The sequence below is a fragment of the Perognathus longimembris genome, chromosome 13, assembly GCF_023159225.1.
Source record: "Perognathus longimembris pacificus isolate PPM17 chromosome 13, ASM2315922v1, whole genome shotgun sequence".
NCBI classification, from domain to species: domain Eukaryota; kingdom Metazoa; phylum Chordata; class Mammalia; order Rodentia; family Heteromyidae; genus Perognathus; species Perognathus longimembris.
The window spans coordinates 10,662,848-10,807,026 of NC_063173.1; the positions used below are offsets into that span (position 1 = coordinate 10,662,848).

General features: G+C 41.7%; 2 protein-coding genes across 2 annotated transcripts; both read left to right on the forward strand.

Annotated features, from left to right (window-relative positions):
- Nucleotides 1-34,437: 34,437 nt before the first annotated feature.
- Folh1b (folate hydrolase 1B) lies at nucleotides 34,438-98,830 on the forward strand. The gene is made up of 19 exons (XM_048360396.1): nucleotides 34,438-34,598; nucleotides 36,906-37,014; nucleotides 39,022-39,208; nucleotides 45,094-45,195; nucleotides 52,536-52,661; nucleotides 53,567-53,753; nucleotides 55,991-56,084; nucleotides 63,041-63,139; nucleotides 63,947-64,032; nucleotides 65,748-65,867; nucleotides 68,172-68,254; nucleotides 72,120-72,183; nucleotides 84,123-84,190; nucleotides 86,044-86,135; nucleotides 87,384-87,474; nucleotides 89,044-89,308; nucleotides 90,458-90,539; nucleotides 96,385-96,477; nucleotides 98,554-98,830. The coding sequence occupies exons 1-19, from the start codon at nucleotides 34,481-34,483 to the stop codon at nucleotides 98,741-98,743; spliced, it is 2,256 nt and encodes a 751-aa protein (XP_048216353.1). The 5' UTR covers nucleotides 34,438-34,480; the 3' UTR covers nucleotides 98,744-98,830.
- Nucleotides 98,831-102,030: 3,200 nt separating this feature from the next.
- On the forward strand, nucleotides 102,031-108,138 carry LOC125362020 (upstream-binding factor 1-like protein 1). The gene is made up of 2 exons (XM_048360677.1): nucleotides 102,031-102,084; nucleotides 106,751-108,138. The coding sequence occupies exon 2, from the start codon at nucleotides 106,888-106,890 to the stop codon at nucleotides 108,025-108,027; it is 1,140 nt and encodes a 379-aa protein (XP_048216634.1). The 5' UTR covers nucleotides 102,031-102,084; nucleotides 106,751-106,887; the 3' UTR covers nucleotides 108,028-108,138.
- The last annotated feature ends 36,041 nt before the right edge of the window (nucleotides 108,139-144,179 follow it).

Consider the following 144,179-nt stretch of genomic DNA (forward strand, 5'->3'; position numbering starts at 1 on the left):
TCTTGACCAATTGTTTAGTCATTCCTGAACACATTTTAAAGAATCTCATGAATTAAACAATTCCTCTTAATCTGAGGCCTATCAGATGTCTGAAATTTCCATGGTAACCATTCAAACGCAACAGCTTAATATCAGAATATCTGCTAATTCCTGGCTCACTCTAACTCATCTTTAATTATTTTCCATTTCCTCTGCCACTAGCATAGTTGGAGCTTTCATTTTTTAATCTAGTGAAATACTCGCTTGCAATAAGTTAAAATCCGGAGAGAAAAGGTCACTCTTCTCTCTCCCTGCAACCTTCTTCTCTCCAGATCTCTCAATACTTTTTTTCTACCAAAGCTACCAAGCCCTCATTGTCTTGATTGTTCCATTTTCTCTGAAACACTGAGTCTAATCAAGCTCTACCTTCTTTCCTATTCAATCCAACCCCTAATTTCATAGTAGGCAAAGCTCACTGAGTATTTACTGTCAGCCATTGCGCTATTTCAGATGAATTATGTAATGCCAATCCTCAAAAAAACCCTTTGAGGATGATACCATTGTCTTCAGAGGAGAAGAGTGTGATAGTGAGAATGAAGCAGTGAAAGAGTGAGATTTCGGTGCAGGCTGGTCAAATCCCATGGAACACTGTATAAGAGAATGCAGTTCGTTCCATTAAGATAAACAGAGTTGGTGCTTGTTTTTGACTCTGAGAAATACAATTAAGAAAAAAAAATAGAACTTTTCCTCAAGAAACTGGAGTTTGGTTGTATTGATATAATCCAATAAAGAAATGCAACATAACAAAACTAATATATGGAGACAATGGGATGGCAAAAAAAAAAGACTTTCTTGAGATATTTTTGCAAGTAAGGCAACATTTTATTTAGATCTTAAATTTACCAGTTAGGAATAAAATACAGAAGAGGAAACACAATGGCCATGAATGTGGAGACAGCAGCGTTCAACGTTGCTCCCCCAGTGCAGGACACAGAAGCCAAAGGAAGCTAGGCCATGGTGTGGCTGCCTGGAATCCTTGTTTCTCAGAAGACTGGGATAGAAGGATTGAGGTTCAAAGCCAGCACGCACAGGAATGTCTGCAAAACCACCAAAAGCTGGACGCGGAGGGTGTGGCTCAAGTAGTAGAGCACCAGCCTTGAGAAAAAACACAAAGTGAGATTTCCCAAGCCCTGAATTCAAGCCTCAGTACTGGTGCATACACAAGCACACACACACACACACACACACACACACACTTGCACACACACACAGACTGGGTTAGGAGATAAACTAATTTAGAGAGAGTGAAAGATTGAGATAAAGGTAAAAAAAATTTAAGTTAGAAAATGGTCAGACAGGAGGAAAATACCCAGACCGCAGAGATGCCTCCTCACTAAAGGAAGAGAGCTGAGTAACAGAATTCTATAAGAGTGGCCAACAGTCTAAACCAACATAATACAATAAAGACTATTGTGACTTAGGAATAACATGACTGGAATTTTAAAGGCAGAATTCAATTAACGATTTAACTGAATAGCTTTATGTTTTAACTTTGCTTATTAAAAGTTATGGTTTCTATTAAATATATGTGTGTGTGTATATATTTATATCACTACTGCTCTATTTTGCTTTATTTTTGGTATTGGTACTTGGGCTTGAACTTAGGATGTGAATGTTCTCCCTTCACTTTTTCAGTCAAGGCTGGTACGCTACTGCTTGACCCACACCTCCACTGATGGTTTCTTGTTAGTTAATTGGAGGTAAGAGTCTCATGGATTTTCCTGCTCTGGGTAGCTGTCAACCCTAATCCTCAGAACCTAGCCCTTTGAGAAGCATGGTTTAAAAACACAAGCTACTGACACTAGCGCTACTCATCATTCTCATCTTTTGTGTTGAGGGGTACGTTGGTGCTTGCACCGTTTTTAGATTTTGAAGACAATGAAGAACAGATGGTCCCATTTTCAATATGCTTTATGATGGTGTTTGATATGAAGTATGACCATCAGTAGATTTATTTTGCTGATTGCAATACTTGCTCTCACAATTATGAAAATTAAGCTGGGTGCTGACGGCTCTCGACTGTAAACCTAGCTACTCAGGAGGCTGAGATCTGAGGATCGTGGTTCAAAACCAGCCCAGGAAGGAAAGTCCATAAGACTCTTATCTCCAATTAACCACCACAAAACAAAAAGTGGTGCTGTTGCTCCAAGTGATAGAGTGCTAGGTTTGAGAGAAAAAACCTCAGGGACAGTACCCAGTCCCTGAGTTCAAGCCCCATAACCAACAACAACAACAACAACAACAACAACAAATTATGAAAATTAAACCAAGCAAAAATGTTTTCTTATTATTCCTTATAATATTCTCTTCAATGTTTTTTAAGTAGTTGTTCAAAGGAGGTGCTTTTGAACAAAATAGTTTATGAATACAAGGCATGTTAGTCAGTGACGCCCCTTCAATATCCCTACTTCCCCCTTTGACCAGCTCCTTCCTTCATTTTTGTTCATTTTTCTTAATGAATCCATGACTTCATTTTCCCTCTGCTTTCCCTCTTCATTTGCCTAACCCTCCTCTCTCACTCCCGCCTCCTCTCACTCCTCTTGCAAGCACCCACATCTGGGGCTTGTTTTGTTTTGTTTTGAATAATCTTTCTGAAAAATACTATTGGAGCTCTCCATAGAGTCCATTATATTTCAGTTAATTCATTTGTAATCACTCACATACCACCCATAGATCTATAGGAACATTCTATCTACTACAAATGAGTCAATCTATTGCAACCTTTGTTTCTCTGGGTCTGTCTTACTTCACTTAATATAATTTTTTCCAAGTCTCTCCGTTTCCTTACAAATGGTAGCTATATGTTTCCTGTAATGTTCTCTTATGCTTCCTATTCCTAATAGGAGCCACATCAGCATAATTAGTTATTTTCTCAGTAGTGCTCACTTGTTTTTTCTTTACTCTGCTCAAAATATACCCTACCATGCTTAACAAAAATTATCTCATTTAAAAAAAATTGTCTCATTTTTAATTCTGTAAGTTTTAACCTGTTTTTGCTTTCCTGATAAATTTTTTTCAAATAATTCTACCTTTACAGCAAAGAAGAAAATACCAATTATAAAAAGGTATATTATATAATGTCAATTATATACTCAATAGTAGAGAAAAATACTTTAGGGTAGAGTTTTCAAACTTGGATTTTAAAAGATGTTATCAGTGAAGAGAAATGTCTTGAAATACAATCCAGAAATCATACTCTTTAGATTTAAATTGTTTCCTGCTCTGAAAAGACGAAAACATTGATACTTCTGTCCATTTGCAGACTTGACAGGTCGTCAGGTTCCTTTGCAGTCATGCAATAATGAATTACTAATTAATGACAAGAACCTGCTTCCTCAGCAGGGCCGAGTCCCAGAGACAGGGCACTTCAGAAGAAAACTTTTCACCCAATGTCCACCGCAGACTTCCTCAATGCTGATGGCACCTAAAATGCTATTTCTTGAAATTAATAGATGGGCACCTTGTAAAATAAAAGTGATTCTTTATTGACAGATTATACTCAGTATTTTTGCTTAGAAAATTACCTCGCAACTTAGAGACCATCAGCATTTCGTATACACATCCTTAGGAATAAATTAAACGAAGGAATGAAACCTTACGAATTAATTTGAATTTATGGGCATATCAACAACACTGAATACTGTGCTATCAAAGCAGGAGCAGAGCATCTTCCTGAGGCAAAGATTTTAGCTTCAGTGGGAAAGCGTTGGTACATGAAGTTAACACATGGATCCTGCTATGGTTTAAAAATGTCACTTCAAAGCTCTCCAAAGTTTGGGCAGTGTTTGAACATAGGCTCATTGGGAACTCATTAGGATAAGATGAAGCCATGTGTATACATCTCTCTGATGTCCTTAGCGGCTTTCTAAGAGTGACCTGAAGTAGCATGCTTGTCCAACTCACCATATGATGGATACTCCTCCTCACGTCATGGTGCAGAAAGAAGGTCCTCATCAGATACCGAATCTGCTGAATCGATGCTCATACGAGCCACCCTAACCAAGAGTCAACTAAGCTTCTACTGTTCACTGTTTCCTAATCAAAGGCTTTTGTTGACTTGATTATTTTGGTAGGTTGTGGAGCTTGAATTGAGGGTCTGAGCACTGTTCTTGAGCTCTTTTGGTCAAGGCTAGCACTCTACCACTTAGAACCACAGCTCTACTTCCAGTTTTTGAATAGTTAATTGGAGAGAAGAGTCTCTTGGGGCTTTTCTGCCCAGGCTGGCTTTGAACTGTGATCCTCATATCTCAGCCTCCTAAGTGTCTAGGATTACCGGTGTGAGCCAGCCACACCCAGCAAGGCATGTTTTAATGGTAATAGAAAATCAAATGGGCCAATAAACACATCTCTGTAATATTATGAATATTAGCACCAGTTTTGTTCCTTCCTACCATCTGTGGGTACTCACTGAATGAATACACAGTGATGAAGTAAATGACTCCATGCTGAAAGCTCACATCTGTAAGCCTAGCTGCACATGATCTGAGGACCACAGTGTAAAGCCAGTAAGGCCAGAAAATATCTGTAAGATTTTATCTCCCACTAACCAGCAAAAGTTGGAAGTGGATATGTGCATCGAGTGGTAGAGTACCAGCCTTGAGCAAACAAATCTAAGCAAGACCAAAAGGCCCTGAGTTCAAACTCAATGCCAGCCTAAAAACAATAATAACAATAAAGTAAATGTACCTGGGCAACAAAACATTAAACTGATTCTGTACCCAAGTTAGAACTTATTTTATAAATGATCATCCAAATTTCTTTTACTCACTAAGAAATTTTCCTATTCTTATTTCTACTCTGTGTGTCTGTTTAGGAACACAAGCTCGTACTCTTAGCATTTTGAGGATGTTGTGCACAGGTTTCCCTCCATCCTCTCCATTTCAGGCCTCCATCCCCTGCCTTCACTTTTATCATAGGCAGAGTCATTAGATATTGAGTAAAAATTGCCCCAATTCTCCTTGGTACTCATTCCTTGAGAAATGGACTTTCCTTCTCTGCCCCTTTAGTTTGCCTAGTGGATTGCTTTCACCAGTAGACTACAGCAGTAGAAACTCTACGTAGCTATTAAAGGTGAATTTTAAGAGATCTATACTTTATGCTTTTAAGCACTTGAATATTCTCTCTTGGAATCCACATGCTATGCTGAAGGAAGCACACCATGTAATGTGGCCAGTTGGAATAGAACCAAAGCATCCCATCTAGCACAGATGGTTAAACCGACTGCATGTCTTTGAGTGAGCAATCCTGAGTGTTCTAAACCAATGGATGCATGGCCAGAAAACAGCTGCTCTCCTGGGTCAGAAAAACCACCTAGCCCAGCCCAGTAAACAGAGAATCAGGACAGATACTTAAAAGTTGTCATTTAAGTCAGGTGCCAGTGGTTCACACTTATACCACCAGCTACTCATTAGGCTAAAACATGAGGATCACAGTTCAAAGCCAGCCCAGGAAAGAAAGTTTGTGAGACTCATCTCAGTTAACTACCAAAAAGAGAAGTGGAGCTATAGCTCAAGTGGTAGAGAGCTAGCCTTGAAAACAACTCAAGGACAGTACCATAACCAACACACACACACACACACACACACACACACACACACATACACACACACACACAAAGAAAAAGTGTTCTCTGAGCCACCAAATATCAATATAAATTCGCAACCAAAAAGATAAGTAATGGCTCAAATATTTTGCTGGTTACATTTCCTATAAAAATTTGCTTACAGAAAAGTTTTAAGCTTTTGTTTTATAAAATTCATTTCATGAGAAAGTATGAACTTGGCAAAGAGTGAGGCCTGGTTAAAATAGTTTGTTCTATAATAACTATAGGATTTAGGCCAGGTATCAAACTATCCTAAACTGAAACATTCATCCCCTAAAAATAGCAACTGCATCTGACAGTTATCATAAAGATTAAGATAAATTAGTTGCAAAAACAAACACTTTACCACAATCTCCAACCACCACAAATCCTTTAAAAGATCACTTTTCTTCATGTTTACCACAGCCACATTGTGAACAGTTTATCAGTTTACTCTGTCTCTTCCTCTTAATTTAATCCACATACTCCTCATCTTTTTGCCTCTGAAAATATTAAAATGGTCCAGTATAAACCAACAAAATGATCATGAAGCAAATAAGCAATTCTCCTTGATGTCTGCATGTTGTCAGGGTATCCTTCCAAATTCTACTTCAAAATGTGGTTCTTGTTACTCTCATTGCAGGTAACAACAATCCCAGTAGAACAAATGTTAGTTGTAAAGCTTTTCTTTATAACACCAAGTGGGTAATGGAGGGAAAGAATTAAGTGAATCCCAATTACATGTCTTGGTTTCCTTAACACTGACTGACAAGCTATTCTTTTGTTGTTTCTCTTTCACCACTGTCTCTCATTTATGGCCTCACTAACAACTGAAAAATTATCTTGGTAAATTGGAAAGGCAAAACATTGCTTGTAATAGTTTTTCCTTCCAAGATGTATTGAACCTTTGCTCTCTGTAATCCATTATCTACAACAAAAGAAAGAAGAAAGAAGCCAGGCACTGACGGATCATGACTGTAATCCTAGATACTCAGGAGGTAAGATCTGAGGATCTAGGTTCAAAGCCAGACAGATCAGGAAAGACTGTGAGACTCTTTTCTCTAATTAACCAGCAAAAAGCTGGAAGTAGAGGTGTGGCTCAAGTGGTAGAGTGCTAACCTTGAGTGAGAGAGCCAAGAGAGAGCACGAGGCCCTAAATTAATGCCCCAGCTCCAGTATATGAGAGAGAGAGTTCTGCCATTGTACATATTTCAAAATCCAATGTGATTGTCTATCTCTATTAGAAAAGTTCCTAAATATAACTCATATCAACATAATCTTTTTTCTTTGAATTCTTAACATACAGGTTCTATAAATTGAGTGGATCAATTATTCAGTTATTATGGTACTGTCTCACAATGTGTATTTGGTTTTTAACTTCTTATGTAACTGTTCCATGAATTCTGCTACTTGCTTAGCCAGATTGAAAGTTCCCTGAGAGCAAAGTCTACTCTTTACAAAATGTGTCATAATGAGCAAGTTTCTTAACCTCTCACAACCTGGAAAATGGGGGCTATAGAAATATTCTTTCATTATTTTAATACAATGATATAATTGTTTAAAATGCATAGTTAAACACATTATGTTCAACGTAAGTCAGTTAATTGTTACATTCAGAATTGCTTTATTATTTCCTTTTAATATTTGTACAAAAGGGTTTCAATTCAACATGTCCACTTATAAGTACAGTTCATCTTGATCAGTGTCACTTCTTCCATCATTCTCTGCTATTTCTTCCAAATGTGCATAGTATTTTAACCCAGTGTACAACAAATGCATGCCAGTACATGAATTACAAGACATCATTTTTTAGCTAAATGTCTTATGCTTTTATGTAAATTATAAAATGCTATTTTACAGGAAGTAAACACCTGCTATATGGATGATACATAAAACATCAACATGCATTCCTTGGGTTAGTGATTGTTTCTTTCAGGAGATCAAAAATTTTGGGGGGATTGTAGCCTTCACTTATTAAAATTTTCATTCTGGTTGTTTTAGTTCCAACACAGGAAGTAAAATGGCACATGTGGAAATGATGTGTATATTTTGGATAAAGGTTTAAAATAACTAGCCAAGGCAAATGAGGACAATAGGAATATCTTAAAACCAAGAGGAGCAGAACAGAACCAGAGTGATATAATAGGAAAAATGAATCAATGATTATTAATGTAAAAACTTATCTACTTTGTAGTTTTTATGACATCAAGTTGTTTTAGTCTTTTTAAGAGGGTCTAACAGTATCATGGAAGTTATCCAAAGGGAAATTATTTTATGTGCTGGCAAAAGTACATTGCTAGCTACTTGGCTCTTATTCAGAGTCTCCTATATAAGCCACTCAACAATGTAAGCTAGCCTGGGCCGAGCGCCGGCAGTCAGCAGTAGGGCATGAACAGGCCAAGCTCAGGCCATGGCCCTAAAAACCCCTGAACTCAAATGCATAAATTCACGATGAAAGATGACAAGATTTATGAACAATAAAGACAACAAACCAAATCCAAAAGCCAACAGCAATCCCGGGAAGGACCCCAGTGAGAATGAGGAAGTGATGGAAGACAACAGAACCATTAAAGAAATGATGGTAGAAATGGCCAATGAAATAAAAGGTGAGATGCAGAGATAATTACAACAGTACAAAGAAATGACAAAGAAAAGCTATGACTTCCAAAAAGATAGGGAGATAAATATAGAAATTTCATACACCTCATTAAAAGATGAAATTAGTACTATGAGAACCAATCTCAGAAGAACAAAGGTTTCCATTTCCATAGTGCAAACCACAATGGAATCCACAGGTAACAGAATAAGATGGAAAATAGAACATCTGGAGTCTAGGACAAAATAGGGGAGCCAGAACAAAAAGTCAAAGGTAAAAAAAACAAAAAACAAAAAACACTCAACCTACCAAAGCATATCCAAGAATTGGCAGGTGCTGCTAAGAAATAAAATTTACATATAATTGAGATCAATGAAGGGGAAGAACTCAGTACTAACAGCTTCAAAAACCTATTCAGTAAAATACTAACAGAAAACTTCCCAAATCTTGAGAGAAAATCGAATCCACCTACCAGAAGAATATAGAACCATTAGTGGACAGGATCCAAGAAGAAGCACTTCTAGATTTATCATAGTAAAACTGCTAGATTTGAAAAGCAAGGGATTAATTTTAAATGTCGCAAAAATCAAAGAATGAACTGGAAATGGAAATTTCCTTTGGAAAAAAAATCAGAGTCACAGCAGATCTCTACACCCAAACCCTCAACCCAAGCAGCTCCTGGAATGTTATAATACAACTCCTGAAGGTCAACAACTGCCAGCCCATACTGGTGTATCCAGTGAAGCTGTCATTTACATTTGATAGTGAAACTAAAACCTCCCATTACAAATAAAAATTAAAGGATTTCATGAACATTCAAAGAATGCTAAAGGGAGGTATACAATGCAATACCCATCAAAATCCCAACATTTTTAAAGAGAGGAAGGAAGCAATACAAAAATCCATACGAAACAATAAAAACCCCAAATAGCAAAAACAGGAAAAACAGTGCTGGAGGAATAGCAATACCAAACTTCAAACTTCGTTACAAAGCTATAGTAATACAAACCACTTGGTATTGTCACAAGAACAGGCCTGAGGACCAATGGAATAGAACTAAGCTTTTTCTTTTATGATCCACCAGTTTAATTTTTTTTCCATTTAATATAACTACAGATTCCAGGAAGTAGGACATGAACATCTTGGGGAGCAATTATTCTGTCTATCATAACAATTCATAATGTTCTCTCAAGAGCTGGCACAGAATAGGTGTTCAATAAACAAATCTCAAGACAGGAGTTTGGAAAATGACACTGATTAATAACCACTGGTGTCATCAGTAAAAGCGTCATGGAGCAGAGGACTGAATCTCTAAGGAAGGGAAAGATTTAGATAAAGGAAAGGATGAAATGAATGATCATGCTATAAGAAGTGAAAGTGAAAGAACAAACACACCAACACAATTTCTAGTAGTAAGATCCAGGTTTTGAAACAAATACAGCTCAATTCAGTGCTCATCCTGATTCTTGTGAAGTTTGCTTTTGTAAGCAAAATGACAAATCTTCTGGGCCTCAAGTTTTCTCTTTTTATTTATTTCTTCTTATCTTCTGTATGTCACCAGATGCTAGTAACTCACATCTGTAATCCTAACTAACCTGAAGCCTGAGATCTGAGGATTGTAGTTAGAAGCCATCCCAGGCAGAAAGTCCCTGAGACTAATTTCTAATTACCCACCACAAAAATCATAAATGGAGCTATGGTACAAGTGATAGATCCCCAGCTCTACCCTGAGAAGAAAAGTTCAAGGACAACAACACCAAGGCATTGAAAAAAGAAACCCTATTGCACTGTTGGTGGGAATATATATATACCACTTAGACCTCAGGCTGGAGATTCCTCAAAAAATAACATAATCCTGATGCTGATAGGGTCACGCCTGTAATCCTAGTAGTTAGGAGGCTGAGATCTGAGGATCACAGTGTGAAGCCAGCCCAGATATGAACTCCATGTTATGGAAACGATTGTTATATCACTGTTGTAACTACTTTCAACATGTTATGTGTAACCGTAGCTTCTATTATTGATGATCTTCTTGTATCCCCTTCCTGTGGTTGTACCTGCACTATCTCTGTATCTTATCTGAGTACATTGGAAATCATGTATACTGGTATTAGAACTAGGAAACTGAAAGGGAATACCAAAATCGAGAGACACAGGGTAAAAAAGACAAATGGCTACAAAAGCAATACTTGCAAAACTGGTGTAAATGAACTGAACAATTCATGGGGGGGATAGGGAAAAGGGGAGGGGGGAAGGGGGAATGAGGGAAGAGGTAACAAACAGTACAAGAAATGTATCCAATGCCTAACGTATGAAACTGTAACTTCTCTGTACATCAGTTTGAAAATAAAAATTTTTTAAAAAGAAAGTCTGTGATACTCTTATCTCCAATTAACCACCAGAAAACCAGAAGTAGAGCTCTGGATCAGTGGTAGAGTGCTAATCTTGAGCAAAAAGCTCAGAGACAGTGCCCAGGCCCTGAGTTCAAGTCCCGTGGCCAGCAACAAAAAACAACACACATACACACACCTTAACAAAGATCTTCCCTATGATCCAGCCATACCACTCTGAACATCTACCCAAAACATCACCAGCCAGAATACTACAAAGATACTTGAACATCCATGTTCATTGCTGCACTATTTACAATAGCCAAGTTGTAGAAGTAGCTCAGATGCCCTAGAATAGAAGGGTGAAGCCAAAAAATTATGGTTGCCAGGTGCCCTGGTGGCTCCTGCCTGTAACCCTAGCTATTCAGGAGGCTGAAATCTGAGGATCGTGGTTCAAAGCCAGCATGGGCAGGAAAGTCTGTGAGACTCTTATCTCCAATTAACCACCAGAAAACTGGAAGTGGCACTGTGGTTCAATTGGTAGAGCACTAGTTGTGAGCTGAAGAGCTAAGGGACAGCACCCAGGCCAATGACTGACAAAAACAAAAATTGTGGTATCATATACAATAGAATTTTACACAGCCATTAGAAAGAATAATTTTATGTCCTCTGGGAAATGGATGCACCTAGAACAAATCATGTTACATGAGGTAAGCCAAGCTCAGAGGGACAAATGACACATGTTTTCTCTCAAATTCAGAAGCTAGATTTAAAGTACAGTGGGACATGGTGAATTATACAGGCATCTGGGCATTCACACTGTAAGACCAACAGAGGACATTCAGGCGAGGAACACAGAAATACAATACCTATGTGTATCTGATCATATAAAATTATATTTATCAAAATGAACTCCAGGAAATGGGAACAACAGGTTTTTTTCTTTGTTGTTTTTATTTTCTTTTTGTCTCATTTGTTCATTTGTCTATCTTTGGGACGGTAAGGAGGACACAGAAACGGTGAGACAAAGGGTGAACTAATTCAGTGGTGATACTTACTAGTCACCACGTGGGAAATGAACTATCCAACTGGGTGGGGAGGGGGATCAGGAAGTAAAAAACTGGGAGAAAATGAAAGAAGGGGTGACATGGCTCAAAACGAAAAATACTCAACGACTGACATATAATTTAACCTCTCTGTATATCACCTTTACAATACATTTTTAACAAATTCCAGGAAATGGAAACAAGAGGCTTTTGTTGTTGTTTTCTTTTTTTTGGTCTTGTTTGTTCATTTATTTGTCTTTGGGAGGGTCGGGGGGAGCAAGAAATGGAGGGACAAAGGGTGAACAAATGCAGCAGTGTTACTCACTAGACACTATGTGGAAAATGAACTGTATAACTTGTGGGTGGGGGCAGGAGAGAAAAACTGGAAGAGAGATGGAAGGGGTGACATTGTCCAAAAAATGACTTACCTGACTTACATAACTGTAACTCATCTATACATGATCTTCATAATAACAATAAAAATAAACATTTAAAAGAAGATTGTGTTTAAGCATGATTGTATCTACAGTCCTAAAGATGAACAATACTCTCTAACACACAATAGAATTTGAATCCAGGGAAAGCCATTTTCTAGTCACCCAAAGCAGTCAGTGCCCCTTCCTTAAATAGAATAGAACAGAACAGAGTAGAAATTATCACCTCTCCTACAAGCCAAATATACACTTAGAAATTGACTGCCATTTCTTCAACTTTACTTTTTCCTGAGTAAATAACATTCTCATGAGTTAGAGTGTGAAGTCAGGAAATTTGTGTTTAAATGTGGTCATCCCCTTTTGTTAGCTGTATGAAGCTGAGCAAGGCTAGAAACCCTTTGGATCTCAATATATTATTGGATATGTGGACTTAAGAGGTGTGATGATAACTACCCTGTACTGTGCAGAGGAATGTGGAAAGATAACACGTCGTCTATTGTGAAAAATCACACTTAACTAAGGTTCTAATGATTTGATACATTGTCAGGGTTAAAAACCATAGCACAAACAAATCATAGTTACTTCTTTAACTTCATATTATATGTGAATTAAACCAGAGCAAAATAAAAAAGGACTTGATCTTTCTTCCTTTTTTTCTTCCTTCCTCTCTTCTTTCCTTCCTTCCTCTTTTCTTTTCCTCTCTTCTTCTCTTCCACCCTTCCTCCCTTTCTTCCATCCTTCCTTCCTTTCTTTCTTTCATTTTGTGCTTATATTGGGGCCTGAGCTGAAGGCCTTGAGGTCTTGTTTTTTTACTTTTTCCTCTAAAACTGGCACTCTATCACTTGAATAATACTTTCCATTCTGGCTTTTTGCTGGTTAATTAGAAATAAGAGTCTTATGGGCTTTTCTTCTTGGATTGGCTTCAAAGTAGGATCCTCAGATTTCAGCCTTCTGAACAGCTAGGACTACATGAGCCACTGAGCCCAGCCTGTCTTTTCCTTTAAGAATAATATGGCTGACCTATGAAAACAGGAGATAAGAAGAGAGAACAGTCTCTCACTAACTAGGGCTACGGTAAAATAATCTCCAAAACTTTCTGGAATTAGGTTTCACTAGCTAGAAAACACAAGTATTGGTTTATTGGTCCTCACATTTTCAAGATTTGAAGAGACAATTCAGAACAAAGCTAATGTTTGAAAGTAAAATCGACCTTATTTACTTAGTTGCAAATACAAGAATCAAAGAGAACCTTAAATGAAATTAGTTTCTAAGAATAATGAGTAGGATGATTATATAAGTGTCTTCAGATAAATAGCACTTGATAGCGAATGGGAAGTTTATGAGAGCCAGGAAAACCTATCGTGAGTTTCTAGTCAACAATGGTTTTCTTGTAGATGGGAAATGGCCTAGGATAGCAAGCAGGGTCACTAGGACTAGATGCTCAGCTCAGCTGCTCCTCACACAGCACCCTGTGGCAAGGACATTGCACTCTGAAGAAGGCCACACGATGCCTCCTTCAAACACCAGAGCATGGAAAGACCACAAGCAGTAACGAGCATAGGCTACCAGACAAAAGAAGGCACAAGTGATCATCCATTCTGAGGTACTGAATCTCTACATTTTCCAAACATGATTTCTAAGATTGTATAGTAGAGTGCTTTGTATATATGATGTCATTGGATCCTGGCAAGTAGATAGAGTCTTTACCTCTGTGGATAAAACACAGAAGTGCGTGACTCCAGTCATAGTGCAGGTGACAGCTGGAGCTGAAACTGCACCTTGTATTTTCTAACCTGCAGCCCAGTCATTTGTTTGTGTTTTCACCTATCCAGATGTGGCGACCATAATTATGGCAATGATTTACAGAGCACTTTCTATGTGTCAAGTACTGCTAAGCTCTTTAGATACAGGGTTTTATTAGTCTTTTTTCTTTCTTTCTTTCCATGATTTGTCCTTTTTTTTTTTTTTTTTTTTTTTTTTTTGGCCAGTCCTGGGGCTTGGACTCAGGGCCTGAGCACTGTCCCTGGCTTCTTTTTGCTCAAGGCTAGCACTCTGCCACTTGAGTCACAGAGCCACTTCTGGCCATTTTCTGTATATGTGGTGCTGGGGAATCGAACCCAGGGCCTCATGTATATGAAGCAGGCACTCTTGCCACTAGGCCGTATCCCCAGCCCCTGTCCTTTGTCATGAAGAAGGAATTGTTTCTCTCTGCATTTAGCAGCCAAGGGTTCAGAAGCTTGGAAAGAAACAAAGTATGTTGCCCAAGGTCAGGCAGCCACCGGGTGGTGAAGCAAGAACCCAGAGCCAGGTCCTCTCCACCCAACCCCTCTCCTAACCCCCTCCCAAGCAGCTCATGTGCCATTTCAGGAGCTGTTTTTGATCCAAAAAGGAGATTGGCAGGCACAGCAAGGCAATGAAGTAAAAGACTGCACTATTGCCTTTTTAAGCACCTCTAGACTAGAATGTGATACTATTTTATATAACCTCTTCATGCTGAGCATAAATTCCGTGCCAAATGTTATTCTGTATCAGGCAGTTTCCCCAATTTCTACCTTGCAAAGCACACTTAATAATTGTTTATGTGATATTCTCTCTGTGTGTATATATAAATTCATCAGTGTATATGTTTACATGTATGTATAAACATGCATACACCCTGGGCTTCTTTCTTTTGTTTTTAATTCCCAAGAGAGTTTATTTTCTGGGACAATGACAAATGTTATTACAAAATTTAGCATAATCCACACATACAGCACTTCTCATTTTATATAACATATATGTATGTATATATCATTATACATTCACATATATCCAAAGTCCAAGTTTGGGGGTTTTTTGGTGCCGAAACCCGGGATCAAACCAGGGACCTTTCAAAGTCCAAGTATTCTTATAAACCATTAATTTTTCTGGGCATGATAGATGATGGTACATGCTTGTGATCTCAGACTTGGTGCTAAGACAGGAGTTTCTTGATTTCAAGGCCTGTCTGGATTACATAGTAAGACTTTGTTCAGGAAAGAAGGAAGGAAGGAAGGAAGGAAGGAAGGAAGGAAGGAAGGAAGGAAGGAAGGAAGGAAGGAAGGAAGGAAGGAAGGAAGGAAGGAAGGAATGGAGGATGGAGGGAAGGAAGGAGGGATGGAGGGAGGGAGGGAGGGACGGAGGGAGGGATGGAGAGAGGGAGGGAGGGAGGGAGGGAGGAAGGGAGGGAGGGAAGAAAACCTAAAATTTCATTACCCAATAAGCACCCATTCTGCCTTTGACCTTCCTTCTATATTCTTTCTCTTCCTTCCCTGTATTTTCTTATTTCCATTATCTCATATAATGGAAATTCAATGTGACTGCTAAGCACAAACATGATCTTGAGGTGGAGATCACTTCCCAGGTGAAGAGAGAGAGAGAGTGTGTGTGTGTGTGTGTGTGTGTGTAAACTAACAAATAAACACCAGCAATGTGCCATGGATTATATAGAATATATATTTATGTAAACTCACGTAGACTACAAAGTTCCTTAGCAAACACCTCAACTATCTCTTACATAGAACCAAAATACACCAAAGAAGGAGGAGAATATTTCAGAGAAATTGATATATAAACATCAATTTAGTCACAAGTCTTAACAAACCATCCCTTCTAATACTTACTAAGAAGCACAGAAAGCATGCAGTCCTCTGGTGTAGTATAGCCTTGTGCTTCTTTTTCTTTGCCTCTGCTGACCCCTGCCTATTGCAGTCTCTCAACATCCCAACCAAAAATCACCTTGCCTTTCTTTGAAAGTCAGCTCAAGGGCAAGTGCGTTGCACCCTGATTGAGGTCCAGCTTGCCTTCCGCCAGCCTCCCAGTACGCTTCCTACACAGCTCCCCGGTAATATGCTCACATTGCTGAGTAAACCGGAGCTCAAACTGTCTCTGGGTCGCTCCGATTGCTATTTTTGTCTAACTCCTAGCTTATCTACAGTGTAAAACAATCAGTAAATATTCAGTATATGTTCTAGGAATTAATGAATCATATATCGTTTAAAAGTGTTGGTGAAGTCAAGCCTGCCATATAATTTCAGTAGTAGGATTGTGGTTTTAAGTGTGAGGGGTTGCATCCAACTCAGATTATTCTCAAAATATTTACTGTGTGGTTTAATCTTGAGCAAAATAATCACAAAGGGAATATCTGAGAATGTGAGAACCACACCAAAGAGGAGCTACATACAATGTGAAGAGCTAACTGAACTATAAACATGCACAGAAGGAGAGACATGAGGTAGTCCTACAATAGTGTTTTAGTCTATTACAAGTGGGCTAGGGTTGAAAGCCATGTGGAACAGTATGAATAAAAGACTACACTGGGTGTATTTTAGGTTAGTGGATGAGTAGGAAGTGTAAATATTGTGGGAGTTTTTAAAAAGAATATTCCAATAAGATATTCAGAAATATATAACATAAATAATTCATTTGTCAGTGAGAACTTAAATCCCAGAATAATAGTTGCTAAACGTATATTTCTATGGCATATAAAGAAATTTTATCAGTTCTAACACCCCTCCAAGATCCTCAAAAGCAAAAGAGAAAAAGAAAGAAAGGAAGGTTTTGTGCAATTTTTTAAAAGCTTAAATGGAGTATTCGCTAAATTTTTTTTTAAAAAGTGATTTCGCACAAGGTAGCAACCAATACATAGGAATGAGGAAAAGTATAAAGGGCAGCTTTTAGGGAGAGCAAAAGCTGGTAGAGTACGTGCCTAGGAGGAAACAGAGGGTATGATCTGTCCTCAGAATTCACCTCTCAGCTGACTTTCCTGTTCATCCCAGCTGGTGACCACACCCGGTTACCCACTGAGCTCCTGGAGGGGACACACACATGTCAGATGTAAGAGCTGTCAGTCTTATTTTCAGATGATCCTTCAAGAAACCAGAAAGGAGAACAAACACAACAAAGAGTCCATAAACTAGAAAATAGCAGAATTGGAACGAAAGCTCAGAATTCTCAATCTAATGCTCATTTCCTAACACTTGGCTATGTCAAAACATCTTCTAAAATAAAATATGGAAGTTTCTATGCTTAATATTGGAAGTTTGTGTTAGGAAATAGCTGGCCTTTGTTTGCTTGTTCACGAGTACAGTTGCTACTCAGACATGGTCTCCTAGTGACATCTGGTGTCCAAATAGGTAATAGCAAATATTGAAAAAATAATTCCTACACTCTGTATTTCTTTTTGTGATTTTTACTTTTATTGTTTTACTTTTCACATATAAGCATCTACAAGTGAAATAGAACATTCAAAAATTAAGATTTTTTACAGGGTAAATAGCTTATTGAAATCATGTGGTTTTTTCTTTTTTATTATCTTTAGTTTTACAAAGGGGTTTCAATTCAACGTATTAGTTTATGAGTATAATGCACCTTAGTCAGTAACATCCCTTTAATAATTCTCCTCTCTCTCCCCCAATTTTTAAGTTGCATTATTACACATATATGTTGAATGCTATAACTGCATCCACCCACCTTTCCTCTCTCTATTCATCAACACCCCTTGACCTCAGCCCTCTTCTGATACTACATGTTCAATCTTGCTGGTAACCATAAGTTAGTCATTCGAAGGAGTTATACCATTGGAATCCTCCCCTACAGATACCATATTCTAGTTAGTATGTTTGTGTGTATACGCATAGGACCATGTATATGTTTACATATATTTTATACTTTTAACTTCTCTCTGAGTCTGACTTACTTCTTTTAAAATAATTTGTCAGCTCTACCCATTTTACTTTAACTGATAAAATATTATTCTTCTTGATAGATGAGCAAAATTTCATTGTATATATACATACATGCATGTATATAGGTATGTATGTGCCAATGGTCCAGAAAATGTGAGATATATATACATATATGTATATATATTTCTGTCCAAAACTGAAATTCAAAATAAGGAGGACACATAAATTTTAAAATAAGATTTTATGTTTCTCTTTTTCTTGTCATGCTAACACACAAAGCAGATTTTATAGCAATGTTCTCTTTATTTTAACAGTGAATTATTGAAATCTAAGCCTAAATTACATCCCCACTTAACCAAGGGTTTATGGTAGCTTGCCATATGATACAAAAAGTCAGAGCCATAGGAGACAGAACACACTACAGAAAGCAGTGTGACCAATGAATGAGGTCTGGGAGAGCAAAACATATTGGGTCTGAAAAGAAGTAAGAGTTAGATTTTGCTGATCATTGTAAGGAGGCTGATTGATGGGTGTCCCCTTTGGCAGTCGGAGATCACATGATCTAACCTGACCTAGCTTCTATGTTTACAATGGACTCGTAGAAGACAAGTGCTAAGTCAGAGACACTAAAAGTTAGCTATTGAATTTGTCTATAGACTGACCACCGAGAGAAAAGTTAGCAGTGGAAGAAAAGGAACCTGATTCATTTAAAGGAGGCAAGGCTCAAGCCAAGTGTTGCTTTCCACTGTCGTGTCATGATGACACAGCCTTCAAAGTGTTTTCATGGCTGCAGAGGAAAAATACTCAACAGATGTAAGACATGCTGGGAATTTAGTCATGCACCCTAAAAAGCAGATCATTCAAATACAACCAACTAGAGATTTCACTGTGCTTTAGTGTGTTTATTTATTAATCACTTGTCATCATCCTTATAACCAGAATGACCTCTCTCCCAAATCTGCAGAATGCACAAAGATGTGAATGTGAATTTTGTTGGGTTTTTTTTCTCTGTTTTTAATTCACATGATTCTAATGATTCATCTTTGACAGGTGTCAGAAACATTTCAGAGAATTCTGTCCGTTCCTTTCAAGTCATCCCCATGCTTATGAGCAGCAAACAGCCTGGATTCCGAGGGGAGAAGGACTCAAAAAGGGAATGAGATCTGCTTCCTGAATGCCAAGGGCTTATGGAGAAACAAGCTTGCTTCCCACGGCTTCCCTTCATTCTCTGACTCGGAGAGAAGAGTGTGTTGTCTATAGCCTTGCCCTGCCAGCAATTCTCCTGGGTAGTGTCGGGAATTATTAGTTAACAGGCTTTTGAGTTGCTTCTTGCCGAAACTGAGCAGCCCTAACAATCAATGGGTATATTTTTTACTTTGTATTTTTATTATCTTTGGTAGTTGTACAAAGGGATTACCATTCAACAAATCACTTTGTGTGTGTGTGTGTTTGTGTGTGTGTGTGCTCACGCATGTACGTGCACTGAACCCGAGGTTTGATCTCAGAGCCTTGATGCTGTCCCTGAGTTTTTAACTTAGGATTTAGGGCTCTACCACTTGAGACATAGCTCCATTTGTAGATTCTACATATAGAATTATATAGAACACATGTTTTCTTTCCTTCAGAATTGTCTTTGTGAGATCAATTAGCAAGGTGCTGGTAATTTAGCTCTCCAAAGGAGGGAAAGGGGCCAGGTGTGATGGCAAAAGTCTGTAATCATTGCTACTCAGGGGGCAGAGATGGAAAGGATTGAGGTTTGAAGCCAGTCCAGACAAAAACAATTGTAAGACAGCCCTTCAACCAACAAGTCAAGCATGGTTGTACATGCCTTAAATCCCAGTTATATTTAAGAACAGATGAGCTGGCTCACTTCTGTAATTCCACGATCCTCAGATCTCAGCTTCCTGAGTAGCTAGGATTCCAGATCTAAGCCACTTGCCACCAAATCTGCAAACAAATATTTTTAAATATTACCTTAAGCTTTTGCCCAGTTAGCCTTGGTTCTTGTTCCTCCTACCATCACTTCCCAAGGAGCTGGGATTACAGGTTGCATGCTCATGTTATAACTAGACCATGCTAGATGATCTCCAACACTTGATGGTTAGAAATTGTGTTTATTTGAACTTTCTTGTACATATGCTCTGGAGGTCAAATTCACTTATTTCTGTGGGTAAATACTGCAAGTCATAGCTATATATGTATTCAGCCTTAGAAAACTTCAGTTTTCCGAAGTGTCCTTTGTCTCACTCTTACAAGCTGTGCATATAAAATTCCAATTCTACGTCTTCTTGCCAACCTGTCTTTCCTTGACAACTGAAAGAATGGAGCAGCTTTTTCAATAATTATTTTACTTGAAATGCTTTTTTTCCTACTGATTGTTAAATCATTTTGTCTGGTTTTCTATTGAGTAGTCTGCATTGTTCTTTTCTTAATTTGTAATTTTTATGCTTATTTATGCCTACAATTTGGTATCCTGTTTTACTCAACAATGCATCTTTTCCCCATAGTACATAAAAGATCTACCTTACAAGCAAACACTTTAAAATATTTAAAATTTAAGGTAAGAAGAATACCTCATTTTTACACTACTATCACATACTTTTATGTATGTCTGATGCACAAATGCATTTATATACTGAGTCAATAAGTAAGTCCATCTTGAAAAGTAGTACCAGAATGTGTCCCCTGTGAGAATTTAAAAGATTTGAAAAATTAGAAGGTGTTCCCCAGACAGATGAGATTAAAGTGTCTTTCTTCTTCTATAAATAGCATAAGACTGCTGATGATTATGGACTGATGAAACCGGAAGGAAGTATGCTTTTCATGGAGCAGTATAAAAACATTGACATTGTTTTGAATGTGAAAATAAGAAGTCAGCAAAAAGGGGATTGGGGGTCAATATTGGCATAAGAAGCTACATATATTTTTTCAAATTTAACAACTTTATTGAATACATCTTTAAAATAAGATGTAGCATGACTCAGAAGAAAGATAATAAATAAAATTGCTCCCAGAAAGCTTTAAAATTATGATGTGCAGTCTAAGAACAAGATAATGGTGTAAGGTTAGCCAGGAGTTATACTTGATAGTGCATAATGCTTCTGCACTTAAAGTTTCCTAACTTACAGTCTTTAAACAGGATCATCCATTACTTTATTCAGTTACAGACACTGGGATATAATATGATTTCTTAATTTAAAAAATTCAGAAATTTAAATTTTCTTTTATTATCTGTCAAAGGTAGGGAACCTTTTTTTCTGCAAAGGGCCATTTGGTTATTTACAATATCATTACTAAAAATACAAGCAGATAACCTCAGGCTGCCAATGAAAAGCATATATGTCTTTCCAGTCCTACCAAATGATGTTGTGACCTAGCCTACCTAGCCCTAAAGACTATCATTCCCCACCCATGATCCTGCCAACCCTAAATATATGATACAATTTAGACCAGTAAGTATGTGCTATGACAGTCATTATTATTATTATTATTATTATTATTATTATTATTATTATTATTATCTAGAGCTAAAGGTATGGTCCAGACTGGTACAGCCTATGAAGTGTCCACTAACAGTCTATGAGATGTGGCACCAGCATTGGATTGTATACCTGCGTGCTATTTTCATTGTAATAAAAGTTAGTTGCCAAAGTAAATCCTGCCATTGGCCTCAAAATGCCTCTAGATTTAATTGTTTTATTTTATTTAAACAAATAAACTTTTGTGTGTGTGTTATTGTGCTGGGGATTAAACTGGGGCTTCTTGCATGCTAAGCACGTAAGACTATACCCTAACCTTTCAGAATGATTTTTTTTTTTTGTATTCTTTTTGCCAGTATTGAGGCTTGAACTTAGGGCCCAGACACTGTCTCTGAGCTTCTTTGTGCTCAAGGCTAGCACTCTACCACTTGAGTCACAGCACCACTTCCAGCTTTTTCTGAGTAGTTTATTGGAGATAACAGTCTCATGGGCTTTCCTGGCTGGCTGGCTTCTAACCATGATTTCTCAGATCTAAGCCTCCTCAGTAGCTAGAATTACAGGCATGAGCCACTGGCGCCAGGATTAGAGTGTCATTTTTTAGCTCATTTACTTTTTTTGTGTGGATCAAGAATAATTTGTGGGCTTATCCAAACTGCATTGACTAAATTGCATTAATCAATATTACGCACAATGTTGCAAACATAAGTAAAAGAACAAAAGTACAGACATGTTCTAGAGGATATTAAGTATCAACAAATAATAAAAGCCAGAACTGTTGATTTACCTCTATAATCCCAACTACTTCCAAGAATGAGATGGCAGAGTGGTGGTTGCAGGCCTGCCCAGGTGAAAATGTTCTTGACACCCTCTCCTAAGCTGAGAACTGAACCACATGGTACACTCTTGTCACCCTAACTACTACGGGAAACCTAGCAGGCAAGATGGTCCTATTTTTTTTAATTACCATCAGAAAAATAGGGCTAGAGGTGTGGTTCCATGGAAAGAGTACCTTCATAACAAGAACAGGGCTCAGAGTTCAAATTCAGTAATAACCCCCCAAAAAACATTCAGAGTTTAACTCTGTCCAGGGTATGTGTCTTATACCATTAAGGAAAGTGAAGAGTTTACTTATATTTTATTTATGGAAATTTTGTTAGTTGTAAAAAGTTTTAAAGGAGTAATTAAGATAGGAAACAGCAATCTACTTGTGTGACCTGTAAAACTTAGGTAATTTATAAAACTTAATGATCTATAAAAGTTAAAATTGAAAACTCACTTGGTATGTGACTGGTACAAAATCATTTGGTACATGACTGGAAAGACATATATGCTTTTCCTTGGCAGCCTGAGGTTATCTGCCTGAACTTCTGTCACTAAAAATCTTTTTTAAAAATTCAGTAATTTGCAAAACCATTTGGTGTAAACCAACTGAACAGCTCATGGGGACAAAAGGAAAGAGGGGAGAATGAGGGAGGAGGTACAAATAGTATGAGGCAGGAGGTAACAAACAGCACAAGAAATGTACCCAAGGCCTAACATATGAAACTGTAACCTCTCTGTACATCACTTTGACAATAAATAAGAAAAAAAATTTAAAACAAAAAAAATAAATTATTTCAAAAAAAATTCAGTGGGTCACTGAAGAGATCAGAGAAGAAATTCAAACATTTATAGTAGTTAACAAAAACAAACACACAAAACACCAGCTCCTCTGAGACACAACAAAGGCAGTACCCAGAGGAAGTTTTATAGCTCTGAGTGCCTACATCAACAAATTGAATAAACCTCAAACCAACAATTGAATGAAGCACTTTAAGCTCCTTGGAAAAAGGGAATAAGCCCAGCCTCAAACCAGTAGACATAAACAAATAATTAAAATTAAATTGGAAACATGACTTAGAGACCCCAAAAAAACATAGAAAGTATAAATTAAACAGAGCATTGGTTCTTTGGAAACAGTAACAAAACTGACAGATCCTTAGCGAATTTGACCAAAAAAAAAAAAGAGAGAACACCCAAAGAAATAACATTAGAGATGAGAATGGGAATATCGTGACAGAAATAAGCAAGATTCAAAACATTATAAGGGAATACTTATGATAACAAATGGAGAATCTGGAAGACATGGATGAATTACAAGTAAATATGGATATGCCCAAATGAAACCAAGAAAATTTAAACAAACGAAATTGACCCATCACAAATAATGAAATAGAAATGGCAATAAAAGACCTCCCATCCCAGAAAATCCCAGGACCAGATGGATTCACAGCTGAATTCTATAAGGTCTTCAAAGGAGAACTCACACCAACACTCCTCAATCTCTTCAATGAAATTGAAAGTGAAAGATCACTGGCAAACTCACTCCATGAAGCCAGCATAACCCTCATCCCAAAACCAGACAGGGACTCATCAGAGAAAGAGAACTATAGACCCAACATTAATACAAAATTTCTCAATAAAATTCTGGCCAACCAAATTCAACAACTAATCAAAAAATCATACACGATGATCAAATGGGATTCATTCCCGGGATGCAAAGCTGGTTCAATATATGCAAGTCAATCAATGTAATTCATCACATCAGCGGGAGCAAGGACAAGAACCACATGATCATCTCAATAGATGCAGTAAGTCATTTAACAAGATCAATGCCCCTTTATGATTAGAGCTCTGGAGAAACTATGAATCCATGGAATATCCCTCAATATAATAACTGCAGCCAGCGTTATACTTAATGGTAAAAAGGTAAAGCCACTTCCTCTAAAATCAAGAATGAGACAAGGATGTCCACTCACTCCACTCTTCTTCAATATGGTATTGGGATTCCTAGCCATAGTAATAAGGCAAGAGACAAACAAAAAGGGGGTCAAATAGAGAAAGACGAAGTAAAACTCTTCCTCTTTGCAGATGACATGATCCTGTATTTAAAGAACCCCATAGACTCTTCTCCCAAGTTACTTGAGCTGATCTGAAATTCTGGCAAAGTAGCAAGGTATAAAATTAACCCACAAAAATCAATAGCTTTTCTGTATGCCAGCAATGAGAAAAGCAAGGCTGAAATCAGGAAAGCAACTCATTTGGTAATAGCATCAAAAAAAACAAAACGTGAATTAACTTAAGCAAAGATATGAAGGACCTCTATGAAGAAAACTTTAAAAACCTGAAAAATGAAATTAAAAGAGATTTAAGGAAGTGGGAATCCCTCCCATGCTCCTGAATTGGGAGGATTAACACTGTGAAAATGGCATTACTGCCCAATGCTATCGACGTATTCAATGCACTACCCACCAAAATCCCAACAACATTCTTTAATGAAATAAAAGAAGCAATCCAAAAGTTCATATGGAATAATAGAAGTCCCTGAATATCAAAAACAATCCTTAGCAGGAAGAACAGTGCTGGAGAAATATCAATCCTAAACTTCCAACTCTATTACAAAGCCATAGTTATAAAAAAAATAAAACAGCATGATTACTTGGACACAAACAGGCCTGAGGACCAATGGAATAGAATCCATGACCCAGAAATGAACCCACAAACCTATAGCCATCTAATCTTTGATAAGGGAGCCAAAAACACAGCATGGAAGAAAGACAGCCTCTTCAACAAAGGGTGGTGGCAGAACTGGCTAGACAGTACACATGTGGAAAACTGAAGCTAGATCCTTATACAGCACCCTGAAGCAGAGTCAATTTCAAATGGTTCAGAGATCTCAATGTAAGACAAGATAATACCCTGAAAATGTTACAGGAAGGGATAGGAGAAACACAAGGACTCCTTGGCACAGGCTGAAACTTCCTAAGTAAAGATCCAGAAACATGGGGCTGGGGATATAGCCTAGTGGCAAGAGTGCCTGCCTTGGATACACGAGGCCCTAGGTTCGATTCCCCAGCACCACATATACAGAAAACGGCCAGAAGCGGCGCTGTGGCTCAAGTGGCAGAGTGCTAGCCTTGAGCGGGAAGAAGCCAGGGACAGTGCTCAGGCCCTGAGTCCAAGGCCCACGACTGGCCCAAAAAAAAAAAAAAAAGATCCAGAAACACAACAAATCAAAGAAAGCCTATATAAATAGGTTGCATCAAACTGCAGAGCTTCTGCATGGCAAAGGACATAGCTTGCAAGATAATAGAAAGCCCACAGAATGGGAGATCTTTACCAGCCATACAACAGACAAGGGCCTCAAATCTGAAATATACTTAGAGCTCAAAAGCTTAAACCTTCCCATTTGGAAGGTTCAGGTTCAGTAATAAAGTTAAAATGAAGAGAGAACCAGGGATTTCTGTGCAAAATATCCCTTTATGCTTGTGCATAAGAAAGCACTAAGCCATTTCAGCTGTCCCAAGCACAGAATACAGGCAGGAAGGATCGGAACCTCCACGTGCGAGCTTTGTAGGACCAATGAGATTGACCATGCGTGTGCTTAGCAGAGCTGACATGTCCCTCATTTCGTGGTCCTAAGGAATATAGCATTGCATATATCGCAAGATGAATTAAGAAGCAGGAAAATATAAAGCAGAATTTTCTTAGGGCCATGACTGTAAGATTCTTAAAGCATAGAGTAGCTAGCATTTGTAGTTCATATCTATAATTCTACCTACACATGAGGTTAGATCTGAGCATCTTTGTTTGAAACCAGCCTGAGGAGAAAAGTCCATGAGACTCTTATCTCCAATTATTCTGGAAATGGAGTTGTGGCTCAAGTGGTAGAGCACCAGGCTTGAGCTGTTATGTATTTAGTGTGATTTTTAATCCAATACACTGGTGTTCTTGTAATAAAAGGAAATATAGAGAGCTACCATGATTGAATGATATAAAGAGACATAAAGAGGAGATGGCAATACACAGGCTCTGTACAGAAATTGGGAACTGAGACTTCTTACAGCCCTCGGGCAGAAGCAACCGTACTAACCACTTGATTTGGGACTTCTAACCTCGTGAACTGTGAAACAATGAATTTCTCTTGTTTTAAGTTATCCAGTTCGTAGTGCTTTGTTATGGCAATAATAGGAAATTAGTAAAGTACTGTGAAAGAAGTTTATCTTATTTCCTTCAGGTTTATTTTCTTTGGTATGTCTGTTTCAGATTGCACTATGTCCTCATCAGGAAAATAACATTGCCTGGCACATACTTTATGTTCAATTTGTACAGGATATAAGACATAAGATGTGCTACCTATATTAAGATCAATGTTTTCCATCAAATATTTGTTTACTGAGTGCTCAATTCCCAGGCCCTGAATTCAAACCCCAGAACCAGTGTGTGCGCACACACACACACACACACACACACACACACACGTTTTTCTAAAATAAAAATAAATGCATAGCATGATCTCATTTTTTATTAATATAAGGTTGGATCCACAGCAAAATATCTGGAATAAATGTATTTCAAGTGCCTTTAACTCTAGAAGGAGAGGGCCAGGCATGGGAAGACAATAAACAACAAAATGGTATGTGCATACCTCATTGCATCTGTATACATTTAATATATATAATACAATACAAGCTAGAAGAAAGTAAACACTTTACTTAAAGATTCCAGCTATTTCCCCATAAACTGTGTCCTTTAACATCTCCTTCCATCAGGAAATTTTAATGTTTTCTAATTCTCAAATTCCAAAGGAAAGAAAATTGTCTACTAATATTTCTTCTACAGAGATTCCACTTCCTCGTATCCAAATAACCCTAAGGAAAAGAGAACTCATTATTTTGAAAGAATAAAATGTGAAGGTTAGATAAAATATGAATAGCCATTTTTAGTTATTCATGTCTGGGTCTGAAAATAATCAGGTTTTTAGACATGTTTTTATACACAATAAAATACGCTGGCTTTCAATGTACATATCACAAATTTCAAAAAGTATGCTCATGAGATGATCTTCTACCTTAAAAGATTGCAGTTCTAAAAAGTCAGTTGATGGTTGGGACCAATGGCTCCTCCCTGTAATTATAGCTGCTCAGGAGACCTGAGGATCACCGTTCCAAGCCACATGAGATCAGGAGGAAAGTCCCTGAGCCTCTCATCTCAAGTGGTAGAGTACTATCCTTGAGTACAAAAGCTTAGGAACAGTGTCCAGGGTGTGAGATCAAGCTCCAGGACCAGAAAAAAAAAAAGTCAGTTCATGAAATTTGAATTCTTACCTTCCAAAACGATGTTACTTAGTGAATATTTTTGAATTTGACAATATTGAATACAAATCAAGAAGCAGCCAGGGCTGGGGATATGGCCTAGTGGCAAGAGAGCTTGCCTCGTATACATGAGGCCCTGGGTTCGATTCCCCAGCACCACATATATACAGAAAATGGCCAGAAGTGGCGCTGTGGCTCAAGTGGCAGAGTGCTAGCCTTGAGCAAAAGGAAGCCAGGGACAGTGCTCAGGCCCTGAGTCCAAGGCCCAGGACTGGCCAAAAAAAAAAAAAAAAAAAGAAGCAGCCAAAGAGTGCCCAGTATATATTCTTCCTTGTTGGCTATGTTAAACCATATTTTTTTTAACCAAGATATGTTAGATGCTAGAGAAAAGGGTAAAATTATTTTCTTTTCCAGGAATAGGCTCTACAGGTGAGTGAAATACTTAAATTTAGTTGGTGTTCATATAAATTCAGATTAATCTTGTCCTCATTTTCATTTTGACTGATGTCATCTCTTTCAATTTGGGAAAGAATTCTTTCTATTGTGCCCAGTACATCTCCTTTTGTTCTTCAGAGTGTGTCTTCATTGTTTTCACAACAAAGGATTTACTTCAGCTTTCTGTTGCCATATGGGAGTGGATTAGTTTTAAACACAGGAGGCTGCAGAGCATATATATAGGAGGTTCAACAGGAAATGACCTGCAAGGTGAATCCAGTAGGGGAGACACAGAGAAGCAACCTTTTGAGAGATTGAATTCTGAGTCTTTATTAAAAGGCCAGCATCTGCAAGCAGACTGTTGTCACAAAGACTGCGCAGCCCTATGAATACAGTTAACACTGTTAGAAAACTGATTCATGAGAGTAAGAGAGGAAACAAAGAGTAGCAAAACAATACCAACAACCCAGATCAACCCTACTGGAGAGCTGAAGTGGGATGCTATGGTGACCAGAGAAGAGCCGGGAGACAGAACACAGCACACCAAGCTTGGTGTAATGGTTTCTGAGCTCATATCACCCTAAAATAGGGTCAGGTCAGGGAACAGGGTCACAGGGAACTGGAAAGTCTCCCCAGTAAAAGGCACAGGATTCCTAGCCTTGTCTTTAGGAATTCAGACAAGCCCATCACCTGGGGTGGGGGAGACTTCCCTGGGGCTAAACCACAGGATACATTTCCATATCCTCTCTGGATCTAAACAACATGGTGTACTGGCAACTCAGAGGATGGCTTGTCTCTCACCTCTAGGCCTTTGAAGCCTAGTGAAGAGCCCTGGTTAGCACCAGGATGGCTGTGAGACTAAGTTGACTTACTTAGAACTAGTCTTTTCCTTACTTCAACCTGATCAAATATATAATTAGTTTCTTTTTTCTCTTATTTTTGGTCGGTCATGGGGCTTGAACTCAGGGCTCTGTGCTGACTCTAACCTTTTTCACTCAAGGCTAGTGCTCCTCCACTTTGAGCCACAGCACCACCTCTGGTTTTCTGGTAGTTAATTGGAGATAAGAGTCTCACAGACTTTCCTGCCAGGGCTGGCTTCAAACTGCAAATCTCAGCCTCTTGCAGAGCTAGGATTATAGGTGTGAGTCACTTGCACCATAAGGATTTTTATGCACTTATTTTGAGAGTAAACTAATGCAATTTTTATTCACTTACATTTTCAAACCTAACAGCATCATTTTATACTTGGAGCTTATGAATCAGAAAAGATACATGAAGAAGCTGGAGGGGCAGAGGTTACACAGAGTAATTGTGCAAAAGTAATTTTCTTGAGATTCTCAGCCAGAAAGGTACAGGTATATTAGGATCCTTTGCTCTTAGGTGATAAAATACATAGATAAATTTCCACATGCGCAGATTTCCTTCTACCTTCTTTCCTTCCTTTCTTTTTTAACATCAAATTTGTTCCCCATTGCATTCATTTGTTGAAAATATTTATCAAATAATTACTGTGTGCTGGAAATTGTGGGTATAAAAATGCATAAAGTCCTTGACCTCAAAAACATGAGTCTATTGGAGAGATAAACAAATGAACTTGGTTACAACGTAGTATGAGAAGTATTATAGAGAAGGTTGGTGCAAACATAGGAGATAGCATCCAACAGTTTGCGTATGTTCTGATAACCAGAAAGGGTCATCTTCAACCTTTTCCTGATAGTTAAAGAAGTGTACACAGGCCTGATAGTCAACACAGGTGTTCAAACAAATGAACATCTATTAGCTGTTTTCCTGAGAACTACCAGTTTCTTTAAAGCTTAAGGTTATTTTTTTATCTGTACAAGATAGGAACTAAAAAATAAGAAAACAGAAAAATACAGCATTAAAGATTAAAGTTTCATTTTCTTTTGGATTCAGTCCTAAGCATTAAATAAAATAATACATATCATCCAGACACTGATGGCTTGCTCTTGTAATCTTGGCTACTCAGGAGTCTGAGATGTGAGGATCTCTGATTAAAGCCAGTAGAAGAGAAAATCTGAAGGACTCATCTCTAATTAATCAGGAAAGAGCGGGATACTTTGAGTGGTAGAGCATTGCCTTGTGCAAAAACATTACAGGAGATCATTTGACTCTGAATTCAAGCCTCTGTAATAGCACACAAAATAAAATAAATCAATCAAATTATATGTGTGTATGTGTGTATATATAATATAAAGCACATAAAATAGTCCCTGCCATGTATAAAGTGTTTATAATTTATCTCTAAGACTACTTGCATATACCAAAACCTAGCAATGCTCTAGTCCATGTACAGACACATGATGTAGTACTTGCATATGATGTAGACATACCGTTTTGTATCCTTTTAATCATGTCTACATTATTAGTAATACGTAATAAAGTGTGAATTCTATATAATTACATATTACACTGCATTGTTTGGGGAGTAATGTCAAGAAAAATGTATGAACATATGCAGTAGAACTCATTTTTTCTAATTTTTTAAAAAAGTAAAGTCGATTGAATCCACATCCTTGGATTCCTTTAGACAAGGAAGGCTGATTCTGTTAGTTTTAATGGTGTTCAAAATTTGTTTCTTGTGTTTGAGTGAAATTTGCCTCAGTAATGGTCAACATCTGGCCTTCAAGGCATCTGTGTTTACTCTGTGGATAATGCCACAAGGTTTTCCAAATTGGTGGTTGTTGTTGTTGCTGCTGTGGGGATTGAACTCAGGACCTGGGCACTCTCTGAGCTCTTTTGCTCAATGCTGGCACTCTACCATTTTGGGAGCTTGTTTGCAGGTTCTAGCAGGGAAGCTCAACTACCCATGACTGAAGACCGGTCCTCCTTTGCTCTTTGACCAAGTACACAACTTTTGGAAGGATGAACATGAAACAAGTGAGGGAAGAAGGGAACTCCTGCCTAGCCCGCCAGATCAGCTGAATCAACCCTAAGTATCACTGAGATGACAGATATCACAGCCAGATCGCTCTCCCAGCCATGCTCTATACTTGGAGCCACAGCTCCACTTTTGGTTTTCTAGGGGTTAATCAGAGATAAGAGGCTCATGGACTTTGCTGTCTGGACTGGCTTTGAATCGTGATACTTGGATCTCAGCCTCCTGAGTAGCTAGGATTACAGGCGTGAGCCACCAGTGCCTGGCTCTAAATTGATTGTTTTTACACCAAAGCATATATAGCTTAAAGTCTAAGCCCATGTTTTCTAACTCCAAGTACAAGTCTTCAGAGTGCATACCTTGAGCTTAATAGAGTTTGTGTGGTGCAGGGGATTGAGACAGACATTGCACTCATTAGGTCTTAGCTTTGTTACTAAAATATGGATATTGGATCTAAGTAATGCCATCTTGGCATCTTGGTAGAAGAGAATAGAAGACTTTCTGAGAAGTCTAGAAGTGACAGAAGACATTCTTTGGATTGCAAATGTGTCAGGAGTCACTAAGCTCCAGGAAAGTCATGCTTCCTTTAGATAATTGGGTCCTGATGTTGTTCCCTTGAATAGTTTGCTCTGCCTTTTGTTCCGAATAAGCATTCTCATCTAGCTTGCTTTGTTTTATGTTGAGGCTTCATGTCCACCCCAACTTGTGGTTTGGGTCTTTAAAAGCTTTGTGCTAGCTCTGTTCCTCTGTGCAGGTCGCAGCTCCTGGCTTTCCAATAAAGACTCCCAATTCAACCTCTCAAAATGTGGCTTCTATGTTTTCTTGCAACTGAGTTTCCATATTACATTACTTGGGAAGATTTGCTTTATCTCAGTGCATTTCAGGCTTTCTGATTAAAACAGAAATAATGGAAGTACATTACATGAGATAATGTAGATAGAGTGAATCAGACATAGCAAGTTCACAGTAAATATAGCTATTACTCTTTTGCCATTTGCTAGTTAGATTTGACATTAGGAAATAGAAGATTCCCTTTTCCTTTCAACTTGTTGTCTTGATTCATTGTTGACAAATTAATTTCTCTGTATTTCCCCATTGGTTCAAATACTACCTGTACTTTAGGAGTTCGTTACGTGCAACATTTCCATAGGGCTCTCTTGATCATTTCTGACTCCCTCCATAGATTGTATCAAGAACACAGTTGATGGGCTGGGGATATAGCCTAGTGGCAAGAGTGCCTGCCTCGGATACACGAGGCCCTAGGTTCGATTCCCCAGCACCACATATACAGAAAACGGCCAGAAGCGGCACTGTGGCTTAAGTGGCAGAGTGCTAGCCTTGAGCGGGAAGAAGCCAGGGACAGTGCTCAGGCCCTGAGTCCAAGGCCCAGGACTGGCCAAAAAAAAAAAAAAAAGAACACAGTTGATTTTATAAAGTGTGTAATTATTCAACTTTCTTTACATATTATCATTATTAAATGTTTGCAATAGGGACAGAATTGTGTGTGGTTGGTTATACCTGTGAATTCAATAAAGATTGATTTCTTATTGTTATATGGGAATTCAATCACCAGAAACAGAGAAGGTCATATTGGGAGTCTTTCCTGGAGAGCCTACAGCTGCAAGTGGACTCCTGTCCAAAGACATGCAGCCCAGAATCGACCTTGCACACAGCTTTTAAAGACAAAAACTACATGTTTGGGGTGGAGACCCCAAACCAACAAAAGCAGATCCTATAGGGAACTACTCAAGGGCTAGAAAAAGAAACCAAATAGGCAAATATTCCTGGGCAAGCATTTTCTGTAGCAAAGCTTTCCTGGAGATAAAAACCCTGACCTCCACAATTCAAAGATTGCCCTGTGTCCCCTCTAGGCTATTCTGAGCTGGCTGAAAAGCCCCCTTCTACCCAACAAGACACTGGCATGGCTGTGAGAGCAAGGAGATATTACCTAGACCCAGTATTCTTATTTCATTATCAATTATGGAAGAATGTGGCCAAACACAGGTGAGATAAAAGTGAAGACTCTACTTCCAAGAAATTTCAGTGTTATTCCTTAAAAACATTTCATCAAAAACAACAAATGCTAGCCAGGATGTTGTGAGTGTGTGTGTGTGTGTGTGTGTGTGTGTGTGTGTGTGTGTGTTAGGAGAACCATTATACATTGCTGGTGGGAATGTAAATTAGTGGAGTCACTATGGAAGTCAGTACCAAGATCCTTCAAGAAACTAAAATTAGAACTACCATATGGTCCTGCTATACCATTTGCAGGTATAGATCCAAAGGAATGTATAAGTCAACATACAATAGAGACACCTTTACACTCATATTTAGAGCAATATTATTCACAGTAGCAAAGCATTGGAATCAGACTGTGTGACTCATCTAAAAAGAGAGATGAAATCATGTCATTTTCAAGAAAATATCATGTTAAGAAAAATTATCTAGATTCACACCACATTTTTTTGCCCTCATGCACAGAACTGTAGATCTAAAAACAAAAAATAGGGCACACACATGAAAAGAGTACTGGGGTTGGGGACAAGAATAAGAAGGCAGTGAAAGGGCCGAAGGAATTGACAGAGAAAGTGTCACTAGGTGGAGCTGAGGTCTAGTGAAGCTTCCCTTTAAATGTACGAAGTCTCCACTTAGGATCCTTGACTTCAATTGCAAACTAGGAATTTCTGGACAAGTCACAATGGTAAGAAAACTTGGCAGAATTTTATTGAGTAAGTAAACAAACAGGCAAGTAGACAAACAGACAAAAAAGCAGACAGGGCTGGGAATGTGGCTTAGCGGTAGAGTGCTTGCCTAGCATGCATGAAACCCTGGGTTCAATTCCTCAGCACCACATAAACAGAAAAAGCCAGAAGTGGCGCTGTGGCTCAAGTGGCAGAGTGCTAGCCTTGAGCAAAAAGAAGCCAGGGGCAGTGCTCAGGCCCTGAGTCCAAGCCCCAGGACTGGCAGAAAACAAAACAGAGCAAAAAAGCAAACAGAAAGGCAGCGTGTGGGTGCTCTCAGAGGGAGATAGGGAGAGACACAGAGACCAAACATCCAGAGAGACACAGGCACACACAAAGACACAGAGAGACACACAGACATTCATAGCGATGCACAGCTCCTCGGGCTGGTGGGGTGTTTATGAGGTAAAGGCTCTGGCTTTAAAGTTAAGCAAGGCTGGCTTCTTTGTCATTGCTTTAACCACACCTGGCATTATTCTCCGAGTTTCCAGGTATGCATCCTGCCATAAAACAGATCCTTCTCCTTGCTATCTGCTTTCTGGTGCGGGTGACTCGAGTTTGGAAGGGCAGCATACCTAAACCCCTTCCTCAGGCAGGAATGCATCCGCTGTCTCTCCCTGAAGCAAGGATAGCATTTTAAAGTCTCTACGAGCCATAGTTCCGAGTTGCCTTCACCTGTCCTCGGTTTCCTTCAGCGATCCTGTTTCATTTTCCCCCAAACGACTTCGTTCCCTTCGTCTTACGGGGAGCGTAGCACACAGGAGGGGTCTGAACCGAGGAGACGGGGCCCTGGCTCCGGCTGCGGTTCGCTGTCGAGACGAAAGGGCTGAAAGCTTCCCAGGGAAACTGTCCTTCCCAAGCCCCAAGGCAAAGAGCCAGGGGCGCGACTTCCCCCCCTCGCGCCGATTGGTGCCCGGGAGGCAGAAATGCTTTGGGGGGGGTGGGGGGGGTGGGGGTGGGGGTGGGGGAGAAGCAGGGGGCGGGGTTCTGCGAGTGCGGGAGGGAGGCAGACTCTGCCCGCAGGGCTGCGCGTCTGCCGTCTCGGAGGTGCGCGCGCGCGCGTGGCCATGTGGAACCCGCTTGGAGACCCCGACGGCGCGGGGGGCGCGGGGCGCCGGCAGCGCTGGCTGCGCGCCGGGGCGCTGGTGGCGGCCGCCGGCCTCTTCCTCCTGGGCTTCCTCTTCGGTAAGGGGCAGCTAGCTGGCCTGACGAACTTGGGAACTTCTCGGGGGTTCTGGGACTTGGGCCGTGCTCGTGGAGGTGGTGAGGGGTGATGGGGGGGGGGGGGGGCGATGTGCTGTGGCTGGAGGGAGCGAGTCCGGGGTCGCCGGGCGCTGCGCACCCTAGGGGAAAGGCGAGGGGAGAGCCTTGGAAACTCCATGGAGGTCCCTGGGCCCGCAGCCCCGAGAGGCACCGCACCCCCTGGAGCCCCAGAGCTGCTGATCCCTGGGGCGTGGGGGGGGGGGGGCATTTTCTTTTAATCTTGTTGCCTCTGGTGCCTGAGGGAATTCTGCCCTCACCGCCATTAGGACTGACAGACACCTCGCAAAGCTCTCTCTGGAAAGATCTTCAGTTAGCAGCAGGTCTCAGGGAAACTCAAGATTCCCCCCCCCCCCCCCCCCCGTGCTAGTTTGGATCCTGACACCGCTTCTGGGAGGCCCTTGCACAAGTTCCCAGAGACTTGCCTGAAGCCCTTTCCCCTTCCTCTACCACGATGAGAAACGGCTGACAGGTGCAAAAGGAGGCAACCAAGTAGCCAGCTTCTGTGTCTGCTGGGGGCTTGGGAACTGGATAAGGAGATGCTTCTGACTGATCTTGAGTTCAAAAGACCTGCCTAAGGTATCATCAGCTAGCCCACCTTTTCTTTGAACTCTGATTTGGAAGACTGGGGTGTGGTGAGGAAACCACTTGGATTTCTTCAGATTCCTTAGTTGGCTCTGTATCCTTGGAGTCCTCAAAGCCTTTCAGCTTAGGGGGCGGAACAGTGAGGGTTTTGTGGCTCACTCCTGTAATTCTAGCGACTGTGCAGGCCGAGATCTGAGGGTCACAGCTCCAAATCAGCTCTGAGAGCCAAGTCTGTGAGGCGCAGGCAAGAAGCCAGTGGGAGCTGTAGGTCAAGTGGTGGAGTACTATGTAAGCAGGAAAAAAACTAATGGACAGTCAGTACCCAGGCTCTCAGTTCAAGACAAAGTGGGGGAGGGAGACTTTTGAGCGGTGAACCATGCTCAGAGTCAATATGTGGATGTTAGGAACCACTTTGAGGTTGTGCAGCTTGCGTTGTAAAAGTTCTCAATAAGGATGCACTTTAAGTTGAATTTCTATTATGTCAGTTGTGAAAGTTAGGAATTAAGACTAGGCAAGGTTCCGGGTGCTGGGGATCTCCTGTGTGTCCTAAAGAGAACATGTTTCCTGGTATCAGTGTTAGTGGGATGTATGGGTTCACGCTGCTCAATGGTGGACATTGAGCAGGTTCCTTAGTATATTTCTTTCTTTGTGTCCCAGTATTCTCTGCTCCCCACCCCCTCTAGGTCTTTTTCCTCCTTCCTCAAGTTAATGTTTTGATCTCAAGTCAAATACTTCATCACCTATGTGTTATTCCCTGGGCCTGTATTCTAAGTCCTTTAGTTTTATGGACAAGTACAATGACATGCCTGTGTCCACTTGTGTATTTTTCATGTGCCTATCTGTCTGCACATGTCTTTGTATATATGTGATCAGCAACTGGAAGGCTTCAGGGAATCTGTCTCGGTGCTGAATTTGTAACATTTTTTTCTAGATCCTATCATTTGTCTAAAACTAAACTTTTACCAATGCCCTAAATCCCTCAGATTAAAGGCATCTGAAGAGTCTAAAGGTTCTACATGACTTGGCAGGCAGTTGCCTTCTCCCTGGATATCTTGTAGTTTTACTGAAACTTTCTGAACTCAGGTCTATTTAAATTGAAACAGATAATCTCAGCAAATTTGCATCGGCTTCAGAATCTGAGCAAATTAAATCCTGTTTTCTTTAATACTTTAAAATAATTTATGTGCTTAAAATATAGTCGTATCATATTCACTGGAAATATTTTAAGTGCTTATTTTAGGTTACAGACAAGCAGGGATGACAGAGAAAAACTGTGTGCAAAGAAAGTAGACAGTCTCTGCCCTTAAACTTAATTTCCAAAACATCTTGTTCAACTCCATTCATTGAAATATTAATGCCATGTTTCATTTGGGAACACATTTCCTCATGGAACATTTCTTAAGATAACAGTCACACATATTATTGATACCTTATTAAAATATACTATAATTGCTTTGTAGTTTAAGAATCTGTTTGCATGATTCTTTTTCAGTGAAAGCAGGCAAGGGAAATAAAATTTCAGAAGTCTTGACTTTTCCCTAAGAAACTGATAATCTGTGTTTCATGTATGGTCTATATAATAATAAACAAAAATGAGAGTTCTTTATGATCTCCCCTCTCATTCATATGTTTGGTTGTATGTTACAGGGTGGTTTATAAAACCTTCCAGTGAAGCTACTGGCAGTATTCCTCAACATGGCAGGCGGAAGGCATTTTTGGATGAATTGAAAGCTGAGAACATCAAGAAGTTCTTATAGTAAGCATATATTTGGACATTTGTTTGCATAATTTACTGGGGAAATGTATTATCCTATAAACATTTTTGGTTTAGTATTTTACATGCAGGAATTGGCATTTTTGAAAGGGAGTCTTAGTTGTTGTGACTTTGGTAACCTATCTCATGTGGGGGTATTTTGCTCTCAGGTGAACTTTATTGTATTGCAAGGTGTTGTTGATGGATGGATGGATTGTGGTGCTGTGGAGTGGATCCAGAACCTTAAACATGCTTCGTAGGTGCTCATCCACTGAGTTCTGTCTCCAGGCATCCGTTACAAAGATTGCACACCAAGACTAAGCCAACTTCTCTAGTACTAGTGAGGGGCCAGCTTCTCAACTCTGCTGACCCAGCACAAAAGAAACCACAGAAAATATATCACCAGATAAGTGTGTTGATTCTGCTAACATATTCTGAACACTGGTCTTTGGAACTTCATCTGTTGATGTATCACAAAAAGTTATATTCTCCTGTTTCTTCACTGATTTAAATATAAGAACCATTCTTAGCCTGTGGTTTATATAACATCAGGCAGTAGGCCTGATTTGGCTGGAAAAACACTGCTTGCCAATGCCTGCCTTAGATGAAAATAGTATAATTTCGTTCTGAAAATAAGCAGACTATAAACTTGGACAGAAATAAGTTTGGATTTAATTTCTGCCAATCAATACTAACAAAACATTGGGTGAATATATACCTTTCTTTCCTTCCTTTATTCCTCCATCTATAAAATAAGGAAAAATACTGTTGCGGTAATGAAATTGGAGAGCATATGTTTAGCAGATTTTAAAGACTAGCGACCTTCTTCCTTACACGTTCTACATAGTAGAGCAAAAGAGATAAATGAACACGTTCTTAAGTACTGAGATGAAAAATGTAGCTCTATGGTAGAGCACTGCATAGTATTTGCAAGGCCCTGGGTATTTACAAAGTAATTGGAATAAAATACAATTCATTAGAATATTTAGGTTTTAATACATGAACTTTCCTTCTCTTTTTCTTTTTAATAAGATAGTTTGGTGCATACGTTGGAAGTATTTGAAAGTACTGCAGGGCACTGATGGCTCACACCTGTAATTCTAATTACATAGAAGCCTGAAATTTGACAATCATGGTTCTAAAAAAAGTCCAAAAAACTCTTATCTCCATATAACTAGCAAAAATTCAGTAATACAAGTGTGGCTCAAGTGTTAGAGGGCCAACCAAGTGAAAATGAGAGCCTGAGTTCAAGCCCTACTTCTAAAATTACAAAACAACAAATATTAAATGCTACTTTTAACTTGATGTAAAAGGATTGTATAATATACATTATACATACATATATCATAAATGTGTAATAAATATGCATAATAATGTACATAGGTATAATGTCTAATACATATACATGTGTATGCACACACACACACACACACACAAAGAGGTGAACATAGTCAAAACAAGCTGTATTAATTACAACTGAATGAAACTATGGGAAATATTTGCTAAGGCATACACCAGAGTTTTGGAAGGGCCCTTCCAAGTGAGTAACTTCAAAGGGTGTATTTCTTTTTTTCTTTCCTTTTCCTTTTTTTCTTTTTTTTTTCTTTTTTTATTTTTTCCTTTGCCAGACATGGGGCTTGAACTCGGGGCCTTAGTACTGTCCCTAAGTTTTGTTTGTTTTTTGCTTGAGGCTAGTGCCTTACCATTTAAGCCACAGCTCCACTTCAGTCTTTTATGGTGATTAATTGGAGATAAGAGTCTCATAGGCTTTCCTGCCTAGGCTGGCTTTGAACCATGATCCTCAGATCTCTGCCTACTGAGGAGCTAGGATTACAGGTGTGCGCCACCAGCCTCCCAGCTTGAAACCTGCATTTCTTCACTTTTTAAAAAAACTCTTCTCTGCCTTTAGCTCTTGTCCTACTATAATCACCCATGATAGGCGAAATGAAAGGGGAAGTTTTGTTGCTGATTGCACATTAATTATTAATAACTTTCAATTTTTGTCTACAGTAATTTTACACGGATACCACATTTAGCAGGAACAGAACAAAACTTTGAGCTTGCAAAGCAAATTCAGTCCCAGTGGAAAGACTTTGGCTTGGATTCTGTGGAGTTAGTCCATTATGATGTCCTGTTGTCCTATCCAAACAAGACTCATCCCAACTACATCTCAGTCATTGACGAAGAGAAAAATGAGGTAACAACAACAAAATATAAAAGAAAAACATCCCTTCCCAATCTATGCTTTCAGATATGTCAACAAACCTCTCAGAATATCTTAATTTAATTTAGTGTGATTTTGGAAAGATTCTTAGAAGTTAATGTTTAATTGTTGGGCTGGGAATGTGGCCTAGTGGCAAGAGTGCTTGCCTCATATACATGAAGCCCTGGGTTAGATTCCCCAGTACCACATATATAGTAAATGGCCAGAAGTGTCACTGTGGCTCAAGTGGTAGAGTGCTAGCCTTGAGCAAAAAGAAGCCAGGGACAGTGCTCAGGCCCTGAGTCCAAGGCCCAGGACTGGCAAAAAAAAAAAATAATAATAATAATGCTTAATTGTTGTTGCTAAATTTTATTTTCAGCTCCATATATCAGTATCATATGATATATTTGTGAGCTGCTATCTCACTAAGAGATACAGTTGGATTTAAACTGTAAAAACACTGAATAATTCCCCCCACCCCACCCAGTGTGCAGTTTGAGTGTTTTCATTGTTTTTAATGATATGTTTCCACTTGATCTTTGCCAAATGGCTGAGAAGTAATGAATTACTATGTCTCAAAAGACCTTATGCTTGGATCTTTGCCAAGAATATGTGTGTGAACATTTGGAACAAAAGATAGTTTGGAGAAAAAGTCTATAAAATGCCACCAACTCCAAAGTGTTTGTAATATGGCCAGTGTTGGTGGCTTGTGCCTGTAATCCTAGCTACTCTGGAGACAGATCGGAGGAATGGGGCTTGAAGCCAGTGCAGGCAGAAAAGTCCATGAGATCCTCATCACCACCAAAAAGCTGGATGTGAAATTGTGGCTCCAGGGGCAGAGCAGTAACTAGCTTGAGCGCAAAAGCTCAGGGAGGGCTGGGTATATGGCCTAGTGGTAGAGCACTTGCCTCGTATACATGAAGCCCTGGGTTCGATTCCTCAGTACCACATATATAGAAAAAGCCAGAAGGGGGGCTGTGGCTCAAGTAGTAGAGTGCTAGCCTTGAGCATAAAGAAGCCAGGGACAGTGCTCAGGCCCTGAGTCCAGTCCCCAGGACTGGCAAAAAAAAAAAAAAAGTTCAGAGAGTTTCTAGGACTGGAGTTCAAGCCCCAGGACCAGCACCACACACACACACACACACACACACAAACACACACACACACACACTCCTAGTTAGCATACACACAAAAATACAACTTAACTATTCATTCCTAATTAGCATAGTACCTCAATTTTAAAGCTACATATCTAATGTAGTCCTGTTCATAGTCTTTTTGTTACTGAGCCTTTTAAATTGTAGATAGCTTTAAGCATAATAAATATAATGTACCATGATAACATACCATAGAGATTGAATGATATATTGTTACTGAAGGCCAAAGAATTTGTTTGGATTCTTATGTCCAGCTACACAAGAATTCAGAAAAATTACAATATTTAGTAAAAGTGACTGTGAAATTCATCAAGAGAAATAAGGTAATTTTTTTTTATAAAGGAAAGTAGATTGTCTTAAAAAGAGATTGATGATGCATTGGGGGGGGGTCTATACACACACACACACACACACACACACACACACACACACAAATATTCTTTTCTTTTTTTTTTTGTTAGTCATAGGGCTTGAACTCTGGGCCTAGGTGCCATCCCTGAGCACTTTATCTCAAGGCTAGCACTTGGAGCCACCGTGCCACTTCCAGTTTTCTGAGGGTTATTTGGAGATAAGAGTCTCACAGACTTTCCTGCCTGTGCTGGCTTTGAACCACAAGCCTCAGATCTCAGCCTCCTGAGCAGCTAGAATTCTAGGCGTGAGCCACCAGCCTCCAGCTTCAATTTTTTTTTTTTTTTTTTTTTTTTGGCCAGTCCTGGGCCTTGGACTCAGGGCCTGAGCACTGTCCCTGGGTTCCTTTTTGCTCAAGGCTAGCACTCTGCCACTTGAGCCACAGCGCCACTTCTGGCCGTTTTCTGTATATGTGGTGCTGGGGAATCGAACCCAGGGCCTCATGTATACGAGGCAAGCTCTCTTGCCACTAGGCCATATCCCCAGCCCCTCAATATATTTTTTAACAGAGTATTATTTGGGTACCAGGAGCTTGCACTTCTAATCTTAGCAACTAAAGATTACCTACGGTTTTTAGTTCAAAACCAACCCAGGCAGGAAATTCTATAAGACTATAATCTCCAACTATCTAGCAAAAAACTAGACTAGTGGAGTTGTGGATCAAGTGGCAGAAGGCCAGTCTTGGGCAAAAAAAAAAAGCTAGGGGAAAGTGCTCTGGCCTTGAGTTCAAGCACCAGTACTGACACAGGGGGAAAAAAGAAGGAAATTATTTAATTTTCTTCATTGTATATCATCAGAAACTTTATGACCATCCTTCTACAGCATGCATTTAGCCTCTTGTTTGCCCTTACATGCCTGTTTCTATTCTGGAACAATATTTTTACAATAAAAATTATTTACATTAAAACTCCTTTGTTATCTAAATTGCTCTTTTCTAGTTTAAGCTTCTTTGCATTTCTTTGCCTCTTACTTCCTGGTTCTCCTTTATCTGATGCAGATTTTATGCAAACTTTTGCTGACACTTGCACTTTTCAAGTTGCATTTATACTCCCCATCCTTTGGTCTTCCACAAATCTAAGAATTACAAAATGTTACAGAATGACTGACATTGGAAAGCTTCCAAAGGACCTTGAACAGCAAACTGTCTCCATAAAAGCAAGAGTAAGGCAGGAAGGAGAGAAAATACAGAGAGCTCCAAATCTTTTCATGGTAACTGTGTAATTATAGGCTAGGTACAAACAGCATATTGATTTATAGCTGGAGATACAGGAGAGAAGAGGAGTAAGCCTTCATTCTTGGGTAAGTTTTGTAAAATAAAGCAGAATGAAATGGAAAAACTTCAGATGTTTCAGGATATTTTAGGCCTGAGGTCCAAACTCCAGGGCTTTTGTTGGTCAGGCCGGGCCATGGCCCAACAGGCCACATACATGACCAATAACGGTGAAAGGCAGAGAAAGGACGTTTATTCCTTGACATGGGCAGTTACAAGAAAACACTTCATGTATGTGAGATAGACGTTTTTCTTAGGTTTCCACTGCAGGAAGAGTTGGGGGAAAGAGGTAGGAGGTAAACCGCCCAGGTGCCATGTGCTCAACTGCAGTCACCGCTTCATGCTTCATGGGTCAAGCACGGCCAGGTGAGACCTTGTTTCAATGAGTCGTCGATGCAATTCCATGGTGGGTGCAAGCTGTCTGCTAGAGAGGCCAATGGCATAAACACAGAGGAGACTGGCGGAGATGCCTAGCATTTATCCCACGCCCATAGCCAAAGCAACTCCTTAACAACTGGGACAGAAAGACCACCCCTTGAATAGGGGCCCTGCTCCTGAATAGGGGTTTTCTTGAGTCTTGTGGATTGGCTTGTGAAAATAGGTTGCTTGATTTGAGTCATTAAGTCCAAAGGGCTAGAAAGTTCTGAGTCTCATGAGAGAATCAATTTAAGGACAGACATAGAGGACACTTAAGCCGAAGCAGGCTTATTAATGCAAAGCAAAATGAAAGCAAAGTCACATTTTCCAGTTGGGAGAGTAGGCAGGTGAAGGGAAATACTACGTCAGGAGTTCTAAGACTTCAAGCTGCCACTGCAGTCTGACTACAGAGATTGGGACTATGAATGTATAGGGTTATGAGTTGTCTGAGGCCCTTTCTCCTTCTCTACTGTAGGCCATCACTTTCTGTGGAATAGGTTAGATTCTCATTTACCCTTGGCCCTAAGGAATGTTGCTCTTTGCAGACCAGCTTTATGCAGGGGTCTCTGGTTAGAGTCCATGAGTTGGACTGGCTTTAGATGATTCTGACTCCTCTATGCCTTTCCTGTAGCCTAAGGCTGAGATAGAGCAACTGTTCTAGCCAGCTTTCCACTACTATGACCCAATGCCTGAGATTATTAACTTTGATGGGAATAAGTTTCTGTTAGCTCACGAATTCTGGTTCCAGTCAATGATAAGGCGGTCCTGAATGGGGAGTGGACTGAACTGTACCTCACAATGAGGAAGCAAACAAAGAAGGAAGCCTGAGGCGCACAGTCTCCTGCATCTCATACCATTCTTCTCGGTGACTTAGGGACCACCTTAGACTCCAGCTCATGGCTTCCACCAATATCCAATAGCTCTACCCTGGGACCCAAGGCTTTAGCACAGACATTGGGGGCGGGGAGGGCATTCCACACCAAATTATAGCACCCTTTATTGCTGCCTGTCTGGACTCCAATGTTCTGAGTATTCCTTACTTCTCCTTTGTATTTATTTATTTTATTCTGCTTATTTTTATAAAGGTGATGTAGAGAGGGGTTACAGTTTCATAAGTCATTTCCTTTTGGACGGTGTTACCTCTTACTTGGCTCTCTCCCAGATTTTCCCTCCCGTCTCCACTCAAAAGCTAAATAGTTCACTTTCAGCATAGTGTTTAGTGAGTACCAGTGCTGCATTGTTCCCCCCTTTACCGCACCATTTCTGTGCTCTTTCTTACCATCCCCCAAACAGACAAATGAACAAACAAAACGAAAAGAAAAGAAAACAAAAACCAAGAAAAACACTCTTGCTTCCATTTCCTGGAGTTCATTTTGATAACATAGACATTGTGCCATTGCGTTTCTTCCCTCAGAGCACCCTTCTTTAGTGTCACTGTGTGTGCACACCTGAGTCCTGTGTAATTCGTTGTGTCCTGGTGTGGTTTTGATCGAGCTTCTGCATATGAAAGAAAATACATGCTTTTTATTTTTTCTAATTCAATGGCATGCTTAAAAAGATACTCTTTCTGGGCTTCACATTCTTTACAATGAGAATATTAATCAGTTTATTCAGACACTAGTGAACATGGAAGCCCCAATTATGTAATTTGTTTTGGTAAAGTGGATATAACATTTAATTTGTTTCTAAGAAATCATGCTAGCACAGTAGTAAGTGACTACAAACACTATACATTCTCCATATTTTGGGAATCACACTTTTGCCTAGTTTATTTACTGACGGTAAATAGTCTACCACTTGAGCCACAGCTCCACTTCTGGCCTTTGAGTGGCCAATTGGAGATAAGAGTCTCAGGGACAATTCTGCTGGGCTGTCTCCAAACTGAGTTCCTTACATTTCCCCCTCCTGATGGGAAACACAATGTTTACTTTTTTTGTTTTTGTTTTCTTCATACAAGGTCTTTCTCTGTAGCCCAAGCTGGCCTTGAACTTGCTCACCTCCTGCCTTGTGCTTGCAAATGCTGGGATTGCTAAGTACCATGTCACCAAGCAAAGCCAAGACTTTTACATTTTCTATTAGGAAAGTTTATTTCTCTCCAGGTTGAAAGCTGGTGCTTATACAATTATCTCAGAAAATGTATGGTGTAACTTACTTCTAACTTTTAGTGAAGAAACATGTAGTTAGGCTTTGATTTATACCAAATATAGATGTCTTCCACTTTGGAAAACCATTGTTAAATGAAAGGTAAAAAAAATATATTTTTAAGACAAAAAATATATGTAATTTTCCTTTGTTATATGATGTTTTTCTTATCTTTGGAAAACCATCCTATTACCTTTACTGAAGTCACTCTTTTTTTAGCTACTCAGAAAGTTTCTGTAGTGCTTATTTACCTATTTTAGTTCCTTATTGGTTGTTTAGCAATGTTGCCATAAATGAGGTCGAGGTCTGAATTCATTCAGCTTATGTGTTTTTCACAACCCCTAGCACTGTGCTGAGTAGTAGCTGGTATGATCAAAATAATGCAACACAGATTAAACCTTCACTGACAGTAGAGACGGTATGCGTCTTTCCTGGATTGTAGTATTTAGGTTTAACTGATTCGTTTTTTCTTGCATTCATCTCACTAGGTTTTCAACACATCCTTATTGGAACCGCCTCCTCCAGGGTATGAAAATGTCGCGGATGTTGTTCCTCCTTTCAATGCCTTCTCTCCGCAAGGAACACCCCAGGTATGGGACTGTAGAGGCCCTCCTGCCCCAGCATAAAGCGTCCTAAGAGAACTTTTGACAGCATTCACATTTACCCTTTGCCCGTGTTTAAGAAACAAAGACTTAGCCGGGCACCAGTGGCTCACGCCTGTCATCCTAGCTACTCTGAAGGATGAGATCTGAGGATTGTGGTTCAAAGCCAGCCACGGCAGGAAAGTCCATGAGGCTCTTATCTCCAAAATTCTGCTGTGGAGCTAGCTGCAACTCAAGTGCTAGAGCCCTAGCCTCGAGCAAAAGAAGCTCAGGGTCAGCACTCAGGTCCAGAGTTCAAGCCCCTGGACCAGTAAAAACATGAAAACTCCCACAGACTTAGAACACTGATTGCTTTTGGTTATATGAAACGTATCACCATTATATTTACAAATGGCATGTGTTTAGGGTGCTTGCAATCATTGCAGTTATTTCATAATTGAAAATAGGGAAAGAAAAATGAGGGTGTAAGATATCACAAGAAATGTATTCACTGCCTTATTATGTAACTGTACCCCCTTTGCACAACACCTTGTCAATAAAATTAAAAAAAAAAGAAATTGTAACAACCAGTATAAAAAAATAAGAAAATAGGGGATGTGAGAGTTGTAAGTAGAGAGATAATATGTTTCAGATTGAAAGCGTGCCACCGCGACTTAGCCTCATTCTGTAGCGTTAGGCACACTAGTTAGTGTCAAGGTGAGGTTCTTGATGTTATCTGCTTGCTTTTCACAACATATCTCGCTTTTCTTTTCCATCTCCTTCCTCTACTCATTCCTCACACCCATACATCCACTATGATGTATGTCCACAGGGTGTGTGTGTGTGTGTGTGTGTGTGTGTGTGTGTTCTTCAAAATACATGGCTTTGTTTCTCTTTTTGATGTACTTTAAATTTACATAAATGGCATTGGTTTATTACTACTTCTAGTCAATGTTCTTTTCACAATGTGTTGGCTTATGTCATAGTAGATTTTTAGTTCCCACTGTGGCATATTATTTCATCCTATGTGCACCGCAAATAAGTCACTGCTTCTCGTAGTGACACACAGCTAATTTGTCTGTAAATACCCTGTACAGTGCTGTAAACACCCTTTAAAGTGCTCTTATGCATCCAGATACAGTCCTGAGAGTTCCTGTGTGCATACACCATACATGGTGCATCAGGGTTGCAGGAAGCATCTCAAGCCTGTAGTGATTGTATCCCAGTTTCAGTGTGTGAGTCTTCTTCTTCCGTGTGTGTGTGTGTGTGTGTGTGTGTGTGTGTGTGTGTGTGTGTGTGGTCCTGTCGCTTGAATTCAGAGTCTTGGCACTGTCCTTGATCTTTTGTGCTTAAGGCCAGCACTCTACCACTTGAGTTAGAGCTCCACTTGCAGCTTTTTTTGTAGTTAATTGGAGATAAACAGTCTTGGATACTTTGCTGTCCGTACTGGCTTTGAACCAGGATCTCAGATCTCCACCTCCTAAATAGCTAGGATGACAGGCATTAGCACCAGTGCCAGCTGTCTTTCTGAATACTGATATAAACACTTCAAATTATATTGCAAGATTTTTTTTTGCTCATACAGTTGACATATTAGTTTTGAAATTAATTTTTGTCAGTCATGGGGCTTGAACTCAGAGCCTGGGTGCTGTCTCAAAGCTCATTCATTCAAGGCTAGTGTTCTACCATTTTGATCCAAAGTGCCACTTCTAGTTACAGGGGTGAGTCACCAGTTCCAGCTGATATATTATCTAATTTGTTTTGAATCACTTTTCTCTGATTGCAAATAAGGTTACTCATCCATAAACATACATGTTGATTTAACTACACTAGGCTTCATTTTGTGAAATGGTTATTTATAACGTTTCTTTTTCCTATGGAATTTCTGATTGTTTTGTTAAATTGCATGGGATCATACAGGACATGGTGAATTAAACCCCTTTGTACAACTCCTTAAAGTTTAGTACAAAATACGATTAAATAAATCTTCACTTAAAATCATTGATATTACCATAGTGGAATTAAATAAGTATATGTGGACAAATAATATAAATAATATATGATAGCAGGGCATATAAAACAAGAGTTTAAAATTATCATGAAACAAAGTACACTTTAAAAATCATGTTAACTGTCCTGCATGTAGTGACTCGCTTCTATAATCATCGATACTCAGGAGACAGAGTATAGAAAGACCACATTTCCATCCTAGTTCAAACAAAACTTTATCAAGACCAGATATGAATCTGGGCATCAGATGTCTTGTACCTGTAATCCTAGCTACTCAGGAGTTAGAGATTTGAGATTATGTTTCTGATCTAGTCTGGGCAGACAAATTTTAGATACTCTTATTTCCAGTTAACCACTGAAAAGTCAGATCTCCATGTGTGACTCAGGTAGTAGAGTGTAAGTCCTGAGCAAAAAAAAAAAAGCTAAATGAGAGCAGGAGTCCCTGCACTCAACTCCAGGAATGGTGCATAAAAATAAATAAATAAATAAAAGGACCATATTTCAAAGAATAATCTAGGCGTTATGGTGTACACTTGTTATCTTAGCCTAAGTGTGAGGATCATGGTCCTCCACCTCCTGTACAAGAAACAACAATGAAAACAAAAGCTAAAGGAAACACACTGGGGTATAGCTCAAATTGGATAATAAGCTCAGAATAGAAACCCCAGTACCAACAAAGTAGAAGTATAAAGTATAAACCAACTGCAGAACACTGAAATACAGTGAGCAGTGAAAATATGAATGAAGAAACCAATTCTGTCTGGACATACTGGTTAGTGCCTGCAATCACAACTACTTGGGAGGTAGAGGCAGGAGGATCACAAGTTCTACAATAGCCTGGGCAAAGTTAGTGAGATCCTCTTTCAAGGGGAAGCCCAAGGCCTTGATTTCAATTCTCTCTCTCTCTCTCTCCCTCTCTCTTTCTCTCCCTCTCTCTCTCTCTGTCACTCTCTCTCTCCTTCTCTCTCTCTGTCATTCTCTCTCTCTCTCTCTCTCTCTCTCACACACACACACACACACACACACACACACACACACACCAGAGATAGGATGTGAGGGTTTTTTTTTGTTTTTTGTTTTTTGTTTTTGGCCAGTCCTGGGCCTTGGACTCAGGGCCTGAGCACTTTCCCTGGCTTCTTTTTGCTCAAGGCTAGCACTCTACCACTTGAGCCACAGTGCCACTTCTGGCCATTTTCTGTATATGTGGTGCTGGGGAATTGAACCCAGGGCCTCATGTATAGGAGGCAAGCACTCTTGCCACTAGGCCATATCCCCAGCCCGGATGTGAGGATTTTTAAGGAAATAAATAAATTTTACTCTTATTGGTTTAAAGGCTTTTGCATAACTGAGTTAAATCCACCAAAATATTCTTGAACTTTGATGTAACTATTCTAAGGAGCAGCATAAAAATTGTATCGTTTACTTTTCTTTCAAGATGCTTGTCTTCCAGATTAACGACCAACTAGAAGGCATAAATTATTCTGTATGGGATTGCTGTTCCTGTTCAAATGTCAGATGACTTTGGTAACTGGTGTGCCATAATGGGTTATCTCTTACACAATCATACAGTGTTAATTCCGCTGGAAGTAAATTTGCAATTTGATAATATCTACAAAATCATAACTTGTCAACTGATTTTCAAACTTTGGTGTGTGATAATTTGGAGATTTTATAGAATATAGATTGTAGTTCCTATCCTCTGGGTTTTAGTAGGCTTGGGATGAACTTGAGATTTATGGGTGTGGGTTCTTTGTTTATTTTTAGTATAGAGATTTAAACCAAGATCTTGTACTTGCTGGGTGGTCACTCTTACTTGAACCATGCCATGGCCCTTATTGCTTTAGTCATTTTAAAAATTGAGTGTTGAACGTATGCCCGGGTCAGCCTGAACCATGTCGCTCCCATTTATGCTTCCTACATACCAGGGGTAACAATATATTCTATCCTGTTAGCTTTTTATTAGTTGCAATGAGATCTCACTAACTTTTTGTCTAGTCTGACCTTGAACTGCAATCCTTCTGATGTCTGCTTCCCAAGTAGCTCAGAATGAGCCCATAACACCCAGCCTTAAGGTACTTTTAAAAGTAAGGTCCTATGGGGCTGTGCTTCTGTGAATTCAAAGGCTGTTCTTAAAGAACTATTCCCATTCCCAACCAGATGAATCTACACTAACCAGGACAGGAAAATGGAAGCCTGAAAGAACTGGGGGAAAATGTAACCCAATAGTCAACTTTGTATTTATTCACAGTCATAGAACAATGGCACAGTGTATGTTACACAAGAAGGCCTTTGTTTAAAAAACAAAGCTTGTATTTAAGAAACGCTGAGAAAGCATAAACTGTTGCTCTTGTTTTCATTTGTAAAATTTATGGTCAGTTTTGAACTAGTATCTTCTTCTCCCATACTTTCTCCATCATAGCTTTTGTATGCGTGTGTGTGTGTGTGTGTGTGTGTGTGTGTGAATTGTCAATAATAGTTTCCATTTAGTAACAAAGAAATATTCTCCCCAAATTCGATAATATTAAGGAAAAATTACAAGATAGTTTCACTATTTTTTTCTGAAATCAAATTAGTTAACTGTAGCCAAAGTTTGCATAAGAATGTACTCTAAGCCAGGCACTGGTGACTTAAGTCTATAATCCTATCTACTGAGGAGGTTGAGATCTGAGGATTGAAGCCAGTCCAGGAAAACAAATCCTGAAGATTCTTATCTCCAATTAGCCAGCTAAAGCCAGAAGTAGAGAGATGACTCAAGTGTAGAGCGCCAGCCTTGAGCAGAGAAAAAAAAAAAAAATTGCAGGCCTTCAAGGCCCTGTGTTAAAGCTCCATTACTGCCACCAAAACCAACCAACTGAAGAAACAAAACAATGTGCTCCAGAGAGGACTAACAATTACACATCAGACATAGTGCCATTATTACTAATTCATTAGCATATGTTGATCTTAGGGCATAAATGCAGTAACTAAAAATATGTGTTTTACCAGAGCAAAGATCCAAATGTCACTTTCTAGTTTAGACTTTTACCGTGTTAAAGTTCCTTACTCGATCACTAGAGTCTGTTTTCATATGCTTTGTTTTCAGATTTCTATGTCATTACTTTACAATAACCTTAAAATATTCTCCTTTGTGTGTGTGTGTGCTGGCTTTGGGGTTTAAACTCAGGGCGTGGACACTGTTCCTGAGCTTTCCCATTCAAGCCTAATACTCTACCATTTGAGCCAGAGCTTCACCTCCAGCGTTTGGGTGGTTGGAGATCAGAGTCTTATTTCCTTTCCTTCCCAGGTTACCTTCAAATGTCTTACAGGCATGAGCTACCAGGGCCATCCTACTCTCATATTCAATGTAATGTTTATTATCATTTTATTCTCTTCCTCCCAACCAACGTTTCTTCTATGGCTGGGACTTCCATAACACTTAGAACCCTGGCCATTATAGTAGTCTTCAATGAATCTGCGATACAAATCTTAAAATGAACTAAGGAACAGGTTTGCTTTAGAATTTGAATTTGTTGTGTGAATTCTTTTTTGAGTACTCAAAAAGGAACACTAGGGCTGGGAATGTGGCTTAGTGGTAGAGTGCTTGCCTCAGGCTCAGGCCCTGAGTCCAAGCCCCAGGACTGGAAGAAAAAAAAAAGGAAAACAATAAGCAAAATCATGGGGCTAGATATCACTCTCAGTGCAGGCATGAGTTGTTCTTGAACATCAATCACCTGTGTATTCTTTATAAAGTATTTTATTGTTATTATAAAGGGGTACAAAGGGGTTATAGTTACATAAGTCAGGCAATGAGCACATTTCTCTAGGGACAAGGTTGCCCCTCCCTTCACTCTCTCCCAGTACCTGTATATTCCTTTATGGAATAGCTAGCACGTGGTGATATCCTCATTAGTGGGGACCACCTTACTAATTACAATTCCTTTCTCTTCTTAAACAAATGAAAGACATATGTCACCCATCTTACAATACATAGGAGGTATTTCTTTGAGGTTTGAAAATTATTTCCAGCTGATATTTAGAACCATTTCTCAGTCCTGTGCTCACACTTCACACCTGTCATCATTGCTACCTATGAGGTAAAAATCCGGAAGATCAAGGTTCAAAGCCAATCCAAGCAGAAAAGTTCTTGAAATTCTATCCTGAAAATAGCAAGCAAAAAGTAGGGTTGACCGTGTGGCTCACATGATAGAGTACCAGTGGAGCAAGTTAAGAGCTTTACGAACACCGGGCCTGAAGAAGCAACTTGGATGACAGATGAGTGTGTGACTTAGGAGTTCTAACCTGGATTCTATTTATATTATGTGGTGACAATTCCATTACAAAACATGTTGCGTTCCCATACAAAATGCCTGAGAACTTATTGGTAAAAGCAGCAAATGTGAATAAAACTATCACTCCCTGTCTGGCAATTACTAATTTCCCTGTAGTTTTTGTGTTTGTGTGTTCTTATTGGGGTTGAACTCAAGGTCTCCTGCTCTCAGTAGCTTTTTGACTCCAAAGACTGGTGCTCTACCACTTGAGCCACAGCTCCACTTCCTGCTTTTTCCTGGGTAGTTGGAGCTAAAAAGTCTCATGAATTTGTCAGCCTGGGCAGGCTTTGAACTGGGATCTTAAGATCTTAGCTTCTTGAGTAGCTAGAATTATAGGCATGTGCTATCAGTGACTGGATCAGAAGTACGTGTATAATGTATTTTTTCCCCTAGGGGAGTGCTTCTATATCTTTATTGCTACCTAATAAAAATAGATAAGACAAACATTATTAGCATTCATTATTATTAATAGTACTGGAGTTTGAACTTGGGGCCTCTAATTTGCTGGGCAGATTCTCTACCACTTTAACCCATGCCCCAGCCTCCAAACAAACTTGTTCATATTTATATATAAATCATCTAAATACCTTCTCAATTTGAATTTTTCTTTGAATTTTCCCTCACTTGAGCCTCACACTGTTCCTTATAAATTTGTTTGGGTGCCAGTTCTGGGGCTTGAACTCAGGGTCTGGGGACTGTCCCTGAGCCTTTTGGTTCAAGGCTACCATTGGCTAGCCCTCTACCATTTGAGCCACACCTCTGCCTCTAGCTGTTGGGCTGTTAGTTGGATAAGGGTCTCACAGACTTTTCCTGTTCAGACTGACTTCAAACTATGATCCTCAGATCTCAGACTTCTGAGTAGGTAGGATTATAGTCATGAAATGCTGGTGCCCAGAAAGCCTTAGACATTTTTGGCTTTCATATCTTGGGTTTTTCTTTTCCCCCCTCTTTCAAAGATGTCAAACATCTCTCATCCAGAGAAACTTCTTGTGTTGTATGTGACACTAAAAAAATTGTTCCTGATCTCAACAGGGTGATTTAGTTTATGTTAACTATGCACGAACAGAAGACTTCTTTAAACTGGAGAGGGAAATGAACATCAGTTGCTCTGGGAAGATTGTGATTGCCAGATACGGAAAAGTGTTCCGAGGAAATAAGGTACCCATTCTCTGTTTTTCCCCCAGTACAAGAAGTACTGCAGTGCACTGGAGATGGGCACAGCTATCTCCCCGGCCTTGGTGAGGCTCAGGAGCCTCTTATAGTCTGAAAATGCTCATGTTATAGGGAGAATACTTACTAGCTCCTAGTCCATTTTATTTTTATTTATTATTGTTTTATTTGTTTGTTTACTTTGGGGACTGGGACTTGAACTAAGAGCCTCGCGTTCTTGCTTTGCTTTTCACTAAAAGCTAGCACTCTAACCACTCAACCACTCCTCCATTTCCAGATTTTATGCTGGTTAATTGGAGATGAGAGTTACAGAAACCTTTATGCCTGGGCCAGCTTAAAAGCCACAAACCTCAGATCTCCGACTTTTGAGAAGCTTAGGAGTACAGTCAGGAGCCGCTGGCGCTGTGCTCAGAGAAATGTTTTCTGTAGCTGCAAGTTATTCCAGTGCCCTGCAAAATATTACACACTGGGCTTGTCAAATTTCATTAACTGTGTTTTAGTTATTGTCACCAAACTACAAACTGCTCACTAAATTAAAGTTCTATATCAATTGTTATTCTCCCATTGTTATAAGAGAATATTCACATAGTTTTAAGAATGATTATCAGTTGATCTGTGTGTGTGTGTGTGTGTGTGTGTGTGTGTGTATTTTTCCTATTTGGTAAGGATTTCAAGAATCCTCCCTGTCCCCCATAAAAATACAGAACTATGGATTCTCTCTGCTTACTGTGTTTCTAGTGTGACAGTGTCCCAGGTCTGCTGATCAGAGAGTAGATCCACTTTTTAAATATATGTGTGTGTGTGTGTGTGTTTGAAGGTAAAGCTCAACTGCACACCAAGTGGAGTTTTGAAGTGTGATATTACCCAATCTAGGCCAACCATGTGTCTTCTAGGTTAAGAACGCAGAGCTGGCCGGGGCCAAGGGAGTGATTCTGTACTCTGACCCCGCTGACTACGTGGCGGTGGGTGTGAGGCCGTACCCCGACGGCTGGAACCTCCCTGGTGGGGGTGTCCAGCGTGGGAACGTTCTAAATCTCAACGGTGCTGGGGACCCCCTCACACCAGGGTACCCGGCAAACGGTAAGTGAGCAGAGCTCCCTGTGCAGAAATGCACATCTCCAAGGTAGTCTATGAAAAGATGTCCTTGGGCCAGAGAAGAGTTTCTTTCTTCTTCCTCTCTCTGCACGGGATGAAAGCTTCCCATTCTGCGCTGCCTGCTTAAGGTTCCAGATCACTTCTTGGGAATTCTTGGGGCCTGACAGGTTCGGAACTCAGCCCTTTTCTGCATATTTAAGCTGTGATATGGTATATATGCCACTGATCTACAGAAATTTCCTAGGTGGTTGCAACTGAATGCAGGAAACAAGTGTACCAATAGTTTTACAATAATATGCATGGATAACAATTATGACTAAATAAGGAATAGCAATTGACTTGTGTCTGCTCAAGTCAGATTGTGTCCAATGAGCTTCGGTTAAATCAAGTATTTTTGACAAGATCATCCAAAGTTCTAGTCTTCATCATTGGTCAGGGTTTTATTTTTTCCAGTACTGGAGTCTGAACTTATGCTTATGAAAGCCTTATGCTTACTAGACACTCTACTACTCAAGCCATGCTCAGAGCCCTTTCTTTCATGCCAGTCTTGGAGCTTGAACTAAGGACCTGGGCATTGTCCCTGAGCTTTTTTTTTTTTTTTTTTTTTTGCTCACAGCTGGCATTCTATTAGTTGAGCCACACTTCCACTTCTAGCCCTTTTGCTGCTCAAGTGAATATTAGAATCTCACAGGCTTTTCTGCCCCCACTAGTTTTAGAACAGTGATCCTCCAGCCTCAGCCTCCTGAGTAGCTACAATTACAGGCATGAGCCACCTGCCTTTTTGTGTCTTCAATCATTTTTAAGATAACACACTCAAGCCAGCATAGACCACTAGTCTCCCATGTACTCTTCCTTTGTAGCTGGTGATGGAAGCATTCCACTGCACTCAAGTTCTGACTTGAGATCAGTCTCAGGAACCTTTGCCCAGGCTGGCCTCAAACTTCTGCATACATAGTAGCTAGAATTGTAGATATGAATCACCATGTCTGGCCAAGATTTCAGTGCTTTTTGTTCTAGTTGATAAGAAAGAGAGCAGTGATTCTATAAACTCATTAAGTGTCACATTTAGGATATAAAAGTCTGGAAAAGAATTACTGCTTTGTTGTATATAAAGTGATAACCGCTAGAGTATGTGCTAAATACCAGTCACTGCACGCATTCTGAGTTCTGTGAACTAGGAGGTGTGATTATCCCTACTTGACCCATTGGACCGGGAGGAAATCCAGGCCAGAAGTAAGCTGTCAGCCAGAGTCCATCATTCCCAAGTGGGATCTGGAATCAGGCGGCATGATTTCAGAGCCCACACACTCACTGTTTTATGCTGAAAAGAAAACAGTAACAAAAGCAGCTAAATTTTGTCAGATTACCTAATGATGTGCTTAAAAATCCGTGCCTATCTATTGTGGCTGAATTTGTATAACATGGATGAGTTTGCTAAAGTGTCTGTGGCATTTACATATTTGTTTTCCATCACATTGTAGATTTCTCTCAAGTTTAGTCTTCCTTGTTTGTTTTTCTTTTATCTTTGTAATTCGTTCTTAAAACATAATACATTGGAAGCCAAGGTGCTAGTGGCTCACCCATGTCGTCCTTGCGACTCAGGAGGCTGAGATGTGAGGATTGTGGTTCAAAGCTAGTCCTGGCAGACACATCTGAGAGATTCTTATCTCCAGTTAACCAGCAAAAAGCCCCAGTGTGGAGATATGGCTCACATGGTAGAGTCCCAGCTTTGAGCGCTAATGCTAAGGATGGGATCGAGGCTCCAAGTTCAAGCCCCAGTACTAGCACACAAAAAATAAAAACAAGAACAACTCATAGTACATTGGCTGCTCTATGTTCATACTAACATTGGTGTGGATTTTTCTTATTTTAAACTAATACGTATTACCCTATAATAAAACCATATGAATCTGACTGAACTTTATACCTATGCTGTCTGTTTATATTTAACTTTAATAAAACACAACCTATCTTCGTTGATTATATAAAGCTAAAATTGTGAAAACAAAGGGAGAAGAACCAGAATATTTCTGTTAATGATTTTCCCACATAAATGATGGAATTTTAGGACAAAAATCATATTATCACTCTGGGACTAATATTTATTGAGTTCCTTTTTTTTGTTTGTTTGACCAATTCTTGTTGATGTAAATGGTTATGTGTTTAATGTGCTTCACATTTAAGTGAGTTTTTATCAGAAGCATGCTCCTCCCCAACTACAGAATACGCCTATAGACGTGACATTGCAGAGGCTGTTGGTCTCCCAAGTATTCCGGTCCATCCAATTGGATATGATGACGCACAGAAACTCCTGGAGTGAGTAAACTATTTGGTAATTCCTTTTGTTAGTAGTTAGGCTTTTATGTTCACATTTTTGGTACTGGCATTCTTGAAATGAGTGGAACTTCCAATTTTATCACTATTTTATAGCAAGTGGTTCTGTTCTGGGATTGGATTATGGAAATCCAATGTGTGACCACCATGAAAATGAGCCTCTTAGACCTCCCGCTGCATGGAGAACACGGCCAGCCAGCCTCAACCACTGCTTGGAACCCAGCACCCTGGTTCTACCATGGACATGTCATTCCCCGAGATGTGTGCATGGTGTGACTATGGAAGGGTTTGGAGGATGGGCTTGTGTGGGAGGCCCAGGACTCCTCACGTAGCAGACTTTGGCTCAAGGACCTCTGGACAACCTTACTTATAGATGCTGTACCCACCCCTCCATCTTCCCTTCCTCCCTTTCCTTGTCCTTTACCCTACACCAAATGTACTTTGTTGTCTGCCGTCTTCCCTAGCTCTCTACTTACTTCCCTACCTGGGCTTTCTTCACTTGTCAATCTCTTACACCTCTATTTCCATTACTTGATACCCATTGGAGATGCAAGAAAAACAGTTCAGTGCACTAATATCTTGCTTTTATTTCTAACCTTTATTATTTCATCATTAAATTTTATTATTTATTCCTGGCATTGAGACCCTTTCCTCTTAGTTTCCTCCTCTATACCATCAGCATGTCCCTTCACTCCCATTATACTTGGAGAAGGAAGATCGCATGGAGCCTTCCCAGAGTGAACTTGACAGAACCAGAGCAAGATGGCCAGATTGTCAAAGGTTACCGATTACTGTATTGACCATCTCTACAAGGTAGCATTTTAAGGCAAACAGACTAAGTTTATTTGAAGTTGAAAGGAAAGCTGTGAAAGAAAGTCGCTCTCCTTCTGAAGAGGGGCCTAAGGAGGAGTGTTCCCTGAGTTCTCCCGAGGTGGACTGATAGTTAAGGAGCTGCGCCCACAGCTCTTCCTCCTCGCTCTGCCCTGATTGCTTGATGGCTTCTGCATGCACCACCGTGGCGCTTCCCATTGGTTGAATGCCCGGGACATTATGGGAAGAAGAAGTATTTGAGCACAAGCCCAGGGTACTTTGGGAGCAAGACACGCCATGATGGGACACATAGTTTTGGCTATGTGTTATGTTTGGTGCCTTTTATCTCTATGTACCTAATAGTCCCCTTTTTCTTTCTTATTTTCCGCTCTCAACTGGAAATCATAACTGCTGTTAGGAGCAGAGGTGATGGCGGCTCTAGGCCACTTCCTGCTGAGACCGGAAGAAGTGGGCTATGGCCGCTGGGGATCTTCCGGGGGAGAGGGGTCGTTAGGCAGGTGATGCATGGCTGTGTGTTGCTTCATCTACCAAGGTAAAAACCCCACAGTGCAGTTACATGAGGCTCCTTTCCTTATGGCCATTTGTAGCTTGATGGGCTTCACTCTGGGGGAAAAAAAAAACAACTAAAAAGCAGGTTGAGAATACAGGGAAAGAAATGTTTTCTTACCTAATGTGAGGCCCTCATGTAGCAGGTAAGGAGGCTGTTTCCTCCATATTGAAGACATGTGCCTAATTTCAGGGGATGTTAAGGAAGCGCCCTGTCCATTTACCTGTTGAGCTCTTACCTTTGCCACATGGACAAAGGTACAATTTTTGAGAGCACCATGGACCATGAATTTGTCTGATTGTCTTACGTATTATGTTTATAGAGGAATTCCAAACTACCATTGAATGCTTTTAATTAATCAATGATTTCCAGCCCATTTGGTAGTAATAATTTGACTGTGAGCTTGATTGATTGGATTAAATGATGCCTACAAGATTACTACTGACTACACCTCTGGGTGTGTCTGTGAGGACATCTCTACAGATGATTAACTAAGAAGAGATGACCTGTTCTAAATATGAGTGCCATCATTGGATGGTCTTGGGGCTCAAATGTGACAAGAGGGGCCTTAGAGAAAGGTTGAGAGCCATTATACACTTTCCTGACTTACATTGGAGTGCCCAGTGCCCTTCTGCACTAGAATACCTGGTTAATTTAATTGACATGTCTCCTTGATCATTATTAGTTTTGTTCTTTCTTTTTCTATGCCCTTCCTTCCTTCCCTCCTTCCAGCCTTCCTTCCTTCTTTCTTTCCTTCCTCCCTTCTCTCCTTCCCTCCTTTCTTCCTTTCTATTTTCTCTTTCTTTCCTTCTGTCTTCCTTCTTTTTTCCTTTGTGCTGAGGCTGGGCTTGAACCCAGTGTCTAGGCTCTGTCTGTTAGCTTTTTTAATTTTTTTATTTAATTTTATTGTCAAGGTGATGTACAGAGGGGTTACAATTACATATATAGGTAATGAGTACATTTCTTGTAAAACTTGTTACCTCCTCCCTCATTTTTCTCCAACCTTCCCTCCTCCCCAACAGCCCCCCCCCCCAACCATGGAATTCTATGCTTCTATCAGAAAGAATGACTTTGCTCCATTCATAAGGAAATGGAAAGGCTTGAAAAAAATCATACTAAGTGAAATGAGCCAGACCCAAAGATACACAGACTCTATGGTTTCCCTCATTGGTAATAATCAGTATATATCTAGGATAGTCCTGGCAGAAGATCACAATCACTCAATATCTATGCATATACGATCACGTAAGATGGCGTGAAATGGTCTCCAAGATATGGAAACAAGTGGTTTTCCATTAGCTTTTTTGTTCACAGCTGTGCTGTATCATTTGATCCACAACTCCCCTGCTGGGTTTCTGGTGGTTGAGTGGAGATAAGCATCGCATACATTTTCCTGTCTGAATGGCTTTGAATTTAGATCCTCAGCCTCTTAAGATGATAGGCATGAGCCACTGATACCTTCCTAATTATGTTCATTTTCAATATGAACTCTAAATTTCTGCCAAAAGTTAGTTCTGAATTTATCAAAGACCTCTAAACAAGGGGTCTTTAGTGCATGCCTAGGAACTCTCCAAGCCAGGTGACTTGGCTAGGAGAGGAGGAAGAGAGTCAACCTTCAGTAGGTGAAGTTAGACATGATTTCAGTATGTCTAACTCTGAAATGCCACACACCCTGCCTAGGGAGGAGTTTTGTTTGTGCTGCTCTTGATTCTTCTCTCCACAATACGTTAACAAGAGGCTGATTTGTTAGGTAAGATCCATCACAAACAATAAAAATTATGCCTCAAAACATTTGAAGCCAGGCACCGGTGGCTTATGCCTGTAATCCTAGCTATTCAGGAGGCAGAGATCTGAGGTTCGAGGTTCAAAGCCAGCCTGGGCAGGAAAGTCCATGAAACTCCAATTAACCTCCAAAAAATCAGAAGTGGCGCTGTGGCTCAAGTGGTAGAGCACTAGCCTTGAGCCTGTAGAACTCAGGGACAGAGTCCAGGCCCAAAGCTCAGCCCCCACGACTGACCAAAAACAAACAAAAAAAATTTTTTTTGAGGAGCTGAATTTGCTTAAATTTTTTCTAATTGCCTTAAACATTTTTTCACTTTAAAATGATTTTAATATAAATTATTGCAAACAGAAAATTCTAGGCATAAAATTCTATAGAATTGCTTCTGTGTTTCACTTAGTCATTCCTAATTGACTGTGCTGGTTAACTAAGTCAGTATCAGCTTCACCTTAACTGTAATAGTAGTACTTAATGGAAGAATTACAAGTGTAGTTTACCTCTAATCATTTTTAGTCAGCTTCTGTAAGTTTCAAGCACTTCCATATAACAAAATGGTTGTAGGGTTTTAACCTTTTAAATGTCTACAGCCTAGTACATGTTCTGTCATGAAAAATATTCCATGTACATGTAAGAACCATATGGAATTTATTTGCTGTTGAGCACAGATTCCAGTATGTTCCACATGGATTGTCAGCTTTTCCCATGTCTATGGGTATCTTTTCCAAAATCAGTCCTGGATATATGAGCCAAAAACCCAGGCTCGACGAGAGTGATAGTCCGTGGCCTTCCTTACGCTTCTCCACTCTTTTATCATCTGGATATCATAGGAATGTTTGTATTCAGCAAGAGGAGTAGGAGGAGTAAAACACACATCTGCATCTTCGCAGAAGTAAATCACGTCTACTCAAGCTTCTCAGAATAATGCTCCACCAGCCTACTCCCATACCTTGCCAGTGCTTTCTGTCTCTTTACATCACACCTTGCTCGCGGAGTGATTTCATTTCCATTTTCCTGCATCATACCTTGCTCGCGGAGTGATTTCATTTCCATTTTCCTGGTAGCGTTTTTATACTTTAAAATCCAGATACAGTGGGTATGGTGATACATGCCTAAAATCCCAGCAAGTGGTAGGTGAAAGCAAGAAGATTGAGGGTTTGAGGCCAACTTGGACTACAAGAAAAAGAATTTGGTTCCTTTTGCTCTATACACGGTTAATGAGAATATAAGTTAGTCTGGCCCTTACCGAAATCAGTATTACTGCTCCTCCAGAATCTAAAAGTAAAACTGCCATGTGATCTAGTTACATCAGGAAGTGTATATGTAAAGGAATCTAAGACAACATACCATAGAGATGCCCACATACCCAAGTATGTTCTGTTAATCTTTACCATAGCAGGTTAAGAAATGAGCCTAGCCACCCATTGGTGAATTAGTGGATAAGACAATGTATACATAATATCACTTCACCTTGGAGAAAGGTAACAAAGAAGGTAATGAGGCGGTTAATATGATCAAGGTACATCGTGTGCATAAGTGCAAAGATAATGAAATCCATTATTATTTTACAACCAACATATGTTAACAAAGAAGAAAAAGTTTCCAACCTTATGAGCTGAATTAGCACTGTTAGTACATATTCTGTGGAAATCAATGTAGCATGTGTCATGTCATATCTTAATTAGTTTTACACGAATCTACCTCTGAGTAGAGCCTTAAAACTCACACCATATAAATGTTTATATTTTTGCTGAGTTAAGCAAAGTTATTTGGCACAGTAGGCAATAAATCTTTTCCAAAATCAAAATTAATATTCTAATGCATAGAGATTATTTGTGTGTCTGTTCTGGATTTTGAACTCAAGACCTTGCACTCTTGCTTGGCCTCTACCACTTGAGCCATATGTTCACTCTTGGCTGTTTATTTGGAGCTATAAGTCTCTTGCATTTGTCTGCTAAGATTGGTTTTTATCCAAGATCCTCAGATCTCAGTTTCTTGAATAGCTATGATTATAGTCATGAGCCATAACTGGCCAGAATTTGTGTAGAGACTTTAATTTTATTACTACTTGTAAGTATTCACTAAGCATCTTCCACCTATCAAAATCTTTCAGAAATAGTTTTAAAAATTATTTGTATACCTGATAGCTTTATAGTTTAGCATTTCATTCTTCACTTTTATATTTTCTTAGCATTTATTTTTGTTGATATATCGACTAGCAGATGCCCCTAATTTATATCACAGCAACATTTATTGACTAAAGTCTCCATTCTTCATGCATGGCATCATCTTTACCAGTATTTTAGATTTTTTTTTCTTTTTGCCAGTTCTGGGCCTTTAAAGTCTGGCCTGGGCACTGTCTCCCCCAGCCTCTTTATGCTCAAGGCTAGTGCTCTACCGCTTGAGCCACAGCGCCACCTCAGGCTTTTTCTGAGTAGTTTATTGGAGATAAAAGTCTTGAACCACAACACTCAGATCTCAGCCTCCTGAGTAGCTAGGATTATAGGTGTGAGCCACCAGCGTTCAGTTTATTTTCGTTTTTTTTTTTTTTTTTGTATAACTTATCACTACTTTCTATTCTGTCAGCTCTTTGTTCTTGTGAGATCAGTGCCATCACAGCATTATTAATTTAAAAAATTTTTTAAGTTCAAAAACAAAGTTCATGATTACTGTTTAGGAATGGGGAGATGCATTTAATTTACACCATCGAGCACAGGGGCAAGGAAACGCATGGAGCCCATCAGCTATCTGTATGGGATGAGTTAGTTATGCAATAATAAGAATCTCCAAAGCAAAGGACAGTGCTGAGTTTCATACTACCCTCCCCAACTACCCCTTGCACACAACTATGCCAGGCAGTGTCTCTGGGCATGCAGTGGTGGAAACTAATGTATCAGCTATTACATTTTATTGTTTTATGAGAACTGAGTGAACTCATTACTCTCATTACAATGTAATACACAATTTCCTATTATTATTCCTCCTGATAACTTTATCTTCTATTGCTTTTCGTGTGTGTGTGTGTGTGTGTGTGTGTGTGTGTGTGTGTGTGTGTGTGTCAGTCCTGGGGCTTTAACTCAGGGCATTGATGATGGCCCTGAGGTTTTTTGCTCAAGGCCAGCTGGAGCCACAGATCCACTTCTGGCCTTTTTTGGTGGTGAATGGAAATAAGACTCTCATGGACTTTCCTGCTCGGGTTGGCGTTGAGCCACGATCCTCAGGTCTCAGCCTCCTCAGTAGCTAGGATGACAGGCAGAAGTCACAAACGCCTGGGATTCTTTCCCTATTTTTATTTTCAAAAGGAAATACATTTGCCAACAAAATTGAAATGACTTACTGAAAAATCTTTCCTTTTACTTATTTCTAGCCCTAATGCTGGCATTCGTTTTACTGTAGTTAGAAAGATTGTATGTGTGATCGACTCTGTGCCTGTTCATTATTTGTTTTCCACAGTATTTTTCTACTTTTGAAAGTCTGTTGTTTGCCAAGCAATAATGGCTCACACCTGTAATCTTAGCTGCTCAGGACACTGAGATCTTAGGATTGTGGTTCAAAGCCATCCCCTGCAGGATAGTTTGAAACTCTTATCTCCATTTTACCACCAAAAAGCCTCAAGTGGGATGGGGAATTGTAATATTGAAAAGCCAGGGAGAGCTAAACACCACGCCGTGTACCCTCCTCACCCACAGAGCCGAGCATGGGACCAGGAAATCCACGCAGTGACATCTTAACCTGTTGCCTCCAAGTTTTCCTTCAGCTAATAATATTTTTTATGTCCAACAGACGCATGGGTGGCTCAGCACCACCAGACATCAGTTGGAAGGGAAGCCTCAAAGTGCCTTACAATGTGGGACCCGGCTTTGCTGGAAACTTTTCTACGCAGTTAAGATGCTATTTTACTTGTTTGATACAGAAAGTTTTGTGTATTTGTGTGCTGATATTGGGGCTTAAACTCAGGGCTTGGACACGGGGCCTTAGTTAGGATGGTACTCTACCACTTGAGCCACAGCTCCACTTCCATATTTTGACTGGTTAATTGGAAATAAAAAATGTAATGCACTTCTTTTGTTCAGGCTGGCTTCATACCTCAATCCTCAGATCCCAGCCTATGGAGTTGCTTGGATTACGGGCATGAGCTATTGGCACCTGGAATAAACTTTAAAAAAAATTATAGAGTTACAGAGGACTGAGCACCTTTACAGAAAAAGTGAAACGAATCTCAAAACAGCAGAATAAGAAACCAGACTTTTTACATCATTACAAGTGGCCATTGGGATTTTGTTTTGTTTTGTTTTGCCAGTCCTGGGGTGTGAACTCAGAACCTGAACATTGTCCCTAAGCTCTTCTGCTCAAGGCTAGCACTCTACAACGTTAGCCACAGAGCCATTTCCTCCGTTGTGAATTCTCCTGGGGCATATTTACAAATGTTTTCTTTTCATTGTTCTATCTTCATTATTGCAAGCAATCTATTTTGCCCATATTCAAATGCTCCCCTCCTCTGTGTTTCCCCAACCCACTGTGGCTAGGACCCCAGGCCCCATTCCACCCCCCCTTCCCTCTCTCCTCCTTCCCCTCATCCCTCATTCACCTACAAGTGTGTGTCAGCCATAAGAGGCGATTGAAAAACACTGTGGATTTTAAATCTGTTGGACAGTAGTTGTAAACGTGTGTCCTTTCTCTTCGAATTAGAAAAGTCAAGATGCACATCCACTCCAGCAGCAAAGTGACAAGAATCTACAATGTGATTGGTACCCTCCGAGGAGCAGTGGAGCCAGGTAAACGGGTCAGGTACCCGGCAATAACGTGTCAGGCACGTCTTACAGAGTAGGCACCGCTCTGAGCTCTGGGAACAACAACTCTTGGATCCAGTGAAACTCACTTTCACCTAAAACCAATAAATACAAGGTGCTAGTACATTGTCACGTGTGTTGTGAAGAAGAGAAGAGTAAATGCTTGGGTCAGGCTGCACTGATCATCAAGGTGAGGAATAAACTAGGTGTGTTTTAGTGAAAAGACTGAGGAAGATGGTCAGGGAGATAGCCCTGAGCTATTTTCTCTGAGGTTTTTGTATATCTTGTCTAAGGAAATATTTTCATGACTATAAACATCTACACAAAAGAAAATTTAGGTAACCTTCAATCAATGAATTCTTTATATAGCTTTATTTTTATAGCTAAAATCAATGATGATGACAGGTGAATATGGATGTAAGGGATTTTAGGTAGCCTACTGATCAATACATTTTAATTTTTGTTGTTGTTTCTTCTTGTTTTTTTTTGGGGGGGGGGAATCGGTCATGGGGCTTGACCTCTGAGCCTGGGCGCTGTCCCTGAGCTCTGCAGCTCAAGGCTAGCGCTCTACCAGTTGAGCCACAGCACCACTTCTGGTTTTCTGGTGGTTAACCGGATATAAGAGTCTCACAAACTTTCCTGCCCTGGCTGGCTTTGAACCTCAGTCCTCAGACCTCAGCCTCTTGAGTAGCTAGGATTACAAGTGTGAGGCACCGATGCTGGAGCCATTTCTTGATTCATAAATGTTGTGTGTATAGTCTTATTGTATTATGTTTCAGTTCCTTAAGATCTAGGTTTTATGCATCTCTTTTTTTTAACCAAACTTGATTCATTGAAAGACCATGTTTCTTAAAAGCATATGATTTCATTGGGGATGAAGAATATGAACATACTAAACTAGTGATCAGTGACTCATGCTTACAATCCTAGTCACTCAGGAGGCTGCAAACTGGAAGATCTAAGTTTGAAGCCAACCTTGGCAGAAAAGCTGATCAGACTCTATCTTCAACTAATCAGCAAAAAGCTGGACTGAAAGTATGTCTCAAGTGATAAGAGCACTAGCCATGAGTAATAAAGATGAATGTTGAGTGAGGGATGAGGCCCTGTGTTCAAACACCAGTACTGGCCAAAATATACACACAAATGTATGTGCGCGCACACACACACACACACACACACACACACACACAATTGAGTAATGAGAATAAGGAGCTCACAGTTTGGAGGGGACTCACGCATATAAATCTGATAAAGGCCTTACCAAATATGGAAAGATCACCCTTAATCCTGGGCAGGCAGAGTGATTTTCTCTTCCTATAAAAGATAAAGACCTCTGGAGAGGAAGAAAGATTTTAGCTATATCTTGAAAATGAGCTAGGAGTAGGAAGAAGAAAACTGTTCTCTTACTTCAGAAATCACGAGTGCGTAAAAGAATCGTGTGAACATGACCTTGTTCTTTCCCGTAACTGCCTACAGCTTATAGTCACATAATCCACAAACATACACTTCCTTTATCTCATTCACACTTCCGTCACGTGAGGAAACTTGTGAACATCTTAACAAAAGGACACATTTCTGTGAGCTTTCAGAGCCTTGGTATGTTTCTGAGTGAGGAGTCTTGTTCAGGTACATTTGAATGACTTGCAATGTGCTCTGTTACTGGTCTGAGTGACAAATGATTCTGCATTGCTGTCTTCTAGACAGATACGTCATTCTTGGAGGCCATCGGGACTCGTGGGTGTTTGGTGGCATCGATCCGCAAAGTGGGGCAGCTGTTGTGCATGAAATTGTGAGGAGCTTTGGAACCTTGGCAAAGGAAGGTAACACAGAGGAGGAATGACCAACTTCTCTCAGTCTGTCTGTTCTTCTGCAAATAAGTGTGATCTATCCAGGGGCTAGAAAAGTAATTCAGTGATAGAGCACTTGCCCTGGGTTCCAACCCAGTATTACAAATAAATAACTACCACACCAATAATTGCTATATATTGGTACTCTTACTTTCAACTAGTTAGCACAAAGCCAAAAGCAGAGTTGTGACTTAAGTGACAGAATGCCAGCATGAACAAACAAAAACTAGTACACACACACACACACACACACACACACACACACACGAGTACCTACTAAGGTTGCCTAATGGATCTGTTCAAAATTTGACATCTACATTTTTCCAGTCATCATCCCCTTAGTAGTTTTGATTTAGTCATTTAAGAATATGCATAGACGGGGCTGGGGATATGGCCTAGTGGCAAGAGAGCTTGCCTCGTATACATGAGGCCCTGGGTTCGATTCCCCAGCACCACATATACAGAAAACGGCCAGAAGTGGCGCTGTGGCTCAAGTGGCAGAGTGCTAGCCTTGAGCAAAAGGAAGCCAGGGACAGTGCTCAGGCCCTGAGTCCAAGGCCCAGGACTGGCCAAAAAAAAAAAAAAAGAATATGCATAGAAAAACTATCACTAACACTTTGGGTGCTTTTTAAAATAAGCATTATACACGAAGAACAGAAAGTTTATTCTTTGTAGCATTTCTTTTCTCAGAAAAACTTTTTACCTACATGACCTATTTTGAATGCACAGAAACCAAGGGAAGAAATTTACCTAGCTGTTTCTGTGCTCATTTTTCAGATGAGGTAACTATGATTTAGAAAATTAAGCATTCTCCCCAAGTCTGGGTAGTCAGTGTACGGTGAATGAGAGAACCAGAGTTCAAACTCCAGTTTCTTCTGCAAAACAATGTTGTCTGTATGTAAAGGACACTTCAAAGGTGCTCCATTCTCTTTCTACATAGGTAGTTTATATTTTATGAAAACAAAACAATGGAAATCTGAATTCACATAGATCATGAATTAGGCAGTGTTTAGTCCTATTGCAAAACTTGCATAATTTTACAAAGATTATGAAACTTTTAAATACAAGACATTGCTGTGTTAGAGTATGTTAAAAGAATGGAATGATAAATCAGGTGCTGGTTTTTCATAATACCTGGTGCTGATTTATTGTGACACTGGCTACTCAGGAGGCTAAGATTCATCTGTTCTCAATTTAAAGTCAGCCCAGGCAGAAAAGTCTATGAGATTCAAAACTAATCAGCAAAGATCTTAGCTGGATACATGACTTAAATGGCAGAGCACCAGCTGAGAGCAAGGGAGAAATCCAGAGTATAAACCCCAGAATTTGCACACAAAAAGGGATATAATAATAATAAATAGGTAATTTGAGTAATACTACTAACAGTTGACCAAAATTAAACATTAACAGCTATAGGATAACTATTTCTTATAAACACTCACAAAATATTTACTAACATATGGCAGTTTACAACAATAGTAAGGGCTTGCTTGATGAATGTTATTATATCTAATCCTCCCAAGAGTCAAGTAGTGTCTTCATTGTTAGTCTTTTACGTGCGGAGTGCAGGGGAAGAAATAAAGACATGGTCTATATACATAGCTTTCCCTCAATCACAATGCTAGTGAGCGAAACCGGTCTACCTTGCAGTTTCTTTCACTACATTCGGTGACCCCAGATTGCAATGACTTCCTGCACTTACTAGAACATTCTATGACCCTGCAAAACTTTTACTATGTATATGTTATTTTTTAATACACACATAGCATTTTGTTTTGGCAAATCACCATTCAGACTTGCAAAAAGAAGTTGTGACATGCTATGGCCCAAACACCCTGTCTCTTTGGGAGGTAAAAATTGGGGAAATTGTAGTTTAAAGGCAAATGGGGCAAAAAGAAGTGTAAGAGACATCCCAACCATTATCTGTGTGCTGCGGGGTGTACCTATCATTGCCAGCTACGTGGGGAAACACAGTAGTAAGATCATAGTCCAGGGCAGCCTGGGCACAAATTGAAACCCTCCCTTGAAAATAACCAATGCAAATGGCGCATGGATATATGATTTCCGTGGTAAAGCCCAGAAAGCACGAGGCCTTGAGTGCAATTGCCATTGCTATCAAACAAGAAAAGAAGTTGTGTTAAGGTTCCTACTACAATCTACCCTAGTGACCAACAAATGGAACTGTGCCTTTTCCCTTACCCAATTCCAGCTTTGCAATGTCATGTGCAAATTACATCCACTTGTCCAACCTTTATGTGTTATATTCGTGGATTTTAGGATGGAGGCCAAGAAGGACAATTTTATTTGCAAGCTGGGATGCAGAAGAATTTGGTCTCCTTGGATCTACAGAGTGGGCAGAGGTTAGTTGGTAATTTGCTACCATTTAAGTCCTCATTATTACAAAGCAGTTATTACTTCTTTGCCAAGCATGTAAAAATGGCACATGAATCCAATGAAGAAATGCTCAGTTTTCAAAATCATCGGAAGCAATACATTTTTGTCCAAAAATAAGTGAGAAAAAACAATTTCATCTAAAGTTCTAAGTTTTGTCTGAACATTTAAAAGAATTTGTTTTGAATTAGCATATATTTGTAGTCTAAGGACGTTTCATTGTGATTTTTATACTGCTTGAACATTGTAGAGATGCTTCAAGTTAGTTAATTAGTTACATTAAAATCAATTAAACTTTAAAGGTGAGCACTGGTGGCTCACGCCTGTAATCCTAGCTACTCAGGAGTCTGAGATCTGAGGATCAAGGTTCAAAGCCAGTCCAGGCAGGAAGGTATGTGAGACTCTTTATCTCCAATTAACCACAAGAAAACCAGAAGTGACACCTTGGCTCAAGTGGTAGAGTGCTAGCCTTGCACTGAAAAGCTCAGTGGCAGCGCTCAAGCCCAGAATTCAAGCACCACGACTGACAAAAAAAATTTTTAATTTAACTTTAGTTTTTGGGTGAGATATGTTGTACATTGGAAATTAAAACATGCTTGGTTTCTTTTTTCTTTTTTCTTTTTTTTTTTTTTTTTTGGCCAGTTCTGGGCGTTGGACTCAGGGCCTGAGCTCTGTCCCTGGCTTCCTTTTGCTCAAGGCTAGCACTCTGCCACTTGAGCCACAGCGCCACTTCTGGCCGTTTTCTGTATATGTGGTGCTGGGGAATCGAACCCAGGGCCTCATGTATACGAGGCAAGCTCTCTTGCCACTAGGCCATATCCCCAGCCCAACATGCTTGGTTTCTTTCTCATGATTCTGTTACATCTTCTAAAACAGCTCCCATTTAATTACTCTGGGTTTCTATAGTAATACTTTTCACAATTGCCTTCTTCCCTTCATTATATGACCTATGTGTTTCTCTTTCTCTCTCTCTCTCTCTCTCTCTCTCTCTCTCTCTCTCTCTCTCTCTCTCACACACACACACACACACACACACACACACACACACACATTTTCTTCTCTTTATGCTGGAACTGATACTGGGTTCCTTACAATTTTGCTTGACTTTTTTCCCCTTGAGAATGGTGCTCTACTACTTGAGCCACAGCTCCACTTCTGACTTTTACTGGTTAACTGGAGACAAGGATTCTCAGGGACTTGTAGCCCCGACTGGCTTTGCACTGTGATGCTCAGGTCTCAGGCTCTTTCTTAGCTACAGGTGTGAGCCATCAGCATTCAGCAACCTGTTCTCTATTAAACCATGTGAAATCCATGCAGATTTGACAAGGTCCCTTGAACCTTGGCTTTTTTTTTTTTTTTTTTTTTTTTTTGGCCAGTCCTGGGCCTTGGACTCAGGGCCTGAGCACTGTCCCTGGCTTCTTTTTGCTCAAGGCTAGCACTCTGCCACCTGAGCCACAGCGCCCCTTCTGGCCGTTTTCCATATATGTGGTGCTGGGGAATCGAACCGAGAGCTTCATGTGTAGGAGGCAAGCACTCTTGCCACTAGGCCATATTCCAAGCCCTGAACCTTGGCTTTTTGAAGAATTAATTTCCAGTACATATGTCCAATGTTAATGTTTATACCATTAACTTTCTGACATGCTCTACTTATTTGACTCCTACTACACTCCAGAAATTACATAAAATGAATACATATGAACTTTACTTTTTTTTAAAAAAAAAGTACATTGTACCCCTGTGATTGTAGATATGCTTTTCTTCCTTCCTCCCTTCCCTCCTTCCTGTCTTTTCTTCTTTCTTTTTTTGTTATTGTTTCTGCTTGCAATTGCTAAACAGGTACTCTCTCAGCTGAACCATACATGGAGTCCCTTTTGCTTTAATTACTTTTCAAATGCCTGAGTAGAGCCAAACTAAGGTACTTATATGTCCGCGTCCTGTGTTACTGTGGGATGATGGGCATAGACCATTGCACCAGATTTTTAATTGAGGTAGGGTTGAGAAAACTTTTTCCCTACTCAGGCCTGGAACATTCATCTCCTTAAACTCATTTTGCTGCCTAGCTGAGATTACAGATGTGAGCATTTTACCTCATTTAAATGAAGGTTTTTACAAGAGACATCTATCTTGGTGTCAGAAAAAGCTGAATCTGTGCGTGTGTGTGTGTGTGTGTGTGTGTGTGTGTGTGTGTGTGCGTGCGCATGCGCACGCTGGTCCTGGGGCTTGAACTCTAGGTCTGAGTGCTGTCCCTGAGCTTTTTTTGCTCAAGGCTAGCACTTGAACCACAATTCCACTTTGGGCTTTTTTTTTTTTTTCATTCTGAGTAGTTTACTGGAGATGAGAGTGTTGTGAACTTTTCTGCATAGGCCGGCTTTGAACTGTGATCCTCAGATCTCAGCCTCCTGAGCAGCTAGGATTATAGCCATGAGCCACCAGTGCCTGGGGGAAAAAAAAACCTAAATCTTTTTAGAAGATGATTTGTTTCAAATTATATGAAGATGATGATCCTCATCCAAATTAAGCTTTTGCTCACAGTGTTGCCCAGATTGGCCTTACATATTCAACCCTCCCATCTCAAATTTTTATCTTAGACGCACATTGCTCTTTGTTAGGCTCAAAATCTACACCGATACCAACACTGTGCAGAATCAGTGTCCACCACAAGGGGGCACCATCCCACAGAAGACCTTGACTGAAGGTCTCCATGGGTGCCTTCCTCGCTAACATTTTCATCCCATGACTTGGAAGTAGTTTATTCCCTGTGGATCAGGCAGCGTTCTGTCTACATAATGAGATGTTAGTGAGAGTAACTCCTCTGGGAAGTGTCAGAGGTAATGCTTGCTGGAGAAAGTTTCTGAAGGACAAACCACATCTTAGTTAAGAAATTAACGCCTTTTCTATATGTGGATAGCTAACTGCCAGTCTTCAAGTTTCTCACTATTAACCTTTATTGCGTTGTTTTCAAATGAATGCTCTTGACAAATTCAGGTTTGTGATTAACATAGGCCAGCTTCATTCAGAAATCTACATTCAATGGAAGTATATGTGCCTTTTTGTGGGCACAAAGGGGGCAGTGATGACTTACAGTAAGCCTACCTTATTCATGAATTCATTGCACATGGTTTTGACCAAGAATAACCAGAAACTAAACAATTTTTAAAATATCAGCAGAACTTCCAAAAATAAAAAAATTAAAAATCTGTCAGATACTAGTGGCTCATGCCTATAATTCTAGCTACTCAGGAGACTGAGATCTAAGGATTGATATTGGAAGCCAGCCCAGACAGGACAGGAACAAAGTGAGACTATGACCAACAGAAAGCTGGAAGTAGAGCTGTGGTCCAAGTGGTAGTATGATAGCGTTGAGTAGAAAAAGCTTAGGGACAGTGCCCAGGCCAAGTTCAAGCTCCAATTCTGGCACATTTAAGAAAAAATAAAAAACTTCCGTGCATGCATTTTGTGGCTCAGTTGATATTAGAGAAGTTCTCGTTAGTGCTGTGTAGTCATCACTTGTACTTAAGTCACTGCATGCTCTGCTGTTTCCTTGCCCTTAATTTTGTGAAAATCTGCTTTCCCCCAAAGAGAACATAGTCCAAAAAGCAACGGAGAAAGTGAATGTGCTTCATTGAGGTAATAAAGTGAAAATATGAGATTTGTTGAAAGGATGTTGGGCGGAGGGCCTATTACAGGAAAACAATGACTCCAGCACTGAACCGTGTGTCTGGAGTATGAACAGCCTTCCCCTCACCTTGGTCTCCTTGGAACCACACACTGGAGGAGACTAACACTCTACTGCATAGGTGGATCGTTTTCTAGCTATCTTGTTTGTTGTTACAGGAGAATTCCAGAATCCTTCAAGAACGTGGTGTGGCCTACATTAATGCTGATTCTTCTATAGAAGGTAAGTATTGCTGGGATATCGCAAGATATGTGCTTGAGGCAACAATTACAGTTTATCCCGTAACAAGGAAGCAAGCCATTCGCATGCTGTGGTCAGGGAATCTCAGCTGGTTCTTTTTGTCATCTTTTTGTCCCAGAGTCTAAGATCCCAGATTCTTGGCGTCTTTCACAAAGAGTTCAATAATTACACACACACACACACACACACACACACACACACACACACACACAGTGGTAAATCAAGGAGTTTATTAGAGGGGAAAGTACGCCATTAAAGAAAACAGCTTTCTGTAGGCAGACAGCTCAAGAGTGAGCACAGGGCTCTGGATCTCAACTATGGCACCCGCGCGTGGGAAGAGTGCACGGTAAGGGTGTGCACTGGCCTTAGGGAAGTGAGGCGTCATGACCTGGCTGGTGTGTTTCATTGGAAGAGATCTGTGCAAGTGCACAGTCACATCCCATAATTCCAAGCAGGTGGGTAAGACGCATGGCACCTTACGTAGGGACCCTGATAAGGCCAGGGGAAGGGCATGGAAATTTCCGCTTGCAGTCGCCTCCATTTGGTTAGTCCGGGCTGAGCTTTTCCACCCCTCGGGAGACGTTCTAAGTTCCAACTCCACAATGAAGAGGGGTATGAGCGGTCTGGGGAAGAGAGGCTGATGAGGAGTTTTCTAGGACACAGCTAGGAGAAGAGTTTCTGCAAGTTCTTTCTTGTAGCTACCCTGCCCCCTAGTTCCATGTTTGATCTTGATCTTGGATCTCTGCCAGCTAAGTAACTAGGAGTATATATAAATGTAAGCCACCACACAATTACTGCTTTCCAAGATTATCTTTTAGCAGTTATCGGGCTGCTTCTAATAAGCACGGGGTGGTACTGATGTGCACCTAGGGTTGATTTCCAGAGGAACCAAACAGTCCAAGACTCTGCACTCCAACCTTAGGAATCTTCCTGGTTATTGATTTATTTATTCTGGTACTGGGGCTTGAACTCAGTTTTCAGTCAAGGATGATACTGCCACTTGGGCTATACCTCTACATCTAGCTTTCTACTGGTTACTTATAGAAAATAGTCTCAAAGTTTTATCCACCCCTTCTAGCTTGGAATCATGATATTCAAAGTTCAGCCTCCTGAGTAGCTAGGATTACAGATATGAGTCACTGGCACATCACTTACTAGTGTAAGTTGACCACAACAGTAGTTGGGACCTAATTCCTTGAGGGAGGTTCTTCCTCCTCACAAAGAAGGGAAGCCTTTCATATGAGGCTGTTTGAGTTTATTTCTGGCCTGGAAACATCCATCTGTGTGACTTTCTGTATCTGAGCTTTCTTACGTCTAAGAGGAATAGCTCTCTCCACCTCTTGTCAATGCTCACATTAATATGGGCAAAGGTCCCAGACCCATGCCTTGCAGCATGGATGACCAAAAGTTTTAATAATTATTATTCCTACATAGGTTAATATGCAAATTATTCTTATTAATACAATTATTATCATCACTCCCATGTAGCTCCTTCTCTATAGAGGAGATCCTTATCTCCAATTAAGCAGCAAAGAGCAGGAAATAGAGCTGTGGCTCAAGTGGCAGAGCACCAGACTTGAGTGGAAAAGCTAAGAGACAGTGCCCAGGTCCTGAGTTCAAGCCTTAGTACTGGCATGCACGCACACGCGCACACGCACATACACACACACACACACACACACACACACACACACACACACACACATTGGGTTTAACTGATTTTGTCCCTCTGAAAGAGTTTTGCTGTGTCTTCACAAGTTTCGGGGTTTCAATTTAATTTTTGTATCTAATTTAGGAGATGACATAGGAAATTCAGTTCGCAGGAATAGGGCTTCCAGACCAGGAGCTGACTGGGGTCACATGATGTCAAGTTATTCTTTTAAAGGAAAGAGAAGGTCTTCAATCCTTGAGGAATTCGTTTCTGTTTTAAGACCTTAAGAAAAATAGGTTTTATTTTTGAGATGTAAATTCAAATGTGACTGCATGTAATTGTTTTGAGAAATAAGGCTTAGCAGAATTTTTTCCCTACCTTTGAATACAAATTTTAATGTTATGACCTTTCGGTCACATATAGAACGAAAGGATTAACTAAATATGGGACTTCCAGGAATAGGGTAGATACTAGTAATCCTTTAATTTTGAAAGGTTTTTGCTATTTTCCCTTGACTGCCTCACGAGGGGCTATTTGTACCCCAAGACTAGGAATACAAGCCTAATTGAATGTAGCCATTTTGAGATAAGTTGTGAGCTGTTTTGCTTGAGGAGGCCATGGGTGTTAAGAAGGTCTTTTCTGTCTCCTAAGCAAGAGGCAGTACCCTTTTAGAGTAACAGTGCTACCTAGGGATTTTGCCTTTTAGTGCAGAATCTGTGCCTTTTGTGGAGAAGTCTAGCAGGAGAGCTTCTACACGTCTCAGCTTTCCATGCAGCTAAAGAGCCACAGATCTGCCAGTGGCTCAGAATCTTGACATTTTGCATTGAGCTGGAGAAAACAGAACTTTTAAAGTCTTTTTCTTGGCTATTTTTAGCACCAACTGTAATGTTATCCTATGCAAAAATAAAGCCAAGATGAAAATAACTGCAAAAAAAGTACTTGCTAGTATTTCTTTGTCATGAGTTTGATCACAGGTGCCTTAGATAAGGATCCAATGACAAATGATAAAATTAAACTAGCCACAGTTAAAAATTTTCAGAAAGCAGTTCAGAAGTTTGTTATTTTCTTTGCATGTGTCATTTTAGGATAATAATTATGGCTAACAGTGTTATGCCATCATTAACAAGCTCCTTGTTATAATTAGGAACATATGTACACATCACTAACTAATGTGAATGGTATGAATAGACCTTAAGTTATGTTAAAGATAAAAGTTATGAGAGTTTATATATGTGATCAAGTAAAAAAGTGTCAAAATTGTAACCGTCAAGATTGAATGCACTCATGGTACAAGACCAACTTCTATGCCTTAGAATATTTTGCTTTGAAAATGGAGGTGTGGCTCAAGTGGTAGAGTACTAGCCTTGAGCAAAAGAACCATGTGAGATTGTAAGGCCCTGAGATCAAGTCCAGAATTCTTTTTCTCTGTTTCTAAAAGAAGTGACTTAAAGCAAAGCTAGTTTTTCCTTTAAGGTTTTTTTATATTTATTGGGTTTAAGTTACTACATATATTCCATGGTTCACATTTTAACCTTCACAACGATGAAAATTATCATCCTACTCTACATAGCTTATGAAGTCTATAAACTTTCACACTAAAACCATTTCCTCCATTTGGGGTGATATGTATATCACTTTGTTTTTGTTTAGTAACATCTGTTCCCTCTTTCACCAATTCCCTCCTTCCCACTCCACCCTTGAGTTGCTTAGTTCACTTTCATCAATGTCCAATGTAGCTGATGGTCCCCTCTGTTATATTATTATTACTATTATTATTATTATTTTCACCCACTTTCCACTCATTCTGTGCCCTCCTCCTAGCTTCCCTCGGGGGTGCTCATGCACATCCCATACGTGAGGTAGGGAGCATAGAGTCATCTAAAAATAACAGGACATTTTCAGATGAGGACCTTTCTTTCCTTATCTTTGGGGTTCTAAGAGGTGATTGGGTCTTGCTATTTGGTGCTTTTCTCCCACTGCTGTCCTCTTTTGTTTTTACTATATTTTGATATCTTGAGTCCTGTTTACTTTGTTCTATCTTGTTGCATTTTAAATCTTAACACCAGCATAATGAGAGACCATATACCATTTCTCTCTCTGTTCTTGGTTTATCTCGCTCAACATGATTTGTGCTAGTTCCATCCATTTCCCAGAGAATGTCGTTATTTTATCCTTTCTAATGGCAGTGTAAAATTCCATTGTATAAAGGTACCACATTTTTTAATCCATTCATCTATAGCGGAGCATCTGGGTTGTTCCCATATCTTGGCTATTGAGAACAGTGCAGCAATGAACATGGAGGTGCAGGTATCCTTGTCATATCCTGGTTCCTGTTGCTCTGGGCAGATGCCTAGGAGTGGTATGGCTGGTTCGTAGGGCATGTCTATGTTTAGTTTTCTGAGGAACATCCAGACTGCTTTCCAGAGTGGTTGTACTAGTTTACATTCCCACCAGCAGTGCAGTAGGGTTCCTCTTTCTCCACATCCCTGCCAGCATTTGTTGTTGTCTGAATTCAGAGTATAGGCCATTCTGACTGGAGTGAGGTGGTATCTCAGGGTTGTTTTTATTTGCATTTCCTTTACAGCCAGGGGTGGTGAGCATTTCCTCATGTGTTTCTTTGCCATTTTTATTTCTTTGTCTGAGAAGTGTCTAGTTAGTTCTTTTGCCCATTTAGTGATTGGTTTACTAGGTTTAGAAGGGGTTAGTTTCTTGAGTGCTCTGTAGATGATGGATATTAGGCCTTTGTCTGTTGCCTTACTGGTAAATATCTTTTCCCAATTGGTTGGTTGTCTTTCTAGTTTAGTAGCAATGTCTTTAGCTGTGCAGTCTTTAGCAGGAGCAGTGAGTACCTCCCAAGCCGGAGGGAGACCAGCTCTGGAAGAGACCCACAGAACTTGACTTGGACCTCATTTTAAGGGGACAAAGAGACCAGAGCCCCTACCCCATCCACCTGCCCCACTGGCCTGCTCCAAGCTAGGGGACAAAGGATCCCTAAATCTCCCAGAGTACTGGCTATTGGCAGTGCACAAGAGCCAGCAGCAGGGGGAACGCTCCCCAACAGAGACCCTCGGGTATGCGCGCAAGTGCTCCCCAGCAGGGGTGTTCCGGTGTGCACACTCGCTCCCAGTGCACACCCTGGTGCACACACTCACCCTACAGCAGGAGAGTTCTGGTAAATGCACTTGCTCCCCAGTGGGAGCACCCCGTAAGCGCACTCGCTTCCCAAGGGGAGCACCCCAGGAGCACCCTGGGGTGCACACTCACTCCCCAGCATGAGCACCCCAGTGCATACACTCCTCCCCCAGCGGGAGCCCCCGGGTAAATGCACTCACTCCCCAGCGGCAACGCCTGCTCTGGTAGGCACGCTCCAGCTGCAGTATCCAGCAGGGGAAAAAGGTCTCCAAGCCCAGCCTACCAGGTGATTCCCTACCGGGGGCTTACAAGGGGCAACACATCGCTGTGGCAAAGCCCTGGTTCACAGAGAAAGCCGCTGAGTCTATCTACCTCCACCCGCAACTGCGGAAAGTGTGAAGGCTTTGGCGGCAGTCGAGGCGGGCATGCACATGCACAGGGCAGGAAGGTGCAAGCCGTGAAGCTACAGCCACAGGCGGAGAAAGCCAACGGGACCCAGGCACAAAAACCCCTGGAACCTGAATACAATCAAGTCAATCCTCACAGAGAATCAGTCTCGCTCTTAGAACTGCATCCAGCTAAAGTGGAACCAAGTGCTTGCACAGGCACTGGCTGGCCTGGGGCCACATTTGGTCGGAATCAGTGGGAACCAGCACAGGGTCAAGCAAAGGCTGCCACCTACTGGCCACCCAAAGGAAGAGCAGGGGGTGGGGAAGCCAGCTCCTATAACCCCTGCATCCCAGATGTGCAAATCACAAAGAAAAATCACAAATTTCATGAATGGTCAAGTCAACTCACCAACTCCAAAAAACAATAGCAACCCAGGAAAATAACCCCAGTGAGAGTGAAAAAGAGATGGAGAATTAAAAAAAAAAAAATTCAGGATATGATGACAGAATTGGCCAAGGACATTCAGATATCCAGAAACAATCCCAAGAGCACAGAAAGGAAATCTCCAGGGAACTTCAGGAAGTCAAGAAAGAAGTGGAAGAGAAGATAGATACAGCTAACTCCTTATTTAAAGAAGAAATTAACACCTTGAGAGACGAAATGCAGAAAAAAATAGAAACGAAGTTCAACTAGTTAAAAGATGAAATTACCACCTTGAGAGCTGATCTAGCAACCATAAACAATTCAATTTCCACAGTGCAAACTACACTAGAAGCTACAGTCCATAGAATGGCCAGATGGAGGATAGAATTTCAGGATTGGAGGATAAATCAGTGGAGACGGATCCGAAGATTATAGAAATTCAAAAAACTCGGTCTTTACAAAAGGATAGTTCAAGAAGAGGACAAAGCGAAGAGATATCATCTGTGTGTAATTGGAATTGATGAGGGAGAGGACTATCAGAACAGAGGTATGCAACACTTACTCAGTAGAATTATTGCAGAAAATTTCCCCAACTTTAAAAGAGAAAACTTTACCCCCATAACAGAAGCATACAGAACACCTAGCAGACCAAATCCTAGAAGAAACACCTCCAGACACAACATAGTAAAAGCATCAGACCTAAGTAACAAAGAATATATCCTGAATGCTGTAAAAGCAAAGAAAGAGCTATACTACAATGGAAAAAAAAAATCAGAATCACGGCAGACCTCCACACAAAGTCTCAGTGCAAGAAGAATCACGGAAGACCTCTTCACACAAACTCTCAATGCAAGAAGAGCCTGGAAGAATACCATCCAAGCGCTGAAGGCCAATAACTGCCAATCCAGACTTATATATCCAGCAAAATCAGAATTTACATTCAATGGAGAAACCAAAACCTTCCATAATAAAGAAAAATTAAAGGAATATATGAACAAAAATCCAGCTCTACAAAGAATACTAAGAGAAGGATTTCATTCACTAGAAAACAGTCAAGAAAAGGGAACCTCAACAGTTAGAAGTCAATAAGAAAACAATTTAATAAATACAAGAAAAGGAACGAAGCAAAACACAAGTAAATAGGAAAATGGAAGGAAAAAGAACACACCTATCTATAATAACTGTAAACATTAATGGGCTCAACTCTTCTATCAAAAGAAGAAGAACTGCAGAGTGGATCTGAAAACAAGATCCATCCATCTGTTGTCTTCAAGACACCCATCTCCCAGCCAAGGACAAAAACAATCTCCAAGTGAAAGGATGGAAAAAGATCTTCCAAGCAAACGCACCCAACAAGAAGGCAGTGGTAGCCATTCTGATTTCTGACAAGCTAGACTTCTCATTAAAATCAGTTTCAAAAGACAAAGATGGTCACTACATATTAGTACAGGTAACAATCCAGGAAGAAGATATAACAGTCATCAACATATATTCACCACATAATGGAGCACCTAAATATGTCAAACAAATTATTTCAGAACTACAGAGCAAGATAGACCCAATACAATAATAGTGGGAGACTTTAATACTCCACTCTTACCAGGAGATAGGTCAACCAAACAGAGGATAAGCAAGGAAGCCTCAGATCTAAATGACACCATATCCCAAATGGATCTAACAGACTTAAAAGTATTCCACCCAACAACAACTCAATACACATTCTTCTCAGTAGTCAACGGAACATACTCCAAAACAGACCATACCGTAGTTCACACAAAGACCCTTTGCAAATGCGAGAGCATTGATATTATCCATTTATTCTGTCTTACCACAGCAGAATCAAACTAGTCCTTACCAACAAAGGATACAGCAGAAATTACTCAAACACATGGAGGCTAAACAGCACCCTACTAAGTAACATCTGGGCTACAGAGCAAATTAAGGAGGAAATTAAAGGGGACCTTCAACTCAATGAAAATGAAAATACATCACATAGAAACCTCTGGGATACAGCAAAAGCAGTGCTGAGGGGCAAGTTCATTGCCCTTAGCTCACACATCAAGAAAACAGAAGCAGGGCTGGGGATATGGCCTAGTGGCAAGAGTGCTTGCCTCGTATACATGGGGCCCTGGGTTCAATTCCCCAGCACCACATATACAGAAAACGGCCAGAAGTGGCGCTGTGGCTCAAGTGGCAGAGTGCTAGCCTTGAGCAAAAAGAAGTCAGGGACAGTGCTCAGGCCCTGAGTCCAAGCCCCAGGATTGGCAAAAAAAAAAAAAAGAAAGAAAGAAAACAGAAGCAGGGGCTGGGAACATGGCCTAGTGGCAAGAGTGCTTGTCTCCTATACATGAGGCCCTGGGTTCAATTCCCCAGCACCACATATACAGAAAATGGCCAGAAGTGGCGCTGTGGCTCAAGTGGCAGAGTGCTAGCCTTGAGCAAAAAAGAAGCCAGAGACAGTGCTCAGGCCTTGAGTTCACGGCCTAGGACTGGCTGAAAAAATAAATAAATAAAAATAAATTAAAAAAAAAAGAAAACAGAAGCAGCTCAAATAAACAACCTCATGATGCAATTAAAACCACTAGAAAATCAAGAAAAAGTCAAACCTAAAGCTATTAGAAGGAGAGAGATTATAAAGATCAGGGCAGAAATTAATGAAATAAAAACTAAAAAAAAAACCTATACAACACATTAATAAAACTATACAACACATTAATAAAACAAAAACAATAAAATTGACAGACACCTTGCAAGACTGAAGAAGAAGAAGAAGAAGAAGAAGAAGAAGAAGAAGAAGAAGAAGAAGAAGAAGAAGAAGAAGGAGAAGAAGGAGACCCAAATCCGTAAGATCAGGACTTCCACAGGAAAAATTACAACAAACATCCAAACAACCATAAACAACTATTTCCAGAACCTGTACTCACTAAAGAACAAAAATTTTACAGAAATAGATGAATTCTTAGAGAAATATAAACTGCCCAAACTGAGCCAAGAAGATATAAATCAATTAAGTAAACCAATAACTTACAACAGGATACAGGAAGCAATCAAAAGTCTTCCAATAAGGAAAAGCCCAGGCCCAGACGGATTCACCACAGAATTCTATAAAACTTTTAAAGAGGAGCTAATACCCATACTCCTCAAACTCTTCCATGAAATAGAAGCAGAGGGAGAAATCTCAAACTCATTCTATGATGTTAATATCGTATTCATCTCCAAACCAGGCAAGAACCCAACAACAAAAAAAAGAGAATTATGGACCAATCTCACTTATGAGCACAGATGCGAAACTCCTCAACAAAATACTAGCTAACAGAATCCAGAAACAGATTTTTAAAAATCATACATCATGACCAAGGAGCTTCATTCCACAGATGCAAGGCTGTTTTAACATATGCAAACCAATGAATGTAATTCACCACATTAACAGAGCTAAGACCAAAAATCACATCATTATCTCAGTCAATGCCCAAAAAGCCTTCAACAAAATACAATACCCATTCATGTTAAAAGCCCTAGAGAAAATAGGAATAGAAGGAACATTCATTAAAACAATAAAATCCATATACAACGGACCAACTGCTAATATCTTACTAAATGGGGAAAAACTAAAACCATTTCCCCTAATATCAAGAACAAGACAGGGATGCCCACTCTCTCTCCCCTCCTATTCCATATAGTTCTGGAATCCCTAGCCATAGCATGAAGGCAAGAAAAGGACATTAAAAGGATCCACATAGGGAAAAAAGAAATCAAACTATCCCTGGTTACAGATGACATGATCTTATGCCTGAAGGACCCAAAAAACTCTACTCCTAAATTCCTAGAACTAATAAACCATTTTGCAAAGTAGCAGGATACAAAATTAATCCTCAAAAATCACCAGCCTTTCTGTACACCAACAATATAAAAGAAGAAAAAGAAATTAGGAAACAATACCATTTGTGATACCTAAGAAAAGAATAAAATACCAAGCACTAACCTAACCAAAGATGACTGGGAATATGGCCTACTGGCAAAGTGCTTGCCTCGCATACATGAAGCCCTGGGTTAGATTCCTAAGCACCACATAAACAGAAGAAGCCAGAAGTGGCACTGTGGCTCAAGTGGTAGAGTGCTAGCCTTGAGCAAAAGGAAGCCAGGGATAGTGCTCAGGCCCTGAGTTCAAGCCCCAAGACTGGCATAATTAAATAAATAAATAAATGAGATCTATTTAATGAAAACTATAGAGACCTAAAAAAAGAAATCAAAGAGGACACCAGAAAATTGAAAGACCTTCCATGCTCGTTGATAGGGAGAATCACTATCGTGAAAATGGCCTTATTGCCAAATTCAACACAATCCCCATCAAAATCCCAACTACCTTCTTTACTGAAATAGAGAAAACAATCTAAAAATTCATATGGAATAACAAAAGACTTTGAATAGCCAAAGCAATTCTAGGCAAAAAAAAAAAAAAGCAGCACAGGAGATATCACAATACCAGATTTCAAACTCTATTACAGAGCCATCATAACAACAATAGCCTGGTACTGGCACAAACACAGACTCGAAGATCAATGGAATAGGATAGAAGACCCAGAAATAAAAACCACACACTTACAGCCAGCTGATATTTGACAAAGGAGCCAAAGACATACAATGGAAAAAACATTGCCTTTTCAACTATTGGTGTTGCGGAAACTGGGCAGCCACATGCAGAAAACTCAAAGTGGACCCTAAACTATCACCATGCACCAAGATCAATTCAAAATGGATGAAAGACCTCAACATCAGACCTGAAACCCTGAAACTACTGCAGGACAGAGTAAGAGACACACTAGAATTTATAGGCACAGGCAGGAACTTCCTGAATAGAGTCCCAGGGGCACAGCAGATTGGAGAGAGACTTGACTAATGGGACTACATGAAAATAAAAAGTTTCTGTACAGCTAAAGACATAGCCACTAAACTAAAAAGACAGCCAACCATTTGGGAAAAAATCTTCACCAGCAAAGCAACAGACAAAGGCCTAATATCCATCATCTACTCAAGAAACTAACCCCTTCTAAACCTAGTAAATCAATCAGTAAATGGGCAAGGGAGCTAAAGAGAGACTTCACAGGAGAAGAAATAAAAATGGCAAAGAAACATATGAGGAAATATCCTTGGAAGTAAAGGAAATGCAAATAAAAACAACCCTAAGATACCACCTATGGCCTATACAATAAATGTTGGAGGGGATGTAGAGAAAGAGGAACCCTTCTCCACTGCTGGTGGGATTGTAAACCAGTACAACCACTCTGGAGAACAGCCTGGTGTTCCTCCAAAAACTCAGCATAGACATACCCTATGGCCCAACCATACCACTGCTAGGCATCTATTCTGAGCAACAGGATCCAGGATATGACAAGGACACCTGCACCTCCATGTTTATCACTGCACTGTTCACAATAGCCAAGATATGGAAACAACCCAGATGCCCCACTATAGATGAATGGACCCAAAAAATGTGGTACCTGTATGCAATGGAATTCTACACAGCAATTAGAAATGATAAAATAGTGGCATTCGCAGGGAAATGGACAGGTCTAGAACAAATAATGTTGAGCAAGACAAGCCTAGAACATAGATATGGGTGGGTGTTAGAAATAAATAACAAAGAGACATGACAAAGAAAGGAGGACCCAAGGTACCAAATCACAGGGAGACAAAAAAAAAGGGGGAGGGGGTCCGCCTTGGGAGAAAGGTATCCAAAAGTAATGATCTCAGCCTCTTGAGTAGCTTGGATTCCAGGCATAAGCCACAGGTGCCTGACTTAAACATGGGTTTGTTTGTGTTTGTTTGTTTTTATTGCCAGTCCTGGGGCTTGAAGTTGGGGCCTGAGCACTTTCCCTGAGCTTTGTCTGTTTCCAGGCTAGGGCTCTACTACTTGAGCCACAGCTCCATTTCTGGCTGTTTGACTAGTTTGTAGAGATCAGAGTCTCACAGAGTAGCTGTGAATGTAGCTTTGTGGTAGAGTGCTTGCCTAGCCTTCAAGAAGCCCTGGGTTCGATTCCTCGGTGCCATATAAACAGAAAATGCTGGAAGTCATGCTGTGGACAGTGTCCAGGCCCCGAATTCAAGCTCCAGAACTGGCAAAAAAAAAAAAAAAAGTTGCACAGATTTTCATGCCTAGGCTGACTTCAAATTGTGATCCTCATATCTCGGCCTCCTAAGTGTCTAGGATTACAGTTCTGAGTCACCAGTGCCAGGCTTAAACATGGGTTTTAAAAGATCATTTTGTTTAGAAAGCTAGTTGTGGTCTTTGAATAAAAGAGTAATAACAAACAATATTATCTTTCAGGAAACTACACTCTAAGAGTTGATTGTACACCACTGATGTACAGCTTGGTATATAATCTAACAAAAGAGGTAAAAATAATTATGTGTTTCCTTTGGGGTCGGGGGGGCAGCTGATCTGGGAGCTTGAATTATGATCTGGACACTGTCCATGAGCTTTTTTACTCAAGGTTAGTGCTCTACCACTTGAGCCACTGCTCCGCTTCTGACTTTTTTGGTGATTAATTGGAGCTAAGAGTCTCTTGGACTCTTTGGACAGCCACCCTCAGATCTCAGCCTCCAGAGTAGCTGTGACTGTAGGTATTACCCATCACAGGGACAATGTTTTCTTGAGATGCATATGGTGAACATTGCTGTTGTTTTGTAATTCACCTTTGTTCCATATAACGGAGTTTGGCTTTGTAGAATATCATTTCTAACAAAGTGTTTACATATGCTACTTTATCTCTCCCTACTCTCCTGTGAGTTAAACCATGGGTAGCATTACATCTACCATCTCTAATTTGCGAGTGAGAAAATGGAACTCAAAGAACATTAGTTATCAGAGTTCAATAATTTGTACACTCGTTTATCCAAGTGTTGCTCCTATGATTTATTTTCTTAATTTTATAAATGGTTTATGTTCCAGAGTAGGAGCCAAAGATTCTAAATGATTATGAACCTATCACTGACCAGAACCCACACTGAGATGTTTACAGAGAATTGAACTTCTACCTTGGTGCTGAATTTGTTTGGTGGGGTGTTATGTGTGCGGCGCCTATTTCAATTGAGTTGATGTCATCATCACAGAAAAGAATTTAAGGATAAGGCCCAGTTAGACAAGGAGTTTATTTAAGTTTTATTAAACAAAACTGAAAAGCAGGAAGTAAAGCTCATCCCAGGGGACTAGGGATATGTGCACATGAGAAGAGTTAAGTTCTTAGTGACGCGAGACTCTCAGCCTGTGAGTGTAGCCAGCCTTTCTCTGTGCATGCTGCTTCATTCTGACCATGTGGCCTGTTACTTATCTGTTGTGACAGCATTCTTCTAATAACTGCATCTACGAACTGGCGAGTTTACTATTTCTAGGAACCAATCCCCTTAATTGACATAGATGATACATATTTTGAAATATATATGAATATTTCCTAAAATATAATATGAACATTTCCTAAACTATTAATTTTAAGACCAGAAAGCCCATCCTTAAATGATTTTATTTCCCCTTAACATACACAGTCGACTTTTAGACCAATAATGAGTTTTACCAGGTATTTTTGTTTTAGAGAGACTTATCCAGAGTTCTGGAGAAATCATTAGCTCAAGAAAAAAAAGAAAGAAAGCCCTGTTAGCACCTGTAATCTAATGGGGACAGGGAGACTGCAGGTTACTATGAATACTGTGCTTATTTCTTGACCCCTGCCTCTTGGTTTTCATCCTTGATGTCCCTAGTCTAGCCTGCCTCGATACAGCATGTAAAAAAGCAACACATTATTTTAGACAAGGACTAGGTGAGACCTCATAACTCCCCTTCCAACCTTTGCCTTCAGCTTTGGTCCACTGGCCTGATTACTTTTCTTTTTCTCTCTCTCTCTCTCTTTCCTTTCTTTAATTTCTCTCTCTCTCTCTCTCTCTCTCTCTCTCTCTCTCTCTCTCTCTCTCTCTCTCTCTCTCTCTCTCTCTCTCTCTCTCTCTCTCTGTGGTATGCGTGCAGATACTGTGCTCTCCTTAGCGTTGTCATTCTTCTACCATCTGGAGACAGAACCTAAGTCGTCTAGAATTCTAGGCAAGCTAACACTGTGCGGCCTCTTCAGCCTGGGATCTTAGTAACTGCAGTTCAGAGATTAGATGCCTTGCTTGGCTGCTCACTCCCTAGTGAATAGACATTGAATGTCAATGCATCTGCACTTCTAAGAGTGCTTTTGTCTTACATTTAATTTGAATAGCTACAAAGCCCTGATGAAGACTGCGAAGGCAAGTCTCTTTATGAGAGCTGGCGTGAGAAAAGCCCTTCACCGGAGTTCAGTGGCATGCCCAGGTCAGCAAATAAACCAACTTTCTCTCCAAATTTGATCATTGTGTGAGATTGTTTTGGAAGTAAAATGTAATTTTCTTTCAATCTTTATTAAAAACTTTCATTGCTCTAAAATATGGTAAAAGAAATATATATATTTAGGTTTATTAATAGTTTTTTTACTCTTTTAAAATTAAGTCTGTTGACATTAAACATGATTCTTATTTAGATGATAGGGATACATGGTATATTTTTTAACAGGTTTTAGTCAATATAATAGCTCACAGTAGTTCACCTCATAGTTCTGCCAAGTTGTCACCCTATAACTATTCTTTACCAATCATACAGTTAATATATATATATTGTTTTCTCTAATAGTCATAAGCATCACATTAGCCTTGGTGTGCCTTTGCAAGTAAGGGAAGAAAAATAAATTTCTAAGTCACATGTGGATAATTTAATATTAATAATTTTAATAACCAAGGCAAGAATTTTCATCTGATTTATCAGGGAATTGGTTGCTTTCTTTTATTTATTTATTTTTGCTTTCTTTTACTTTATCAGACATAACAAATACAGATGAAAATTTAAATAAAGTAATTTGAAGGAAACTATATCCACTTCTGAATTCGTGTGTGTGCGCGCGCGCACGCGTGTGTGTGTGTGTGTGTGTGTGTGTGTGTGTGTGTGTGTGCTGGTTTTGGTGCTTAAATTCAGAGCCTGGACATCTTTCCCTGAGCTCTCTTGCTTAAGGTGGGCATTCTACCACTTGAGCCACAGGTTTACTTCTGGCTTTTCTGGTGGCTCATTGGAGATAAACGTCTCATAGATTTTCCTTCCCAGGCTGGCTTTGTACCATGATGCTCAGACCTCAGCCTCCTGAGAAGCTAGAATTACAGTTGTGAGCCACTGTTGCCAGGTTACTTCTGCCTTTTTTGCTAGTTAAGAAGATGAGAGTATCACAGACTTTTCCTGCCAGAGTTGGCTTTGAACCATGATCCTTAGCTCTCAGCCTCCTGACTAGCTAGGATTATAGGCATTAAGCCACTGGCTTCTGCCACACCTTCAGGAATCTTAAGGGGGGAAAAAAGGGACTTAGGAAATATCACCCCAAGAATAGTCTTAGAGAAGTCAATAATTGGTGTCAATTTTTTGCTGAATGACAAAGGCTATCAAGCTTATAATACTAAGAATGGGGTTGGCTTATTTGATCTTTAATCTGAATTTAATGAAAAAATTACTGAAATAATTCTGTTATTTTATCCTTCAAAGGATTAGCAAGTTGGGGTCTGGAAATGATTTTGAAGTATTCTTCCAAAGACTTGGAATTGCTTCTGGCAGAGCACGATATACTAAAAACTGGGTACGTGTCAATGAAGTTTTTGAGATTATGAATACAGTTAAATAATTTTGACTCCAAAAAGTGGCTTGAGCCTGAGAGGAGTAGAGGAATTTGAAAGCAGGGGAAAATGGCTCCATGGTTGCTGTCTCTCACGTGTCCATTTGCTGCCACTGGTGTTTCTTGCCTCGAAGCTCTGTGATCAGTGCCACCAGACACTAATACTTCTATCTGTGAAGTTGAACTTTTTAGGTATATTTTCCATTTATTTGGAGGTAGAACATTCAGTCAGTCATTGAATTTTTTTCATTTTCTTTTGTTTTTGACAGTCCTGGGGCTTGAACTCAGGAACTGGGTGAGGTCCCTGAGCTTTTGTGCTCAAGGTTAGTGCTCCAATTTGAGCCACAGTTCCATTTCCAGTTATTCACTTGCCTCTAATAATTCCCTGCCTTTTCTTTGTCGGAGACCAGGACTTGAACTCAGTGTCTGGTGCTGTTTTGCTCATTGACTGGTGCTCTACTACTTGAACTGTGCCTCTAACTCCAATGCCTTCTTGAATTGTTTTATTCAACTGCAACATCCTTGTCTTTTACTAGATTCCTACAACATTTTCATATCTCTCAGATTCCTTTTCCTTTAGTTCTAGTACTAGGACTTGAACTCAGAACTGAATACTGTCCCTTGCCTATTTGCCTTGGGCTGGCATTCTACCATGTGAGACACAGCTTTACTTGACTTTTTGATAGGCCAGGCACCAGTGGCTCATACCTATAATTCAGTGACACAGGAGGCTGAGATCTGAAGATCATGTTTCAAAGCCAGCCTGGGCAAGAAAATCTATGAGACTCTTATCTCCAATTAAGCACCAAAAAAGCTGGGCATCGGGGCTGGGAATATGGCCTAGTGGCAAGAGTGCTTGCCTCCTACACATGAAGCTCTCGGTTCGATTCCCCAGCACCACATATATGGAAAACAGCCAGAAGGGGCACTGTGGCTCAGGTGGCAGAGTGCTAGCCTTGAGCGGGAAGAAGCCAGGGACAGTGCTCAGGCCCTGAGTCCAAGGCCCAGGACTGGCAAAAAAAAAAAAAAAAAAGGCTGGGCATGGCGCTGTGGCTCAAGTGGCATAGCACTATCCTCGAGCACAAAGAGGCTCAGGGACAGAATCCAGACTTTGAGTTCATGTCCCAGGACACACACACACACACACACACACACACACACACACACACACACAGAGTAAATGATCTCAGAGTAAAGGCTCTCCTGCCTTGGCTGCCTTCAGTCCTCAGATCTGAGCTACCTCAGGCCTCCGCTACAGGTATCTGCTCCCAGTGAGCTACCAGTGCCCAGCTCGACATCTCTCATAGGTTTCTCCTTTTGAGAAATGTTTTGATGACTTCACTTATGTCATGTACAATTATAGTTAACACAAATACTATGATATTTGCTCTTGACTAACGAGATCTCTGAAGTTCACAATTAATGTTCTTTATTTATTACTTGTCAGGAATTCTTACTAATGCTAGCAGTAAGCAACATGCTATCAGTCATATTACTATCTTCTTACAGTGATGTTTTGATTTTTTCCCATAGGAAACAAATAAATTCAGCAGCTATCCACTGTATCATAGTGTCTATGAGACATATGAGTTGGTGGAAAAATTTTATGATCCAACATTTAAATATCACCTCACAGTGGCTCAAGTTCGAGGAGGACTGGTATTTGAGCTGGCTAATTCCATCCTAATTCCATTTGACTGTCAAAATTATGCTGCAGTTTTGAAAATGTATGCTGACAAAATATACAACATGTCAATGAAATATCCTCAGGAGATGAAGATGTACAGCATATCATTTGGTATGGTAACTTAAATATATATATAGAGAGAGATGTTATTTGTATCAAATGGTCTTTTGAAAGCCACTGTTTGTGTATTACCATTGATTTCTCAAATGCAATGACCTACAATGTGTGTGTGTGTGTGTGTGTGTGTGTGTGTGTGTGTGTGCTGTTACTGTGGATTGAACTCAGGGCCTTGTACTGCTTTAGCTTTTTGACTCAAGGCTGGTGTTTTAACACTTGAGCCATACCTTTACTTCCAGACCCCCCCCCCTTTTTTTGCCAGTCCTGGGGCTTGAACTCAGGGCCTGATCATTGTCCCTGGCCTCTTTCTGCTCAAGGATAGCACTCTACAAGTTGAGCCACAGCGCCACTTCCGGCTTTTTCTGTGTATGTAGTGGTGAAGAATTGAACCCAGCACTTCATGCATGCTAGGCAAGCACTCTACCACTAGGCCATATTCCCAATCCACTTAAGCCTTTTGATTGTTAATTGGTGACAAAAGTCTCTCAGGGACTGGGAATGTGGCTTAGCTGTAGAGTTCTTGCCTAGCACACATGAAGCCCTGGGTTGGATTCCTCAGCACCACATATACAGAAAAGGCCAGAAGTGGTGCTGTGGCTCAAGTGGCAGAGTGCTAGCCTTGAGCAAAAAGAAACCAGGGACAGTGTTCAGGCCCTGATTTCAAGCCCCAGGACTGACAAGAAAAAAAGTCTCTCAGATTTGTGCCTGGGCTGGTTTTAAACTCACGATCCTCTGATCTCATCCTCCTGAGTGACTAGTATCGTAGATAGGAGTCTCAGCACCTGGCTTTCGATGTCCTAACTAGATCATCATTTATATTGCTCTTTTGTCAGATCAAGTATTCTGTTAAGATTAGACCTAAGTATATTTTCCGTTTCATGGATGATTAAATCTCATAATGCACAAATATATGCACATAATGCACATATAAATGGCTATTTTTTTCTGTTGTTCATATCTTTTGACCCATAGAACAATGTCATTAGAAATTATGCCCTTTTGTTTGCATCTTTGTATATTTTATTGATGGATTCTAGATGTGTTGCTGGTATCAAACTCCGGCCTCAGCCTCATTACAGGCATGTACAATCTCACCTGCATTAGAAATGATATATTTCAACCTTATGATAATTTACATTTCAGATTCGCTGTTTTCTGCAATAGACAATTTTACGGAAGTTGCTTCTCAGTTCAGCAAGAGACTTCAAGACATAGACAAACGCAAGTATGTGCTCCGTTTATTTATGTATGTAATAGACATAGTTGGGAGGAATGACTTTTTTTTTTGGTCAGTCATGGGGCTTGAACTCAGGGCCTGGGCACTGTCCCTCATCTTTTGGGCTCAAGGCTATGGCTCTACCACTTTGAACCACAACACCACTTCTGGTTTGCTGGTGGTTAATTGGAGATAAGAGTCTCATGGGCTTTCCCATCTGGGCTGTCTTGGAACTTTGATCCTTGGATCTCAGCCTCCTGAGTAAGCTGGGATTACAGGCACAAGCCACCAGTGCCCAGCTGGAATTGCCATTCTTGTCGCTGAAATATCTTTTGACGTTTTCTTTGCTGTTCTCTGCCTCTGACCTTTCAGTGCACCCTGCACAGTTGCAGCCCCCCTGAACGACTGGCTTCTAAAATATAGAGTAGAGCCGTGCAGCGCAGAAGGCCCAAGCCCACCTCAATGAGCTGTCAAACACGTCCATCTTGCATTAAAAGTCCTCCACTCTGTGACCCCAGGTCTGGGGGATCTTTAAGTGTTTTCTCTTGTTCTTTCACTGTTATCATTCAACTACATTCCCATGTTCCTACATTTCTACCTTCCTCTTCTTGAAGTAATCATATCTGTGCAGATATGCCCCATTCCCACTCAGGTGACAAAATAGAAAAGATGCTCAGTAAGGGATGTTGCGGAGCCATTGCTTTTAGACCTGCTCAACATTTCTGTGGAATGCTACAAATGAGAAACATAATTTGAACATAATTTTAAGATGGAATGTTTATTTAATCTAGATTTCTGACATAGTATTTGTACATATTTGTGGAGTGAAACATGTTGTTTCATGTGTAGTCATGTTTTACAGTAGGATTTTGAGGGTGAACCTCTATCATGTACTAGACATATGTTGTGATACACATGTCAAACCCTTGGGAACAAATGCAGTTATACAGAAGAAGATAGAAAGAGAAGAACCAAAAATAAGCTCAGTGATATTTAAGCAGGTATTTGTAAAGAGATTTTTTACAAGTTAATAGGGGAGCAATAATTCAGCATCAAAAAAGCTCTTTCAGCAATTGATAAGTAGACTGAGACTTTTGCTTCACATTATGTGTAAACATTAACAAGTATAGAATTACATATTAAAAATGGCTCACACCTAGGGGCTGAGAATATGGCTTAGTGGTAGAGTGCTTGCCTCATAAACATGAAGCCCTGGGTTCGATTCCTCAGCACCACATATATAGAAAAGGCCAGAAGTGGCACTGTGGCTCAAGTGGTGCTAGCCTTGAGCAAAGAGAAGCCAGGGACAGTGCTCAGGCCCCGAGTTCAAGCTCCATGACTGAAAAAAAAAATGTCTCACACCTATAATCCTAGCTACTCAGGAGGCTGAGGTCTGAAAGTTCTGATTTGAAGCCAGCCTGGACAGGAAAGTCCAGTAGATTCTTATTTCCAGTAAAACTACCCAGAGAACGCCAGAAGTGGCACTGTGGCTCAAGTGGTAGAGCACTAGCCTTGAGCACAAACAGGCTCAGGGACAGAGCCCTAGCCCTGAGTTCAAAGCCCCAGGACCCACAAAAAAAAAAAAAAGAGGTGTGGCTCATGGTATAGTACCTGACTAGCAAGTGTGAGACATTGAGTTCAATTTCAGTAATGTATATATTACTATGTCATACATAATACATATACAAATAATATGTAACTATATATTAATGTATTCCATATTAATATATGAATAATATATGTATATTATATATAAAAAGAGAATTATTATGTAGCTGGAGGTTGGTGGCTAATAACCTATAACCCCAGCTACTCAGGGGGCTGAGATCTGAGGATCATTGTTCAAAGCCAGCTGGGCATAAAAGTCCATGTGACTTTTTTTTTTATTGTTGGTCCTGAGCATTTTTGCTCGACTAGCTTTCTACCACTTGGAGTCACCACCCCTTCTGATTTTCTGGTGGTTAATTGGAGATAAGAGTCTCACGGACTTTCCTGACCAAGTCTGCTTTGAACAGTGATCCTCACATCTCAGATTTCTGAGTACCTAGAATTACAAGCACCCCATTCCATGTACCACTTTTTTTTTGCCAGTCCTGAGGCTTGAACTCTGAGCTGGGGTGATGTTCCTGAGCTCCTTTTTGCTCAAAGCTGGTGCTCTACCACTTGAGCCACAGCCCTACTTCAGCTTTTTCTGTGATTAATTGGTGAGTCTCATGGACTTTTACTGCTCAAACTGGCTATGGACCGTGGTCCTCAGATCTCAGCCTCCTGAGGAGCTAGGATGACGGATGAGAATCACTAGCACCCAGCTCCCTGTGACTTTTCTCTCCACTTACCCACTCAGAAGTGAATACATTTTCAAAAAGATACATTTTATCTTTAAGATGCTATTTAAAATTGTAAATAAGGAAATTAAATAGGATGTTGACTTTCTCAACTAAAATGTTCAAGTAAAGATACTTCTTCCTTTTTATTTTATTTAATTTTGTGCTGGTGCTGGGGTTTAAACCTGAGGCCTTTGTTTTCCCTTAGCTTTTCATGGAGATTAGCACTCTACCACTTGAGCCACAGCTCCACTTCCAGCTATTTGCTAGATAATTGGAGATAACTGCCTTCTGGATTTGTCCACCTGTGCAGCCACAATTACAGGAGCGAGCCACCAGCTCCCAGTGAACATTCTGTATCCTACTCCTTTTGAATCCATGCTTTGGCCATTCATGGACACAGGCTGTTGGCTCTGTGATACCTTTATTTTCACACTGTAGTTGGCCTGAAGACCTGTATATAATACTGTTCCTCCTTCTAGAGGCAGCCTGCTCTAACAGTAAAAAGATGCTGATCACTTTGCTTCAAAGTGCATTCTACATTCTATAAGGAACATCTGAGGGCTCTGAGTGGTAGTTATAAAAAGACAGGAGGTGGGAAGGAGCAGCAAAGGGAGGGAGGAAGACAGAGCGAAAGCATACAGATCTGAATATATTTATATATACACATATACATATGTACCTATGTATTCACATGGCTATATATACACACATAAATGTATACAATATGGATACACACATACATGTGTGTTTATACATATATATATCCACATAAACTCTTGTATTTGTTGCAATATTTGGAGCCTGATTCACAAATCTAATTTCTCATTGAAATTACCTTTTATTTGATTATCTCCTTTGCTTAGGTTGAGCTAATAACATATAAAGTCTAAGCTTATTTTTCACTATCACAAAAATGAGTTCATGTACTAAAAAATTATGTCCCTGCTAGCTCAAATCTAAAAGCCAGGGCCTTGTCTATTGCTAGCACAGTGCTGGTGTGGGGTCCTGTTGACCTTTCAATGCACTCTCAAATTCCCTAATTGTATGGGCAAACTGAAATCTATGAGTCTCAGGTATGCCAGTAATGCAATGAAATTATCACCCTGCCCAGTTTGTAAGATTAAAAATAGCAACCATACCCTGGATATTGTATAGACATGTATTGGAACTAGGGAAGGGAAGAGGAATATCAAAATGGAGAGACAAAGGATAAAAGACAAACCAGTGCAACAGCAATACTTACAAAACTATATGCTGTAAACCTCATGCTGTACAACTCATGGGGGGAGGGAAATGACAAGGGGGGGAGGCAAGGGGGGATGAGGGAGGAGGTAACAACTTGGATAAGGAATGTACTCACTGCCTTACATATGAAACTGTAACACCTCTGTACATCACTTTGACAATAAATAAATAAATAAATGGGAAAAAAGATGATACATTGAAAAAAAAAAAAAAAACAGCAACCATAACAGGGCACCTGTGACTCGTGCCTGTAATCCTAGCTACTCAGAAGTCTGAGATTTGAAGAAAGAGGTTCAAGGACAGCCTGGGCGATCCTTTGAGACTCTGTGTTGAGACCCTTATCTACAATTAAACACCAAAAAAGCCAGAAGTAGAGGTGTGGTTCCTGTGTTAGGGTGCTAACTTTGAGCGCAAAAGCAGCTGACCAGGACTGACACAAACAGAAAAATAGCATTGCGTGAGCATTCAGAACAGTAAGGGAACACTAAATGCTAGCTGTTACTACTTAAAGTAACCTAAAAATTGAAAACAAAATAAACAAATACTACAATTATTTTTATTACCATGATTATTGCTCATTAAATTATGACAAGTAGCACACTAAATGTAAATGTACTTCTTAGGGCTTAACAGATTTTTAATTGTATTGAGTCATTCTTATAAATAAATAATCTCAGCATTATGTTTTAGAACATGAGCTCTGTGTGTTTGATACATAGCTAGTATTGCAATAGGGGTGTGTGTGTGTGTGTGTGTGTGTTTGTGTGTCTGCATGCATATACGCGCCAGTCCCGTGGTTTAAACTCAAAGCCTGGTTGTGATCCCTGAGCTTCTTTTGCTCAAAGCTAGCATTCTGCAACTTGAGCCACTGCTCCATTTCTGGCTTTTTTTTTCTTTGATAGTTTATTGGAGATAAGAGTCTCATGGACTTTCCTACTCAGGCTGGCTTTGAGCCACGATCCTCAAACCTCAGCCTCCTGAGTCGTTAGGAGTCAGACGTGAGCCACTGGTTCCCAGCTAATTTCAGTTGTTTGTTTTCTAATGAAGTAAACACTTTTCTTGCAATCATGATAGGCTTATATGTAATAATAAGAAGAGAATGAGTCGGCTGGCACCAGTGCCTCCAATCTGTATTTAATACCAGTTGTCAGGGAGGTGGAGATCCCGAAGATAATGACTTAAGGTCAGCTAGGGCACACATGCAAGAACTTCTCCCTCTCAATTAATAGCTAGTTCTGGCAGCCCGTGTGTATCATTCTGGCTACATCAGAAAGTATGAAATAAGTAGATCATGGTCCACACAGAGGCCCAGGCAAAAAGCAACTTCAAAATAACCAGTGGGAAAAACAGTGGGGTAATGTGGCTCCGTGCAAGGTGCTGAGTTCAAAAGTGAGTAACAGCCCAGAGCCAGGAGCTCACTCGTATGATCCTAGCTACTCAGGAGGCTGAGAGCTGAAGATGGCAGTTCCAAGCCCGGAAAGACAGACTGTCTTATCTTCAATTAACCACCAAAAAGCTAGAAGTGGAGCTGTGTGGCTCAGGTGCTAGGGCATTAGCCTTGATCACAAAAGCTCAGGAACTGTCCCTAGTCCCTGAGTTCAAGCCCCAGTCCTGGCACACAGGAAGAAGTCCAGTACCATCAAGAAAAAAAAAATATATTGTTTGTTCTTACCTGGTAACTGTTTATAATGTACCAGGCACCCTACTTATATTTACAGATGATCTCACCTCAATATTGATAATACTTTTGTAAGCAGACTGTTACAATCCCCGAACTAAAAACTTCTTACAATTATATACCTCAATTTTTCATTGTTTCAATGAACATAAAGATTGTTACCGGGGCTGGGGATATGGCCTAGTGGCAAGAGCGCCTGCCTCGTATACATGAGGCCCTGGGTTCAATTCCCCAGCACCACATATACAGCAAAACGGCCAGAAGTGGCACTGTGGCTCAAGTGGCAGAGTGCTAGCCTTGAGCAAAAAGAAGCCAGGGACAGTGCACAGGCCCTGAGTTCAAGCCCCAGGACTGGCCAAAAAAAAAAAAAAAAAAAAGATTGTTACCATTTTTTTCCATTGGCATTTATCACCTGAAATGGAGTTTTATGAGCATTAGCAGAATAACCTTATAAGATTTAACAAATGTGATACATATGTATGTTATTATTTCCTGATTTGCATATGACTTTAAAGTAGCAATGAGTTTCATTTAAAAAAATTATTTGCTAATAAGAAGTATGCATATTTTCATGATAATATGGCTATGTCAATTTTCTTTTTAGCCCAATATTATTGAGAATTGTGAATGATCAACTGATGTTTTTAGAACGTGCATTCATTGATCCTCTAGGGTTACCAGAAAGGCCTTTCTACAGGTAAGAAAAGAATATGACCCTTCACTCTCATGAGAATTTCATAAGTTTGTCTACACTGTGGAAAATATTATAGTTGATTTCTTACCCACAAATAGTATTATTCATATTGTGTATTTCAACATATATTTTAAAATACATGTAATGAATGATAAATATGTGATATTGTTTTTATATAATGTAATATAGTTCTTATATGTCTTTTTTCTAATTTTTCTATTATAATTATAAAAGATATATACATATTTATGGTATTTGGGGAAATTTAGAAGGTTCAGAGAAACACACACACACACACACACACACACACACAAACACAGTATCCCAAGCTAGGTACTAGTGGCTCTCTCCTCTAATGCCACCTCCTCAGAATGCTGAGATCTGAGGGTCACAGTCACATCTCTAAGCTAGCCTGGGCAGATATATTCAAGATACATTTATCTCCAACTAGAAAGAGAGGTGTAGCTTCATGGTAGAGTACCATCCTGGAGCAAAAAAGCTAAAAGAGAGCACAAGTCCTCAGATCAAGCCCTAATCCCTTTGTGCATACATATAGAATCAAGTCATTGCAATGTACATAAATTATATACTTACATAACATTGACGTTTAAAGATTTTGTCCCCTATTTTTTAAAAAAAAGTTGAGCCACTAGCCTTGTTCCTGCATGGCTGACCACCTATTACTGAGTGACCTTTCCAACTCTTTCTCTTAAGTTTTGACAAATGTGCTTATTTCTGATAAATACCATGAGCACTAGGTTGATCATACTAAGTATTGCAGAATGAGTTAAATAATCAGCCAGCCAAAAAATCACCCCGTCTTTCTGTGCAGAGTTGATCAAAGACCACCCTTGGGAATGAGGGCTCCATCTGAACAGGCTGACTGGCAACCACTAGGGCAGCATTTTTCTTTGCCTGTTTACTATGGAACTCCTTCTCTTCAAACACCAGTATAGGAACTGACTCAGTTCCAGAAATAGCACCGCCTTCCACCTAAATCATGCCACAAAACTGTCAAATGAGTTTTAGTGCTGTAGGTTCAGCATTCTAGTATGTTTGTGTGATTCTTCTAAAGTGGAGCAAAAGCCCACAGGTAGTAGGTTGGCAGGTGACAAATGAGACTTCAGTGTTTGTAGTGGGGCTGCATTTCAGGAGATGCTTAGGTATAGTCAAAGTCAGCCCTTCTTTGCAGCATACATCGAGACAAATATTTAGTCACTTAAATTCTCAGGTCTCAAGCCAGGCACTGGTGGCTTACACCCGTAATCCTAGCTATTCAGAAGGCTGAGATCTGAGGATTGTGATTTGAAGCCAACAGAGGCAGAAAAGCCCATGAGACTCTCATCTCCAATTAACCACCCCCAAACCAGAAGTGGAGCGATGGCTCAAAGTGGTGGAACACTAGCCTTGAGCAAAAAAAAGCTCAGGAACAGAGCCCAGGCCCTGAGTTCAACTGGTGATAGACACCCACCACCACCACCAAAAATCTCAGATCTCAAATTCTTCCTCTGTGAAATGTTAATATCAATTTTGTAGGGTTGGTTCAATAATAAGAATTGTAAGTAATTCTTTTTTTATAAACATGTTCCATTCCAGGTAATCAGTTATTATTGTTATTATTGTTTCATCTCTGAATCATTTTGAATTATCCATTTAAAATTAAAATGTGGCCAAGCTCCATCGGCTCATGTCTATAATTCTAGCAGCAACTCAGGAGACAGATCTGAGGATTTCAGAAAATGTCCAGGAGGCTCTTATTTCCAACCACAAAAATGCCAGAAGTGGAGCTGCGGTTCAAGTGTTAGTACAGTGCCAGGCTAAGTGAAAGAGCTAAGGAACAGCACCCAGGCCCCAAGTCTAAGCCCTAACACTGCCCCCTCACTCCAAATAAAGTGAAAACATGTATTCCCGGTACATATTTCATATGCCAGTCTTTGACAGTTATTGAGTTTGGAAGGTCAGTTGACAAGTACCCTGTCCAAATAACCAAATTAGGTCTGGACAGCCCAGCGTTGTAGAGTGCTTTTTTTTCTCTTGTGTATTGTGCAACTAAAATGGAGCAAACTCTCATATCAACAGGCACATCATCTACGCTCCAAGCAGCCACAACAAGTATGCGGGAGTGTCCTTCCCAGGAATTTATGATGCACTGTTCGATATTAAAAGCCAAGCGGATCCTTCCGGGGCCTGGAGAGAAGTGAAGAGGCAGATTTCCATCGCAGCCTTCACGGTGCAGGCTGCGGCGGGCACTCTGAGACAAGTAGCCTGAGAGGCGCTGGGGAGATTCCTCTCCAGTGACTTAGGATGGCATATCAAATGGATGTGATGATAAACTAAAAATAAAAGCTGGAAATTATGTCAGTCTACGTGTGTGTGAATGTGTAAGTCTGTACACATATATGTATGAACATGTATGTGTTTTATAAATGTGTATATATGTATACATACATATACATCCTTCTCTGTGGTTTCTAAAAGAAAAATGGAAAATATATATCCCATAACCATAGAACATTATTCCAAGCTTGAAAGTTTGAATTCAGTATTAATACTAAGGGCAATAGTTTGATATACTAAAACTTATTTGGTACTGTCAGGAACCAAGTCCAATACAGGACTTCCAGACACACGCATGTCACTGAAAAGCCTCAATATGCCATGGAATTCAGTGGAGAGAATGCACGTAGCCGCTCCTCCCAAAGGCCTACGTCCTTCCTGGACAAGCAAGGCTAAGAGGGCCACTTCTTGCCATACTTGTTTGGAAATGCTCATCTCATCATGGCAACCCTGAGATCTCAGCCTCCTGAGTGGCTAGGATTATAAACATGAGCCACTGCAGCCCAGATATGTTTCTAATAGATGTCGTGGCTCCACTGTACAGAAGGTAGTTCTAACTTTATTGTGTGTGATGACTGGAACTTGAGCTTGGAGCCACATACTCTTACCTGGCTTTTCCCTTCAGGCTGGAACTCTACCAGTTGAGGCCCATGCACACTTATGTCTTTTTGCTGGTTAATTGCAGATAAGAGTGGACTTTCTGCTCAGGCTGACTTCAAACTACTAGTCTCAGTTCTCAGCCTCCTCAGTAGATAGAATTACAGTTATTAGCCACCAGTGCCCATTGGATAACTACTCTTTTAAGTTAAGAAACATTTCACATATGTATGTATGTATGTATGTGTTCATACGTATATGTATATGAAATTATATTTATATGTATATATCTCTCTATGTGTGTATATATATATATATATATAATTAAATAGACTATGATAAGCCTGATCTGATAGCCACATTAAGGAAGGACCATTTCCATAGTTATGAAGAAAAGACAATGAAGACTTCGGAGCAGAGATCCAAAGACTGGGAAATGGCAGACACAACAAACTGCAAGCATTCATGTCATTGTTCTGCTGGAGGCCATTGGAAGGTTGTGTACGTTGCTCCTCCAATCAAATCTTGTAAAGAAGACACCGAAGAGATTCTCTTTTCTGGTTATGCTATATGTGAATTTCTAGGTTGTAACATTTTCAAATCTTCAATTTTACTAGGCAGTACCAAACCATTCTTTTCTTTATATTCCTATTGACAAAGTAGTCATGTTAAACAAATAACAGATCTAAGAAAAGAATATGGCATGTTTGTCAGACACTGGTGGCTCACGCCTGTAATCCTAGCTACTCAAGGCTGAGATCTTAGGGTCATGGTTTGAAGGCAGACTGGGCAGGGAAGTCCATGAGACTCTGATCTCTAGTTAATCACCAAAAAAAAAAAAAAAAAAAAAAATAGGAGCAGAGTTGCCTGGAGCAAAAGAGCTCAGGGACAGTGCCCACACACTGAGTTCAAGCCTCAGGACTGGCACACTCACAAAAACTGGCATGTTGTATAATACAAAGAATTCAATGCTGCTGTAATTCAGAAGTTTAAAAAAAGGATGTTTTACGAATCATCTGTTACCCGTGAAGCATTTAGATAACATCCTAAAAGCTTCAGCAGACATCCGAAGGAGCACAGCCCGTTTCCTGTTGTGTCTATGAAGCCACACAATGAGGTGACACAGAGTATAGATAGTTAGATTTGCATTTTAGAAAGTACTCTAACCTGTAAATAGATGTACACTGAAAGACATCTCCAACAAGGCATGAGAACCTGCCCCCCACCCCACCCCCCATGGATGTTAGCTTACTTCTTTTTTCCCCTTGAAAGGTAAATTAAAGGTGTCAGGAGAATCTGACTATAAAATGTACATTGCTCAAATGCATACTAAGACCTCCATCCTTTACAAACCAGGCTACAGTAAAGCAACCAACACAACTGTGTTCATAGCAGCACTAGTCACTACAGCCAAGGTATAAAATCAGCCCAGATGCCCCTCAGTGGGTGAACGGATCAAGAAAATGGCATATAAACACGACAGCATTTTACTCATGGGCTAGGGAAAACCTATTCTATACCATTCCCATGGAAGTGGAAAGACAGGCCCGGAAAGATAGAGTGTATGTTCTCCCACATATATGGAAGGCAGAATTATAAACTTATAAATACACCTAGTGTGTTTACATATACAAATATATTAGTTGAATATGGCAGATTCAAGGGAGAACTCCCGCCCCCCTCCTTCCCTCCCCCCTCCCCCTCCTTCCCTCTCCCTCCCCTTCCCTTGTCTTTCTGCCCTGACGTCCAGGGACCCCCGTGCTGTCCTGGGAGGCCGGGCTAGGGCCCATGCGCTCCCACTAGAGCCTCAGCCCCCCCAACCCCCCCCCCCCCCCGCTTCTGGCTTTGGGGAGGGGGCGGAGCTTCATTAGAGATGGAGGGGGCCTCCAGGAGTTTCCCCGCTCCTCCAGCTGGCTTCGAACCGGGATCCTCAGATCTCAGCTTCCTTCCGAGGGATGACCCTTGCGAGCCCACAGCAGCGCCGGCCTTCAAGTGACATCTGAGCCGCCGCCTTCCCCTGGCTGCGAGCCTCACCCCAGGCCTCTGCTTCTCCACAGGCCACCGGTGCTGCCTTCTTCGTCCCGCGAGCCACGTGCTCGAGAAGCAGCCAGCGGGGGTCCAGGGCGGGCGGGCGGGGTGGGGCGGCGTGCGAGTGCGGCCCGCGGGGCGGGGCGGGGCGGGGCGGCGTGCGAGCGCGGCCCGAGGGGCGGGGCGGGGCGGGGCGGCACGCGGGGCGGGGCATAGCGGGGCAGGGCGGGGCGACCTGCGAGTGCGGCCCGCGGGGCGGGGCGGGGCGGGGCGGGGCGGGGCGGGGCGAGCACTTCTGCAGGGAGCCTTGGCCGGGGGAGCCGCCGCCGCCGCCGCCGCCACCGCGCGCCACGCCGCCCCACGCCCCCGCCAGCCCTCCCGCCCCCGCTCGGTGCGCACGCAGCGCCGCCGCCGCGTCTAGTGAGTGGGGTGGGGAGCAGCCGGCCGGCCGCAGCGCAGCGCGGGCGCGTGTCCCGCGTGGCAGGTTTCTAGAAGGAAGCGCGCGGAGCTCCCGGCGGTGCCGCGTCGGCCTCCACGCGCGGGCGTGGCCGCGAGGACGCCCCTGGCTCTCGGTGCCCGCCCCCTCCCCCCCCCGGCCGGCCGGCCCCGTGGCTTGGACGCGGGCGCGTGGGAAGTCCGATCCACGAGGTAAGCGATCCCAGCCCCGCGCCGCCTGCTGGCTTGGAATTCTATGGAAAACCCCAGCGCGAGTCGCGCTTGCCTTGTGGTTGTTTTAAATACCAGAAATTGTTACTTATTGTTACTATGGCGGCAGGAGTGTCCATCATTTAAAAACAAACGAACAAAGAGATGTGAAATTACCCTGGACACTTGGAGGGATTGAAGAAACACGTTTTCATGAGGAAAAAAAAAATAAAACCAATAATTCTATTTTGTTCTTTCTTCGTGATAGCTCGAAATGAAAGCCGCCTCGTGCTAGGCCAGTGTTCGATCAGCAGGTCTTTCGCTTCGGGAGAGGACTTTTGCAGTTAAAGTTAGGAACATGGTTTTTATTCTGTTTCTTTTCTAGCTTTTCTTCTCTCTCTCTCTCTCTCTTTTTTTTTAACTTTTTTTCAGCTGGTCCTAGGTCTTGAAATCAGGTCCTGCTCACTTCCACCCTGGGCTTTGGGGTCCTTTATCAGAGAGGAGAGCCTCATGAACTCTCCTGCCCTGGATGGTTTTGAACCGTGATCCTCAGATCTCAGCCTCCTGATTACAGGCCTCAATGTCTACGCTTTCATAGTATCAGGCATTGAAAGGTCAGCAGTGGTCAAATTCAATCATCTTGCATAAAAACCGATCCATTTTGAGAGACATTAGGAAAATGCAGGTGTACGTTGGGAGGAAAACAGCACGGACATTTGCATGGAGACTAAATTGTGTGTTGCGACCGTGAAGTCATGGAATGAGAGAGAGGAGAAGAGACAGAAAAGGGGACCTTTCCTATTTACAAAGGGCTTTTGGAACAATTACCTTATTACCAGTAAGTTTATCCTAACACCCTCCAGTGTTTCCAGATGCAGCTGCACACGGTTCTGCTTCGAAGTTGCTTTTTCACTTTGGTTGTCAGAGGCTGAAGACCTTTTCAAATAGTTGTACTCTCCCTAGTTAATGAAAATCAGGTGATTATTTTCAGTTTACTCGAGCTACAGAATTTTAATCTCTGTCATTGGGGTTGGGGATTTTTTTGTATTTTTTTAAATTATTTCTTAAGTAGCTGTACAAAGGAAGAGTAGCCATTTAATGAAGCAGTTTATAAATACAAGGCATCTTGATCAATGTCAAACCTTTCAATATCCTCACCTACCCTTCCCTTCCCTACCCATTCTTAACTTTGTAGGATATAAATTCTTGATTCTTGATTGCATTCTCCCCTTCTTTTTTCATTTGTCTACACCTTTCCCCTTGACTCCACCCCTTTCAAAGTACCTGCTTCTTAGTGTTTATTGTAGTAAACTGTCTGTAGCTTTCTAAGGAATTACATTATTTGAGTTCTCCCATTAATCTACCATATTTCAATTCACACATTTTTAACAATTTGTTCCTTGTATATCTAAACTGTGAATTTATGGAAGTTAGTCTTAATGCCATTTGTTATTTCTGATCCAGACTTAAACTTAATTTGATGATAATGATTGTGCAAATGCACCCTGTATTGGGACTTCAAGCTTCAGCATTGATCTTTTAAAGTGCTGAATACAAATCCAGAATCCAATGATGAGACCTACCAAACATGGCATTGGCAAACTCATCTGCATACCAGAAATCAGGGCTTTGCATTCACTTTGGTCTACAGATGAAAGTTTCAGTTACCTCCAGGCAGTTAGTATGAAAGCCTGATGAACTTGATGGGTTTTTTGTTGTTGTTGTTTGATTTTTTTTTGTCTGTGGCTTGAACTCGTGGCCTGGGCGCTGTCCCTGAGCTCTTTATCTCAAAGCTAGTGCTCGACCACTTTGAGCCAAGCACCACATCTGGTTTTCTGGTGGTTAACTGGACATAGTCTCAAGAACTTTCCTTCCTGAGTTGGCTTTGAACTGTGATCCTCCGATCTCAGCCTCCTGAATAGCTAGTATTACAAGCGAGAGCCGGCCAGCACTCGGCTCACTAATTGTTTCTTAAGTTAGAATGTACATATTTCCTAATGTAATATTCAAGAGAAAAATGAATGCCCCTTTGATAGTATATCTGCTGTGTGTTGGGGACATACTGTTCTTCCACATCTCCATTCTGTCTTTCTCCTTCTTCTTTCTGTCTGCCTGTCCTTTCTTCTTTCTTCATCCTTTTCTCCTTCTTTCACTTTTTCTGGTAACAGGGGCTTGAAGTCAGGACCTCATGCTATCCTTAGTTGTGTTTTTCATTCATAGCTGGTGCCTTACTGTTTTTACCACACGTCCAGTCCAGCTTTTTTGCTGGTTAGTTGAAGATAGAATCCCTCCAACTTTATTTCCCAGCCTCATTTCAAATGATGATTCATAGATCTGTGTCTTGAGTAACTAGGTTTATAGACTTGAGCCACATGAACCCCACTTTCCTCATTTCTTCTCTCTCTGTCTCTCCTCCCCTCCCCCCTCCCCCCCCCCCTCCTGGGGCTCAAATTCAGGGCACTGTCCCTAAGCTTCCTAGTGCTCAAGGCTAGTGCTCTACTACTTGAGCCACTGTGCCACTCTGGCTTTTTCTGAGTGGTTTATTGGACACAAGAGTCTCATGGACTTTCCTGCCCGGGCTGGCTTTGAACCATGATCCTAAAATGTCATCCTCTAGAGTAGCTAGGAAGCACTTGGGCCAGTGGCACAATGGATAACACATCTGAATACGGATCAGAAGATTCTAGAGTAGCTAGGATTATAGGCCTGAGCCACAGGTGATGCCTGGCTTCACATTTCTTCTTCTTTTTTTTTTTAATATGTGGTGCTGAGGAATCGAACCTAGGGCTTCATGTATACAAGACAAGCACTCTACCACTAGGCCATAATCTCAGCACCTCTTTTAAAACATTAGTTCATAACTTTCTCTTTTTGAGTTACTATGAATCTTATTTATTCTTAGTAATTATCATTTACAAAACAGATTGAGGAAAGCAACTTTTTCTCTTGAACGATTTTTGAATAGTGACCATAAACACCATGCATTCCATGTTCTACTATCATATGTGGATATTATTTCAATCTTAGTTGCTGTCTGTGATCTACTAAGTTAGAACTTTTATTTCTATAAGGACACAAATGAAATAGTATTCCTTCTGATTTTTAAAATAAAAACCTCAATAAATTTAAACTGACTAGCTGATGGCTAGTGGCTGATACCTGTAATCTTATCTACTCAAGAAGTTAAAATGTGAGGATTATGGTCGAAGCTAGTCTAGGCAGAAAAGTCCCTGAGATTCTTAATTCCAATTTGCCACCTAAAAGTCAGAAATGGAGTTGTGGCTCAAATAGTAAAGCACCAGCCATCAGTGAAAAAGCCAAGCAAGAGCACTAGACAATGAGTTCAAGCCCATTTCTTTATATAGCTCTTTTAATAATTATTTATAATTTATTGTTTCCCAAAACTATCTTTTATAGCATGGAGTTTATTACTGTTTATTCATGCTTGAATTAAAATATGACTTTACTTAAGGTTTTACATTTTTAGGATACGTCATTATATAATGATGCAATGGATATTTTTCTGACATATGTAATTACTAAAATATTTTTGGAAATAGAATTTGATGATAGAGGACTTGCCTAGCACACATGAGGCTCTGGATTCCAAACACCATTAAAATGTGTCTCTACTCCGGCATTTGAAAGCAGATACAGAATTTGTGCTTGAGGCTTATGTGCTCCTGAGCAGGATGCTGAAGAATATAGGAATCCATCATTTATTAGAGCTTCACACTGCAGTGATAGAACAGAGCAGAGCCGTAGTCCAGTCTGGATATCACTGGCTTGTCTCCTGCCTCCTTGGTCCTCTGTGTTTATGGTATATTTCTGTATTTACCTGTATGTATGCTGAAAAACACTTGTGCTTCACTTAGACTGTGGCCACACTTAGGGCTTCACATCGTGAAAGTCTTCTGTTTGTTTTCGTGCTGGAACTGGGACTTGAAGCAAGGACCTGGGTTCTTCTCTTAGCTTATGAGCCTCAGATTTCAGCTTCCCGTGCAATGAGGATTACAGGTGTGAGCCACCGACGTGTGTTTCAAAGAGTCCACTTTAGACACTTCTTTTTTTTATTTAGTCTCTGTCCCAAGGGGTGTGTGTGTGTGTGTGTGTGTGTATGTGTGTGTGTGTGTGAGTGTGTGTGTGTGTTGGTCTGGGGCTTGAACTGAGGACCTAGGCACTGTTCCCTAGCTTTGTTTTGCTCAAGGCTAGCACCCTACTACCTCAACCACAGCTCTATTTTTGGCTTTTTGGTGCTTAATTGAAGAATCTCAGGGACTCCCAAATGTCTCACAGAACTTTCTTGCCCAGGCAAATGTAGAACCACATTCCTCAGATTTCAGCCTCCTGAGTGTCTAGGATTACAGGCGTGAGCCACGGCCACCCGGGCCCCGGGCCTTTCATTCTTTGTAAATTTTGAGTGAGAGTCTGACAGTGTATTAGTTCTACTTAAGGTAGGTTCTACTAAGATTTTATGGAAGGAACCTACAGTGGCGTTATGAAGAGGTGGAATATTACAGTTACAGCATATAAATTGCAAGCTTATGGTATGTAAACTAGATCAGATAATTGTTCATTTATATGATTACGATTATATAAGGGGCATATTGTAAGAGATGGGGTTTTTCCTCTTATGCCAATGAAGGAGTAACTTTCTCTTTCTCCTCAGATACACAGAATCGCATAATCACAGGACTTGAAAATAAACAAGTCTTCTGTTGAGTACAGGGAGTAAAGAAGTTTGAGGGCCTCTTGAAGTAGTCGTGTCGCTGAGATATCATCAGTGAATCAGCACTCAACCTGGAAATGGCGTCCCTTCATAGCCAAGGCTACTGGTCCAAAAAAGACATGCTGATGCTGCTGGACCATATCGAGAAGAACCTCCCATTTGATGACAACCTAACATTCAAAAAATCCCAGACATGTCTGGACTGGGGGAAAGTCGCTTTTAAACATTTTTCTGGAGAAATGTGCAAACTCAAATGGTTGGAGATTTCCAACAAGTTGAGGAAGTCCCGCACACTGTCAGATTTAGTCCACGAGGCCAAAGAACGTACTAAAAATCCTAACAGAAACAAGGAATATGAAAAGCACCCAGATTTCCCCAAAAGGCCACTGACTGCTTACATCCGATTTTACAAGGAGAAGTGGTCCAAATACTCCCAAAGGTACCCTAAAATGAGTAACCAGGAGCTGGCCAAGGTGCTGGCCAAGAAATACAAGCAGCTTCCAGAGCACATAAAGCAGTTATACATTCGGGACTTCCAGAAGGAGAAACAGGAGTTTAAAGAAAAGCTGGCTCGATTCAGGAAAAAACACCCTGATCTAGTACAGGTTTACAAGACATCGAGTGTTCCCAAGATTGTCAGGCTTCCTCCAAAACCAGAGAAATTCTCTGTGGAGGTGAAATTTCACGGGGAGCCCAAGAAACCCCCCATGAATGCATATCACAAATTTCACCAAGATTCCTGGTCCAGTTGGGAGCTTCAGCACCTGCCTCTGAGACAGCGCATGGTGGAGATCGGCCGGCGCTGGCAGCGCGTCCCACAGAGTCTGAAGGAACATTATAAGAACCTGGCTGAGATGCTGCAGAAACAATACAGGGTGGACTTGGATCTCTGGCTCAAGACATTGTCACCTAAAGAATACGCAGCTTACAGAGAGGCAGAGGCCGCCTATGGCAAGAGAAAGAACTTGAGCGTGAGGGGAGGCTTGAACCTCAAGCTCACACGACCTGATGTGCAGTCTGCACCAGGAAAATATGTATCACGGGCTCCAGGACTGGACTGGTCAGAGACTGTGAAGATCAGCTATGGTGGCTTGCAGGAATCAAAACAGAAAGTGAAGAAGGAAATCAAAGAGGCTCAAGGGAGCAGCAGCTCATATTCCACCAGTGGAGATGATGATGCATCTTCAGGGAAGTCGTCAAGCTTAGACTCTATCTGAACCTTGTGATGATACCAAATGGTTGACAATTGTTAACACGTTTTCTTTCTACTTCTAAAGCTGTTGTGTGGAATAGTAAGAATAGTGTTGATGGGAGGGATTTTTTGTTTGCTATTAACTACAAAAATGTGCTGTCACGTACATTTTAAATAAATTATGTTATTAAAATGTCTGTTTGTTAGGTTATTTTTCTTCCCAGGCCTGTGTGTTTTTCTGTCAGTATAAGGGCTTTCCCTCTGAGTATTGGGCTCTTGCTTTGGTTGTTCACAGATATGACACTCTAACATTAGAACCACAGCTCTGCTCCTGTTTTTTTGGCTTTTGGGGCTGGTTAATTGGAGATAGTTTCATGAGTTTTTCTGCCCTGGCTGGCTTTGAACTAGTATCCTCAGATCTCAGGCTCCTGCATAGCTAGAATTATAGTTGTGAGACACTGATACCTGGCTATTTATCACTATCACTCTTTACAACCTGAGCCATGTCTCCAAGCCCAGTTTGTCACTTCTGTCAAAAAACTGTGTGCAGGTCCTAGGTCTTGAACTCAGGGCCTGGGCACTGTCCCTGACCTGCTTTTTGCTCAAGGCTAGCACTCTACTACTTGAGCCACAGTGCCACTTCCAGCTTCATGTGATACTGAGGAATCTATCCCAAAGCTTCATGTATGCTGGGCAAGCACTCTACCAATAAACTACATTCTCATCCCCCACTCCCTTTTTTTTTTTGCCAGTCTTGGGGTTTAAACTTCAGCCCTGGGTACTGTCCCTTAACTTTTGAACTCAAGACTAGTATCCTAGCAATGAGCCACAGCTCTACTTCTAGCTTTTTGCTAGCTAATTGTAGATAAGATTCTAATAGACTTTCCTGTCTGGGATGGTTTTAAATCCTCATCCTCAGATCTCAGCCTCCTGACGAGCTATGATTGCAGGTGTGGGCCGCCAGCACATGGCTCAAAATGTGAACTTTGGAAATGTGTCATAACTGGAAAACTTGAGTAAATTTTCTTTATAAGCAAACTTTTCTTAGGCCTTGACAATGGTAAAATAAGAATAAATATAAAATTTAGTAGAGAGTTAAAGCTAAAAATAAAAAGCAGCAATTGATGGCACAGTCCTGGGCTTGAACTCAGGGCCTGAGCACTGTCCCTGAGCTTCTTCACTCAAGGCTAGCACTCTACCACTTGAGCCACAGCACCACTTCTGGCTTTTTCTGTGTATGTGGTACTGAGGAATCGAACCCAGGGCTTCATGCATGCAAGGCAAACACTCTACCACTAAGCCATATTCCCAGCTCAGGACACATTTTTTACTGTTTTAAATTTTTAATCATAAAGGCAATGAACAGAGGGGCCACAGTTACATAAATCAGGTAAAGAGTACATTTCCTTTTGGACAATGTCACCCTTCCCCTTGCTCTCTCCCAGTTTTTCCCTCCCATTCCTGACCACAAGTTGTAGAGCTCATTTTCAACAGTGTTCAATGAGTACCACTGCTGCATTTGTTCAGTCTTTGTCCCTATATTTCTGTGTTCCCTTTTACACTCCCAAAGTGATGGAATATATTTTGACAAGAGAAAATGAAAATACTTAAAGTCTTGAAAGTTATCCTACATATAATTTTATCTCTATATTTTATGGTTTAGATCTTAAGGCCATTTGTACCTTGCTATTACAAGTTTTCTGGGGGAAAAAAAAGTTTGCCTATCAAATACAGGGTGCTGTGTTCCAAACGCCATTACTGCCGAAAGATAAAAAGCAAACCCAGGTTCATGAAAACCTATTTTAAAATGCTAATTTGCCAGATAGCAAAGGTTTGCTATGCCTGTTAATCCTAGCCACTAAGAAGTTAAGATCAAAGGTTCAAAACCAACCCGGGCGGGAAAGTCCATGAGATAAGATAAACATATCACCAATTAACCAACAAAAAGGCAAGAAGTAGAGTTCTTATGAGTTTCTGAAAACTAATCCTTTTCTATAATCTGGTAACTTACTGTAATTACAATCTGAACTCTTTATTTTTGTAATCATTTTTATAATTTTTGCAATGACTTTTACAATCATTTCAGCATGTAGGCAGTGCATGTTTGATGTTGTAAAACTTTAAATACTCTAAACTTCCAGAGTTTTAAAATCTGTAAACTCCAGAATCAAATTGTTTGGCTCAGCAACTATTAGAATATGGATATTTCATCATTTGAAGCCATAATCTTCTTGTTCTTTTTTAATTAAGTTGCTTTTGATATTTTTAACAATTACCATCCATCTGAATGTTCTATGTGTATGGAACTACCAGCAACACCAAGATGGTATTTAAAATAATTTATAATGTTTAATGCTCTGAAGAGGGGCCTCTATAAATTTTTTTAAGAACACAGTTGAGGGGCTGGGGATATAGCCTAGTGGCAAGAGTGCCTGCCTCGGATACACGAGGCCCTAGGTTCGATTCCCCAGCACCCCATATACAGAAAACGGCCAGAAGTGGCGCTGTGGCTCAATTGGCAGAGTGCTAGCCTTGAGCGGGAAGAAGCCAGGGACAGTGCTCAGGCCCTGAGTCCAAGGCCCAGGACTGGCCAAAAAAAAAAAAGAACACAGTTGAACAGAATGATTTTTTTCTTCAGTATTAGAATAGTGGAAATTATTTCTGGCCCCTAGCTAGCTCAACCAACATTTCTTTTCATGATTTTTCATGATATATAACTCTGAAGTTTAAAGACCCCTCTAAAAAGTTTTTGATTAAGCAAATGAGTAAATCAGAGCCTTTTCAAATGGGTAAGAGTGCAGATCCACTTAGAAACAACTCCCTTCCTTTGCAAGAAAAACCCTGAATATTAATAGAAAACCTCAAGCTAAAAAAAGAAGAGAACATTCCCCCTGACAGCGTAGCTGTTTTTGTGTCTCCTGATGGGTCATATTTCTTCTCCAGTAATATAGATACTTGGCAGAAATCCTCATGTCCAGTTTTCAGGACACTGCAAAAGGGGCTTTACTATGGTAGGATATTAGAAAAGTGCACTATCTCTTTCCTAACAAACTTTAATACAGTTCATATCCGAAGACGGGCATGAATCTCAGTCCTTTGCATTCACTATAATTTTTTGCGTGTGCCAATACTAGGGCCCAAACTCAGCCTGGGCAATGTCCCTTAGCATTTTGGCTCATGGCTAGCCAGCCTGGCACTCTACCACTTGAGCCACACCTCCACTTCCTGTGTGTGTGTGTGTGTGCGTGTGTGTGTGTGTGTGTGTGTAATTAGACAATAGTCTTATGGACCTTTGTGCTTGTGCTTTAAACCAAAATCCTCAGATCTCAGCCTCCTGTGTAGCCTATAGAATTACAAACTTAGGCAGAGCTCTACCAGTTGAGCCACAGCTCCATTTCTGGCTTTTGGTAGCTAATTGAAGATAAGAGTCTCACAGATGTTCCTGTCCAGGCTGCCTTTGAACAGGGACTATACAAAATTATCAATACAGGCAGACTGTGGAGTGCTGGCTACCAACTAGGAGAGCAGAGACATACATATCTGTCCTGTCAGCTGCCAAATGGTTTCAGAGTCCTTATAAAGCCCTAGGGCCATATATTCCCCACTGCTGTAGCTGTTCACACTGAAATGTGTAAACTGAATGTGTAGGCTGAATTTAGGTCATCACAATCAATGGGAATAAAATGAAAAATCACAGTAGGCTTTTGCTCAGTCAGCATCTTCAACAGCTTTCATGGTTTTGTGTTTGTTTTTGATATTGTATCAGTACTAGGCTTAAACTCAGGGCCTTGCATGTTTGCTTGGCTTGTCTGCTCAAGGCTGACACTCTACCACTTGAGCTTCATTTCTGGCTGTTTGCTGGTTAATTGGAGATAAGAGTCTTGTGCGCTTTTCTGCGTCAGCTGGCTTTGAACTATAATCCTCAATTCTCAGCCTCCGAAGTGTTGGATTCCAAGTACATCACGGACTCAGGGAGACTTTATTACCATGCGGGACCACACTTCACCATTCAGGGAGCAAAGTGTGGTCCCAAGCTTCAGCAGGGCTGAGTCTTTAAAGGCAAAAATCACTTGTACCACACGCAGGTGGTCAGGTGAGTTAGGCAAAGCAAGCAGGATGTACAGACGCAGAGTTGACGGTTAGTGATTACAATTCCAGTAAACTCTGGTAAACAAAGCAATACAATTCTTGGAGCTGGGTGTGACTGGTATTTATCTATTTAATGTCTTAATAATTTTAAATCTCTCTCTTTCTGGAACTTCCCCTAAACGTTTTAGTTTTTAATGCAAACTGAGTGGTCTTGCTCATTCCTTTCTTTTCACAAAGGTCAAGCAGCTCTAGGTCCGGCTGCTTTGGGCTCCTGTTACTCAGCTTAACTTTGCCCTTCCCCAGGCCCACTACCTTGTCTAAGCCTGCCATTTCTAGGGACTCAAAAAGGGGGTTCCCCTACACCTTTCACTTGGTTTCTATTTATAGAGAGTACATATGATTTCTGTGGAAGCAAAGCTCACATTTCAAACTTTCCCTTTGTTCAATTTCTGAAACTGACCAGAAAACATTCCACATCTTTTCCCCACATCCCAGGTTTCTGGGCCTATGGGGCCCACTGGTCCACATCCCAGGTTTGTGGGCCTACAGGGCCTACTGGTCTACAATCCAAGTTTCCGGGATCTTCCTGAGTTTCCCTGCTATTTACCGAATTCCAATAACCTGGAGTTTAGCTCCTTAATTGACTCTCAGAAATTTCCCTTTAATGACTGGCCTGGAGTTTCTCCCTACGAGGAAGTTCTGCCTGGCACGTTGGCCAGGTGCCCTTACCACAGTGCAGCCAGGTAGATGACTGCATCTAGGCTCTAGGTGGTTTGTGTAGTGGCGAGCTCGCCTTCCTCCTCTTGGGCAACTGGAGTGGAGGCAGTGGCCTGGCCCAGGCTCACAGTGGAGGTCTGCCGGTCCAACTCAGACGTCTGAGGCCAGGAGGAGATGCTCAGGGAGAAGTCGGTACTGCTATCTCATCCTTTGTTGGGGTTTTTAGTCTCCCCCCAACCTGCACCCGGCCCTCCCTCACCGGAGGACAATCAGACGTGCCTGGGAACCCAGTCGGTGCAAGATCTCGTTTATTGAGGAAGTACATACAGCTAAATAGGGCACAGGAGCCAATCAGGTCAAAGATCGGCAGGAAGGGGTGGGGCGTAAGAGCGGAAGAGCCAGGGTCGTCACAGCCCACGGAACCGCCTCTATCTTCATCATTAGGCGCCATCTTCGCCCCACGTGGCCCCAGGACTGAGAAACAGGCGGGGCCAGCTGGTTGACTTCCGGGCGGGTCCCACAATCCTTCCCTGTCTTTACCCTTTTTTTTTCAGGCTTTCTACTCCATCCTGCTGGCAAGATCAGAAAGGGCTGGCAGGTGCCGTCCTGTGCTTCATGCATCATGTCAGCTCGTGCACCACATCAGGCCCCTCCTAAGTGGATGCAGTACCTCAACCCAAGTCCTTCCTGCTGCCAGTGCTGTGCTTCCAAGCGGGTAGAGCCTTGAGACAACTGGGAACTGTTCCAGACGCACGTGTTGCCAGCGGAAGGTAGCGTGGCTGCACAGTCGCTGGCGTGTAGCACAGGTTTAACTTTTAGGGCCTCCGAGCCTGGTCTGCTTTGTGGGGCTGCCCATGGGGCACTGCAGTGGGGTTGTGGTGGGTGGCTTAGGCCCAGCACCAGCAGTGGGTCTTTATCCTTCGGGAAGAGAGCTTCTTCCCACAGCACGAAAGCATGCCCAAACTCATGAAGGCAGAGAAACAGTAGAGCTTGTGGATCATGGGGATTTTGATGTGTGTGTGTGTGTGTGCACATGTGTGTGATGCATCCGTGAACCCTGTGATGTGTCTAGCTGCCTGTCTAGCTCCTGGTGCGCTCCTCTGTGCAGAGTGTGGGGCTCACTTGCCCATGAGCTATTGTGCTTCTGCTTGGCCCCGCCCTCATTTCTACTTGGATGGCCTGGGAACCTGCCCCAAGTAGCAGGAAGGTGCTGAGTGGTTTCTGCTGGGGCTGTGGTGGAGATGATGGAGTCTGGTGGAAACTGAAACGAGGCTGAAGTGAGACACCTAGCAACAATTATGATTAATTGTTCTGTTGGCCAACTAGGCCTAACCCAAGAATAATTAGGCAAACTGGGTGGGAATTTGGGTCTATCCCAAGGAAAAATTATGCAGAACAATTACCTTGACCTTGGGGTTAAATAGGCTAATTATTGGGGCCAGTTAAACACATCCCTAGGGCTAATTCTGGTCCTCCTGCAGGGCAATTTCACAGATCCCATGAGCCAAATATGCTAATTATGTGAGTGATAGGACATATCCAGCCTGACAATTGTGCTAATGAGGCCTGGCCATTAGCCCTATTAAGTGATCTAATTAGGCTCATTAATGGGGCTAAATAGGTACACCTGAATGCACATTTTTCTAATTGTGTGGAGCAATGAGGCACACATCCTGGGGGGTAGTTATGCTAATTATGCAGGACAATCCTTCCTTTCTCAGAAAGGAAATTGGTTAATTCTGTGGGCCAATTAGGCCTAGCACAAAAATAATTAGGCAAACTGGCGGGGGGGGGGGGCGGATTTAGGCATATCTAGAGGGCTTGTGGCATGCCTGTGTTCTGATATTCCTCTCCTCCTTGATTCCAGTTATATGCAGATTATATCTCTTGGCTTTCCTGTGATTTCTCTGCTTGTTCAGATTTTTTGTTGCCGATCTCTTGGCGGGTAATGTTGAGTCTTGGGCCCCAACTCACTATTTGCTTGGAGCAAACTGTGGGGGGGCTTCCTTCTCAAGTTTCTTGAGAGGCAGAAGTGGAGAGCAGTCCAAGGTCTTGGCAGAAAGAAAACTGTACCAGATAAAAGAGCTAAAGCAAACAGGGCAGAAGGCACGACTCAAGTGGTGACTTGTAATGTACTTCCCTTACAAGTAAAAGGCCATGGGTAAAAGCCTGCTTAATTGCCAAAAAACATAGAAATTCCACCAGGCATACATACATTAAAGCATCACATTTTAATCCATAAATATCATATATGAAAATAAGGCAGTTTTGTTTTGAATCTTTAAAGAAAATAACACTATGAACAGCAAGGGCTTGTGGTGACATTGTAATGATAACCACAATCACTGTTCCTTGTGGCCACATGGTCATTAAAATAAATACTGTTTGGAAAACAGAACCTTTCTTTCTTTTTTTGTGAAATAAGGTCTTATTAAGTAACCCAAGTTGGCCTTGAACCAATGATCCTCTGGCCTGTGTCTTCCATCTGCAAAGACAATAGGCATGAGTAAGAATTCTTACCAGGTTCCAGTGGCTTACAGAAGTATTCCTAAATACTCAGGAAGCTGAGACCTGAGAATCAGGGTTTGAAGCCAACCCCAGGAAGGAAAATCTTTATAAGACAAGTCACTATGGGAAAAATAAAATAATATGCAGTTTTATCACTCTGGATAAATGATTGACCTCTCCAATATCTTTGTGAAGTCCATGGTCATAATGAATACATGAATCGGGTCCTTAAGATAATAGCTCTGACATGTTTTGTAAACTTATAAAGAAGAGAGAAAAATGCCAACGGAAAAGTATAACATTCGACAAAAATCAGAAGTTCTTCTCGAATCTACTAAGGCCATGAAATGTGAAATTCTCTTTGAGATACACAGCATTCACTAAGGACATTTTAACTAATAAGGAGAGAAGATATCACGCATGCAACTTTGGAAGGCTAATCACAAGATAAGTTTGAATAGCCTATTAGGAAAAAAAGAGATTTCAAAACAGGAGTATTATTCACTAAAAAAAAATGAGTAGTACAAGCATTCATTGGAGGTTAGAGTTAAAAAAAACAAACATTATGAAAACTTAGCTGTGGGAACTGTGGTTCCTCTCACTCCCCACCCAAACTGAACAACAGAGCAAAGATGAGTGTCAATGGGGCTCTGGGACAAGATTAATGTCCGTCTGTGTCAAACTCCAGTTGTGGAGTCCCTACTGGGTCCCTGCAGGGGTCCCTGCACCCTGGGTGCTCTCCCAGCCAGCGGGAGAGGCAAGGAAGCGCACCCTGCTGAGTGTGAACCCAGAATAGGTAACGAGCCGCGAGTCGCCCGCACCCAGCCCAACCCAACCTTTCGTCAGCAGTTGGACAACCAGACGACTCGGGAGAGGTTCAAGACTGCTCTCAGTTTTAGTGGGGCGGACCCGATCTTAAGTATGGGCAATGGCAGCAGGAAGAGGAGGGTGTAACATACCTAGCCAGGGGCTATGATTGGCTGTCCAAGCTGTCAGTCAAGGGCGGAAGGCCATGGGACCTCCCTAAGGGGCGGCCTAAGTACTAGCAGGACTGCCCCCAGGTTACTGCCGGCAGCCATCTTGCTACACATGGTCTTAAGGCTGGGAGGCGTGGCCAGCTAGAGCCGCCTTTCCAGTTCCAGACCCGGAAGGCAGGCGGGGCTAACCGGGATCCCTCTTCCTGGAGGTGGTGCAAGCAAGCACATCCCCAGGGACTGAGGCAGGCGGGGCTCTTCAGGGCCTCACTCTTGAGGCGCAACAACCACACACCTCCGGGGCGCGGACAGGCGGGGCCAGTCAGTGTGCCCCACAGGTCCCCACCACAAATCAGGAGGGGAAAAGAAAATGATAGCTCTGAGTTAGGTTCAACAACTCTAATCAAGAGATGAAAAGCCAGAAACAACTTTAGGAAATATTAGCAAAGCTGACATACTAGCAACCATCCTCTGAGCTACGAATTCAGCTCCTCTCACAAGAAAAGGCAAAGAATGCCAGTGATCTCTGAATTCTTGTGGAAAGGGCTCTGATGTGTGTCAGAGGAGAAGTTAACCATGCTGCCGGATTCCAGCTCCCATATCAGCAGGAGCATCTTGCATCTGAAGGGATTTCCACAAAGGTGAAAGACTGAAACCAAGGAGGATGGCTACTACATGCCATGCATTCAGTTAAGGCACAGATGACTGCACTCCATCCTCCCAACATCCTATGCCATTTCAGTTTAACGCTGTGTCAGAAGGAGAAATTGAAGTGCAGAGATTTCAGAGTATCGCGAGTGAGGAAAGTGTGGCTGCACAGGGAGAAAGAGAGAAACAACGCTCACTGACCCTAAGAGTAGTCTCGGGCAATAAGATGATCTACTAGCTGCGCTCTCCTTCCTCGTCATGTCGCTATCTTCTTACATCTCATTAGGTTCTCATGGGCAATGGCGACACACACAAGAGTCACTGGCAGTTTTTCCTCAAGAACCCAAACACTCTAAAATCCACAGGCCAAGGAGGCCTGGCTGGTGGTCACAATGTCTGTGTGCATGGTGACATGTATGCAAGTATGGGGACATATGAGCATTCATGGTGACATTCGCCCCTTTGACAGGCCTACTTGTTCCACATAATTACTCCACCCATATATACCAAGTTTGACCATGTAATTATCATAACCAATCCTCAGTGTATGCCAAATTGGTCTGCATAAGCAGCATATTTGCCCTCCAGGTGATGCCTAATTTCCCTGCATTATTTGAACAACAAACTCCAAAATCTGGGCAATTGGCTAGCATAATTTGCAAACCTAAAGCCTTGAATATGTGTAATTTTTACATAAAGTTGGCATAATTATTCCCTGTGATCTGCATAATTAGTCAGCATAATTACCATACATCCACCCAAGTATATGGGTTCCAGGTAACTAGCATAATTTCCCCTTGGGACATACTTAAGTAGCATCAGTACCCCTCACATGAGGTCTGAGTAACCCACCAACTTAGCATAATTCACTCCTGGATCTGCGGAATTCCCCCCATAATTAGCATACTTGTCTCCTGGGATCTGCCCAATTGGCTAACAAAATTAGCATAATTGTACCTGGGATAGGCATGCCTAATTATTCAGCATGGTTAGCATAGTTATCCCTGGGATAGGCATAATTTGATGGCATTATTATCATAAGTAGCACCCAAGATATGCCTAATTGATTAGCATAAATATCATAATTAGCCCACAGTTGTGCCTAATTGGCCTGCATAATTAGCAAAATTCACTTTCAGATAGGGGTAATTATCTTTCATAATTATCATAGTTACCTATGGATTTGCCTAAATTCTCCAAATAATTACCACAATTACCCTCAAGCTTATGTGTAATTTGCGCACATAATTATAATAATTTGCCCACCGGATATGCATAATTGGCACAAATAATTAGCATATATCGCCCCTGGATTATGCTGAGCTATTCCACATACTTATGAAAATTGGCCAGCAGTATGTGGAGAATTCTACCACATAGTTAAAACAATTAGACCTCAGGATACACCTCTTTATGCCACATAACTAGCATAATCAGCCCCCAGGATACGTGTAAAATTGGTCCACATAATTAGCATAATTGGCTGCTGGAATTTGTGAACTTTCCTGCAGGATTAGCACCCGGAATATGACTAATTGGGTCTAATAATTAGCATACTTAGCTCATCATTAAAGTAACTTTTCTGCATAATTATGGCACAGAATATCCTAATTGGATCACATACTCAGCATAAATTTTTCCAGGGATATGCCTAATTGTCCCGCAAAAAAAACAGCATATTTTGCCCCTGGAATCTGGTGCATAAGCTCCCAAAATTAGCATAATTAAGGCCTGGGATATGTGAAACGGACACAGCTAATTAGCAAAATCATTTCCTGTGGTCTCCAGAATTGGTCCCCATAATTAGCATCATCCACCCCAGTGATATGGAAAATGGGCTCGTACACTAAGTATAAATCTCCTTCGGGATATGCTTAATTGGTCTGGGTAACTAGAATAATTATGCCATGGGTTATACCTAACTAGTCGGCCTAAATAGTGTAATGTAATTAGCACCCGTGATAGACTTAAGGGTGTAGCAAAATTAACATAATTTTCCCACATAATATACCTAATGCGCTCAAATAATTAGCATATTTAGCAGCTGGTTAATGCCTAATTGGTATTCAGATTTAGCAAACTGTGCCCCATGACATGTCCACATGTTCTGCGTATTTAGCCCACTGAATATGCCTAATTTGACCACATAATTATCCTAATTATATGCCAAGTTTTCCCCATATGTAGCAGAATTGGTCCTGTGAATATGCCTCATTGACCCGAGTAACCAGAGTAATTGGGACAAAAAGATATGCCTCATTGTTCTGCATAATTAGCATAAATAGCCCTCGGGATATGCCTAAATCACCCGGCAGTCTGCCTAATTATACATGGGCTAGGCCTAATAGTCCCACAGAATTAAATAATTCCATTTCCGAGATAGTGGTGACTGGCTGCCATAATTAGCATAACTACCCCCAGGATTTGTGCCTCTTTATTTTTATTTTTTGCCAGTCCTGGGGCTTGAACTCAGGGCCTGACCACTGTCCCTGGCTTCTTTTTGCTCAAGGCTAGCACTCTACCTCTTGAGCCACAGCATCACTTCCAGCTTTTTCTGTTTATGTGGTACTCGAGGAGTAGAACCCAGAGCTTCATGCATGCCAGGCTAGCCCTTTACCGCTAAGCCATATTCCCAGCCCTATGTGCCTCTTTAATAGTTAGCCTGGTTAATTAGCCTCATTAGCCCCCTTAGAGGGCTAACTGACCAGCATCATTAGCAAATTTGTCCCTCATGATATGCCCTTTTAGCTCACATGAGTGTTCTGGGGGGGAATCTCTGAAATAGCCTTGCAGGATGAGTAGAATTAGACCTAGAGATATGACTAATTGGTTCCAATAATTAGCCTATTGAGCACTATCGTTAAGGTAACTGTTCTGCACAATTAGCATAATTAGCACTTGAAATACACATAAATTACCACACAGTTTGCCTGATTATTCCTGGGCTAGGGTAGTTGTCCCACAGAATTAACCAATTTCATTTTGAGATTGGGGTGATTGGCCCCCATAATTAGCATAACTATCCTGAACATCTGTGCTCCATTGCTCTGCACAATTACCCTAAGAAGCACTCAGGGTATACCTACTTGAACCAGATAATAAGCCTAACCCTAGCGATAAAGGTAAAACAAAGCCCAAAACTGCCTCTAAAGATAGCCATAAACCTAAGCCAAATCTCAACCATAAACACAGGCCTTACACTAACCCTAACAGTAAAAATAAACCAACTCATAACTTTAACATAAACACTAACAATAACAAGACCCAAAACTCTAACCGGAACTGTAACTGCAAAGTCTAGCTAACCCTAACACAAGTGATAAACATTACCATCACCCTAACCCTAACCCAAGCATTAACCCTAACTCTAAACCAAGTCCTAACCATAACCGAAACATTGGCTCTAACCCTAACCCAAACACAAATCATATCCCTAATCGAAAAAAAAAAAACAAACCCTTAACCTAAAACAACCCTACTAGCCCTAAGCCCTAATTCTAAACCTATCATTAACCCTAGCCCAAACCCTAACCCTATCATTACCCTAACAATAACCTTAACCCTAATCCTAACCCAAAAACACCCTCCCACTAACCCTAATCATAGCCCTAGACCTAACCCTAAAGTACCCTGTCATAAACCGAACACTAGCCATACCCGTAAACCGAACACTAACACTAAACCTATCCCTATCCCCAGCACTAAGCCTTAAACTAGGTTTAGGGGTAACCCTAAACCTAACCCTATCCCTAACACTAGCCAAACCCTAAACCTAACCACAGTCTTAACCCTAGCCCTAAACCTAAACCTAGCTGTAGCCCTAACACTAACACTACCATAACCCTACCCCTACCCCTAATCCTAAAGTTACCCCTATCCCTAACCCTAACACAAACTCTACTGATAATAATCTCAAAGACTTTCCTGCCCTGCCTGGCTTTGAACCTCAGTTCTCAGATCTCAGCCTCCTTAGGAGCTGCCACCAAGAAGCAGCAAGTAAGCAGCCCACAGGGGCCATCCCTGGCGTCACCGGTCACTCCCAGAGCCCCTCCTCACCCAGGAGAAAACAGATTGGGGCCTTCCAAGAATAGCCAAGTGCCACAGAGCACATGTGCAGATCCAGCCAAAACTCACATGAAGCTGGATGCTGTGGCACATGCCTGTAAGCCAAGTCAAGGGGAGGATTGGGAGCTCCATCCAGTTTGGGCTACATAGTGAAACACTCTCTCAAGACAAAGAATACAGGCCAGGCACAGTGACTCACACCTATAATCCCAGCAGAGATGATCGGGAGGCTCCCCAATCAAGCCTAGCTCTAGGCAAAAATGTGTGAGACTCATCTCAACCAGTAAACCAGTCACGGTGGTTTCCCCTTGTGGTCCCATAATGATCTGAAGCTAACCCCAGCCAAAAAAAAAGTAAGACACTATATGAAAAGTAAAGCAAGAAGGGCTAGAGGTATGACTCAAGTAACAGAATGGCTACCTAGCAAGTGCAAGGACCTGATTCAAACCCCAGTACTGCCAAAATAAATAAATACGTAAATATAAACTAGTGGTGTGTGTGTGTGTGGTGTGTATGCACACGCACATGTGTGCAGTGCTGGGGTGGACCCCAGGACCTCACGCTCGCCAAGCAAGCTTCCCAACAATGAGCTGCACCTCCAGCCTCCTCTTCCTAATTTCCAAATCTGTTCTCGTCTGGGGTTTTCCTCAAAAAATGTGCTCAGCTTTTTCCCCCGAGGTCCAGGAACTGGACCACTGTGGCGGGATCCCCTTCCCCTGTCCTGCCATCTGGGCAGAGGCTGGCACCCAGAGGGACTGCGTGATAGAGACTTTCGTGGCTGCACCCAGTATGGGACCCGCCTGGACCAGGGGCTCCGTCATGGCCATGCCAGGTGGCCACAGCCGGGGCCATGCCACCAGCAGGGCCTGGCAGAGCCCTGAGCACAGCCTGGGTGTGCAGGACGAGTGGGTCCCAGGGACTTCCAAGCACAGAGGCTGGGGCTCCCACAAACGCTTCATCTCCTTGACCTCCTTGACCTTGAAACAGGTGAAATAAGAAATCCTGCTGGAGGTTCTGACCAAAAGAAAAGCCTGGCTGTGGTCTCAACTTAGGTCACCCCGTGTAGCCCATCAGGACCTCAGGCTTCCCCCCACCTAGTGAACTGGTGACCTGATGTGGGGGGGGGCGCCCTGGCCCACTTCCCCCAGAGAAGGTGGCAGCGGCCTGGCCTGCTCTCCCTCCCCAACTGCACCACTGGGCCTGAAGGTGGTGGAGCTCTACATGAACGAGGAGGAGAAGTGGGGCTCCCTGAGGGGAACCTGTCCTGCTGTGTCCATGCTTCCAGGGAGACCAGCTACAGTGGAAAGCGTAGAGCTGCCAGGCCCAGGCCCCGCCCCCAGGATGACCTCCTCTGACCACGCCCCCAGAGTCCCCTCACATTGGGGAGCCCTGCTCTGTGGCCTTAGCCACGCCCCTCCCCAGGTGATGTTCCTCCAGCGCAAAGGCCAGGTGATCATGACCACGGAGCTCCTGGACACTGAGCAGCACAGAGGACCCCTATGAGGAGCAGCTGAGGCTCCCCACATCCATGCACAGCAAACAAACACACTGGGCCAGGTGCCCCTTGGGAGCTGCTCCCTGCTTGGCCCCCAGCCCTGGCTCCAAGCAGCCCCTGGGCAGCTCAGAGGTATCCCAGGACAGAGGGTTGGGAGGGGGGGTGCTTCCACTCTGGCCTCCTAGATTCCCTCCAGAGACTTCCACAGGATGAGGGCTCAGCTCAGAGGTGCTGGGACTCAGGCATGGTGGGGGTAGCAGCAAGGCCAAGGGAAGGTGGGGGTCCTTGCTGGGCCCTGGCTGCCCCTTGCTCTCCGTGTGCTCCCCCTGGGCCCCCGGGGGGACTCTTTGAAGTGGTAGAGGGCCAGCCTTGAGCACAAAAGCTCAGAGACAGAGCCCAGGCTCTGAGTTTAAGCCCCATGAGCAACCACAAAAGATAAATAAAAATGAAAGGAAGGGGATGTTATCCTGGTTACCACATGGAGCATCTTGGCTGCAGGAGGGTGAGGCCAAGAAGGACAGGGGTGGGGAAACGTCCGGCTTCTCCGACAGCCATGTCCACTGCCTCCTGGCCCCCATTCACTGTGAATTTATCCATGGATGACATCGAAGTTCTTGTGGGCTGAATACTTTGGGGTGCTGCTGCCCTGGGGACCAGGTCTTTCACACAAAAGCCTTCAGGGGACCATTACTCCCTAAACAGTGTAAGGATGTTGACATGGCGTGGGTCTCTACCCTGTGGTCCTGGGGCAGTGTGGACGACACCTCTGTGCGTGAGCGATGCCATCGCCCAGGGCTCAGGTCGGGACTCGGCCTGGCATCCGGGCGGCGTGCGCAGAGCTGGCTCTCTGCTGCAGGGGCCCCGTGGGCTGCTGGGGGAGCTGGGTGGTGCCCGTGTCTGTGCCAAGGCGAGGGTCGCAGTGAGTGTGTGAGGCCCGGGCCCCACGAGGCTTCCAGCCATCTCCTGGGTCTGCAGCTTGCCAGGGACACAGGGGGGGCAGCCAGGCTCACTTGCCATGTGAGACGTTGGCACGCTGTCCTGCCAGCCACCAAGGGCCTCCCCAACCTGCCTCAGCCCTGGCGCATGCCCAGGGCCCCAGGTGGAAGCTGGCTGCCTCTGGGCTGTCGAGGTGAGGCCCTCGGTGCCAGGGAAGGCCACGCCAGCAACACCAGCCTGAGCAGAAGCACCTCGGGCCGGAAGCAGGAGGGGAAGCCTAGAGGTCAGGGTGACAGGCAGGGCGGCCATGGGCGTGGCTGGCCCTGGAGGACGAGGCAAGTGGCAGAGAACAGGGAGGGTCACGGGTGGCACTGACCAGCCAGAAGGAAGGGACAGTCCCTGCCTTTCTAGCCTGCTACCATCCTCACACTCTAGAATGATCCAAGGCCATTTTAGACAAAAGTAGAAGCTGCATTTTGGGGGACGTCACATCCAAGAGAAGACTGAAAGGATGGGGTATATTTTAAGTGCCCTAAAAGGTCTCCTTGGGCAGGGTGCAATGGGCACATGCCTGTCATCCCAGCTCTGGGGCATGAGGACGGAGGTTTGGGGCCAGCCCGGGCTACCTAGTGAGATCCTGTCTCAAAAACAAACAACAGCCACAGAAAAGCCTCTGTGCAAAGTGGAGAAGGCCAGGATTAAAATGGGCAGGGATGACCCTGTCTTTTGTAAATGTTCTGGGGTTTTCAGCCCTGAGTGCTCATCTGTTCACCAGCTTGCTGTTCTGGTTGGGAGCACTGCCAGGCCTCTGTCAGCCACAGGTCTGGTGGCTGATCTTATTTTGATTATTATTTTATTACGCACTGCTGGTGGTGATGGTCCACGTGCCGTGCTCAGGCCCAGCCCCTCAGAGCTGTTCCCCACCCCATTACTTACAGTACCTCAGCCGCTCCTGGCCAGGACCCTTGAACCCCCAGTCACAGCTTGCCTTTGGGCAAAGCAGGGCGCTGTCCACTCTGCCTCTGACGAGCTGGCAGCCCCATCCCAGAGCTGCTGTCCGCACTCCTGGCCAGGGCCAGGCCTTCATGGAGGGCCATTGGCCTGCTTTCAGGAAGACACTGCAGCAGTTGTGGCTGAGCTGAGCTGTGAGTGGGAGCGAGGCCACGGTCATTGACGGTGCCCCGTGGGGGGCTAGAGGCCAGGGAGGGTGCTGGATGCTCCCCCCGTGCACAGATGGCCCCCTTCCCAAACAGCAATCCCACCCAAACGTCTGTACAGTTGCCCTCCCCTGAGGGCCGACACCCCCATCCCACTGGTACCCAGGGGAGCGTGTGTGCACACTGCGCCTGTGCACAACAGCTACATGCAGCCTGGCACATCTTAGGTCACACAGAGACAAGTTCTTGCTTTGTGTTTGAGGCTGAGAAAGTAGAGAGGGAAGGAGCCAGAGGTGCCTGGCAGAGGAGCAGAGCTGAGCCCAGCCAAGCTGAGCCCAGCCAAGCCGAGCCATGCTAGCCTGTGGAGAGGCCTGTGGGTAGGCCTAGAGGCCTGTGGCCTGCGGAGAGGCCTTGAGTCCCAAGGCCTGAAGGGAAGCCTTGAGGCCTGAGGAGCAGAGCTGAGCTGAACAGCTGACTGGGTGCCTGAGCCTGCCTGCTGAGGGGAGGAGAGACCTGAGGCCTACAGAGAGGTCTTGAGGCCTGGGAGAGAGGAGAGGCCTGTGGGAAGGAGGAATAGAAAGAAGCTCGCTCCCTTGGAGATTTGGAGGCTTGGAGGTCAAGGTGATTCTGGGTTCTGGGTAGTTAGCCCAGGACAAGGTAGTGCAGGCTGCATTTGGAGGTTGAGGCTGTTCTGGTTCTGAGTTCTGGGTTGTAAATAAAACTCCTCTGCCACCTTTAGCTGTGCCTCCATGGATTTTCCTGCTCTCAGGTCATTACATCTGCAGAGCTCTTCCACCTGAGCCTCAGCTCAAATTCTGGACATTTTTCTTTTCCTTTATTCCTTTCTTGGTGGTTAATTTGAGAGAACTGTCTCATGGAAAAGCCCGACACTACTCAGGAGACTGAAATCTGAGGATGGTGGTTTGAAGCCAGCCCAGGCAAGAAAGTCCATGACACTCTCTTCTTTCTTTTGTTGTAATGGCAAAGGTGATGTACAGAGGGTTTACAGTTTCATTAGGAGTTGATGAGGATATTTCTTTTTGGACAATTAACTTCCAAAATACACCCCCTCCTGGCTAGGGGCCATCCACTGCAATTGGAGTGCCTTCTGTCTTCCTTCTATGTCCTTATCACCCTGGAACCGACTATTTACAAAGGTGTGATCCTGACTCCATAGCAACCAGGAGAAGGGACTCATCATTCTTGAGTCAAGATGAAACCCATGAGGACCCTCCCACCCCCACTCAGTGTGCTGTCTAACTTGGGGGGGGGCGGGCAGGATGATAATGCACCCCTCTGTGCAGAAGGAAAGTGCCTTGACTAGGTGAGGGCTGCAGGACTTGTCCAGGGACAAGCAGAGACTCATCCAGGATCTCCATCTTGTCTGGGAAGGAAGGGCCCCAGTTCCCTGTCCTGAGCGACATGTCCTTCAGCACAGTGGCAGCAACCCTGGCTTACTCCAATGCCACTGGTTACCCAGATCAACCAGTAGACCTGGACTCAGGAAACGTCACCATAGGCAGGTTAAGTGGCTCTAAGGACACCTATCTTGATGACCACAATGTCACCACAATGCCTAGGCCAGTGCGAGCCATGGTGACACAGTGTTGTTCGTGTGGCCGGGGGTGTGGAGGTGGCATGGCGTATGGAGGAGAGGTACTGGGGAGCACACCACGGCCACTGTGTGACGAAAGGCAGTGCTGGATTCTGTCTGAATCTAACCCGGGACAGGGGCGTGTGGATTTTCTGAGGAGCCAAAGCTCCTCAAATAATATTGCATCTGTGGCCTTTGTCATCCCCTTCCCTCACATTCCTGTACCAAGGAACCAACAACACCCACAGGTGAGATTAAGTGTATGGTTCTGTCTGGTGAGAAGACTGCCTGGGTTTGAGTCTCATCTTCACAACTGAAATTGGATTGAGATGTTTGTGGAGCCAAGATTCAAGTTTTGTGACCTTGGCCCTGGCCAATCATTTGCTTTGTGTTCCAGTGGCCTGGTCTGGAAGACAAGGATAATCATTACCTATCTCATGGGTTTATTAGCAAGTTCCCATAGCAGAAGGTGTATGGTGCCTGCCATACAGTCAGCAAGCCATCAAAGTCAGCTGTTTGTTTCATTGAATAAAGATGGCAACCTTTGGCTGGGTGTCTAATTTCGTGGTAAAGCCTGTACTTATTTAGTATGGAGAATAGGAGGAAGGAGGAGAGAGGAGGAAGAACCAAGAGGAAGAGGTGGAAGGCGGCCAGACGCCAGTGGCTCAAGCCTGTAATTTAGCTACTCAGGAGGCTAAGACTGAAGGGTGGTGGCTCAAAACATCCGAGGCAGGAAAGCAATTCCAGGCAAAAGAAGCAGTGCAGGAGGTATCACAATACCAGACTTCAAGCTCTATTATAGAGCTATCATAACAAAAACAGCCTGGTATTGGCATAAAAATAGACCTGAAGACCAATGGAATAAAATAGAAGACCCAGAAATAAAGCTGCATTCTTACAGTCAGCTGATATTTGACAAAGGAGCTAAAGACATACAGTGGAATAAACATAGCCTCTTCAACTACTGGTGCTGGGAAAACTGGGCAGCCATATGTAGAAAACTCAAAGTAGACCCTAGCCTATCACCATGCACCAAGATCAACTCAAAATGGATCAAGGACCTCAAAATCAGACCTGAATCCTTGAAACTACTGAAGGACAGAGTAGGAAAGACGCTAGAACTTATAGGCACAGGAAGGAACTTCCTGAATAGAGTCCCAGGGGCACAACAGATAGGGGAGAGACTCGACAAATGGGACTACTACAAAATAAAAAATTTCTGCACAGCTAAAGGCATAGCCACCAAACTAGAAAGACAGCCAACCATATGGGAAAGGATCTTTACCAGCACAGCAACAGACAAAGGCCTAATATCTGTCATCTACAGAGAACTCAGAAAACTAAGCCCCTCCAAGCCCAGTAAACCAATTAGGAAATGGGCAAAGGAGCTAAAGAGAGACTTCACAAGAGAACAGATAAAAATGGCAAAGAAACATATGAGGAAATGTTCAACATCCCTGGCAGTAAAGGAAATGCAAATAAAAACAACCCTGAGATACCACCTCACTCCAGTTAGAATGGCCTATACTCTGAACTCAGGCAACAACAAATGCTGGAGGGGGTGCGGGGAAAGAGGAACACTTCTCCACTGTTGGTGGGAGTGCAAATTAGTACAACCACTTTGGAGATCAGTATGGGGGTTCCTCAAAAAGCTCAGCATAGACCTACCCTATGACCCAGCCACACCACTCCTAGGCATCTATCCTGAACAACAGGTCTCAGGATACCAAAAAGACATCTGCACTTCCATGTTTATCGCTGCACAATTCCCAATAGCCAAAACATGGAAACAACCCAGATGCCCCTTTACAGATGAATGGATCAAAAAAATGTGGTACCTATATACAATGGAATACTACATAGCAATTAGAAATGATGAAATATTGGTATTCGCAGGGAAATGGTCAGAACTTGAACAAATAATGTTGAGTGAGACAAGCCTAGAACACAGAAAATAAAGGGGCATGATCTCCTTGATATATGACTGTTAAGGTGGGGGGAGGGGGGGACCAGGTCTGCGAAACAAAAAACTTCTTGTCAAATGGTATTTCCCACAGGTTTGGGTTTGGGTTTGACTAAAGCCAAACAACTACTCAACATAAAAAGGTCTAGAATAGACCTCTCAGTGGATCACAATAGCTCAAAAGCTATGTATGTATGATCATATAAGACAAGGATAAGCAAACTATTGTTGACGTTATATTTAAAGTTCGAGGTGAATTTCCTTTGGCGTATGCCACGTGGCTACTGTATATGTTTTTGCTACACTGGATATTGTATATATGCCTACCTGATCTAGGTAAGGGAAAGAAAAACGAGGGTGTAAGATATCACAAGAAATGTACACACTGCCCTATTATGTAACTATACCCCTTTTGCACAACACCTTGTCAACAAAATTTAATTAGAGCACCAGCCTTGAGGAAAAGTTCAGGGACAGTCCCTAGGCCCTGCGTTCAAACCCCATGCCTGAGGAAAAAAAAAATATAAAGTCTCGCATACTTTCCTGCCTGAGCTGACTTTGAACTCTGATCCTTAGATCTCAGCCTCCTGCGTAGCTAGGATTATAGGTGTGTATAAGCCACCGGCACGCAGCTTTTAGACTCTGAGATAATGGATGTTCCTAAAATTGACATAAGTTTTTGCCTCTAATGGAGGCTGCAACATGCAGAACAGCATCAAAGCTGGGTGTAGAGTGGCTCTGCCCAGTGGAGAGGGTAGAGCTGGTCATCTCCACAGGCTGAGTGGCTCAGACAACATTTGTCCACCTTTCCTCTGGGGCCCAGGTCAGTCAGGCCTTGGGCCTTCCAGAGTAGCCCTGCAAGTCACTGAGGGATGATGTGTATGTAGATACTCAGTCAACCGATCCAGTAAACAGGATCAGCAGAGCCCAGCCCGGCTGATCGGCTGCCAGAGGGCCTTTCACTGAAGGCGATGTGCCTGCATACGGCTCTTGTGCTCACCACTGACCAGGCCCCTGAAACTTCCGAACGTAACCCTCTCCATCTTCGTTGGTTTCCAAAGGAATCAACCTCTCTCCCTCAATAATTGAGCCCTAACACTGATCTTGTTCCAAAGTTGGTGTCCGTAATGACAGAGGAATGAGATGATTGTCTATAGATAAGGGCAGTTTTTAGTTCTGGCAAAAGTAAAAAGCCCAGGCCACCATGGAGACTGGTGGTGCATGTCTTATAGTCAGTGAATAAAAAGAACGAGCCACTAGAGGGCGCACCAGGACAGTGCTATAGCTTTGCTGCTAATTCAGCAGAGAATTTGGTCCTGGGCTGGCAGACGCCTAACATCATTGTCCATAACTAAGGGAAACCATCATTTCCTGCTCTTTTACATATTCTAGGGGCACTGGTGTCACAGTCCCAGAGTTTACCCCATCTAGAATCCTGGGGGACTCTCTTTATTGATGATGGTCCAATACCCTTGCCCCAATCACTCTATTTAGACCCAGAAACCAAAGCCTCCAAAGCTTGGTTTTTTTTGTTGTTTTTGTTTTGTTTACCTTTCTATTGCTGTAGTTGTACCCCCAGAAGGTTCTGTAGATAAAAAAAATTCTGAGCAATTGCTTTGACAGTGTTTGCTCAGGAATGGAGAGGATTAGCTTCCCCCCTCCCCCCCCCCCCCCCCCCCCCCCCCCCCCCCCCCCGCCGCCCGCAGCTTCTCCAGTTTTCAGTGAAGATAGAATATATGAGCTTAGATGTGAAGGAAGAAAGGAGTCAAGAGAGCATTCACTAAAGATGAAAAGTTTGAGAACATTGTGCAATTGGGTGGATTTATTTAATTAAGGCTTTTTGTGAACTTAGTTTTAAAAAAAAACTTAAAAGGAAATATTTCTCTGCACTATTTGGAAGGATCTTTAGCCCTTTGTAGTTGTAGACAGCACTCCTTGCCTTGGGGCAGATGCTTGGAAATCTCTTTTCAGTGTACACATTTCTGAAGGGACAGAGTTAGATTGTCTAGGAGGGGGGAGACGGGGAAATAGAGAGAGCAGAGTTGGGTTCTACAAAGCCTGAAGGAGAGAGGGGCAGTGGGAACCTCTTGGCCCTCTCCCAGTACCCTCCAAAGTGTTTCTGGTGGTGATAACTGCATGGGCATCTGAGAAATGCACATCGAGCCAACTACTTGGTGGGCAGATTTATAATGGAAAGAGTTGGTAGATACCTTGAGCCACTGACGAGATACCGCTGACTGGTCCACATCTGCTTGGACAATAGCTATCATCACAACAACTATGATGGACTAAAGACCATTGTCAAGGTTTTTTAGACTGGGTAAACCCTAGGGTTTTGTGTGGTGTGTGTGTGTGTGTGTGTGTGTGTGTGTGTGTGTGTGTGTGTGTGTGTGTGTGTTTTGCATCCCCATAAAAGCTCTAAAATTGGATATTATACCAACCTGGCAGGTAAAGATAAGGTATATTTAATTTAAACTAGAAAAATAAAAATTGCCAGGTGCTGGTGGCTCACACCTGCAATCTAAGCTACTCACCTGAGATGTCAGGATCATACTTGGAAGCCAGCCCAGGCAGGAAAGTACAATTAGCCACCAAAGCCAGAAATAGAGCTGTGGCACAAGTGGTAGAGTGTTAGCCTTGAGTGAAAAAGCTCAGGGAACAGTGGCTAGGCCCTGAGTTCAAGCCCCAGGACCAGCACCAAAAAAAAGTTTTTCTTAAAATTTGACTTTTAAAAACTAAAGAAATGGAGGCTGGGAATATGGCCAAGTGGTAAAGTGCTCATCTCATATACATGAAGCCCTGGGTTCGATTCCTTGGCACTACATATATAGAAGAAGCTGAGAGTGGCGCTGTGGCTCAAGTGGTAGAGTGCTTGCATTGAGCAAAAAGAAGCCAGGGACAGTGCTCAGGTCTTGAGTTCAAGCCCTAGACTGGCAAAAAAAAAAAAAACCTCAAGAAATGTAATGCTTTTGAATTTGTTACTGAACAGATCAAGTAGGTTACAGTATTTAGAATTCTAATATTATGATACAAGTCTAGTCTGTCCAGGCCAATAAAATGATAATAATCAACTAAGGAATTATCATTTGTCAGGCAAAGCATTTGCCTTGTTTAACTCTCGAACCATACCTGTGAGGTGAACTGAAAGAGAGTCAGAGACATTAAATGGGCTGCCCAAGTTCACATGCTTAGTAAATGGCAGAACAAAGTTTGTTGGGCTCCAAGTCCAGCTTCCAAAACTGTTAATTCCCTGCCATTTAGGCCATCACTCAGTAATTAAATTAGCTAAACATACACATTCGATTAATACAATTATTTAACAGCGAGGCAGAGCTAGTAGAGGTTTAAAGAATGAAAGAATCTTAGAACATTTGCCCTGGGAAGAACAAAGGCTTTTGAGATGGATGGACCAGACTGGAATTCTGGCTCTGCTATTTACTCCCTATATGATCTGGAGTAATTTATTTAACCCAATTCTCAGCTTCCTTGTCCACATATCATAAATAATGCAATACATTCTCATTACACTGACCTGATAGAAAGAATGGTACACAGAATCAGCTACATAACTTTCAAGGCCAAAAAGAAAAAAAGAAAATCTCAGTGCAAAATGAATATGTAGGACCCTTTGTTCCAAAATCACCAAGGGGCCGGGTATGGTGGTATATGTCCATAATCTCAGTATTTGAGAAGTTGAGCCAGGCAGACACCAAATGCAAGGCCCACATGGGCTATAGAGCAAGACACTATCTCAAAATATTAAAATTTGGGGGGGACAGGAGGGAAAAACTGGGAGAAAGCAAGGGAAGGGGTGACATTGTCCAAAAAGAAACATACTCATTAGTTGACTTATGTAACTATAATCCCTCTGTACACCACCTTTATAATCATAAAAAATTAAAATTAAAAAATTAAGAATTTCAAGATGATGGCAGCTGAGTATTAAACCAAGGAAAGAGCTCTTCTAAGCATAAGACTTGACCGAATGTTCAGTGCTGGCACTAAGTGCAGTAAATTGAAGTCTCTTTTCCTTCTTTCTAGATCATTGATTCTAACTTTCTCCTTTTGCAGAATGAGGAAGCTTAAGTACAAAGAAAAGGTTAAAAAAAAAAAAAGGCAAGTTAATGGCTGAGCTAGAACAGCAACCTAGACCCATTTTGTTCCCCAAACTTCCCAGGGTGTTTTGTATGATGGTTACACATATTCCATGAACCAAAGTTTCCATCAACAAGCAAGTTTGTTAAAGATGGGGTCAGATTAAGTAGACACCATTCACAGATCTCTTCAGGGACTTTTCTTTCTGCAACATGAATCTCTAAGATAGGGATATAATGTGGAACATTGCCCCCAAAGTATTTGATGTAGCATTCTTTTTCAGGAGCATATTAAACATCTTTTTAAAACTCTTTCAGACATGCTTCTCTTTACACTGCTCGAGGGCAGTGGAAATTTCCATGGGGTTTGATCTCTGGGGTGTGTTGTTCTTATTCTAAATTAGAAGCAAACATATTCCTTCCATTAGGCCTTTCTGTCGACATCCGTGTCCTGGCTGACTTGGGAGCCTTAGGATATTAAAATAATGAAAACCATACTCCAACAAAAGCAAACTTTTTCACTCACCCAGTTGCATCTACAAGGAGTAACCACTACACTGCTCTCCCTGGAATAGGAATACAGAGACAGAACCTACACCATTCTGGGGAACTTTCTCATTGTCACCATATTACAAAGGTCAGAAATGAAGCTCCAGAGGAAGTCACAGAAGAAGCCAGAAAATCAGGATTCTCGGCTCCGTTCCTTCGTTTACTAGTCATCTGACCTACATTGATTAATTTATCAGCCTGTTTCCTTGTATCAAATGCTCCCTTTGCATCAAATGAAAGGAACCTTGCTCTTCTTTGAACTACCATGCACTTAGGTTTCATATATCCAGCTGTCTTTCCCCTACTCAGGCCCTTGGAACTCTTTAAGGAACATAGTTTAGAAGCCAGCAGACTGGGTGACCTCTATGATTCCTTCTAGCTCTAAGGATCTGGGATTGAAAAGAAAAGTTTTGCTGGAAAGAGATAGTAGGAAACTGGGGAAAAGCAAAGAAAGGGGTGACATAGTCCAAGAAGAATTGTTCTCATTTCCTGACTCATGGAATTGTAACCCCCTCTGTCCAACTTTTTAATAGTAGCAATAAAATTATATTTTACGCATTTTGTTTGGTTTTGAGGTTTGGAAGCGTAGTCTTCCTATCTAGCCCAGGCTGGTCTAGAACTTACCATCCTCCTACCTCAGCTTCAGGAGCACCAGGATTACAGGTGTGCACCCCCACATCTGGCCTGTGAGTCACACCTCTATGTAGTTTTCTAACCCTCCGGCTCTCCCTGTTAGCAGAGGGCCCTTGAGAAATGCACTTCTTAATTTCTGAGATACTCAGAAAGTGGTTCTCCCATGCTGCACTGATGAGATGCTAGGCAAACACACACCATTCTGGAGTTGTCAGTGCATGAGCTCCCTTGAAGGAAATGGACAGAGGAGACAAGACTTGGCTCCTTCCCCATCATGCTGTGCATTGTCATGTGGACTTCCAACAGTTACTACTTTGTCCCTTCGACTCACACTCTTCAGAAAGGCAGCTAGTCTATATTTTGCTAATTCCTCCCTGACCTGCATTTCTCCTCCACAAATGACTAAACAGGAGTCACTAATAGGATTAGCATGGGGCCACAGTGAAGCCAGGAGACGTTCATGATAAACATAATGTTGAATTTGGACTTGCTTATCTTTGATTCTGAAGACTCTGAAGACTCCACTCACTTTCCTTAGAGTGAGCTGAAAGCCCTTGTGAATTTTTGGTCATTTGGACTTACTAGGTTCCTGCCTAGATCCTTCAGGAAGCAGACACCTAAATGGGTAAGAGGTACAAAAAATTGATTGGGGGAAATATCAATAAGGCAGCCAGAGTAGGTGGGAGAGTCACAAAGGGTGATACAGGCCTAACACCAGTTTATTTTTTATTTTTCTATAATGTTTAAATTATCCATAAGTACTTGTGTGAAGAGGTTCCAGTTCAACATGTCAGTTTATGACAACAGTGCATCTAGATCAGGGTCACCCCTTCCATCATTCTTTCCTATCTCTCCCATCCCCTTGAGTTACATGGTCTATTTCACATATGCACACTGAATATTATGATGGTATTTTCCCACCATTCCTCTCTCTATTCATTTGTCCTCCCTCCTCTTGACCTCCCCTGCCCCTTCTGACAACATGCATTTCAGCTTCTCAGTATTCATTTTATTAAACTCTGAGCGAGAGTTACACCATTCCAGTCCTCCCATGTGTATACTATATTTCAGTCAAGACATTTGGAACATCAGTTTAAAAAGAGGGAGGAGGGAGGAGGAAGGAGGGAGGAGGGAGGAGGGAAGAGGGAGGAGGGAGGAGGGAAGAGGGAGGAGGGAGGAGGACTGGGTAGAAGGAAGGCGATCCAAACTGCGAGGTAGTTCTGAGAAAGTCTGAGGTACGCTAGTGGAGACCAGAGACATGGGAGGAGTCCCATGTCAGGCATGAACAACCTGGTTGCAGTGAGGTTACTAGGCCAAACCAAGCAAAGAGCAAGCCAGAGCGTGCCTGACAGAGCTGGGGTGCAACTGGGATCAACTGCACAGATCCTGGAGGGTGTTGTAAGCAGAGGGAAACGGCTAAGTACGCTCCTCCCAGCAGGCTCTGGGGGATCTGAGCCGCACACTCATGCAGTGTGTGAATTCCAAAGGTGGACACAATCTAAAGTTAAACTGAGGACTTGACAGGTGCCGGTGGCTCACACCCAAATCCTAGCTACTCAGGAGGCTGAGCTCTGAGGACTAAGGTTCAGAGCCAGCTTGAACAAGAAAGTCTGTGAGACACTAATCTTCAAATTAACCACCAAAATTCTGGAAGTAGAGCTATGGCTCAAGTGGCAGAGTGCTAGCCTTGAGTGAAAGAAGCTCAGGGACAGTGCCCAGGCCCTGAGTTCAAGCCCCTGTACTGGCACAAACAAGACAAAACAAACAGGTGTATTGTACATAGTTATTACAAATACTCATTGGGTACATGGGCACTAGGCATTGTCTAAAAAGAAATGTACTCTTTACCTGACTTGTGTAACCTCTGTCCATCACCTTTTAATAACAATAAAAAAAATTAAACCTAAATAAGCCCCCTTTTTAATGAACTCCAGCCTCAGATATTTTTGTTAAATAATTTTCAAAATGGATTAATACTTTTTCAAAAATAAAAAAGGTATTGCACTAGGCCCTATAGCATCCACTCCCTCAAAGGGGCTAGTCTGGGAGATATTAGACAACTTGGTGAGTTTTTATGACTATTACTCTCAACAATAGTCATGTCTTAACCTTCACTTTGTGTTTACACTGTGTCAAGCTTAGTAAGAAAGGAAACAATACTTAGGGAGCCCAAGGTAAGTTTGTAACAAAATATCCTCACCCTTCCATCCATTGCTCAGAGCAGACTCCTTAGACATTCCCCTAACCATCATTGGATGCTCCAAGAAGGGAGGAGAATTAGTAGAATTGGCTTTGGAGGTTATCAGAGAGACCTTGAAAATGATTGGGCAGCCAACTGCCTAGTGCAAGGCAAGATCCACCCCTATGATGCTGTCAGCCAAGATTCAGGATTTGCTGAGAGGCAAGTCCAACACCTGTTGTCTCCTGGATGAGATTCAAAATGTAAGAGGGAACATGGAAGGCAGAGGAAGGAAATGGAAAGGAAGGCTTTGTAGCTATATGAGTTAAGGCAGCAGGCTTTTCAGAATCATGTCTAAATTCATCCCAATCTAATCATCTAGCAAAAAAGAAAATGTCTGTGGTAGAAAGGATACTGGATATGAAATCAAAACTCTGTCTCTTACTGCCTCGCTGACCTTTGTCATGCAATGCCTTGCGGGGCCTGCGCTTCCTGGCTATAATCTGCAGAGCTCAGCCAGATACAGCTCTTCGATTTGAACAGTGTAGGATTCTACTAGCTTCCTTAAAAGAATACTGGAAGAGCCTATAGAGAGACATATGAAACAGGGAATAGGATGAAAAGATGGTCCACAGAACCCAGGAATAATACCTTATCATAACCTAACGTTACCATAACAACGTGCAGCGTACCCTAACCTAAAAAGCATCACAATAGGTGGTGGAGTCTAGGAATGGAGGAACAGTGACATCTCATTTCATGATCAAGACACCCACAGCACCAAAATATGACTGGGTTCTATCTTTATACAGGATAGATGGTCAGAGAAGGAAAATAATTACATCTGTCAGCTGCTTCTAGAAGATCTGAAACTCACAAGCATTTCATCAATCCCTGAATCTCAAAAGTGACGAAAGGCAATGAAATTTCGCTCTTCTTTACTGAATCCTTTTCCAGTTTTCTTTTGTAAAAAGTCCCCCTTTATTCCTACTCCCCTTTATTTTGTGTTTGCATATATTAGCTATACAACGGAGGATTTCATTGTAACATTTCCATGCACATATACAGTGTATTCAAATCAATTCTATCATCCTTTTATTCCCCTGGCTACTTCCTAACACAATTTCAAGAGGTTCCATTCTTCTATTTGCATACTTGCAACCATCTATTTCTTCCTCTTTCCTTACTCTCCTTTAGATCTGCATTTGCAGCTTATTTTTTACTTGGATTAGAATCCCCAAGGACTAGTATCATGGTTTCTCCCCACGTCCCACAGGGGAGCATGCTCCCTTTTTTTAAAGTATAGGTTTTTTTTATTATTATTATTAAGGTGTTATACAGAAGAGTTGCCATTTCATAAGTCAGGTGATGAGTACATTCCTTTTTTAGACAAGCTCACCTCTTCCTTCACTCCCCACCCTACAGTTTCCCTCTCTTGTCCTGCCCACAAGTTGCATAGTTCAGTTCCAATGTTCATCCTTCCTCCCTCCCTTTCTGTACTCCCTCCTTTCCTTCTAAAAGGACCAAAAAAAGAAGAAAGAAAAAAGAAAAGAAAAACCCACCCAAAACCCAAAATAAAAACAAACACCACCACCACCAACAACAACAAATATATATTTTTTTCTTGCCGGGTGCTGGTGGCTCATGTCTGTCATCCTAGCTACTCAGGAGGCTGATATCTGAGGATCTCGGTTCAAAGTCAGCCTGGGCAGGAAAGTCCATGAGACTCTCATCTTCAGTGACCCACTAGAAAACCGGAAGTGGCACCATGGCTCAAGTGGTAAAGCACTAGCCTTGAGCTGAAGAGTTCAGGGACAGTGACCAGGCCCACAGTTCAAACCCCATGACCTACAAAATGAAACAAAACAGAAATATATTTTCTTTTATTTCTCCCACTGAGCTAAGAAAATTCCACAGATAGGGCTGGAGGTGTGGCTCAAGTGGTAAAGATTATGGAGTGGCGATTGTGAAGCTGCTGATTCCAAGCCCTAGTACCAATAATAAATAAATACATAAATACTACTTTTAAAAATGCAAGAAAATGTCCATGGATAAAAGCAGGAGGTACCACTTTGTAGTAAAATGTTTGCCTAGGATTCAAGAGGCCCTGGCTCAATCCCCAGCATTGAAACAAAACCCCAAATCCTCCTAAAACAAAACAAAACAAAGTGCAGTCAAGGTAGTGACATAGCTAGCAGCCAATCAAGAAGAGGCTACAGTAACCCCTCTGTACATCATTTTGACAACTAATTAATTAATTTAAAAAAGAAGCAGCTACAAAATCCCAAGACTCCAGACATTTGCCCTTCCAACACTTACACTAGGCTTTCCCTTGGAGTATTGGATTTTCCCTTAGGGTTTTTTGCATTTGGAATTAAGCATCACTGAGGGCTACAGTCCCCAAACACTAACTCTTACCCTAGTTTTGGAGAGACAGACGAGTCTCGGGGGATTGAATGACCTGCAGAGAGAGAACGTTCTCAGCCCCAAGTAAAGAGGAGGGAGCAGGGAGTGTGACATCAGAGCAGCCACGCTGCCTCAATAAATAATGGCATGCTTGGCAGCTGACCCAGTTCTCCACAGAAAGGAGACCCACAGGTAGGCAGCAGGATCACACCTAGGATGTGCAGAACACAGCACTCTTCTACAAATCTGTAACATTTTCAGGCAATTTTCTGGAAGTTGGAAGTCAAAGGTTTTCAGGAAAGAGCAGACACCTTTTTATCTCATTCACAGAAAGGTACTATCTGGTGGTGTATTGGGCAATGGTCCCACAAAGAATCCTTTCCTGGCTCTTGTCAGAATGGCTTAGTATTCTTCTCTCTGCTTCTACCACCGCATATGCCAAAACTTCATCTTAATAGCCTGTTTACTTAGCTATGCTATACCTATGCTACATTATCAGTTCTGGGAAAGCAAAGGCTATGTCTGCTCAACACTGTACTGTAGGCCCTAAAATAGTGCTTGGTCCTAGCACAGACTCAATAGTATTTATTGACTAAACAAGCAACATATTCTAAGGCACTCCAGTGCTTGTGTCTCAGTGGCTTGGCGTTGTGAAAAGAGCGGATTCAAGACCTGGCTTTATCTGCCACGTGGCTTTGGGAAAGTCACTTCATCCCAGTATTCTTGAGGCAGAATAGGTGTAACTCTGATGAGAAATTAAGACAGCGTATGTGTAGTCACTTCTAGCCCCCCACCCCTCCTCCCCCACCAAAGGGGGAGGGGGATTAAAGCTTCCTGAGTCAGGGACTTTTTTTTTTTTTTTTTGGCCAGTCCTGGGTCTTGGACTCAGGGCCTAAGCACTGTCCCTGGCTTCTTCCCGCTCAAGGCTAGCACTCTGCCACTTGAGCCACAGCGCCGCTTCTGGCCGTTTTCTGTATATGTGGTGCTGGGGAATCGAACCTAGGGCCTCGTGTATCCGAGGCAGGCACTCTTGCCACTAGGCTATATCCCCAGCCCTGTCAGGGACTTTTTGATGATATGGAATTTGAATTCAGGACCTTGAGCTTGCTAGGCAAATATTACTTCAGCCATACCTCCCAGCCCTTTTTGCTTTAGTTTATTTTTTTCTCAAGCTTTTGCCAGGGCTCAGACTACAATCCTCCTATTTCTGCCTCCTGAGTATCTGGACCTACAGGTGTGTACATCCAGCTGCACTGCATCCGGCTTGTTTTTTTTAAGATGGCCCTGTTAACTTTATTTTCCCAGCTGGGATTAGAGAGGTGTTCTACCACACTGGCCCTAGATTCTTGTTCTCTTCTCCTTCACATTCTTCCAAGCCCATCCCATCCTACCTTCTTCTCTTATTTAGGTATCAGCCTATGTTTAGACTGCTTCGTCCACATAGCAAAGGACATGGCTACTACTAGCTTTGACTCCATCTCCCAGTTTTGTCATTGGAGAAGGACTGAGCCCTTGCCCTAACTTCCAACTGACAAAATTTATCTTTGCTCTGGCTTGAAGTGACATATTCACCCATGTGAGAGCTACAGCTCCTATTAGAACAATACGATCTGATTAGGAAAATAGGTGTTACTTACCTGGCAGGGGCGATACCATGATCACGATCTGATTAGGGAAATAGGTGTTGAAAGTTAGGTGGGGGAGGATTACTGTTCCAAGAAAAAGAATGAGTACTAGGTATAGAAAACAATTGATGTACACTACAGTAGTCTAAAGGGCATTTCCTCACTGAGATTTGAAATGTCACTATTTGCAATTAGTTATCTTTGTTCAGGGCCCTGCTCCTCGGAGTTGTTTTTCATATGCCTTTGCTGAGATCTACTCTGAGATGTTTTTCATACACCTTCTGCAACAGAAGGAGGAAAGCAGAAGGGTGCCACACACACACACACACACACACACACACACACACACACACACACACACACACACACCAGCAGAATAACAATTGGGTAAAAGCACAGAGTGCTTTCTCTGCAAAACATCAGTAACCAGAGAAAAGAAGCCTTAGTCTAGAAAGGTTAGTTTGCTTTCTCGAATTGGTAGCTAGTGATTGCATCAACATCAGACCCTCCATTCCTATGCTTTGGCCAGTTTGTGGCTCCAGCGTCATGCTGCTAAACTGCAGTAACAAATCTTTTCAGTACTGTGTATCTGAGTACCTTCTCCTCCGTGCAATAGCATTCAGGTCTCCTCTCAGATGGGCCCAGTCCACATAGCTTGTAGATGGGAGAACAGTCTCTGAAAGGGAAAGCTATCCAAGATCACAGGAGAGCTCTTTGCTAACCCAAGATCAGATTCTAGGTTATCTGATGCTTGATTTCCCCATCTTATTTGCCTTTGTTTTGCTGCATGTTTATGACCTGAAAAATGAATAACATGAGCTTTTTCACCTGCTTCCTGTTCTTTAGTCTCACCTTGTGAGATGATTTCTCTAAGTCAGTTTCAATATATTGCTGTTCGGTTACTTCTGGGTTCTTGTTAACTAGCTTTTGTTCTGTTATTGGTTGTCAGGAATGAAATTCCAAGGTCAAAGACTTTCTCCAATGTAGGCAGTGATCATTTTCTTGACTACTTATGTGCCTCACTACTTCAGTCAGCTGCACTAGACTTGTAAAATTTCAGGCATCACTCTGGCCTACTCCTACTTAGCGTTCTCAGCTATCCATTTATATTTTATTTGTTCTGTCTTCCCAGTCTAGGTCAGGAATATTGACTATGGTACCACATACTTTCTCTAACAAAACATTTCTGTGCTCTATATTCATCTCTAGCTTGCTTTTTCTTTCTTATCCACTATATTGTAATTTCTACATGAACAAAGATGATTCCTGTTTATTATGACCTTATCATTATTTCCTCCAAGGCCTAGCAAAGAACCCAGCACATGACAAATGCTACATAACTATTTATTGACTCCATGTTTTTGAATTCTATTCACATTGGTAATCAAATGACCAAAAAAAATGTAAAAATAATTTATAGGTGAATCCACAATGCAGAATCTAAAGGTATTAATTATCTCAAAAGGACTTGCTACACCAGCCTTCACTATAACATAAACTCTGCTTGACATAAAATGCAAAACCAATTAATTGGTCTATCACAAAAGTTTGTCATAGTATTAAATGGATGTTGCTGTGGCTACTGCCAGAGCAAACATCATCAGAGTAACTGCTCCCTTGAGCATTCTCTATAACTCAGCTCCTGCTGAAAGTTTTCATTTGTGTTACCTCATTTACAAGTCTTCAATGGAATGTGTGTGTGTGTGTGTGTGTGTGTGTGTGTGTGTGTGTGTGTGTCCTGGGGCCTGAACTCAGGGCCTGGGAACTATTCGTGAGCTTTTTCACTCAAAGTTAGTGCTCTACTTGAGTCATAGCTCCACTCCAGCTTTTGGGGTAATTAATTGGAGATAAGAGTCTCATGGATTTTCTTGCCTTGGCTGGCTTTGGACTGTGATCCTCAGATCTCAGCTTCTCAAGTACCTAGGAATTACAGGTGTGCCACCAGTACCTGGCTCAAGGGAGTTCTATGCTTATTTCCTTTTTAACAGATGGCAATTCCAAAGCACAGGGAGGTGCTATGTCTTACTTGAAGTCACAAAGCTATTAAGTAGTGAAGCCAGGAATCAAACATAGTCTGTGATCTGAATCACTATGTTCTAAGACTTTGCTATTGTTTCTTCTACAAAAACCCTCTACCCTGCTCATGCTAGCTCGCTGTTTTCCAAACACACCTTGAGATTTTACAATTCCATGGATCTCATAATATAATTTTATTAGTAATTCAAAGGAGCTTTACAGATTATCTTCTCAAGACTGTTGTTATACATACCAATGTGATAATATATGTTATAAAAAGAATGCCAGCTTCAGAATAAAGAAAACTTAAAGACAAGGACTGGTTGTTTCAGTTACCTAAGCTTCATAACAAGTCACTCTTAGAACAACAGCAAATTCTTCCTTCCTTCCTTCCTTCCTTCCTTCCTTCTTTTCGTTCTCTTTCTTTTCTTCTTTTTCTCTCTCTTTCTTTTTTGGTCCAAGTCTGGGACTTGACCTTGGTACCTGCTGCTTTCGCTCAATGGCTAGAGCTCTCCCAGCTGAGCTAAGCTTCCAACCCTAGCAAAGTCCCTATTCCTCACGATGATGCAGACTGGCTGGGCAGTTCCTCTGCTGTTTTCATTGGAGCTCACTCACACAGCTGTATTCAGCTGGAGGGTTGGCTGAGCTGGAAGCTTCCTCATCACTGCACCCTAGCTTAACAACAATGCCTTCCAGTGGCTTCTTGTCCTGGTTGAGAAAGCGACACCAGCTTCCACAGATGGTGGTGCTGATGAAAGTTATCAAAAAAGAACTTATGGTCATATTTAATTTACTGGCTGACCTTGGGCAATTTACTTTTTCTTTCCTGAAATCAGTTTCCTTATCTGCACAGTTGGGAATAGAATCCCAGTGGTCCCAGGTTCTTATAAGCATGAAAATGAAATAACAGGGCTGGGAATATGGCCTAGTGGCAAGAGTGTTTGCCTCATATACATGAAGCCCTGGATTCGATTCCTCAGCACCACATATATAGAAAAAGCCAAAAGTGGCGCTGTGGCTCAAGTGGTAGAATGCTAACCTTGAGCAAAAAGAAGCCAGGGACAGTGCTCAGGCACTGAGTCCAAGCCCCAGGACTGGCAAAAAAAGAAAAAGAAAATGAGATAACATGTCAGGTAAGTACTAAACAAACACAACCACTCATCTAGTGTTAGTTTCCCTTGCTCTAAAGTCATTGTGTTAAATTCTGTTTCTAGGGTTTAGAGTTAAACCTTCCTCTCTTTCCCAATAATCTCTCACTCTGCTAAAATCTTTCATTTCATGGCGTAGCTCTACTCTCATGTCCTCTACATAAATTTCCAAACATATCAGCTCTCAATAGTGTTCTATTTTAAGCTGAGTGTTGGTGGCCCAAGTCTGTAATTCTACCTATTCAAGAAACTGAGATCTGGGGCTGGGGATATAGCCTAGTGGCAAGAGTGCCTGCCTCAGATACACGAGGCCCTAGGTTCGATTCCCCAGCACCACATATACAGAAAACGGCCAGAAGCGGCGCTGTGGCTCAAGTGGCAGAGTGCTAGCCTTGAGCGGGAAGAAGCCAGGGATGGTGCTCAGGCCCTGAGTCCAAGGCCCAGGACTGGCCCAAAAAAAAAAAAAAAAAAAAAAAAGAAACTGAGATCTGGGGATCACAGTTCAAAGCCATCCTAGGCAGGAAAGTCTGTAAGAGCTTTATCTCCAATTAACCAGCAAAAAGCTGGAAGTAGACATGTGGCTCAAGTGGTAAAGCACCAGCCTGGAGCAAAATGGCCAACCAACAGCAAGAGACTCTGAGTTCAAGCTCCAGTACCCACATACACACATCAAAAAAAATAAAAAGCTTGTCTATTTTAGGAATGTCTGATTCCTTTTAAAAAATTGATTATATTTCCAAGTGCTTTACTTTCTTAAATTGTTTGTTATAGTTTAATACTCATGTTTATTATTATTTTTTTGTTTATGTGGGACAGAGGAATCGAACCCAGGGCCTCATGTATGCTAGGCAAGCATTCTGCCATTAAGCCACATTCCCAGCCTCAGAAATTCTAAATCTTATATTAATTGTTCATAGGCTTTTCCCCAGCCTCATGGGGAAAAAAGTACCTTAATGAGTTCACTTTATATGAAATTGTTGCTATGTACAATTTTAAATTTCTAGTTAGTAACATAATGCCACACTTTTTCTCTGGTTTAAGATAATGAAACTGAAATGCAAATGATGTCCTATTGTCCTCATAACTGTAGGCAAATCATTTGTAAAATTTGCTAATTGTTAGCAGCAAATTACTTGCCACACTTTACTGGTTTTAATCACTTATTTGGTGGCACATGCTCCTTTCAAAAAAGCCCTTTTATAGACATGTACTATTTCCTAACTAGATTAAATAAAACCAAGGACCTTGACATACATATATACATATATACACACATATATGTACATATACACATATGCATATACATATGTATATATTAATGCACTCGTGTATAAGGTACAGAGTTTAACTACCTTATAGTTCTGTCATGATGTCCAAACAT

Bases quoted from the DNA above. Each gene is read 5' to 3' on its own strand.
- LOC125362020 (XM_048360677.1), top strand. From the start codon at position 106,888: ATGGCGTCCCTTCATAGCCAAGGCTACTGGTCCAAAAAAGACATGCTG.
- Folh1b (XM_048360396.1), top strand. From the start codon at position 34,481: ATGTGGAACCCGCTTGGAGACCCCGACGGCGCGGGGGGCGCGGGGCGC. The intron at 37,015-39,021 runs GTAAGCATATAT...TTTTGTCTACAG, and splicing joins AACATCAAGAAGTTCTTATA to TAATTTTACACGGATACCAC. The intron at 45,196-52,535 runs GTATGGGACTGT...TGATCTCAACAG, and splicing joins CTCCGCAAGGAACACCCCAG to GGTGATTTAGTTTATGTTAA.